This window comes from Vitis riparia, chromosome 2 (genome assembly GCF_004353265.1).
Source record: "Vitis riparia cultivar Riparia Gloire de Montpellier isolate 1030 chromosome 2, EGFV_Vit.rip_1.0, whole genome shotgun sequence".
Classification (NCBI taxonomy): domain Eukaryota; kingdom Viridiplantae; phylum Streptophyta; class Magnoliopsida; order Vitales; family Vitaceae; genus Vitis; species Vitis riparia.
In genome coordinates, this window is record NC_048432.1 from 9,282,868 (window position 1) to 9,427,046 (window position 144,179).

At 35.7% G+C, this 144,179-nt stretch overlaps 4 protein-coding genes across 5 annotated transcripts; 1 reads left to right on the plus strand and 3 right to left on the minus strand.

The window, feature by feature from the left end:
* Nucleotides 1-7,277: 7,277 nt before the first annotated feature.
* On the minus strand, nt 7,278-63,054 carry LOC117929257 (glycerol-3-phosphate acyltransferase ATS12, chloroplastic). Of its 2 annotated transcripts, XM_034849529.1 has the most exons (13): nt 62,689-63,053; nt 48,184-48,281; nt 31,077-31,163; nt 30,843-30,940; nt 28,910-28,967; nt 27,331-27,432; nt 27,162-27,223; nt 26,950-27,060; nt 13,939-14,017; nt 10,467-10,586; nt 10,277-10,390; nt 9,440-9,632; nt 7,278-7,696 (listed from the first exon to the last, which is right to left on the minus strand). In XM_034849529.1, the coding sequence occupies exons 1-12, from the start codon at nt 62,999-63,001 to the stop codon at nt 9,498-9,500; spliced, it is 1,377 nt and encodes a 458-aa protein (XP_034705420.1). In that variant the 5' UTR covers nt 63,002-63,053; the 3' UTR covers nt 7,278-7,696; nt 9,440-9,497. The 2 variants fall into 2 exon arrangements, with proteins under 2 accessions (XP_034705420.1, XP_034705428.1); XM_034849537.1 differs by lacking the exon at nt 9,440-9,632 and having other exon boundaries at nt 62,689-63,054.
* A 4,138-nt stretch (nt 63,055-67,192) lies between these two features.
* On the plus strand, nt 67,193-67,855 carry LOC117930233 (ankyrin repeat-containing protein At5g02620-like). Its single transcript, XM_034850781.1, has one exon. It carries the CDS (start codon nt 67,193-67,195, stop codon nt 67,853-67,855), a length of 663 nt encoding a protein of 220 aa, XP_034706672.1.
* Nucleotides 67,856-90,693: 22,838 nt separating this feature from the next.
* LOC117908066 (dolichyl-diphosphooligosaccharide--protein glycosyltransferase subunit DAD1) lies at nt 90,694-97,517 on the minus strand. The gene is made up of 5 exons (XM_034821726.1): nt 97,382-97,517; nt 97,220-97,267; nt 91,415-91,502; nt 91,292-91,335; nt 90,694-90,987 (listed from the first exon to the last, which is right to left on the minus strand). The coding sequence occupies exons 1-5, from the start codon at nt 97,463-97,465 to the stop codon at nt 90,904-90,906; spliced, it is 348 nt and encodes a 115-aa protein (XP_034677617.1). The 5' UTR covers nt 97,466-97,517; the 3' UTR covers nt 90,694-90,903.
* Nucleotides 97,518-133,512: 35,995 nt separating this feature from the next.
* Nucleotides 133,513-136,872, minus strand: LOC117926997. The gene is made up of 2 exons (XM_034846356.1): nt 136,657-136,872; nt 133,513-134,394 (listed from the first exon to the last, which is right to left on the minus strand). Exons 1-2 carry the CDS (start codon nt 136,785-136,787, stop codon nt 133,911-133,913), a joined length of 615 nt encoding a protein of 204 aa, XP_034702247.1. The 5' UTR covers nt 136,788-136,872; the 3' UTR covers nt 133,513-133,910.
* Between the last annotated feature and the right edge of the window lie 7,307 nt (nt 136,873-144,179).

A 144,179-nucleotide genomic window follows, 5' to 3' on the forward strand; every position in this document is an offset into this window, starting at 1 on the left:
CTTTATTATTCATCCATCATTGTTTTTATCATATGTGTAAATGCATTCTTTTAGTACCCTATATTAATTCTATATTCCATATTAAGGAACCAAAATAGTACATGACTATGTAAGGAATCATTAAATAGAACAAAATGAGGGGCCACCTCACTAAATTTTTCTTTGTCATCAATGCTTTGGTGACATCAGAAAACCCCATTTCAAACAAAGGAGAAATTAAACAATAAACCAATAATATGAACAAATTTCAAATGATTTTACATCACAATACCAACATATACACTATTTGCAAATACACCAAAACAAAAAGGGGAACAATGAGTATGATTTTTCTTTCTTTCTTTCCTTCTTTTTGTTTGAATTTGAAGTTAAAGGTCAACTTTCACTTAATTATTCTCCAACATGGTGTGGAAGCTATTGAGAATTATAATAATTGAAAGGCTAAGTGTGGCCCATATGCAGCCCTATCCATAATTGTATTTATGGAATAGAATTTATTTGTTGTTTGGATTCCACTCCTTGGGTGTGATAGTGAGATGAGAATATCCTCACTCCTTATATAGCAACCCAACCAAAATGTGTTCCATCATCCTCCAATTGATTAATTATTGGGTGGGTATTTGAATTTTAATATCAAATTGTAATTAGGTTAGAAATGGATTACCATCATTTTGCTTCCACTTCATTAGATGTATTATTTGTTCTTGATTATGGAAGTTACTAGATGAGGGGTAAAGAGGTAGTGGGAAGGGAATATATTTCAATTTTTAATTATAACTTGATTTTACTATTCAAGTAATTCAATCAATGATAATAGAAAATTAATCACCACACCACAACATTGGATATACATAAAAAAAGAAAAAGAAAAAAAATCATATATAAAGCCATCTGGTAGACTTTGTAATATAAAATTGTGGGTCAAACGATTTTAGAAATAATCCACTTACTATGAAGAGAGGATATATAGTTTACTTAATTTTACATTTATTTTTAAGGGTTTTATGTTAAATGGTACTTATACTCTTCTTCATATTTACGATGCAATGCCTCATGTTCCTTAGCAGATTGCCTTAATCTCATTTATGTTAGTGAATCAATACATTATGTCTTTCTATTGAAAGGACTTTGAAGAAGATTCTTGAAAAATCTTGAGAGTTTAAAAATATTAATAGAGTAATGGCTATTACAACAATTAGTTAGAACAAATTTAGAAAGTGAGCGTTTTTCAAAAAAGTAATTTTCAAATTAAAAAAAAATCAATTTTTATAAAAAGAATCTTGAGCGTTTGAATTGTCTATATCGAGGCATTAGTTAGAATTGTCTCATATTCTATCTTTTTGGAAAATTGTGGTGGCCATTATTTCTAGTGCAAGAAAATTGCCTTCAAAAGTACAAATTGTCTTTTTCAAAAATGAGAAATTTTTCAATGTTGTAAGTTGTGACTTCTATTCTTGACCAAAAATAGGAATTTAAAATTTGACCAAGGTAGCTTTCCACTTGGAATTTACATCATGTATTTTTTTTATAACTTGATTGAACAAAATCAAACATACACTCATATGTCTAAACCCTAAAATGATTTTCATGTTATATCTTAGTCCAACATCAATAAGGAAGAACATGCTTAAGAAGATTCTTCAAGATCAATAATATTTACAACATATAATATGATATGAAATATTGAAGGCAATATTTACTAAACATTTTTCCCTATCAACAAATTGAAAAACATGAATAAGTGAACAAGTAGATAATATTAGTGGCTTTTAGATGGCATTAAGGAAACCAATCCTTTTAGAAAACTAATAATGAGAGGAATGATAACAATTTTAGAAATATTGTGCTCAAGTATACATGTAGAACCTAGGATCTTAAAAATAATACCCTCCCCTTGAATGTGAGGTGTTATACCTAAGAGCATACCATGGACAAATACCATTCTCTATAAATTTAAGACCTAGACTTAATGAAGGTAATTGTAGCATACTAGCAATGAAGTCATAAATGAAAAACAAAGACCTCTAAGGACTCTTAAAACCTCGTGGTCGGATAAAAATTGAAACACTAATAACAAATCCTGGAATATGAAGCAAAATGTGCTATTCAAAAGTAAAAGATCTCAAAGATTTCTTAAGAAATGAAATCTTAAGAAAATTTAATGAATTGAAATTAAAATTCGTTAGACTTTTTACATTGTAGGGTGATTAGATCATTTTTTGAAATTCAAATTTGCCTAGTCTTTAAATATTTTTGAAAATAAATTTGAAGACTTGAAAGAAGAAGTATTAAATGAGAATGTGAAAATTCATCCTAAGCTTATCTTGAGTTGAAGCTTTGGAAACCCATTGAGTATTTATTTTATCTTTTAATGCTCTAAATTAAATTATAAACTTACTAATTTGCTTATGAAATTCCTCAAACTTTCTGACACTTATCATTAATGTGACCATTCCTATGACATAATAAAAATTTATTTTTGGGTCTAGGGGGTGTTTGGATAATAGAAATTATTTTTTTTAACCTTAAAATGAAGTTGTTTTCATGATTGAAAATAGTATACTTATCAACATATCCTAGACCTCCCTTCTCACTAAAATACTTAATTTAGTATATTATTCAACAATTTAATATCAAGTCTATCTCTTCATTTCTTAAAGCTAAGTCCCTTTTCAATTTATCTTATGCAGCAAACAAAGATTTATTCATTTCAAATACGATAAATTTAATCTTATTTGATGTTCAAAATTTAATTCCTTAATCTTATCAAGTTAACATTTTTAGATTCAATCCAAAACTTTAATCTTACCATGCATACCATAGTTGTTAGCATTCAGAGAATCAATATGAGAAGTCTTTTTAGATATATATTTTTTTAAAATTTAACATTTCCACGTGATTTTAAAGTTTTCATCATATAAAGTATTATAGACATCTTATAAGTCATCAGCCTCTTCTTTACTTATTATTAGAATTTTCAATTTTCATGAAGTTAGACTAGGTTAGACCTTGTTACCTCTGTTGTAAAGACAATTTTTAAAGTAACAATTTTATCAAGAAGAGAAAATTTATCTTCATTTAAATTATCACATCTTTTAAAGTTTTGACTTAAGAGTCAAAGATTCATACAAAGTTTTTTATTCAACATTTTGTTTTCTTTCCTTAAGCTTTCCCAATCAAGATAATTTTCTACAAAGGTTAAATGTAAATTAATTTTTTCTCCCAAACTCGATGTTATCAAGAACAAAAGTATGGATTGGAAACACTTTTGATGTTAATTCTTACTTATTGACACCACTTGTTAGCTTGTTTTTAAAATTACAAAACTACCTAGACGATGAGGGGTTGAGTTTATTCTAATTTTTAATTATCTCTAGATTTAATTTATTTCAATACTTTAATTCCTGATTTTGGAAATCATTCACATCACAATGATATCATATGTATGATAAAAACTATTTATATAGTTTACCAAAACCTTTGTAGATGCAAAAAACCACCCATAAAATGATCGCAAAAATAATTTACTAATTATGAAAGGAAGATACCAAGTTCTTGATTCATATACATTTATCGTTAAGGATCTTATATTGATAAAACATATACACGTTTCTTTCACATCCGTGACATAGAGCTCATACTCCTTTGCAAATTGTCTCAATCACATGCTAAGATTTGCAAATCGATTGCCACGTTTTTCACTTTCATCACATGTCTCTTTGTTTTATTTGATTGATCGTATACAAATAAATCAATCACAAAGATAATCACTAATGATAAAAAAAAATTAAGTTTTTAAGCTTAAATAACGAGAATACTTATTAATTTCTCGAAATATTTTCACACATAAAGAATATCAAACTTTTAAATTGTATAATTGCTAATAATAAAATTTAATTTCATGCAAATTTAATTTCCAACTACATAACTTTATTATATATCAAATCGCTTTAAACTAAAAAAACATGTAAAACTTAAAATCTCTTTCCAATAAAGTTAAAGTGAGGTTATTTTGACTTGATGGCCGAATCAATTCGGCAAATGTCAACATCATGGATTTAATTGTCTCACTTATTGAACTATCTTAACTTTAAGTAATTATCAAAAGGATTTAGCAAATGTTTAATTTTTGGTTAAAGCACTTTATAGCAGAAAATTTTGAAGTTTAGAAGCCCTTTTTTCAATAAAGTTTAAAGCAAAAAACTTTATAAAGGAGCCCACGTGAGATTTTTTAAGATCCAAGGTTTTCCTTAGCATTATTGAAACTCACCCATTGTCTATAACGCTTCAGTTTGTCATTAATGTAACTCACCCGTTTACCTTCAACCTTTTTCAAGAGGAGTAACACCCATGATCCCTTCTTTGCACAAATTTTTTTATTATTTTTATTTTATTTTATTATTATTATTGTAATTTTTTCGTAATACTTGAATCAAGTTTATCGAAACAAACAACACCGATAACTCATCCTTAATGTAAATCCATATCACCACATACATAAATTCATATTTTAGAGAAGTTCTTAATGCTTATGAAAATCACAATTTTTTTTATTATAAAAATTAGGTATTTAATGAAGTTCTCAAGACACCCATTAAAGTTATTTTTGAACTAATACTTCATTTATATTTCTTTTCAGAAATTATTCATTTGTTAAAAAAAAATACCTTTTTACTTTAAAATTAATTGGATAAAAGAGATGAAATAATTCATATATTTATGAATTTGTCATCTTTTATATTTTTGTTTGAAAAATAATCAATTCTTAACATAAATGCCTTTAATTATTTCTAATATTTATAACATGTTAAAAAAAATATTTTTACACAAAAAATGAGGATATTTTTATTAAAATAAAACAAAGAAAAAGATTAAAAAAAGTTAGATTTTCAAAATTAGGTTTTTAATGATCCTTCTAACCAAATAACCTTTTAGTTTATATTTAAATGCTAATTGATTTTCCATGAAAGTATTTGTAGTAAAAGTGTTATTTATAAATATCAATGTACACATTATAGACTAAAAAGTGTCTTTATAAAAGTGAATCCAAACATACCCTAATTTAAGTTTAAAGTCTACCAAAGAGGAATAGTATGGATGACTCACCTTTTCAACAATGTAGGACACTGGCATTGGTCGGCAGGCAAAGTCTAAATAAATAAATAAATAAATAAAGGGAAAACTACATTAAAATGTGAGATGATTCGAAAAGCTGGTGGAAGTGGATAAAAAAATGGGAAGGGGTTGAGTGTTGACAAGGAACCTTATCAGCCCTCTGCATGGGGGCAAGAGTTGATTTTTTAGTGTCTAAGCTACTCAACAATACGTTTGTTTTAAGCTTCCTATAGATTCTTGTGACCCATAAAATAAAGACACTAGAAGAACACAAAAAGAGGAGAGAGTGTTTTCAATTGATTAAAGCATTAACAATGAGGAGGGTGCAGTGGGGAAAGTTTGGCATGATCTTCCCTTGGCGAAACAAACAAACACCGAAAAGAAGAGACAGAGGCCAAAGCAGTGTACATTGATTCAAGAGTTGGTTTCACACTTTGTGTGTATTCTCACCACACCTGCTTGTCTTTCTAGTTTCTCCTCCACATGTGAGATGCAGCAACCCACTAATACTTTTCATTAAAATAAATCTGTCTTTTGACAGCCTCCTTAATGGGATAGAAAGAATTTTTTTTTTCATTTGATTTATTTTAAAATTACGGAGAAAAATAAAATATACTAAAATTACTTAAAAGAGAAAAAATAATGTTTTTTTATTTAGTTTAGTTTGTCATGTAAAGTAGGAAAGGAATGGAACATAGTGGAAATAAGAAAGAAATAATATTAAAAGAACATGGTTAAAAAATCATTGACTTATCTTACATAGAAGCAATTTTTGTGCACAACAAGATGTCTTTGATACTATATTAGTTTTGATTTTTTTCTTTTCTTTTTTTATTTTTATTTTTGTTTTAAAGAGAAGTTCGGGATGACCGTTTCAAGCTTGGGTAATAGATGTTTTACTTTACCTTTTAGTCGTTTTTTTTTTTAACATTTTATTATTATTTTTTTACTTAATAAATTATTTATCGACTTTTTGGTATGTTTAGGGAATAAAGTGTTACATTTTTTAATAAATTTAGGAAGTGTTAAGTTTTGAATATGAGCGGGTAAAATGTAAAATACACCGAATAGTTAAGGGGATAAAATATATTTAACCTAAAATTTATTAGTAAAAAAAAAAAAAATTCTTATATATGAATCAATTAATAAGATCGGTATAACTCAATTATGTAATCAATATTCAAGCTAATCACTTGATTAAAACACAAACCTTATTAGGACCCACAAATCGATGGAAGCCACAAAATCAACCTGGAGTAAATCAAAAGTAACCAAATCGAGGAGGTCAAATGTTTGAGAAAATGAGAAAAATAGAATGTAGTCTCCACTTGAAAATTGGGTTGCTTGGGCATGGCCCTATGGAGCATCTCCGTGTGTTTTCTTTCTTAATCGTTGCTCTTTTTGATGGGGTCCTTACATCTCTTTCTACTATGGAGGCCCTTGGAATCATTATGGTCTTAGTCTTTGAAAGCAAGATTAGGAACACATCAACTCAATTATGAATTTTTGTGGGCATCATCATAGCTTTGATTTTGTTTCTTTCAGCCTCTCTCTATTTGTTGCCATGACTAACATTCATTTCTTCCAAATTAGAGGCCAACATCATTATAGGGCTTGTCTGGATGCTAACTTTATTTTATGCAGCCATGCACCCCCACAAAACGTATTCAAACCAACACATACTGAAATTATTTCACATTCCTGCATAATAATGCATTTTTTTAAATATAATATTTAAACAAATGTTAAAAAAGTCCTGATTTTCTAATTTGTATGAAAATTTTTTGGAGTCTATTATTCCATTAACCGAACTCCGTTCAAAACAAAGAGTTTTTCTTTAAAATTTCATCTCAGGAAATAACCGCACACAACAGTTGATTATATGAGCAGATTAAATTGCAAATTGTGTTTATTTTTTTGATTTTTTACTGAAAGCAATTTGTTTTTAAAATTTAGATTGTTTGTTTTTCTACTTTTTCATGACTTATTAATAGTTATTATAAACTTTTTACTATAAAAAAAACCAAAATATGTTTCTAAATAGAAAAAATAACATATTGATTTTTCTTTACTTTTTAATACTTAATATAAATAAAATACTACAAAAACAAACAACCTAATATTTAACACTATCAAACATTAAAGTTTTATTTAGAATTAAGTAAAAAAACAAACACCACCGTAGTCTCTGCTAGCATAAAGAAAATCTCAAGTAAAAGATCTATAAAACTATATAACAAAAGCTATCATCTCCAGAAAATCTGATATATGAATATACATGTAAACTGCTTATCAATGGCTGGAACAATTCTTACAACAACTAAGACAGATATGTACACCACACACCTGATATCCAACTTCTGAGACACCTCCGATTCCTGATCAATTTTTAACCCCCCATCAAAACCTCCCAGATAAAGGAACAGAAAGAACCCAAAAATTGATGACAGATGACAAACTCCAGCGGGAGTCGTGGCCATTAGAAACAGCCCTCTCTTGTGGTTGCACAATATCATTTAACAGCAAGCAAGCACCCTGGGGTTGAGGGGTCACAGAATTGTGTTTAAAGAATTGTCTTAGCCTGCAATAAATCATGAGAAATTCATTACATAGATGACAGAGATAGTCTATTAATGCATACGTATATTTGGTGTAGAAGAAGAAAAATTACAAGTTTATTATGGCTTCCTTTCTTCCTCCCCTGGACCAGTATATACTGTGGAGAAGTCTTATTTTTCAAATTTGTAATAAAAGCACTATTCTGATAAAGACACTAAAATCTGTCAAGTAAAGCTTGTGGGGGAGTGGGGTTGTTGTTGGGGAGGCAAACTTTTGTGGCTTTCAGTTAAGACACAACAATTTATCTGTTCTTTCTACCTCTTCCATGGACTGGTCGATCCCTAGCATGTGCTCAAAATTTGTATTTGTTACAACACCCAGACACGCGCATAAGAAGCCTGATAGTTTTACATACGTATAAATGTAAATTGAAAAAAATTACTTCAATATTCATTCTATCAGAATATTGTTTCTCATCTGAATGCGGGTTACACTTTTTCATTCCCAAGCCTGATACCATTTTTTCAAAGGAGCTTGATATAAAGCATTCTAGTTAATATCTACAGTACTAGATTAAAGAAACCCATCTTCCTACAAATAAAGGTATTGTCCACACCTATTCCATAGACGGCGCTACCCTCTTAAGGATTAAAAGCAGAAAAGAACTAAAATAATAGTGTGCAGGAAATACAACTCTTTGGAATTGCATTATCAGCTCACTGTCAAAGAATTCTTTCATTTTTGTTTTCTTTTTTGGCTTTATGAAGAGAAGGACAAGCAACAGTTTGATTGATCTCTTCCTCCAGAGAAAAGATTAAAATGTTAGAAAAAAACATAGCCAGGACAAACATCAACATTTTACCCTTCTCATCCTCTTTATTTTATGTTTTTCATTAGATCTAACATTTTACCATACCATACCAACTCACTATATTTGGAATGCTTTCACTATATTCTACCAATATAAATTATTATACTCTACTTGCATTGTTGCACACAGTACATATTATACCCCCAATAAGAAGAAATACTACTATATATACACGCCTCTTACAATATCAAATATCAGATTAACTGGCCAGTGTTTATGATAAAGTCAATTCACCATGGTTTCAACTATGGAACTTCAATCAAAAGATATCTAAGTGGAGTATTTGAAGGGCCTGATGTCTTCCATGGGTTTATTGCTAATGTAACTAGCACATATGACTTTCTAAATTTATCGTATATTCAGTCAGAAGCTCTTTGTCCAGTATTGCAGGTTATCAATAATTCATAACAGGATGAATTCATCAATTATACCAGAGATGAAGCAACTCTCATACTTTTCAGGATAATTACTATAAATATTTTCTACTTTCTCCCATAATGCCCAAATAACTCCACAAATTTGAAGGTACAAACACAGAACTCTTCCATGTATCAGTAATCCCAATGTCCTAAAAATTGGATAACCGCTTCATCCATACTGTTTGCATTCCTCAAGTATACAAGAAAACCAAAAAAGAAAGTGAATTCATTAGATAAAATTACCAGAGAGAAGAAATACCCACAAGCAATGCAATTAAGCGTGATATCAGATCTAGGTATTTGAAGCTTAAGCAGAACATGTGGAATATTTTTTTCCATATTGTCCAATGGCATTTTGTACATAAAGAACCCCATCAAAGTTTATATAATTCTCACAGCAACAAAGAATTTTATAATTTTAACACCGAAGGAAAACAATAAGTTCATAATCTTTAAATTCTTAGATATGACTTACCGAGTGAAAGATACCTAGTAATAAAGCAAGAGGATATGAGAGAGGTAGAAATGTTTGACTAATTCCATGGTTGTGACAATGAAACAGTTGGTGTTGATGCCCCTAGACCTTGTTTTCCATGTATAGCAGAATTGAGTACATTGTATTGCTCAACAACAGAATTATAGAAAGCTTGTGTATAAGCCTCCTTAGCCTGTAAAGAAGAACAGCCATCCTGTTAATGGTCAAAGTGGACCATATACATGGGCATGAGATTTGCTCCTTGTAAGCAATATCATCAATGATAGTTGAATGTAGAACAGGAACCTGCTTAGTTAAAAATATAATACAAATATAGCAAACAAATGGACACAATTCCTCTTAAAATTTCACTTTATCAAGAAAACAATTCCTCTTAACATTTTGGGCCCATCAATCCACATGTATCATGGTAAAAAAATAAATCTAAGTTTACCAGATATAACATAAAAATATCAGAGATTATGCATTATTATAACTGGGGCCTTCTAAACCTATTTGGAGTTGATAACACAAATCAAGCTTCATCGTTCCAAATCCAGTATCACAAAAAAAAATTCTTTTTGTTCTTTGTTCTTTTTTTTTTAATCAGATTTTTCTTCTTTGTTCTTTTTGATACAATATGGAATATTATCGAGACTAAACTAAAAATCAGGATGGACAGGAGGAGATCTCAGCCTTTACACTGATTACTTTCCAACAATTATCTCCTGCATAATTTTTATGTCCAAGCCAATGATAGGAGTACCAGATGAAGCTTCATGGAGAATATATGTAACCCAAAAATGTGGAAGGCCATAGCAAGTTAAGTGAACTAACCTCATCAGGGTTTTCATAGGAACCAGCAATTTCATGGAATTTAATTTCTGGTGCCACTGATAATCCGGTCCCATGAAAAGAGATCAATCTTTTCTCCCCAATTTCTTTTTCTACCTGAGAAAAAAATATTGTGCAGTGACAAAGAAAATATGATATCATAAGAGGCAACAGATCAGGGGGTGGAACATACCTGGAGAGGAGGAGGCATGATGTCATGACACATCAATGTCAAGGGATAAATATGCCCTGGAACCCCAGAATGTTCTGCAAGCCTTCTCATATTATCCACTGAAGATGCATCAAAGGGTGCCTGACCCCTCTTATATCAGTACATGAATGTAATGGCATCACCAAAATAGAAAGGAATCAAACAATCATATTGCTGGGAGATTGGATTCTCCACATGTTTCTTTCTTTTGATTTTTTTGTTGGTAGTATGAGGATTCATTAGCTAGGAAATAGTTGTTTTATTCCTTTTTTTTTTTTTTTTCCGGTTTTGTGCACTGTTTGTAAATATCATGCATAAATGGGTTGCACTGCCTTTTGTTAGGAGCTTATATCATCCATTCACCTCTATTTGCTTATCAGGAAAAAAAAAATATATAGTTTCTTTTACAGACCATTGCATCCATTCATCTTTTTTTGTATACATCTATAGCTCCCTTCTGATTTCTACCCCCAGACACAAGTTCTCCATGGACAAGAACAACTACTTTCTTTCCTAATGGAGTCTTATCTCCAGCAGGATTCCTTGAATAAATCAATAAAACTTCTTCCTAAACTACTTTCATGGGCAGCACCATAACTCATTACTGTAGTTGCCACCCCTCCAAGTATGCTGCATCAGAACAGATGGAGGGTATGGACATGGCATGACAAGCAAGAATGCATCAACATGGCAAATCCTAAACAAGACATAGATACCGTAAGGCACAAGAAGATAGAAATCTATACTTTAGTTAGTAATTACATTAAATATGGCAAACACAAAAGATTAGTCTTTTCAATTTTTTATCTAATGTTTACATAACTTCAGAAGAAAAAGCTCAAATCATAACATGTATCCTACTGGTATTACATCTCTCTTCCTATGGTTTCCTAATTGAGACTATGTTCTGCCCTTATATTAATAAGACAGAATGGTTAGGCCTTAATGTTCCCAAAGTCTGTTTGACATGTAAAGGACATATTCAAAGAGATCTCCTGAGGTTGGAATCAGGAAGAGGGTCAGAGAAATCACCTGTCCTATTGTTGTTGGGAGTTGGGAGGGGGGGCGCGTTGGGGTTGTGTGGGGGTGTTCGGTTATGCTAGGGATCTCTATGAGAAATAGAATTTTCATTGATGCACTTTGAAAGCTATTATCCAAATTTATTCTAACTTATTCACGCCATTGTGTTGATGATGATCCTTTATTCTTTTTCTTGGAGGACCTATGGTGATGAGATAAACTCTTATGCCATCTTTTTCACCATCTTTGCTATATTTTGAGCCCAAGGGTCTTCCTACTGCCAGGTTCTATTCCTTATATGCATGGCTCTCCCTCTTGGACTCTTGAATTCTAGAGGAATTTCTTACATTGAGAAATTGAAGATTTGTCAGCTTTTCTTGTTTCTTAGCAAAGTGTCCTCTCTCTTGGAAACTCCAATAAAAGGTGTTGAACCTTTTTTTTTTTTTTTTTTAGGTAAAGAGAATGTATATTAATAAGAGAAATGCCAAAAAAAAAACCCCAAAGTACATAGAGAGTATATAATGGGCGCCTAAGATGCCACCAAAAACTCAAAGAGGGATAACAAAAAACATCCCCCCTCAACAAGACCTTATCTAATCCACAAAATCTATAATAGAAGAAGAGCCAAGACCTATAAACAAATTGAACCATACCCAAAGATTACACAAAAAATTAAGTTTAATAATTCAATCAGAATGCTCCTTGTTTTTGAATGCCCTACTATTTCTTTCCTTCCAAATTGTCCAAAAAAAGGCACAAAAGGGCAGAGCCTGCCACACCCTTTTCCTTTTCCTTACCCAAAAAAGACTGGTGCCCACTTGTGAGCATCTCTCTCATTGAAGAGGGAAGAACCCAAGACACACCAAAAAAGAGAAAATAGGAGATGCCAACACCAAAAAGAGAAAAGGTGTCGAACCTTGAGGCATACTGCTCCTCTCCCTCCTAAACCCTTTATGGGGTTGAGTCCCCCCCTTCTTTCACCTAAGACGACTTATTTGGAACTCCAAAACTTTTCTAAATTATAAGGCTAGGTTTGGTTGGCTACTAATAGAAAGGTAATAAAAATGATATGCTCCAGCTAAGAAACCACCATAAGGTCATTAGCCAGATTGTTGTGTTATAGCTTTAGGAGTAGATAATTAGCAGGGCATCCGGCATCTTTTTCCTCCACTGCTCCCTTGCCTTGGAGTCATGGCAAAGATTGCTTTCAACAAGAGAGATAGTCTGAGCATCTCCAAGGGCTGTCTCAAGGGTGGCAATTATTTCTTTTTATTGGTTTGAATGAAGCCTCAAGGGCAGGACGTTGTGTTGGGGAGCTATCTTGGTGAACTTGGAGGGTTATTTGGCTAGAAGGGAATGCTAGGATCTTTGAGGATAAGAAGAGATTGATAGCTGCAAATCTATGAGAGAATGTCCTTCTCACATCTATTTGGATGTCAGTACCAAGGTACTCTCAGGAGTCCACTTAGCATGATTTTAGGATATTGCAGTTTGGCTTGCTTACTGGTGGTGGATATACAGGTTGGGTGGATTCCTTCACTAGTTGGTGTTCTGAAGCTCAATTTCAGTGTACATTCATCCAACAATCCAGCAATCCAACAATTTGGGTCAAATGGGCACTAGTGGATTCATTAGGGATCACCGTGATGAGATTCTTCAAGCTTTCTTGGTGGGATCTGGTCTCTGACTAATTATTGTAGCAAAAATATTTGCTTCCTTGCAGGTTTGTGCATCAACAATTTCTTTGTGAATGGGAATTCAGCAACAATTTTTTTTTCTTTGGCTACTATAGGTCATAGAGGATTTTGGAGACTACCAGATGGGAAGGATTGCGGACCTTGGTAAAGGATTGGATTGCTCTTTCTTAGGTAACCCTAAATCAACCAATTAAGGGGTCAATAGGGTGGGCAAGAGGGGAGCCTCTTATCTCCTGCCCCCCTAGTTTTGATGTTGTTTCCTTGACCATGCAAGGCAAAAGGGTTTCGATCACAGGAACTTCTGGTTTTTTATCCTTGCTATACTCTTCATTTTCTTTTCTTGAAGGATCATTCGACCTTCTTTCTTTTGTACAGATTCTTACTTTTCTCTAATGCAATACATATATAAATCCAAAAGATAACAATAATATTAATGTGAATAATATTATTTTATTATTTTAAAGTAGAAATCTATAAAAAAAAAAAAAAAATCATAAAATCTATGTACAAATTCCAAAATTTATGCTGCACAATAATATAAAGAAAAAGCTCCAACGTAAGATGAAAACTTATTACTGCAAAACCAAAAAAAAAAAAAAAAGGGGAAGAGAAAAGCAAATCCTATCCTCATCAAAGCATTAAAAAAAAAAGATCAATATTTTCCAAAAAAACTGAAATTATAACAATGGTGTGGAATTTTTAGTTTTTTTTTAATAAATAAGTGTGCAAAAACTCACTGGATGCCATTCTTTGGTCAGAGGATCAGGACGGTCCCTACCCCCACTTGGTGCAATCCATATTATTTGTGATCCAGCCCTAGACTCAAATAAGTTCAGTTAGAAAGCCATATATTTATGATAGAACACAACACAGCAGATTTCAGCACATCAAGAAAATTAGGCAAATAACATCTAAAATGATGACACATGACCAGTCTCTGAAACTAAGTATAAAATATGGAACAATTTTAAGGCAGAATTCCATCCAGCCAAAGTAAATTGTCTCCAATTATAGTAATAGACTCGTATACAACCAACCTAAAAGATCAAGGGTCTGTTTGAGATAAGGAGCTGGGATATTCACCCATCAAATATCAACTCACAAGGGCCACTCATGGGAGTAGTATAGAAAGTGGGCTTCAATGCAAGAAACTTTATGGAGGCAAAAATCTAGAGAAATTTGGTTAAGAGAGGAAGATAACAATATCACGTTTTTCCACAAAATGACCAATGCGTGTAGTAGAAGAAACTTGCTGACCATAGTGAGAGTTAATGGTGATATTTTGTTTGAGGAGGGCGAGCTTAAGGATGGGGTGTGTAGAGCTTTTCATTCTCTTCTTTATAAGACAGAAGATTGGAGACTGAGCATAAGGGGGTTTGTGTTTTGAAGTGTAGGGAAGTGATAATTCCAAGAGATTAGAGAAGCCTTTTTCAGAGGAGAAAGTTTTCAGTACTCTTTCTAGTTTTAGTAGGGATAAGGCTCTAGGGCCAAATGGTTTTACTATGTCATTTTGGCATTTATTTTGAGACATCGTCAAGTGTGAGATTATTTTTTAAGGGAGCTTTTTCACGCGAGGCATTTTCTAGAGAAGCTTAATTACCATTTTCTTGGTGTGAATCCCAAAAAAATATGGAGCAGAAGATTTGAAAGAATTATGACCCATTAGTCTTGTAGGGGATTGTACATGTTGCAACCTAAAGTGTTAGCGAATAGATTTAAGAAAATGGTGGGAAGGGTAGTTTCAAATTATCAATATGCTTTAATAGAAGGCTGACAAATTCTGGATGCAATTTTCATTGCTAGTGAAGCCATTGACTCAAGATTATAGAGCAACATTTTGGGGCTTATTTTAAAGATGAACATTGAGAAAGCTTATGATCATGTTAATTGGGACTTCTTAATGGTGGTCATGACTAAAATGAGGTGTGGCCAAAGGAGGATTAGATGTATTTCCATGACAAGCTTTTCTACTTTTATTAATGGAACTCCGTGTTGTTCCTTTCAGACTTTGCTGGATAGGTGTTGTTTGTGCAATAGCAAGGAGGAAACAATAGATCACTTGCTTATGTATTATTCCAAAGCATATATGTTATGGCAACTAATTTTTTCTCTTTGGATGTTTTTTTTTTTTTTTTTTTTTTTTTTTGTTGATAGATAAACCCACATAATATATATTAGAAAAAGGGAGCTTAAAAGGCAACTCGAAGCATACAAGGAGTATACATTATTAGTCAACAAAAGACAAAAGACAAAAAGGCAAACACTCACCAACCCTCAACAAGAACCCAACCAATCAACAAAGTTAATTAAAGAAAGGGGTCCTAGTTCTAAACAAGACTTAGCCCAAGAGAAGAAATTACAAACAAAAGAATTTTTCATTCTTTGAATCGACAAAACCTCATATAAAAAACTATCATGTTTCTTTCCTTCCAAACCCTCCAAAATAAACAGAGAGGAGCTGCCTGCCAAGTCTTTCCACGCTTCTTGTCCACAAAGGAAGCGAACCAACCTAAGAGAGTGCCTTTAACCGTAAGCGGGAGTACCCAATTAACACCAAACAAAGAAAACACAAGATCCCACAAAACCCTTGCCTTAGGGCAATGAACAAGGATGTGATTTATCGTCTCCTCTTCAGCACAACACAAGAAACACCTGTTTGCTAAAATCCAGCCCCTGCTCTTGAGCTGATCTTAGGTTAGAACCTTCCCCCAATAAGCTTCTCAAGCAAAAAAAACCCACCTTTGTAGGAACACAAGGGCTCTAAATGATGCTCCACGGAAACGGGACTGCACAGCTAGGATCAAGAGAATTGTAAAGGGAATTTACATAAAAAATCCTATTCTTCGATACTTTCCACATCACTCTGTCCTCAAACCCAGCAGCTAGCCTCTTTCCTTGAAGGGTCGAAAGGAGCCTCTCCACCGCCTCCACCTCCCAATCATTAAAAGATCTAGAGAAACGGGGAATCCAACCCCCCACATCCCCGACCGAATCCTAACAATCCGCTACCCACGCATCTTAAGACCGCTAAGGCAAACAAAGATGGAAAAGCCTCACAAAGGGGATTATTCCCGCACCAAATGTCTTTCCAAAATCTCACCCTTCTACCATCCCCCATAGTAAAGGAAACATTTTTAAGCAACAAAGAACCTTCCTTTCTAATTTCCTTCCAAAACCCCACCCCATAGCCCTCCCTAACCTCACGGGAGTTCCACCCTCCACCTTCTTCCCCAAACTTCCTACTAATTATAAGCTTCCAAAAGGACTCCCTTTCAACTGCAAAGCACCAACTCCATTTGCACAAAAGGGCCCTATTGAGGATAGAAAGATTCTAATCCCCAGACCACCCTTTTTTTTTATGAGAACAAACAACAACCCATTTTACAAGATGGGGCCTCTTCTCCAACGCTCCCCCACCCCAAAAGAAATCCCTTTGGACTTTCTCCAGTCTCATTTTAACAATTCTTGGCATACGCATCAATGACATGAGATAGATGGGCATGCTAACTAGAGTGCTCCGAATAAGAGTGATTCTCCCTCCCTTGGAAATGAACTGCCTCTTCCACAAGGCAAGTCTCTTTCGCATCCTCTCTTCCACTCCATCCCACACCACCACCGACTTGTGTGTAACACCCAAAGGGAGCCCCAAATAAGTGGAAGGAAGAGTTCCCACTTTGCAACCTAGTTCAGAAGCCAAAAGCTCTACACTCTCTACTCTTCCCACCGACATAATTTCACTCTTATTCAAATTGATACTCAGCCCAGAGGTGGCTTCAAACCACAATAATAGCCAACTTAGAAAAACCATTTGCTCTTGGGAATCCTCACAAAAGACCAACCTGTCATCAACAAACAACAGGTGAGAAACTTGGATTCCATTGCCACCCCTTTCCCTTATCCTGCAACTTGTAAGGAAACCCCCCCTTACTGCTTTGTTAATGAGGCAACTTAAGGCCTCCATCCCTAAAACAAATAAGGAAGGGGAGAGGGGATCCCCTTGCCTTAACCCCCTAGTACTCTGGAAAAAACCCGTTGACGATCCGTAAATCAAAACTGAAAAAGAAGCAGTGGAAATGCACCATCTAATCCAGCCAGCCCATTTCTCCCCAAAACCCATTTTTTGCATCATTGTCAACAGAAAATCCCAGTTAATATGATCGTAAGCCTTTTCTAAGTCCAATTTACACAACACACCAGCTTCATCCCTTTTCAACAAAGAGTTTATGGCCTCATTAGCAATTAACGCAGCATCGAAGATCTGCCTTTCTTCAACAAAAATATTTTGGGTAGGAGACACCACCTTACTCACTACCTTCTTTAACCTATTAGCTAGGACCTTTGCAAGCAGCTTGTACAGACCTCCTACCAAACTGATGGGTCTAAAATCGCATAAATCATCAACCTCGCCTTTTTTAGGGACTAAAACCAGGAATGTGGTGTTTAGGCTTCTGACAAATTTTTCCCTCTCAAAAAAATCCTTGAAAAATCTCATTATCTCAATTTTGACAAAATCCCAACAGAATTGCCAGAAGGTAAGGGGAAACTTGTTCGGACTAGGACCCTTGTCCCCATTCAGCTCTGAAAGGGCCAAAAACACCTCTTCCACAGAAACATCTCCTCCAGCTTGGCTGCCTCCTCAACCCCAATTCTATCAAACTCCAGACTGTTCATACTGTCAAAGGATAGCTTTGCTGTCCACACTTCCTTCCTTATTTTAGCCCACACTTGCTGTCCACACTTCTTTCCTTAATTTAGCCCACCCTTCTTTCCTTATTTTAGCCCACAATTGTTTTCTTATTTCTCCATTAATTATTCTGTACAGTTAGTATATATTATTTGACAGATTATAGTTTACATGTATAGGGCTAGAATTATGCTGGAATTTATTTGCTTTTATTTGCTTTCCATGTAAAGCATCCTTGTAAAGTCTATATATAATATACAAAACTCAAGACCAAGGTATTCGGTCATTTACACAATATTTTGACATGGTATCAGAGCAAGGTTGCTAATTTTTCTTCCCTCAAATTCTTTTCTATCTTTTCGGTTTCGGAGGTGCCTCTCGTGTCTTTCAGTCAAGTCTGTGTTGATCCGTGCTGCACCCAACCACAACCATTTTTCTTAGTATTTCTATAGCTGTTGTGGGTCAGTTTTCTTCTGGGATTTTTTTTTTTGGTCCATCCTTTTGTCTCGGGTTCTATTTATTTTCTATGAATTCCGCACCTCTGTGTGTTAAGTTTACAGGTACAAATTATTCTACCTGGGCATTTCAGTTTGAACTTTTTCTCAAGGGAAAAGACCTTTGGGGTCATATTGATGGCACGGATGTTGAAAAACCATCCACTTTTGACAAATCTCAGGATGTTAGGTCTTCTCCTTCATGGGTTGTGCTTGATGCACGCATCATGTCTTGGCTTCTTGGTTCAGTGGAGCCTCATATTGTGACCCACTTGCGGCCCTATCGCTCCGCTCAATCTATGTGGGCTTATTTGAAGAAAGTTTATCATCTGGATAACGATGCTCGTCGTTTTCAATTAGAACATGCGATTGCCATGTTTCAACATGGTAGTCTTTCCATCCAGGACTACTACTCAGCGTTTCTGACTCTTTGGCATGAATATGCTGATTTGGTTACAGCGGATGTTCCTATTGCCGCTCTCTCAACTATTCAGACTATTCACGCGACTACCCGGCGTGATCAGTTTCTTATGAAACTACGTTCGGAATATGAATCTGTCTGCTCCTCTTTACTGAATATATCTCATGTTCCCTCTCTTGATATTTGTTTTGGTGAGTTACTTCGCGAAGAGCAACGCCTTAGTACTCAAGCTATTTTGGAGCAATCTCATGGCAGTTCCGAGACGACAACTGTAGTTTATGCTGCCCAAGGACGCGGACCACCTATGCATTCTAAAAGCTTGCAGTGTTTTTGCTGCAAGGAATATGGGCATATTGCTGCCACTTGCCCTAAGAAGTTTTGTTCTTATTGTAAGAAGAAGGGTCACATTATCAAAGAATGTCGTATTCGCCCCCAGAATCGTCAGGCCCAAGCATTTCAGACTTCGATTATTGTCCCTCCTGTAGCAACTTCTGCAACACACGACTCTCCTTTAGCTGCGTGCTCTGTTTCTGCACCTCCTGCACCAGATTACTGCACCTCAGAAATGGTGCAACGGATGTTAATTTCAGCATTATCAGCAATGGGGTTTCAAGGCAACAATTCTACTAAACTCTGGTACGTGGACTCGAGGGCCTCTAATCACATGACTAATAATCCCACCGCTTTGTGTCATGTTCGGCCCTACGCTGGTCAATCTTCCATTCAGACTGCCAATGGCAGCTCTTTGCCCATAGCTGCTATCGGCGATGCCTCTTCTAAGTTCACTGATGTGTTTCTTACTCCTCAGCTTTCCACGAATCTGTTGGCCAATTAGTTGATAACAATTGTGCTGTTAATTTTTCTGGTAATGGTTGTGTTGTGCAGGACCAGGTAACGGGGAAGCCGATCGCGAAGAGACCTAAAGTGGGGCGCTTGTTTCCACTATTTTTACCTGTTCCAGATTTTTCTCCACTTTCTTCTATTAAGTCTTTTGTTTGTAATAATGTTTCAGATCTTAGTATGGTGTGGCAACGTTGTTTAGGCCATCCCAATACTTAGATCTTATCTCATGTATTGAACTCTGATTTACCTGGTAATAAGGATCGTTATTCTTTATCTCTTGAGTGTGATTCTTGCAAACTTGGTAAAAGTAAAACTCTTCCCTTCTCTTTGCATGCAGGTAGAGCATTTCATTGCTTTGATCTTATCTACAGTGATGTTTGGGGACCTTCCCCGATTAGTTCACATGAGAAATTTAAATATTATGTGACTTTCATTGATGATCATAGCAGATTTACTTGGGTCTACTTTCTTCGCTCTAAATCTGAGGTCTTTCGTACTTTCACTGAGTTTTTAGCGTATGTTGACAATCAATTTTCTACTGCTATTAAGACATTACGCACGGATTCCGGTGGTGAGTATTTGTCTACTGAGTTTCAAGCATTCTTGGCTTCTAAGGGTATTATTCATCAACGTTCATGTCCCTCTACTCCTCAACAAAATAGAGTTGCCGAACGCAAAAATCGTCATCTTTTAGATGTGGTACGTACTCTCTTGTTAGAATCTTCTGTTCCATCCATGTTTTGGGTAGAGGCTCTAAAAACTGCTACTCACTTGATTAATCGTTTACCTTCTCAAGTCCTACATATGGAGTCTCCCTATTTCCGCTTATTTGCTAAGCAACCTAGTTATGATCACCTTCGTATTTTTGGTTGTGTATGCTTTGTTCATTTACCTCCTCATGAGCAACATAAATTATCTGCACAATCTGTTCGATGTGCTTTCTTGGGATATAATATGTGTCAAAAAGGATTTGTTTGCTATGATCCTACATTACATCGTACACATATTTCTAGGAATGTTATTTTTTTTTAAAATCAACATTTCTTTCCTGTATCCTCTTCTACTGTGGTTCTTCCCTCCTTTGAGCAACAGTTCTCAGATCTTCATCCAGTCAGTTCTCGCTTTCAACCAGGTATTGTGTATACGAGACGCTCTCGCCCATAGTCTCTTTCGGTGGCTCACCCGATATCTGATCCTACCACGCTCCAGATGCAGTCAGATGCAGCACCTTCAGTACGTCGCTCTTCTCGAGTGTCTGCACCTCCGAATAGGTATGGATTTCCCTCTTCCAGTTCTGGCAATTTTATTTCAGCCCTTACTGCTACATTGTCCAAATTTGATATTCCCACATGCTACTCACATGTTGCTAAGCATGATTGTTGGTGACAAGCTATGCAGGAAGAAATTGCCACTCTAAAGGCCAATCACACTTGGGACATTGAGCCCTGTCCTCCCACTATTGTTCCTCTAAGTTGCAAATGGGTTTACTCAGTCAAGGTCCGATCTGATGGAAGTTTGGATCGTTACAAAGCTCGACTTATTGCACTTGGGAATAATCAGGAATATGGTGTCAATTATGAAGAGACCTTTGCTCCTGTGGCTAAAATGACTACTGTTCGTACGATTCTATCTCTTGCTGCTTCCAGTTATTGGCCACTACATCAGATGGATGTAAAAAATGCTTTTCTTCATGGGGATCTTAAAGAGTGTACTTATATGAAGCCACCCCCGGGATTGTTTCCCTCTTCGACTTCACATGTGTGTAAGCTTCGTCGCTCTCTTTATGGTCTCAAACAGGCTCCGAGGGTCTGGTTTGATAAATTCCGCACCACTTTATTACAATTTTCATTCAGGCAGAGCAAGTATGACACTTCCTTGTTTCTTCAGAAATCAGACATGGGTATTGTTGTTCTTTTGGTTTATGTTGATGATATTGTGATCACTGGTTCCGATTCTGCTTTACTTGGTCAGCTCAAAACTCATCTCTCTGAGTCCTTTCATATGAAAGATCTTGGGTCTCTCACATATTTTCTTGGTCTTGAGGTGCATCATAGTCCCTCTGGTATTTCCCTTAATCAACATAAGTATGCGAGTGACTTGGTGGCTACAGCTGGTCTACAAGGGGCTACTTCTGTTGATACTCCCATGAAATTAAATGTCAAGCTTTGCAAAGAGGAGGGCAACTTACTTGTTGATCCCAGTTTATACAGGAAGTTGGTGGGTAGCCTTGTTTATCTCACCATTACTAGACCAGACATTTCTTTTGCTGTACAGCAAGTCAGCCAGTTCCTTCAGACTCCTCGTCATCTTCATTTGGCTGCTGTTCGTAGGATCATACGCTATGTTCAAGGCACTTCTACTCGTGGCTTGTTCTTCCCTGCAGGCAATTCTACTCGCCTTGCTGCTTATAGTGATGCTGATTGGGCTGGTTGTGCGGATACCCGTTGCTCCATCACTGGTTGGTGTGTGTTCTTAGGTGATGCATTGATATCTTGGAAAAGTAAGAAGCAAGGAAGAGTCTCTAAGTCATCTACGGAATCTAAGTACCGAGCGATGTCTCTTGCTTGTTCTGAAATCATTTGGCTTCGAGGTTTGCTTGCGGAGTTAGATTTTTCTGAGACCGATCCTACACCTCTACATGCTGATAATACATGCGCTATTCAGATCACGACCAATCCTGTCTATCATGAGCGGACAAAGCATATTGAAGTGGACTGTCACTCTATCCGTGAAGCCTTTGAAGCTCGTGTTATCACTCTTCCACATATTTCCACTGACTTACAAATTGCTGATATCTTCACCAAGGCTCTCCCTTGTCATCGACATTGCTTGCTAAGTAGCAAATTGATGCTTGTTGATCAACCTGCATCAATTTGAGGGGGGCTGTCAAAGGACAGCTTTCCTGTCCACACTTCCTTCCTTATTTTAGCCCACACTTCTTTCCTTAATTTAGCCCACCCTTCTTTCCTTATTTTAGCCCACAATTGTTTCCTTATTTCTCCATTAATTATTCTATACAGTTAGCATATATTATTTGACAGATTATAGTTTACATGTATAGGGCTAGAATCATGCTAGAATTTATTTGCTTTTATTTGCTTTCCATGTAAAGCATCCTTGTAAAGTCTATATATAATATACAAAACTCAAGGCCAAGGTATTCGGTCATTTACACAATATTTTGACACATATACTAAGGTGCCAACCACCAAGATCCGATAACAGATTCTAATAGACCCTCACCACACCCCTCTGAATTTCTTGATCTTCTAAAAGCTAGATGCCGTTAATTTTAATCTTTTTCAGACAATTCCTCCTTCTATTAGAATTTGTCATCTTATGAAAGAATCCCGTGTTCTTATCACCTTTCTTCAACCACGTTTGTCTTGATTTTTGTCTCCATGAAATTTCCTCCATAAGCGCCCACTTCTTGAAATCCTCCCTAGCCTCCTTTCTAGCCTCTAATTCCTGCTCGTTTAAAACTCTTTGCCGCTCCTGATCATCCCAAAAAGACACATTGTCTAGAGCCACCCTCTTGTTCACCCCCACTTTTCCAAAAACTTCCTTGTTCCAATTCTTGAACTTGATTTTTAAAGCCTTTAATTTTTTTGTCAGGATAAAACTATAAGACCCACTATAGTTGAGACCTTGCCACCAGCCCTTTAGCAACTCCTTAAACCCCTCCTCCTTCAACCACATATTCTTAAAACGAAATGGACTTGGACCTCTCCTCATACCACCCCCATCTAACAGAATTGGGAAGTGATCAAACACCGGCCTTGGGAGAGTACACTGAGTCACCCCGCTAAAATGATTCTCCTAATCCTCCAATATCAGAAAACGATCCAATCTTGACCTGGATTGACCATTCAGCCCTCCACTCCACATAAAAGGCCCCTCCTGAAGAGGCAAATCTCTTAAAGCCAACTCATCAATTACCTCTGAACACCTTCTCATGGATCTAGACAATCTTCCTACTCTACTTCGCTCGCTGGGAAATCTAATCACGTTAAAGTCCCCACCAATACACCAAGGATTAGACCACAACCCTCGAATGACACCTAAGTCTTCCTAAAACAGTTCTCTGTATCTTTTCAATGTAGGTCCGTAGACCCCCGTAAAGATCCACAAGTAGCCATCCTCACAGTTTTTAAAACGACACGAAATTGAGAAGAGACCCACTTCCATACCTACTAACTCCAAAACTCTATTATCCTAGAAAACTACCACCCCACCAGCTGCCCCCCCTTGCACTCACTGCTCCCCAACCTAAGAATCTTCCCACACCAAGATTGTGAACTACCCTCTGGGACATATCTTGAATTTTAGTCTCCTGCATACACACTAAATCCACTCTTTGCGACTTGATTAGGGCCTTAATTACCTTCCTTTTATTTCTGTCATTGCCCCCTTTAACATTCCATGATAAAATCTTTAGCTTCATCTAATGGTCGAGAATCTGACCCCACCTTCTCTAACCAAAGAATTCTCCTTTCTCGCACCATTATAATTAATGGACCATTCTAATTTTTTCAATTCACGGTCAAACTTAGCAGACCCTGACGTTCCCTTCTTATTATTTTGCTCTCTTCTTCTCTTAGTCCTTAGAAGCAAATTCAAAATTTCACCTTCAAAGCCTTCCATAGAAAAACCTAGAAATGTGCTAAACCTCGCCAAGCAGCTGTCGTCCCATCGACAACCTTTCCCTTCCATATCCTATAACAACTCCTCCAACTCAACCCCCCCCCCCCACCTTCACCTTCTCTAGCTGCCATCTTCTCCCCCTCAGAGGCCATCTCCCCATTTTTGCCATCAGCTAGGATGATGCTCAGCGAAAACTGCTCCTCTCCGTTAACCACGAAAGCCAAACCACCGAAAGACCCCTTGTTCAATACAGCTCGACCGAAATCAGAAGGAGGAGTAGAAGAAGAGAGCACCCGACCCCCCACAGGGAAATAAAGAGATTCGACGTACCTGGATGCCTCTTTGCGCAGCGCTTCGTCAGTCAACAACTCCCTTTCTGTCATCTCAAAGGCCATCATCGACAACACATCCCTCGACAACCCAACAAGAGGGTCGTCGTCTCCACTTGCGCCTCTTTCTTTGATGATCGAAGGCTCACTTTGTGCCCTAGATAGAGAGACTGGAGCCTCGTCCCCAAAAAAAGCCCTTTCTCCCTTTGCGTCAGCTTCAACAGGCCCACAGCCCACATCTGTCATCCCCTTGTTGTACCTTTTGAATCCATTTAAGTCATTGGGCTTGGAGACACGACCCAAATCCACCTGGATCTCATTAAAAGGACCCTGGGCCTCCCCGAGATCTAAACCAATAGGCCCACAACAAAGGCCTTCCGGTCCTAACCCAAAGACGTCCAGTCTGTTGAACAAGGACTCCTTGCCCCCTCTCACTATACCAGCAGAGCCACCTACCTAACCCCTCACGTCAGTCTCTACGCCAGAGACCTCAATAGGAGGGGTGGATGGGAAACCTCCAGCAAGCGACACATCCTGTATGCCCAACTACAACCTCAACTGCTCCACCTTCTCCCTTTGACTCCCACAGCAGGCAGCACGTGAAGTTCCACCAATTTCTTCTCCTACCCTTGGACTGCCCTCCCCGCAGAAACTTCTCGCCGACACCACCTGTGTGAACCAAGGTGGAGATTCCCACCACAACCGGAGAAAATAGCAACTCGACCCCAAAACAATGAGTAGAGTTAGGAAACTCTCTTTCCGCGCGCTTCACCAGAATCCAAGCCCATTACAACTCAGATAAAGATCTGGTATCTTCATCCACTGCAACGAAACCTCCACACCCATCTCTGATTCTTTTAAACACTTCAAGACTCCACAAATGGAGTAGGAGCCTGACCACCCTTACCCAACCTCATCAACATTAGAGTTCTTGCAAAGGCACCCCACCTCTAGGTTCCATCTATCCAAAATAATAAAATTTTCCTTAATGCTTTTTTTTGCCTGTGGCTAGGACACGCTCAGCCTCGAATGGCAACTCAAAATCAAACAACAAGAGACCTCTGCCTAACACAGCAACCCACAGTTTCCCCTTTAAAGCTCAATGCCGACGAGTCCCACTCCTTACATATTTCAACTCAGGTAATGGAGCTGAATTAATACCCTACCACCCTACCAGACACTGTCTCATCTGATCTAACCTTCCTTGCACTTCTCTTTCCCCTACCTCTAACCAAACTGACTCCCCTACCCTTCCCGGGGTCGACCTAACAACATCTGCAAATGACTTCACCTCCACCCCCTTTTCCCTCCATAGAACCTTCGAACCTCCCTTCAACTTCAACGAAATCTTTGGACCACTGGTAACATTAAAACTTCCTAACGGGGCCACACCAAGGCCTCTCAACCTCTCGGCCAGAGAATTCCATCCACTAGACTGTCCTTTCCCTTCAAGAAAAATTATGTTGTAATTTTTAGCTTCAAGATCACAAATAAAGCATAGAATGAACCTTCCTGCCTTATTCAAAAGACGCTCCATTCTATACTTCCTGTTCCCCTCCATCCAGTCACCTCTCTACAACAGGTTTCAACTCCTTCCAGTAAGCAACGTAAACTAGCCTCCTCGAATCTAATCTAAGAGGAGACACCTCTACTTCTCTCCCAAATACATCCTTTCATCTTCCCTCCCAAATCCTCAACCAAAATCTCGAAGGATTTGGACTCCACCACAAAACGACTTCTACCACCCTTGACAACTCTAACTTCTCCCATCTCTCCTCAATTATTTTTCCAGATAGGAGGTGGTTTTGGATGTTTTAGGTGATGCATTCTTCAGTTAGAAGGAACTTGTTAGGTTGACATGGTTCTTTCAGGGAGAAGAAATGGACAAAAAGGATGGAAAGTCGCTCCCTTGTGCTTGTTTTGTACTCTTTAGAAGGAAAAGAACAAGAGGGCTTTTAATGATGTTAAGCAGTTTGACCAAGCAATCAAATTTGATTTTATGTATAAGGTGTATACATAGGACCACACATTGACTATGATAAATTTGTAGATTAGTTAAGCTTAAAGTAAGGAGAGGGTTATTTTTTGTTTTTGTCCCTGTCTCCTACACTGAGCGTTTATTGTATACTTCATGTGTATTGTGCTACGCCTTCTCTTAGGCACTTTTAACATATTTTCTTATTTTCCTATTAAAAAAAAGGAGAAATTTTTGCATGATCAAACAGAATGTTTTTTCCCCTTTTCTGAATAAAAGTAAAAAAAAAAGGATAAGATTAAGCATTCACCCATTTCATAGTTCAACAAAATTCAATAACAAAGGGATGGAAAGATACCTTAGAAGCAAAGCCATTTCCTTTAAACTTCGTGTGTTTGCTCTTCTTTTCATCTCAGCAAGTTCAGGGACATCATTCATGTGCTTTTTTGAGTACACACACAAGAGATTCCTAGGATAACAAATTTGAACATGTGTAGCTTGTCAAGTCAGGTCATGGGCATGCTACAGAATTCAATCATTTTATAAAAAATAAAAAAGCTTTATGTGCACCTTCCCATGCTGAAGGGCTTGCAAAGAGGATCTGTTACAACCCTATCTCCAGCTACATAGATCTGCAGTACAAAATTTGGAATTGGGTCATGCCAGGAGTTCTAAATGCTTACTGTATTGCAGTTACAATCGGCTAAGAATAAAAAATATATACACAAAATAAGTTCACCATGTTCTCAGCAATAAGTGGATTTGTTGATTCAAGCAACAAGGCAATGACAGCTGGGTCTGCTTCTGTTTGGTGGTTGGAAATCAGGACAATATTGTGACCCTGCATTTTATGGGATAGAAAGCACTGTTACACCCAGGCAAGCAGCAGGAAGTGTGTCCAAGAAAATAATATAGTATCCTAAGTCAGAAAGGGCATAATATGATAAGCAATTGCTGCAAACAGAGTAAAACTGTATATTATCTCTATGGCAAAGCAGTATTCTAATCACAAAAAAGCAGTAGACCAAGCATAAATACACAAAATAAACTAATGTGCCAATAATTTTAAATAAAATCTTAATAGTATTTCTGTTATGACTTCTATCTGTGTGCTGATTGCATGACTAGAGAACTAGGCAACAATCGGAAATTGCTAGGATGAACCATCTACAAAATAATGGATCAGCAGATCACATACGAAGAGACACCCTGTAGGTTTTATATAATCTGAATCTCACACAATCATTTCCAATTGATGCTGAATTGACACTAAGACAGCAAAAACCCAAAGTTAAAACTCTGCATGTACTGGTCCATAGTACTACTCACTCACACCCTTTCTAACAGTGACATTTGATGATGTTAGTGGCCACATAATTCTTCAAATTTTCTGGTTCCTCAAAATGGTAGGGGGTTTCAGGCCCTTGGATAAAACCATTCTAATCTGCTACTTTAGATAGATGTCCTCAGCTAAACAGATGAAATTTTCTTCCATGGTTTCTCTATAAAAGTTAGTTCTTCATGAAGTTGACTGCTGAACATGATGAGCAATGACTAGTCATGAGAATCATCACTCTCTGAAGGAGCATGGAAAAGACCAATTTCCTGTTAAGGTTCATCACTTGCACTCTAGGGTGTCAAATCCTAGTTCATACATTAGAACAGAATATAGACAAGTGCCACTGCATCATGCATCTATAGGCAAGATTAAGCTTCAATTTCAGGTTAAAAGTCAATCACTCTGGAAATGCAATTGACTAGTAAAAGTTTATCTAAAGTCTAAAGAAGACAGTAGATAAAAGGCAAATAAAGGTTCAAAGTTTCAAGGGAGTTCAGAACCTTATTTTTAATTCCTTCCTCTTCCACATAACGTCCTTAATCAAACTAGTTTCTCAAAGTATTGCTGTAATTGGGTTTTTCACCAGAACTTGTCATGCATATGTACCATAATATTAACAGCACATTGAAGTTGATAAAATCAGCATGTTCCACTTCTAGACTAAATCTTTCAATAGTGAGTAATATGTCAATAAGGGATTGTGAATAGCTTGAAAGAGTCAAAATGAGTAAAGGTCTATCTTAAATCTAAACAATATGATGTTGCACTCAAAAAAGAGAGGGAAGCAAGGTTTTCATGGTTCCAACCAGCAATAGAGAACAAATGAATGAGTAAACTTCAGCTACTGTATAGCATTAAAACATGCCAATTCACAGAACTATTTAAAGTAATGAACAGGTTACATGCAAGCACCATCAACACCACCAACTGGAAGCATAAGACACTGAAAAAAGGAAGACTAAATACTGAGATCAGGCACCTGCTGAAGCTTCTCTTCCATATCACAGAAAAGGGAGATGTTGCCAACATATGAATTGCTGAGACATAGATGATTCAAAGTTAACACAAGTACCAGGTAAAATTGTAGGGGACCGGCATAGAATATCTTGAACCCACACATGAAGATCTTTCAATATCAATGAAAGTTTCAGACCAAAGAATGGTTTTTACTATCATTTAGCTATGTCACCTTGTTGAGGTGTACAAATTCAATGGGTTTTAATTAGTTACGGGCTTTTGTTGGCTTTTAGTATATGTTTTACAAGTCTTAGTCCTTGGATCTTGGGTTTAAGTTAAACCTTAGCAACACAAAAAAAAACAAAAAAAAAAAAAAAGGAAAGAAAGAAAAATAAGGCTTATAGGCTTCCATTTAATCCTTTAAAAGAAGAAAGAAACAAAATTGAAACAAGAAATAGAGAAGTTGTTGGAGGAGGTGAGCACTAGTGGCTTGGTCTTGGATTTTTGCCTCTAGAAGTAAGCTTCTGCTTGAACATCAAAATAGATGGGGAGGAGGATAGAAAGTCTAGATATGGTTGTATTCTCAGGAAAAAAAAACACAATAAAGTGGAACTAAAATAAACTATTGATCACAACCAATTTATTATGAATTTTTAAAGATTTTTTTGTTAATTTATTTTCATGTGATTTCATTAGTGTCTCTCTCTCTCTCTCTCTCTCTCTCTCTCTTAAATTCAAGTTGTGGCTTTGCCTTATTTGGGGCAAAAAGCCTCAAGGCAGCTGCAGACTTTTAAAAAATTGTCTATACTAAACAAAGTAGTCATGTCTCAACATATCCATTATGTGCTTGATCCATGTTACTTGCCATCCATGTCTATCTATATCTATACGTACACACACACTTATATAGTATGTATGTACATATGTATTGTATGTATCTCCTCGATACATCCTCTGCTTATCCAGAACACATGCCAGCATGTTAGAAGAGATTCCTATCAAACAAAAGTACAGTCCCTCCTCGAAAAGTTCCTATGCTAGTTAAGCATCAGTTTGGTCTACGATGTCCCTGTCAGGTTGCAGGTGTTTGAACTGAACATGGAACCAATATAGTTTTCAGACCAATTTCCAATTGCAAGAACTGAGGAAGTTGAACAAGAGTAACATATGAAGGACCTTATCATTGACTTGTCTTGAGAGGATTGTGGACCAGATTCAACTGCCATATTTTGAACTTCTTCAACCAATTACATGTCCTTATAGTGGCTTGTCAAGGTTGCAGAAGAAATATAAAAAAATAAAAAGTAAGAATTTGAACTTATGCTTTAGTCTAAAGGTAGGCATTTTGGGTCCAAAATCTCAAGAAGGGGAACACAGCCAGTCATGTTGGTACAATCTCAACCATTTGTTGGAGACTAATGTTTCTTGAAACTTTTTAAATGCATATCAATGGTACTAAGAATTTTAAGTGATCTGAACTGGAATGCTGCAGTACCCTTTCAAATGCCACTTTGATGAAGCAGGCAGCACACAGCAGCACAAAGGAATCTAGCTCAGATTTTGAATTCTCATCAAGTGAGAACTAGTGGAGTAAAACTCATTTCAAATTTCAAACTGAGTAGACTAGCAATATGGCATCTGATTATGGATGGAGTTCATTTAGAACATCCTCTGTGCAAGTTAATGCAGAACGTAGGCCCAAATCAATATGTGGTGAATCCGTAGCACTTTGTACCAATACCTTTAATCTTGTGAATCAAAGCACTAATAATACACTATAAAAAAAATAAAAAAATAAAAAGAATGAAGATACTATTTTTGGTGTCTGTATACACAAAATGGTCAAATGCAACTAATTTTCAATTGAGAAATCACATTTTTCAAGTCAAATGCAATAATTCATATTCAATCCAAATTAATCTCAGAGCTATATACGCAGTTCATAGTTGACGAACCTGAAATCAACCAAAGGCCGGATATAATTTTGGCCAAACATATAATAGTCAAAGGGCTCTCGCAGTGCTTTGTGATGAGGTTCGAACACAAAAGGATCCTGAAACATAACTTTCATATTTCATAGAGATGTATGTACAAGCTAATTATTTTATCCCTCATCTGCACTCTTAAAGTGCCATATAAATCAAAGGCTCTGGAAACTGCTTAAAATAGTAGATGCAGGCCAACTTTACCTCTACATCCAGGAAAATTCGATCCAAGGCAACAGTCATGTTTGACAATATAATTTCATCTGCCCTGGGATTTCCACTTTGAAAAACCTGAAAGATGATGGCATGCCAATAGAAATTATCAGAGATGTACACATGATGGAAAGACAACATATTTATTTTGTATCAGGAAAATAATAAAATGAAAGAACATAAACATGATGAAAGATACAAATGCTTTATAACGGATGGGGACCTATCTGTATACACTTCTTAGTCGGATTTTGGCTGGCCTAAGTATTCACAGAAATCATAAGAAAAAGAAAAGAGAGAAGAATAATATCCAGAAGGCCACTAAGCACTGCAATAAGGGAGCTTTGTTTTGAAGTTATTAGTTAAATCTTAACAATCCTCCTACGTAGATATATTATTCTTTCCTTCTTTCCACATTGTTTACTTTCAAGGTGCCAACTGAGTCCTAATATTAGAAACTGTGAGAATGATTAGCATATTAACATCCCTCAATGCCTCTATTGGGTTAAACATCCAAATTTTAACAGCCCAGAGACAGAAAATGTAATGGGCCTTGATGACAGAAATGAGCCAATCACAAAACTGTTCTACCAGTGATAACATGTAAAGATTAAAAATATTCTCATAAGAGATTCAATGATTTAAGAATTATGATGCTCTATCACCGAGAAAAACATACGAAAAGTTTGTTTTGGCTATATCTATCAGTCAATGATCCGAGTTCCCAGTGTGGGTTTCATTTTCTAACTTAGTAGTTTACATTTTCTTATGTGCAAGATCTATGATTATTTAAAGTTTAAAAAGTATTAATTATATAATTGTTTATTTGGTTATCTTAAGCTTTACACTTCTTGTCAAAGTAGATCCTAAGTCATATTTTCCTACCTTTTACACTTGTTTTTATGTTTTTCTTTCTGCAGGAGATACCAGGCCAGAATCCTGGAGAGTCCAAACTAGACCCCCTCTTTGTCTCTCAATAAACACACACTCATAGCCTCAGCTAGCTTCCCAAATCCCTGATATTGACTATTCAACTACTTTGTGATACTTAGACTCCGACTTCACTTGGCATACCTATATCCACACAACATGACAATACATGGGCATGGGTATAGGATCCTTGTTGGATATGCTTATTTTGCTTTTATATGGCTTTTGAATTTTTTTTTTTATTTCATTTTTTACTTTCAACCAATGTTTTAAAAGGCTATTGAGGCTTACGCCTTGAGACTTGCCTCAAGGCAAGTCCATGCAAATTAGCTTGGAGGCTATAGCCTCAGTTAGGGTAATTGGGGCTTACTCTCACCCTGTTGAGGCTTACAGCTTTGAGGCTATAACTTCAAGGCTTATTGAGACCTAAGCCTCATATATCCAAAGGGTTTTCGAACTTTATGGGCTTTTGGTGTATATTTTATAAGTGACTTAAACCATAATATTCAATGAGTTTAATAAGTTCTATAACAATCTATGCTTTTGTGGCTTTTGATATAAATTTCATGAGTTTTGTATTGAGTTCCAATTTAGTTGAACCTTTTACGAAATAAGGGCTTAGTTGACTTCTAATTAATCTTTTAAATGGAAGGAAAAAAAAGTGATTCAAAAGGTAGAATAGGGGAATTATTAGCTGTCTTAGTGGTTGATTACATATATAATCATTATCTTATTATTGATAAATAAGAAAAAGTACCGCTGCAATTCATGGATCAAGAAGAAGAATGGGTGGATATTAACACTAATAGGGAGGATAATGTAGACATTCAATATGATTATATTCCTTGGAGGATCCTACTAGTGATAGTGACAATAATGTTGAAAATTATTTAATAAAACCATGAGTGAGAAATAAACTTTAAAAGAGAGAAGAGAACTAATTAGAATCTATTAGCAATGACAAATAATTGATTCTATCATTACGAAGTTTATGCCTTATTCATTATTCAATTTTCTTATGACTTTATGAGTATTTTTATAATTTTTTTTTGTTGATAATTTTCTATTATTTATTTGTTTAAGTTGTGGTTTACGCCTCTTTTTGCCTCAAGGCTTACGCCTCGCCTCATTTGGGCATAACACCTCAAGATTGCCTTTAGCCTTTTAAAACATTGCTTTCAACTTCCCCTACTTCAAAGATAGATGAGAGTTTGCTGAAGATTTTGACAGTTGATTAGTTAATGACGAGGGGCTAGCTTTTGGTAAATAGATGTTGTTTCTGCAAAGCCAGTTAGGAGTCAGCAGATCAAATCTCTATTTATTGTGTAAAGCCCATGTGCTATGGGACCTTTTCCTTGCTTTTTTTTTTGGCTTTCAATGGGTGTTCGAAAGGACTACTAGAAAAGTGCTATTAGACTGACATCAAAAGGGTGCATGAGAAGGCATAGAAGAGTGTGGAGGATGGCCCTCTTTGTATACCTGGAGAGAGCAAAGCGGCAGAAATTTTAGAGAAGGGGGGCATTCATATCAGCTGCTGAAAGATATTTTCTTAAAGATTTTTTTTTTTTCTTTTTTTTCCTTTTTTATTGGGTTAGGATTCCCCCGGGGATTCAACCTTACTCTTTTGGATTTCATCAAGTGTATGGGTCAATGCTAAGGCGTTTAGTCATCAGTCCTATATTTTCCCTTTGGAATTTTATTTTATTTTAATTTTTGGCTTCACATACTTTCCACATACATCTGTACTTGGATTGTGCCCCCTTTTTAAAGGTGCTTCCAGTACCAGTTTCATTTTCTTTTCCTATCAAAAAAAGGCAAAAAAAACTTAGGGATGAGGGGAGGGGAGGGGAGTTTTTATCAACGATATCTTTGCTTCCAATTGATTTTTCTTTTTTAATTTTATTATGTTGTTTTCCAAGTAATGTACCCATTATTGAGATTCTTCTCAGCCAAAGTTTCCATATTCTAGAATTTGGAGGTGTGAAGGATCAGATACTAGACACATGCACTTGAACCCATGTAATATAGTAGTTGCTATTCTTTATCTACTGCAAATTCTTGAGCTTTACCTGATTATATAGGCTAGTATGGACAGCAAATCAAGAGTAGGGATCCGAGAGGTAAGTCAACTGACAGAGAATAACATCCTGGGAAGTGCATGGAACTGTTTTCACAAATTCCTCATTGTATTCAATCCGATGATCCACAAATACAAAGGGAGCTGAGTTTTAAAGTGATAGAAATACATCAAGCATTGATTATCAAACTTAACTCAGTCTTGCATAAGCCATCAATGGCTTTTCTTTCTTTTCTAATTTTAAGTAATTTATGGGTTAATTTACTTTTTTTTTTTTTTTATTATTATAAGCACAAAGTATATTTCTACTGAATATATAAAAAAGATGCTACAAAAAGAGATACCACAGGGGCATACCAGAGTTTGCAGAGGGTATACAGAGGGCACCCAAGCAAAAAGAACAGGATAAGAAAGCATATAACCAACCCCTGCCTACTTCAAACCTAGCCAATCAACAAAATTGAACATAGACATATATGTCTCTCTTATACAATGCATAACACAATCCAAAAAACTGCACATAAAAATGGATTTGAGCCATTGTTCTGAATTTTCTACACTTCAAAATGCTCTCTGATTTCTCTCATGCCAAATTGTCCAAAAAAGGCACAAGGGGGCAGCTAACCATGATTTCTTCCGCCTCTTCCCCACAAAGTGCCCATTCCAGCTTACCAACTTGGTTTTATTGAAGAGTGGAGCACCCAATCAGTCCCAAATAGAGAAAAAAAATCAATTGCCACAGGATGTTAGCTGATGCACAATGTAAAAGAATGTGATCAATGGATACTTCTTCCCTTTTATGCATATAACATCTATTCCCTAAAGACACTCCTCTCCTCTTCAGCTGATCCGAATTCAAAATTCTTCCCCATGTTGCTTCCAAAGCAACACATTCCATGCTCATTGAAATCCATGAGTTCCAAACCACACTAGCTACGAAAGGCTTTGAAGCACTAGTACCAAAAAAGAGTAGAATAATTTAACTAAGAACTTTCCACCCTTTGAATCAAACCAAACAACCCTATCATGTGTACCTTGAATCACCACTTACTTTTGAAGTTTTTGCAGAAAGCCCTCCACCGTCCCTAACTCCCAATCGTGGAACTGTCTAAGAAAACATGGGCTCTAATGACCCCCCTCTCCCCCTCCTACTCCCATGTATCTACTATTCATGCATCTTTTTGAGCTTAATATGACGAATAAAGCAAGGAAAGAATCTCTCAAAGATGACATACCACACCACCTATCCAACTAGAACTTTATTGTCCTCCCATTCCCCGCAATAAAGCGAATTCTGTTTTCAAAAACCCCTTAATTTCTCCTAATGGCCTTCCTCATACCCACACCAAAACCTTCCTTTAACACCCCAAAACACTAACCTCCTTTCCTGAAATTCTTAATATTAACTTGATACCATAGACCTTTCTTTCTATGGAAAATCTCCAACTCCACTTGCTCAAAAGAACATCATTGAGAACAAAAAGATTCCTAATGCCAAGACCACTTTCTTTATAGGAAAGTCTCTTTGGATCTTCTCAAGCCTTAAACTTAAGCTCCTTGGAATTACCAACAAGGCCATGCAATAGTTTAGTAGATTGGAAAGAGTAGACTACTTCTAATTAGAGTAAGTCTTCACCCTTTCGACAAATACCACCTCTTTCACATGGCCAATCTTTTTGAAAACTCTCCTCCACTACATTCCACACGGATGTCAATTTAAATGGGTTGCATATAACTGAACAAACAAGAAAAAGATCACGATGAGAGAGAGAGAGAGAGAGAGTCTGAGAGCGAGAGAGCGAGAGAGGCCGCCAGCGATGAGAATGTGCGTCGCGCGGAGAATAGGAGGAAAAGGAAGACGAGCAGCTTCGAGGTGGAATCCAAGACTTTTGAGTTGGAAATGGTGGAGAGGGGAGGAAAAACCCTAATCATAACGGAAAGTAAGAAAGGGGTGTCGTCTTGGGTGCGTATGGGGTTGTACAGCGTAAGGTTCTTCGTGGAAGGACTACAGCAGTGCATCGAGGATGTGAAGGTAGGAAGTTGGGAAAAGGGATGGAAGGAGAAGGGGAGAAGATCTCCCTGGTGCGTGTAACTAACAGGGCGGGTTGTTTTTTGCGATTAGGGGTCGTCGATTTGGAGTTGAAGAGATACAGTATTTGTATCCCGAAGGGCAAAGGGGACAAGGGAGGTTGGACGGCGATGGTGGAGGCTCTGCGCCAGATGGATTTCAACTTGGGCAAAAAGGTACAACAAGAAGAAGTGAGGGCTTTGGGAAGGCCGCGTCCGGATATGGTGAAGGGAAGGTCGTTTGCGGACACGGTGAAGGGGTGGGGGAATAAGGGGTCCAATATCATTCGAGTGGAGGTGGAACGGGAGGAGCTAAGCAGAAACATCAGTAGGTTGGAGCATTGCTTGATTGGAAGTTGGAGCCCTAGCAATGCAAAAGGGGAAGATTTGGAAAATTTGGGTTGGAAAATGGCAAAGGCATGGGGATTGAAAGGCAAAATGGGGATTGCAAGTATGGGAAAAGGACGAGTACTACTGGAGTTTGAGCTCGAGGAAGAAGCAAGAAGGGTTCATCTTTCTGGTAATAAAGTGGTGGGAGGAGTTCAAGTGGATTTAGAGTGGTGGAATCCAAGATCGGGGTGTATGGAAGGAGAGGTAAGAAAGGAAGTGTGGGTGAGGATATTGGGGCTACCAATCTCGCTATGGGTTCCGTCGATGTTGAGAAGGGTGGGAGATGCTTGCGACGGGTTTCTAGATGTTGACCCAAAGACGGAGAGCATGGAGGATTTGCAGTGGGCTAGGATCTTGATCAGATCGGACGGTGAAAATATCCCTGGTTCGCTGGAGATAGGGGTTGAAGGGATGTCCTACTCCCTATCCCTTTGGTGGGAGGTGGTGCCGTCGTTAAGGCAGGAGGAGGGGTGGAAGCACGGCCTGTGGAGTTGTCACAGAGGGGAGGTTAGTGGTGATGAAGTTCCACGCGCCGGGTCGAGAGTGGAGGAGATGGCGGGTGCGGGGATCGAGGCGCAGCGTCAGTCAGAGGACGGGACTGGTCGTCTGACGCAGGATGTGGGCTCCGCAGCTATGGGCTCACAGTCGCAAGTGGGTTTGATGCGGGGGCCCGGTTCGTATGATGGGTCCGCGGGGCCAGGCCGGGAGTTGAATTGGGCTTCTGGGCCCTCAATAATTTCAGGAAGTGAAACCCCAAAGGGGGTTCAATTTGGGCCGCGTCAACCTAGAAGCTCGGGGCGAGCTGCAGACGATGGGCTGGGCTATCTCCAGAAGGGGAAAGCCATCCTAGCCCAGGCCCATTTATTGGACAATGGGCTTCTTTTAAAATCCTTATCCTCTGGCCCCAACGGTAATGATAAAGTTGACAATAGGGAAAGGGAGTTTGTCAGATGCAAAGAAGAGGAAATGGGGAGAAAGCAGCAGACGGATTTAAATCATCAGAGGGCAGAAAGGATGATAGAGGAAGAAGCTGCGAGGTATGGTTTAGATGTAAATCTGGGGGGTTTCAGGGCACAAGGGTCTTCTTCCTCTAATTTCTTTTGTGTTGGTCGGTCTCCGGAGAGGGAGGGTTACGACCATTCTGGGATGCGAAGGGAGGGGGTATTGATTGGAAGTGGGTCACAAAGACCAAATGCAGAAGAACATATAGGGAGAAGGGAGGGCTGTTGGGATCTGGTTGAGGTCAACAGTGTCAACCCTCTAGGAAGAAACTCGGGGTGGATTGTAGACCAGACGGAGCTCTAAGAGGGTAGAAAGGAAGACCAACTGAACTGGGAGGAGAGTAGCCTGATTAAATTCAGTCACTTCTTAGGCTTTTCTACAGAAGGCCTGGAGAAGGAAATACTGTGTTCTTGGGCAAAATCAGAAAAAGAAGGGAAAAGATTGTAGGTAAAGGCCTGTTGGAGGCATCAAGGTTTGAAAGAGAGCTTAAGAGACTGGAGTGCTCTGTTAACTATGAGGGGGAATCTAAGAAAAAAGGCCCTATCCAGGGTAGAGGGAACCAGAATGCAAGTGTCCAATGAAGTTAAGAATTTTGAGTTGGAATGTGAGGGGTGTGAATGATAGGTCCAAGAGGAAAGTTATTAAGTCAGTTATCAGAAACCAAAAGGTGGACCTGTTCTGTATTCAAGAGACGAAGATGCAAGTGATATCTGAAGAGGTGGTGAGGAGTTTAGGGCCAGGGAGATTTCTTGATTGGAAGGTTTTGAATGCTTTGGGGATGGCAGGAGGTGTTTTGATTTGTTGGGACAAAAGATCGTTGGTGATGTTGGGGGTGGAAGAGGGTCAATTTTCCATCTCCTGTAGATTCAGGAATGAGGAAGATGGTGCAATCTGGGTCTTCACGGGGGTTTATGGGCCTCTCTCCAGAGAAGATAGGGAGTGCTTATGGGAGGAGCTTAGGGCAATCAAAGGATTGTGGGAGGAGCCGTGGTGCTTAGGAGGAGATTTCAACACAACGTTGTACCAAGCTGAAAGAAGTAGAATTGGAAGGATTACTTCAGCTATGAGGAGGTTTGCCCAGATCATAGACGATTTAGGGCTAGTTGGTATCCCATTGCAAGGGGGATCGTTCACTTGGAGTGGGGGGCTCAATAATCAATCGCGGGCCAGGTTGGACAGATTCCTAGCGACTCCTAGTTGGCTAGACCAATACAGTAGGGTCCATCAAAGGAGATTGCCCCGTCCAACATCGGATCATTTCCCGATTCTGTTAGAGGGTGGAGGGCTAAGAAGAGTGTTGAAATTTGACATTCAAAGTTAGGGTTTTTAATTTAGGAAAGTATTTTAGGAATAAAAAAGGAGAGATCATTTAGGATGATTCAGTTTCCTAATTTTAGGAGAGAATCAAGCTAGATTGATTTTTTCTTATTCAGTCATTTGTGTATATATATGTGTATGGTGTGTACCTAAAGGATCAATAAAGGAATTCAGAAATTCTTCATGGTATCAGAGCCAGTTTTCTAAAACCCAAATCCCTTCTGGCCACCTCTTATTCAGGCCATCATTCATTTCGGCCAAATCTCTCTGGCCATCTCTCAATCCGACTATCTCTCATTCCGGTCATCAGTCCCTGTTCTCAGAGCCAAGGGAGAAAACGCTTTCCGGTCGGTCGAATCGTCGTCAGAAAAACATTCACCGCTGGCAACTTTTCCGGCGAACTTTTCCGGCGACGGTTTTTTCACACTGCAAGGAGCGTCTGGAGGATGTACAACTTTTCCCAAAACACCGGAGCCAGAAAACCATCCACGCGCCGCCCACGCGCGTTTTTCCGGCCGGCGACTGCATCTCACGCGCCGGCGCGTGAGGGCACGTGAGCCACTTTCCGGCGACGCGCTTCCTACTCCAAGCTCGCCTAACGCCGACCAGCCACCCTACGTACCTGTTTCTGCCATCCAAGCCCTGCACGTGCCTCTTTTGGGGTCTTTTTGCCTCCGCGAGCCCTCCGATCAGCTTTTCCGACATCCTCCGGCTATTTTTCCTCAACTCCAATCCCTGCACGTGCCTTGGGAAGTGTTCTTCTACCTTTCCGGTCCATGACGAAATACGGAATGGCATCATCACAAGTATCCAGCATCACGTCACCAGAATTAGGAGGCAGATCTGAAATTCCAAACCTTGGTGGCAGTGATTCCTCTCCTATTCTCATCACAGGACACAAATTAAATGGCCATAACCACTTACAGTGGTCACAATCTGTGTTGCTGTTCATTTGCGGTAAAGGAAAGGATGAGTACCTCACTGGAGAAGCAGTCATGCCAGAAACTACAGAACCAGGTTTCAGGAAGTGGAAGATTGAAAACAGCATGATCATGTCATGGCTTATCAATTCCATGAACAATGACATAGGTGAAAATTTCTTACTGTTTAGGACTGCAAAGGACATATGGGATGCAGCCAAAGAAACTTACTCAAGTTCTGAAAATATTTCAGAACTTTTTCAGGTTGAATCAGCCCTACATGACTTCCGCCAAGGAGAGCAGACAGTTACTCAGTATTACAACACACTCACAAGGTATTGGCAGCACCTTGACTTATTCGAGACTCACTCATGGAAATGTCCTGATGATGCAGCAACATACAGGAAAATTGTGGAACAAAAGAGACTGTTCAAGTTTTTCCTAGGACTAAACAGGGAATTGGATGATGTTAGAGGCCGAATCATGGGCATTAAACCCCTGCCAAGTCTCAGGGAGGCTTTTTCAGAGGTTAGACGTGAAGAAAGTAGAAAGAAAGTGATGATGGGATCCAAAGAGCAACCTGCCCCAACATTGGATGCCTCTGCCCTTGCGGCTCGGTCATTTAATAGTAGTGGTGGAGATCGTCAGAAACGGGATAGGCCTTGGTGTGATTATTGTAAGAAACCAAGCCATTATAAGGAGACTTGCTGGAAGCTTCATGGCAAACTGACTGATTGGAAACCAAAGCCACAGTCTGACAGAGATGGCAAAGCACACGTGGCTGCCAACTCTGAGAGCACATCTGTTCCCGAGCCGAGTCCATTCAACAAAGAGCAGATGGAGATGCTACAGAAACTATTAAGCCAAGTTGGCAGTGGCAGTACTACCGGTGTAGCCTTCACTGCTAATCGAGGAGGAATGAAGTTGTGGATAGTGGACACAGGTGCTTCTGATCACATGACAGGAGATGCTACCATTCTTCAAAATTACAAGCCAAGTAATGGTCATTCATCTGTCCATATTGCTGATGGTTCAAAGTCAAAAATTGCCGGGACAAGTTCTATAAAACTTACTAAAGACTTATATCTTGACTCTGTTCTCCATGTTCCAAACTTGGATTGTAATCTTTTGTCCATTAGCAAATTGGCCTGTGATCTCCAATGTGTTACTAAATTTTATCCAAACTTGTGTGTTTTTCAGGACTTGAAATCGGGGAAGATGATTGGCAGTGCTGAACTGTGTTCCGGGCTCTACCTCCTCTCATGTGGCCAATTCTCAAACCAAGTCTCTCAAGCAAGTTGCGTACAGTCTCAGAGTATGTTAGAGTCTTTCAATTCTGTGTCAAATTCTAAGGTCAATAAAGATAGTGAGATTATAATGTTACACTATCGCCTTGGTCATCCTAGCATTGTTTACCTTGCAAAATTGTTTCCCAAATTATTTATCAATAAAAATCCAGCATCTTATCACTGTGAAATTTGTCAGTTTGCAAAGCATACTCGAACAGTCTATCCTCAAATCCCATACAAACCTTCGACTGTTTTCTCTCTAGTACATAGTGATGTGTGGGGTCCCTCCCGGATAAAAAATATTTCTGGCACTCGATGGTTTGTGACATTTGTTGATGATCATACACGGGTAACATGGGTTTTCCTTATGAAAGAAAAGTCAGAGGTCGGGCACATTTTTCAAACCTTCCATCTTATGGTTCAAAATCAATTCAATTCCAAAATTCAAGTCCTCAAGTCAGATAATGCAAAGGAATACTTTACTAGTAGTCTCAGTACTTATCTTCAAATCACGGCATTATCCACATAAGTTCTTGCGTTGACACCCCACAACAAAATGGGGTGGCTGAACGCAAGAATAGACATCTCTTGGAGGTTGCCCGATGCCTTATGTTTTCCTCTAATATTCCAAACTATTTCTGGGGGGAAGCTATTCTCACAGCTACTTATTTGATTAACCGTATGCCATCCAGAGTGCTTACCTTTCAATCCCCACGTCAACTTTTCTTAAAACAATTTCCTCACACCCGTGCAGCCTCTTCTGATTTACCACTCAAAGTATTTGGTTGCACGGCATTCGTTCATGTGTATCCTCAAAATCGTAGCAAATTTGCTCCTCGAGCGAATAAGTGCATTTTCCTAGGGTATTCTCCAACCCAAAAAGGGTACAAATGCTATTCTCCAATCAACAAAAGATTTTACACCACCATGAACGTCTCTTTCTTTGAACATGTCTTCTTCTATCCCAAATCTCATGTTCAGGGGGAGAGCATGAATGAACATCAAGTTTGGGAGTCTCTTCTTGAGGGTGTACCTTCTTTTCACTCAGAGTCACCAAATCCTTTCCAATTCGCGCCCACTGAGTTGTCCACACCCATACCGTCATCAGTCCAGCCATCTCCTGTGACCATCCAGTCTCCCATGCCTATTCAACCTATAGCCCCACAACTTGCTAATGAGAACTTACAAGTTTACATCAGGAGGAGGAAAAGACAGGAATTAGAGCACGGATCACAGTCAACATGTGGCCAATATATTGACTCCAATTCAAGTCTTCCTGAAGAGAACATAGGTGAGGATAGGGCTGGAGAGGTGTTAATTCCCAGCATTGATGATTCTACTCTGCCGATTGCATTGAGGAAGGGTGTTAGGAGATGTACAGATCATCCAATTGGGAATTATGTTACATATGAAGGGCTATCACCATCTTACAGAGCATTTACTACTTCTCTTGATGATACTCGGGTTCCCAACACAATACAAGAGGCATTAAAAATTTCAGAATGGAAGAAGGCAGTACAAGATGAGATTGATGCACTTGAGAAGAATGGGACGTGGACTATCACAGATTTGCCGGTTGGGAAGAGGCCCGTGGGGTGCAAGTGGATTTTCACCATAAAATACAAAGCAGATGGATCAGTCGAGAGATTCAAGGCTCGTTTGGTAGCTAGAGGGTTTACACAATCCTATGGGATAGACAATCAGGAGACTTTTGCTCCTGTTACAAAACTGAACACTATCAGGATTCTTCTCTCATTGGCTGTCAATCAAGATTGGTGCTTGCAACAACTGGACATAAAAAATGCGTTTCTAAATGGTGACCTAGAAGAGGAAGTCTACATGGAAATACCACCTGGTTTCGAAGGAAGTATGGCAAAGAATCAGGTTTGCAAACTCCAAAAATCCTTGTACGGCCTTAAACAATCTCCCCGAGCCTGGTTTGATAGATTCACAAAAGCAGTCCTGAAGCTGGGCTACAAACAAGGTCAGGCTGATCATACTCTATTTGTCAAGAAGTCTCATGCCGGGAAAATGGCCATATTGATAGTCTATGTTGATGATATTATTCTATCTGGGAATGATATGGAGGAATTACAGAATTTGAAGAAGTATTTGTCAGAGGAGTTTGAAGTTAAAGACCTTGGAAATTTGAAATATTTCCTTGGTATGGAAGTGGCTAGATCAAGGAAGGGAATTGTAGTTTCTCAAAGAAAATACATACTCGATCTTCTTAAGGAGACCGGTATGCTTGGATGCAAACCAATTGATACTCCTATGGATAGTCAGAAGAAACTTGGTATCGAGAAAGAAAGTACACCGGTAGACAGGGGGAGATATCAGCGGCTCGTCGGGCACTTGATTTATCTCTCACACACTCGGCCAGATATTGGCTTTGCAGTGAGTGCTGTAAGTCAATTCATGCACAGCCCCACTGAGGAACACATGGAAGCAGTCTACAGGATTCTTAGATATTTAAAAATGACACCAGGGAAAGGTCTATTCTTCAGAAAGACAGAGAACCATGACACTAAAGTATACTCAGATGCGGATTGGGCAGGAAACATCATTGACAGGCGGTCCACTTCTGGATATTGTTCTTTTGTCTGGGGAAATCTTGTTACCTGGAGGAGTAAGAAGCAATCAGTTGTAGCCAGAAGTAGTGCAGAAGCTGAGTACAGAGCTCTTGCACAGGGAATCTGTGAAGGGATTTGGATAAAAAGGGTTCTTAGTGAACTGGGGCAAACGAGTTCATCTCCAATTCTGATGATGTGTGATAATCAAGCAGCTATAAGCATAGCAAAGAACCCCGTGCATCATGACAGGACCAAGCATGTTGAGATTGACAGACACTTCATCACAGAGAAGGTGACTAGTGAGACGGTTAGATTGAACTATGTTCCTACCAAGCACCAAACCGCAGACATCCTCACCAAAGCTTTACCTAGGCCTAACTTTGAAGACTTAACTTGCAAGCTGGGATTATATGATATATATTCTCCAGCTTGAGGGGGAGTGTTGAAATTTGGCATTCAAAGTTAGGGTTTTTAATTTAGGAAAGTATTTTAGGAATAAAAAAGGAGAGATCATTTAGGATGATTCAGTTTCCTAATTTTAGGAGAGAATCAAGCTAGATTGATTTTTTCTTATTCAGTCATTTGTGTATATATATGTGTATGGTGTGTACCTAAAGGATCAATAAAGGAATTCAGAAATTCTTCAAAGAGGGTCGTCTCCCTTCAAATTCGAAAATATGTGGCTCAAAACTGAAGGGTTCAAAGAGCTGATAAAGGGGTGGTGGCAAGGGATAGTGGTTAGAGGCAAGCCGAGCTACAGATTAGCGACTAAGCTGAAGGGGTTGAAACAAAATTTAAAAATCTGGAATAAGGAGGTCTTTGGAAGAGTGGAGAAAAACAAAGCTGAAGCTCTTCAGCAAGTGGAGCGTTGGGATTTAGTGGAAGAAGAGAGAAATTTAACGGAGGAGGAGCTAGGTCACAAAAAGGAAGCTAAGGAGAATTATATAAAGTGGGTGTCGATGGAAGAAGTGCATTGGAGACAACTATCAAGGGAATTATGGTTAAGGGAAGGGGATAGGAACACGGTGTTCTTCCACCGCATGGCCAATGCCCGTAGGAGAGTCAATGCCCTGGTTAAAATTAAGATAAATGGGGTGAGGATCACAGAGGAACAAGATATGAGGGAAGGAATAGCAAATGCATATCAGCATCTCCTCTCGGAAAATCCGAGATGGAAGGCGGATATAGGGGGACTATTGCTAAAACAGATCAGCCCCTCATAAGCGGATGGCCTTGAGCTCCCATTTTCTGATGCTGAAATCTATGCAGCATTAATGGGGATGAATGGGGACAAAGCCCCGGGTCCAGACGGATTCACAGTGACTTTTTGGCAAAGTTGTTGGGAGATTGTCAAGGAGGACATCTTGGGTTTATTCAAGGAGTTCCATGAACAGAACTCATTCATTAAGAGCCTGAATCATACCTTCTTGGTATTGTTACCGAAGAAAGGGGGGTGGAGGACTTAGGTGACTACAGGCCAATCAGTTTGCTCGGGGGTTTGTATAAATTATTGGCTAAGGTGCTGGCCAATATGCTTAAAAAAGTTATAGGAAAGGTGATCTCTCCTGATCAGAATGCTTTCATCAAAGGGAGACAGATTCTTGATGGCTCTCTAATAGCAAATGAGGTTATAGACTCTTGGCAAAAAAGGCGAGAGAAAGGTATAATTTGTAAATTGGACATTGAGAAGGCGTATGATAGCATCAATTGGCAATTTTTGCTAAAGGTCATGCAAAAGATGGGTTTTGGATCAAAATGGATAGGATGGATATGGAGTTGTATATCCACTGTCAAGTATTCAGTGCTGGTAAACGGGGTTGCAGCTGGGTTTTTCTCAAGTACAAAAGGGTTAAGGCAAGGGGACCCCCTTTCCCCCTACTTATTTGTCATGGGGATGGAAGTTCTAAGTGTGCTCATCACAAGGGCCGTTGAAGGGGGGTTCATCCATGGCTGCAGGATTTGGAGAGGAAGAGAGCAGGCTGTCAATATTACGCATCTCCTGTTTGCGGATGATACAATTGTTTTTTGCGAGGCAAAGAAAGAGTCTTTGCTGCATTTGAGTTGGATCCTCTTTTGGTTTGAAGCAGCCTCAGGTTTAAAGATTAATTTGGACAAAAGCATGGTTATTCCGGTAGGGGAGGTGGAAGGGGTGCTTGAAATGGCGGCTGAAATTGGGTGTAGGGTGGGGCAGCTGCCTACTGTTTATTTGGGGTTGCCCCTTGGGGCGTCATATAGGGCTTCTTCTGCATGGGATGGGGTGGAGGAGAAAATAAGGAGGAGGCTTGCCCTTTGGAAACGTCAATATCTATCCAAAGGTGGGAGAATTACTCTTATAAGGAGCACGCTGGCCAGCATCCCCTTGTATCAAATGTCGGTTTTCCATATGCCTAAGTCAGTGGCAAGGAGGATTGAAAAGCTTCAAAGAGACTTTTTGTGGGGTGGAGCCAATGGGGGGAATAAGGCTCACCTAGTCAATTGGGAGGCGGTGTGCGCGGATAAAGAAAAGGGAGGGTTAGGTCTAAGGAAGCTTGCTTGCTTGAACAAAGCTCTCCTAGGCAAATGGATATGGAGATTTGCGCGTGCTAAGGAGGAGCTTTGGAAAAAAGTGCTTGAGGCTAAGTATGGGCAAGGGGAGTTTGGGTGGAGGACAAGGAAGGCAAATGGGGTGCTTGGAGTTGGAGTTTGGAAGGAGATATTGAAGGAGTCCACTTGGTGTTGGGAAAATATGGTGTTCAAGGTGGGAAAAGGCAATAGAATAAGGTTTTGGACTGACTGTTGGTGCGGAAACAATGTGCTGTCCCAAGGCTTCCCAAACCTCTTTTCCATGACTGCCCATAGGAATGCTACAGTGGAGGAATGTTGGGATCAGAATGTGGGTCAAGGAGGGTGGAATATAAGGTTGTTAAGGGACTTTAATGATTGGGAGGTGGGCTTGGTGGACAATCTCCTAGTTGAGTTGAGGGATTATAGAGTAAATTTGGAAGATGACTCGGTTTTTTGGAAGAAAGGTGAGGACGGGCTGTTTAAAATCAAGGAAGCGTATAGCGTGTTGGCAAATACTCAAGGAGCGGGCTTTCTTCATAGCAATGTTTGGGTGGACAAAGTTCCAACCAAAATTGCTTTTTTTGCGTGGGAAGCTACTTGGGGGAAGGTTCTTACTTTGGATAGGCTACAGAGAAAAGGATGGCAATTACCTAACCGGTGTTTTTTGTGTGGGTGCGAAGAGGAAACGATCAATCATATATTAATACATTGTACAGTGGCAAAAGGGTTGTGGGACATCATTCTTGTGTTGTGTGGTGTACAGTGGGTTTTTCCAAATTCTGTAAAGGAGGTTCTTAGTAGTTGGAAAGGCTCTTTTGTGGGGAGAAAAAGGAAAAAAATGTGGAAATCCATTCCGTTATTCATTTTCTGGACTATATGGAAGGAGAGAAATAGGCTAGCGTTTAAGAGGGGAGTGTTGGCTTTTCAGAAGTTAAAAACTTCGTTTGTATACAACATTTGGGGTTGGGCTAAAGTGTACATTGATATGGAGTCGAATTCTCTTAAAGGTTTCTTGGAGTGGTTAGCCTCCAAATAGGGGTTGGGTTGTTTTGTTTTTTGTTTTGAGGGGGTGGTAGTCTCGTATACTTCCTGTATGCTTTGAGGCTTCTTTGCCTTTTTTTATATATTCGCTTGCTTATCAAAAATTTAAATGGGTTGCCCAATGAGAGTCCTAAATACGTAGAAGGAAGTCTCCCAATCTGATAACCCAATTCATACACTAGAACTTCCATATTCTCTATCCTTCCAACTGGAATAAGCTCACTCTTTCTCAAATAGTTTTTAGCCTAGAGATAGCCTCGAATCACAAGAGAATCCAATTCAAATGCAACAACTGCCCTTCACTTGCCCCTCAAAAAAGAATGGCATCATCAACATATAAAATTGCAATTGTAGCTAACCCAAATAAGAAAATATGCAAACTGCAAGTTCAGTTGACCATCCACTGAGGCTTCAAAGAAAGGAAAAATTAAAAAATTACATACTGATAGTGTCAACTACCAAGTGGTATTCTTATCTAGGCTGGTCCTATTTCTGAAGTTAGACCACCAATTATTAGGTGATGTAATCTACCATAAAAAGGGAAGTTGCCAGATTCAAATGTAATTTTTTTTTTTTTGATAAGTAAATGGCAATACTATAAATATAAAAGCGCCAAAAGGGGCACACCAAAGTACACACAGTGTATACAACGGTTGCCAAAGAGCACCAAAAAGGATAGGGAAAACAAAAATACTCCCTCCTTCAATCCAACCCCAACCAATCAATAAAATCAACTAAGGACGTAGTTGTATTTTCTATAAACAAATTAGACCAAATGTAAAATGAACAAAATTACTCCTTATAGACCCTTTCAAACTTTTTAAAGAAAGATAGTTAGGCATATCATCTACTCATTTGCTATACAAGCAGTATCCAGATGTTTCTATAACACCCTGCAAGCGGCAACATAAGCTAGAACACGAGTTTAGTTTAAGAATACTTATTTACTGCATTTCGATAATTCTGATAGAGTTCCTCCATCCCTGAAGCAACATTTGGAGGAAGCCTGCCAGCTTCTGTTTCCTCCCTGATTCCAGCAAGTAATGCTGCAATGAAAACAAAACAAGAAAGTGAGTCCTCCAGATTAAATTTCAAAATAAAGGCATGCTGCAAACAGAAATGATTATATGTATAAAAACTTTATAAAATTATTTGAAATGTTAAAGGCAAATCTTCATTCTTAAATATAGGATTGTAATAATTAGTTAATTATTTGCTGAGCTATTATATCATGAAAGAATAACTACACACAACACAACTGAGCAGGAGAAGATAGAAATATAATGGGTGCTGGATAGCTAGGTTATAATTTATTAGCATAACAGTTGCTTGGTCAAGAGGAAATGAAAAGAAGAGAATAAAAAAGAAAGAGAAGAAAATAAGGCATGGCTGCTATAACATTCAGGCTAACCCTAAAGTTTGTTCAAATACATTGTTATTGCAACTATATCCTCAACTTATAGACTTATTACACCCTCAACACTGCCCCTTAAGTTGATTTGTGTATATCATGCATGTCAAACTTGTTGAGCACTCAAACACATGAACTGTCCCTCCCTTTGCAAAGAACACCACAAGTTGATCTTGGCTTTCACAAATAGAGAACAAATCTTCCCAGAGTTTATTTTTTCCCCTTTTTATAACTTATTAATCCACCTCAATATGTCCAGTCTTATCACCGGTGAATTGGATTATGTGCTTGATAATTGCAGGCTTATTATTACAATATGAACTCATGGTAGCTTAACCTCTAAAATCAGTCTTTTAAAAAGAATCTCCAATCAAATAACCGCATAGATACCATGGATTACAGTAAACTCAACTACCAAGGACTGTTTGTTTACTTCTCCAACTTAAAAGGTTCTCACCAACAACAGCATGATAATTGAAGGTTACTTTTCTATTTATAATGGATCTAGGACAATCAGCATCCATATTGACCTTAACTCTCATGTGATTTGCCTGTACTATCTCTTGCCAAGAGTCCAAGCCATGTCTTGAAGCACTACTTTTCATCTTCCATTTTTTTTTTTTTTTTTCATATCAGAAACAAACAATTCCTTTCACTGAATTGTAAAAGAATGCAGCAGAGAGGGACAAGCTATTCTTTACAAGATGCAAACATCCTTTAGTGCTTCAACACCCCACCTGGAACTACCAAATAGTGAGAATTGGGTTAATACATAAATTGACTAATGAGAAATGAATAGATCAATCTTCCCACAAGTCTGTAATACATAGCCACAGATGTTGGGGAAATTATGCCTTCATCACCCAGCCTGTAATTCACCTTAATTGGGGTATATATTTGTCCATGTTCAAGTATCCCACTTATTTTCTGTAAATCTACAACATAGTTCCTCTATCAAGAAAAAAATACATTTTCTAATGAGTAAATCAAGTAAATATAAAGCATTGACATGAAGGAAGAGAACTGAGTACATGGAAAGTATCCGGAGCAAATATATATATATATGAGGGGGAGAGAGAGAGAGAGAGAGGAGAAACTAAAGGCCTATAAGTGAAAAGGAAGGCCTTAAAGAAATACATAAACCAGATGACAACCTGTAACACCCCATCTTTAAGTTAGGGTAAAGTCATAATTTTATTAATTAAGAAAATAAAATTTTGGGCTAGTTAAAAATGATAGGGCTTTAATGTTGGGCTTTGGGCTTGGCAAAACTATTGGGAATTTGTAAAAGAGTTAGTCATGGAGATGTTTAAGGAGTTCCATGAACAAAACTCTTTTTTAAAGAGCCTCAATACCACGTTTCTGGTTCTAATACCAAAGAAAGGAGGGGCTGAGGACCTTGGGGATTTTAGACCTATAAGCCTATTGGGGGGCTGTACAAATTGATGGCTAAGGTGCTAGCTAATAGGCTCAAGAAAGTGATTGGAAAAGTGGTCTCCCCTTATCAAAATGCTTTTGTGATGGGTAGACAGATTTTGGATGCCTCCCTAATAGCAAACGAGGTGATTGATGCTTGGCAGAAAAGAAAAGAGAAAGGGCTTATATGTAAATTGGATATAGAAAAAGCATATGACAACATTAACTAGCAGTTTTTGATGAAGGTAATGCAAAAGATGGGGTTTGGGTCAAAGTGGTTGGGATGGATGTGGAGATGCATCTCTACAGCTAAATTTTCAGTTTTGGTTAATGGGGTGCCAACAGGCTTCTTTCCGAGTACGAGACCCCCTATCTCCTTACCTCTTTGTTATAGGAATGGAAGTGTTGAGTGCTCTCATTAGGAGGGCTGTTGAAGGGGGCTTCCTTTCAGAATGCAGAATCCGAGGAAGAAGAAGGTCGAATTTGAATATTTCTCACATTTTTTTTGCTAATGATACAATTGTTTTCTGTGAGGCAAAGAAAGAGCACCTAACTCACTTAAGCTGGACCTTATTTTGGTTTGAAGCCGCATTAGGTTTAAGGATCAATTTGGCCAAAAGTGAAATCTTCCCAGTTGGTGAGGTGGAAGAGGTTGATGTGATGGCAGTGGAGTTCGGGTGCAGGGTGGGTTCTTTGCCTTCTTCTTATTTGGGACTGCCTTTAGGGGCTCCTAACAAGGCTCTTTCTATGTGGGATGGGGTGGAAGAGAGAGTGAGGAGGAGACTTGCGCTTTGGAAACGTCAATATATTTCCAAAGGCAGGAGAATCACTCTCATAAAGAGTACAATGGCTAGTATGCCCATTTATCAAATGTCTCTCTTTCGAATGCCCAAGGTAGTAGCAAGAAGGTTAGAAAAATTACAAAGAGACTTTCTTTGGGGAGGGGAAAACTTGTAGAGGAAAACCCACTTAGTTAATTGGGAGGTGGTTTGTGCGGATAAGGAGAAGAGTGGGCTAGGCTTAAGGAAGCTAGCTTTCTTGAATAAGGCCTTGCTTGGAAAATGGATATGGAGATTTGCTTGTGACAAGGAAAATCTTTGGAAGCAGGTGATTTAAGTGAAATATGGGCAAGAGGGCCTTTCTGGAGGACAAATAAGGCTAATGGGGCGTTTGGAGTAGGGGTTTGGAAGGAGATTTTGAAGGAAACAGATTGGTGCTGGGAAAATATAGTGTTCACAGTTGGAAATGGCAATAAAATCAGATTTTGGACTGACCATTGGTGTGGCCGTACAACGTTGTCCCAAAGTTTCCCACAATTATTTGTCGTGGCTGCACATAAGAACGCCACAGTGGAGGAAGTTTGGGACCAGAATTTCGGTCAGGGAGATTGGAATCTAAGATTCTTTAGAGCTTTTAATGATTAGGAATTGGATTTGGTAGGAAATTTGCTCCATGTCCTGAGGGGCTACAGGCTAACTTTGGAGGATGACTCAGTCTCTTGGAAGGGTGGAAGAAACGATCAGTTTGGAGTTAAGGAAGCGTACAGTTTACTGGTTAACCCCAACGACACTGCCTTCCCGAAGAATTGCAAATAGGTGGATAGAGTTCCAACCAAAGTCGCTTTCTTTGCTTGGGAGGCTACGTGAGGGAAGGTGCTTACTTTAGATAAACTCTAAAAAAGAGGGTGGCAGCTCCCTAATCATTGCTTTTTGTGTGGTTTTTTTTTTTGATAAGTAAGCAAGATATTCATAAAAAAGACTAAACGCCACAAAGCATACAGGGAGTATACAAGACGGCTACAGCCCAAAAACAGAAAAAGGACCAAAAAGAACTACCTCCCATCAAGTGGAAGCTATCCACTCCAAGAAACCTATAAGGGAGAAAGACTCCTCACCTAAATACACTTTGGCCCAATTCCACAAGTTACAAACAAAAGAATTCTTTAATCTCTGAATTTTCAACTCACCCCCCCTAAAAGCTAATCTATTCCTCTCCTTCCAAACCGTCCAAAAAATACACAACGGAATGGATTTCCAAATTTTTTTCCTTTTCTTCCCTACAAATGAGCCCCTCCAGGAGATAAGAGTCTCCTTTACAGTTTCTAGGAGGACCCACTTGATATCTATCAACCCAAAAATAATATCCCAAAGGACTCTAGTCACTATACAGTGTAAAAGAATATGATTTACATTCTCTTCTTCACAGCCACACAAAAAACAACAATTTGGAAGTTGCATCCCTCTTATCTGGAGCCTATCCAGAGTGAGCACCTTCTCCCAAGTGGCCTCCCAAGCAAAAAAGCAGACTTTAGTTGGCACCATATCCACCCATATCTTTTTTGCGGGAAACACTGTATCATTAGGTTTATCCAACAGCCTATAAGCATCTTTAACCCTGAAAAAACCATTTCTTCCTTGCCTCCAATTAACAGAGTCATCCCCCAGTGAAGGCCTATGACCCCTCAAAGTATAGAGCAAATCACCAACCATATCCAACTCCCAGTCATTGAAGTCCCTCACAAAAACAAGATTCCACTCTCCTTGACCCGAATCTTGATCCCACATTTCCTCAATCGTGGCGTCTCTATGCGCAGCAAGGACAAAAAGATGGTTCAAACATTGGGACAACGGAGTATCAGTGCACCAACTATCTTTCCAAAATTTAATTTTGGAACGCTTCCCAACTATAAAAGCCAAATTCTCCCAGCACCATTCTGATTCTTTCATAATCTCCTTCCAAACCCCTACTCTAGCCGCCCCATTGACCTTCTTAGACCTCCAGCCATGTTCCTCCTACCCATATTTCGTAGAAATCACTTGTTTCCAAAGATTATCCTTTTCACAAGCAAACCTCCAAATCCACTTGCCCAGCAAGGCTCTATTCAGAGTGGCTATTCTCCTTAACCCTAGCCCACCATTGAGTTTTTCTGAACAGACCACATCCCATTTAACTAGATGAACTTTTCCCTCCAAGTGTCCACCCCCCCATAGGAAATCTCTTTGGGTTTTCTCCACTCTTTTAGCAACGGACTTGGGCATACAGAAGATAGACATTTGATAAATTGGCATACTAGCCAAGGTACTTTTTATGAGAGTGATCCTCCCCCCTTTGGAGATGTACTGTCTTTTCCAAAGCGCAAGTCTCCTCCTGACCCTCTCCTCCACTCCATCCCATATAGAAGAAGCCCTATTGGGGGCCCCCAAAGGGAGCCCCAAATAGTGAGAGGGCAAAGACCCCACCCTACACCCTAACTCAGCTGCCAACTCAAGAATCTCCTCCACTTCTCCAACTGGGATGATTTCGCTTTTGGCTAGATTAATACGAAGACCCGAGGCCGCTTCAAACCAAAAGAGAATCCAGCTTAAATGAGAAACTTGCTCTTTGTTCGCCTCACAAAACACAATTGTATCATCAGCAAAAAATAGGTGGGAGATATTCAATGAAGTTCTTCTACCACCCCGAATATTGCACCCTGTTAGATATCCCCCCTCCACCGCTCTCCTGATAAGAACGTCCAGAATCTCCATTCTCATAACAAAGAGGTAAGGGGATAGAGGATCCCCTTGACGAAGCCCTCTAGTGCTAGGGAAAAACCCAGCTGGCACTCCATTAACAAGAATAGAGAATTTAGCAGAAGACACACAGTTCCACATCCATCCCACCCACTTGGTCCCAAAGCCCATTTTTTGAAGGACCTTCATTAAGAAATTCCAATTGATGCTGTCAACGCTTTTTCTATATCCAATTTGCAGATAATGCCCTTTTCCTTTCTCTTCTGCCACGAATCTATCACCTCATTAGCAATTAAGGATGCATCCAGAATTTGTCTTCCCATAACAAAGGCATTCTGAGCACCAGATACCACCTTACCAATCACCTTTTTGAGCCTATTAGCTAAGACTTTAGCCAAAAGTTTATAGAGCCCCCCCAATAGGCTAATAGGTCTAAAGTCTCCCAAGTCCTCCGCCCCGCTTTTCTTAGGAATCAACACCAAGAAGGTGTTATTGAGGCTCCTAACAGAGGAATTATGCTCATGAAACTCTTTAAACATCTCCATGATCTCCTCTTTGGTAAAATCCCATGCGTTTTGCCAAAAGGCTACAGTAAAACCATCCGGGCCTGGGGCTTTATCCCCATTCATCTCCATCAGCGCCGAATGAATCTCACTCTCTGAAAATGGGACTTCCAGACTCTCTGCTTCTTGCTGGCTGATGCAACCCACCTGGATGCTACCAATATCCGCCTGCCAGACCATGTCTTCAGAAAGCACCTGCTGAAACGAGTTCACAACTCCTTCTCTCACCTCCTGCTCTTCTATCAGCCACTCCCCATTAACCTTAATTCTGCCCATAGAGTTGTTTCTTCGGTGTGCACTTGCCATTCTATGGAAAAACCCCGTATTTCTGTCCCCCTCCCTTAACCAAATCTCCCTTGAATGCTGTCTCCAATGGGCTTCCTCCAACAGAACCCATTTCTTAAATGCGTCCTTGGCTTCCTTTTTTAAATCAGCTTCCTCCACAGTCAAATTTCTCTCACTTTCCACCCGATCCCAAAGGTCTACTTGCTCTAAGGCTGCAGCTTTATTGGTCTCCAGCCTTCCAAAAACCTCTTTGTTCCAAACTCTCAGATTCTTTTTAATTTCCTTCATTTTAACATTCAATCTGAAGCTAGCGCTACCCCTGACTTCAATCCCCTGCCACCATGATCTCACCATGTCTTTAAACCCCTTAACCTTCAGCCACATATTTTCGAATCTAAACGGGGTGGGGCCTCTTCTAATTCCACCCCCCTCTAACACGATTGGGAAATGATCAGAAATTGGCCGAGACAACCTGATCTGAGTGACTCCATTAAACTGATCTAACCAGCTAGGGGAAACTAAAAATCTGTCTAGACGCGCCCACGCCTGATTATTAAGCCCCCCATTCCAGGTGAACTCTCCCCCCTGTAGAGGCAAGTCCACCAGCTCTAGTTCATCCACAGTCTCTGCAAATCTCCTCATGGCTGAACTGATTCTACTTTGGCTGCTCCTTTCTTGCTGAAACAGAATGACATTGAAGTCCCCACCAAGACACCAAGGATCGTCCCAAAGACCTCTTATCGCCCCAAGTTCCTCCCACATACCTTCCCTTTCCACTTTAGTAAAAGGACCATACACTCCCGTAAAAACCCAAGTAGCCCCATTTTCTATAGTCTTGAATCTACAAGACAATGTAAAAAGACCCTCCTCCCAATCCAATATATCCAAGACCCTCTTGTCCCACCAAATCAAAATGCCACCTGCAGCCCCCTCCGCATTAAGGGCTCTCCAATCTAAAAATCTCCCTGTACCCAGGCTTCTCACAATACCTTCCAACATCTCCTGAATCTTGGTTTCCTGAATACACATTAGGTCCACCCTCTAGCTCCTTATATAGTTCTTAATAATTTTCCTCTTAGAGCTGTCATTAGCTCCCCTCACATTCCAACTTATAATCTTCAGCTTCATTGGACAACTATCAGTTGATTCCCTTTGCCCTGTGAAGGACCTTTCTGCTTATTCCCCCCCTCATAATTGACAGAACATTCCAGCCTCTTTAGTTCCCTTTCGAATTTGGTTTTCTCCAAGAGCTCCTTGCTGTGAATCTTTTCCCTCCTCTTTCTGATTTTAGTCAGAAAATTCAATATCTCCCTCTCCAACCCCTCCGTAGAGAATCCCAGAAATTGACTAATTTTGCTAAGTTGCAGTCCTCCCATAGTTCCTCTTTCTCATTTTCGTTGTCTTGAGATCCTGATGCATCAGCATTCCCCTCCTTGCCCCTAACCTTGCCTCGGTTTTTATTGGCCTCTCCCAACTTCCAGGATCCATTCTCATTTTCGACATTCCCCTCATAGACTGTTAGCCAAGTTGACTTATCCCCCCATAACTCCTCCTCTATTCCCCCTGGATGATCGAAAGACCCCCCCTCTAGAGCCCGATCAAAATTAGAAGAGAGAGAAAAAGATGTCCCCATAGCCCGATTTCCTTTAGGATGGGAATTCAGGACATACCTCTTGGCTTCTTCTTCAAGCGCACGGTCAGTCAAGGAGAAGCCTTCATCCCTCTGTTCCCTTCTGATCTCTACTGCCTCCCAGCACATCAAAGGATCCTCTGGAGTGGATCCTATTTTGGAGATAAAACGGCCCAAAAAACCAGCCTTCTCTTGGGCAGCAATTGGGCCCTCCCTTTCCCATCCTTCCATTTCTGCACAAGAGTGGCAGCCCAGCTCAACAGCCCAATTAGATGGGCCTGCCTCTGACTCACCAGCCACCTTTGTTTTACCTTTTAATTTTCGGCCCAAAAGCCCATCTAGCTTAGTCAGCCCACCATCCTTCTCCTGCTCTTTAAGACTCATATTTGGGCCATATGAGAACGACCCAGCCATTTTGCCATCTAAATAGTCCCAGTTCCTAGGCATCGGGCCATGGACCTGGTTCCCGGGCTCTAAGCCCGGCCCATTCTCCTGCAGAGCCCTCCCATCATCTGGCAGGAGCAGTCCCTCGATTCCCGCTTCTCTCAGATCCTTCCCCACGCACTTCTCCGCGCGTGAGAACGTATCATCCTTGTCCTTGGTTCTCCTGCTGCTTTCCGCCGCAGAAAAGCTCCTTCTCACCACCGGTCTAACTTCCCACCACAGCGCCAAAGAGTAAACCTCCTCCTCTACCTGAATTTCTAGCATACTCGGTCTAAAATCACCTCTTAGTTTGACCAGAATCCTAGCCCATTGAATTTCCCCCATCGTCTTTGTCCGCTCATCAATTTCAACAAATCCCTCACATTCATCCCCTATTTTCTTCAGTATCGTCGGGCTCCATAGCGAGATTGGCAGACCAAAAATTTTAAGCCAGGCTTCCTGAATCATCTCCTCTACCCAACAGCCCGTCTTTGGATTCCAGAGGTCTAACCTTAAGTGGACTCCTCCTATTGCTCTGCTCCCCGATGAGACCACTCGGTGAGCCTCTCTTATATCTTCAAACTCCAACAAAACCCTACCTCATTCCAGCTTGGCCAACCCTAGCTTGCTTTTTAAGCCCCACGAGCTCGCCCAAAGCCTCCCCAGCCTCTCCATATTTTCTTCTTCCTTTTTGTTGGACTTCCAGCTCACGACAAGGCAGTGTTCCAGCTTCTGTAAATTTCCAGCCATCTCCTCCCTCAAGACATTCATCTTGATCGCATTTGTGTCGTACGCTTGACTGCTTCTGCGTATGACTTCACCAGAGAGGTTTTTCCGCCGGCCCGAACTTCCTGTAACTCCATTCTTCTTCCAGCCAGCTTTTCCATTTGACAGATCATCTCCGCCATATCCGTCCATCCTTTTCTGTCCCTCCTGCCTCTCGGTAAGAAGATGCAGAACCTTCTGCGTTCCAGATCGACAACCCCCAACCTTAAAAAACCACCCGCTCTGTTGAAACCCCGAGCCAAGGTGAACCGCTTGCCTCTTTCTCTCCACTCCTTTTCCCATCTCCCTTCTTCTTCGTCACTTATACAATGGATTAACCCCTCCTTAAAAAACCCTAAACTTTCCAGCCCTAAACGAACCCATGTCGAGACCCCCCGCTTCTTCTCCACGATGAGGATCTGACGCCGTCCTTTCCTTTCGTCCAGGGCAAGCTCGAAGGTGTTAGATTCCACCGAGAAGCACCGCTTTCGACTCGCCTCGCCGGACTCCTCATTGTCGCCGTCGCACGCGCCTTCACTCTCCCTCACGCCCCCTCTCTCTCTCACTGCCTCTCTCTCTCTCTCTCCCATCGTTTTTTAGCTAATATCATTATGCTTTTTGTGTGGTTGTGAAGAAGAAACTATAAATCATATTCTTATACACTGTATAGTGGTTAGAGTTCTTTGGGAAATTGTCCTAGTTTTGTTTGGTGTTCAGTGGGTCTATCCAGAAACTGTAAAGGAGGTCTTATTTAGCTGGAGGAGCCCTTTTGTGGGGAAAAAAAGGAAAAATATTTGGAAATCCATCCTGTTGTGCATTTTTTAGACAGTTTGGAAGGAGAGGAATAGGCTAGCCTTTAGGGAGGGTTCTTTAGCAATTCAGAAACTCAAAAATTCTTTTGTCTATAATTTATGGAGTTGGGCTAGATAGTATATTGGAGAGGAGTCGCTTTCTCTTATAGGCTTCTTGGAGTGGTTAGCATCCACTTAAGGGTTGGTGAGGTTTTTGGTTTTTTTTTCTTTTTGTTTTTGAGGTTTTAGCTACCTTGTATACCCCTGTATGCTTTGTGGTTGTTTGCCTTTTGTTATTATATTCCTTGCTTATTTATCAAAAAAAAAAAAAAAAATGTTGGGCTTTGGGCTTGAGTTGTACAAATATATATATATATATACATATTGGGCTATTCCTCAACATTCTATATAGAAGTTAGATTGTAGAGTTCCAAGGTGTTTCTTCATATCAATTTGTATACCTTGAGGTAACCACTTTTAACCTTGATCTAATAGTTTAGATTGATTTCATTTAGATTATTTGAAGTAAATATTTTTTTTAAATTGTTTAGTTTTTTTTCTAAATCTAGATGTATAATAATAAACCTATAATAATAATAATAATAAATAAAAAAGTATGTAGATAAATAAATCAGCATTTAGATGGATATAGAATTAATAAATCTTAAACCTAGAGTTATTTTGATGAGGATTTGAGAAGAAGAAATTAACCCTCGAATAAAAGTTTGAATTTTGTGAAAATATCTTGTGGATTTGTACTTTTTATTTTTAGAGAGTATAAAAAAAATTAAAAATAATAATAATAATAAATAAAAAAGTATGTAGATAAATAAATCAGCATTTAGACGGATATAGAATTAATAAATCTTAAACCTAGAGTTATTTTGATGAGGATTTGAGAAGAAGAAATTAACCCTCGAATAAAAGTTTGAATTTTGTAGAAATATCTTGTGGATTTGTACTTATTATTTTTAGAGAGTATAAAAAAAAAGTGTTAATGATAAGTGATAAGATCAAATCCCACACTCATTGATATTTTGTTACTGTGGGGGAAACTTTGAGAATAGTACAATGTGGTTATGAAAATTATTGTTAAGTGTATTTGGGGTTGAAAAACAATAAGACGTTGTTTGGAAATAATAGGTATTTTTTTCTTAAGCCTTGTAGGTTGCAGAAGTGTTTTTAGTGTGGTTTTGAGGTCTAGAAGAACTAATCTTAATAAAAGATTAAATAAATTATTTGGATGATTGGATGCTAGAAAAACATTAAGCTAAAATTCCCTAACAAAGAATGTTAGCAATTATTTAGAAAAACAAGTTAAGTCAACCTAAGTAATGGAAATTGGATATTTCCCTAAAGAAATATTAATTTACCTAATTTTGGTATAAGGTTAAATAATAAATAAATGTATACAAATGGTATCAAAGTTGATTCCCGACCCTAGTGTTATGGTTTATTTAGCCCTATAAGGGATGTTTGTCTATTTGGTCCCACAATTTCGTGGGACACAACGAGGACGTTGTACTTGCATGGGGGATACTTGTGATGCCTCACATTGGATAGGGGATAAAATTTCTAACGCTATAAATGTATGAGCTCCTCTTGACCTTGTAGACGCGTTTTAAAGTCATGAAGGCTCCTTTGACCTTAGAACTAACAACATCTACATGATTAGGTGTGAGTCGTTACAAAGGGTATCAAAGTTGATTCTCGAACCTGGTGTGGAGGTTTGTTTGGCCCTATGAGGTGTATTTGTCTATTTGATCTTACAATCCTATAGGACACAACGAGGACGTTGTGTCTGTATGGAGGGGTGTTTGTGATATCCTACATTGGATATGGTAGAAAGTTATCAATGCTATGTATGTAAGAGTTCCTCTCAACCTTGCAGACATCGTTTAAAGCTATGAGGGCCCAAGACGGATGATATCTACATAGTTGGGAGCGGGATGTTTCAAATGGTATCAAAGTCGATCCTTGACTTCGGTATGAGAGTTTGTTTAGCCCCATTGGGGGTGTTTATCTGTTTGGCCCCACAATCCCGTGCAACACAATAAGGACGTTGTGTTTGCATATTGGGGGGGGGGAGGGTTGTTTGTGATGTCACATATTAGATAGGAGAGAAGGTTTCTGGCGCTATATATGTATGAACTCTTCTTAACCTTATAGATTTGTTTTAAAGTTGTGAGGTGCAGGTCATTACATTAAAACTTATCCTAATGCCTTTATGTTTGACAAACGAAGTATTACCTATAAAAAAAAAAAAAAAAATGTTTGACAAACGAAGTATAATCTACCTAACTATTTTAAAAAAAAAAAAAAAAAATTGTTAGAAACAAAAAATGTGTTAAAAGTATAGATAAAGAAAAAAAAAAAAAAGGATGAGGAATTCTCTCTAAAATACAACAAGTTGATCAAAAAGTATGTTTGAAGCCTACAAAATACTAAGTAAACCTATACAATAGTAAATTACCACATGGGAATATACAAAAAATAATTCATTGCTCCAATATTTAGAATAACTTTCCTTCCAAGCAAGATCTACTCAATGCTCCTTTCCTTGCTAACCCACGCCTTTTAATCTAATTATGAGTAAGTACCTTAAAATAATTTCTCCTATTAACCTAATGGCTTAATTCAACCAACATTGAGCATATCTAATATAGCAAAGTACAAAATTAAGAAAGGTTGGTGTAGTAAATGCCAGTAATGATGGTTAAGTGAACCATGCCATTGAGGGAATAACCATAGGATAAATCACCTCACTTATAAAAATCAATTTTAAAATGTAACAGTAACACTAGCTCATAAGAGGTCCCACTTACCTAGAAGTTCATTTCCTCAACTCCTTCATATATACATATACATTTTTTGTATTCTATTTTTTGATACATAGGAAATAACAATTTAAAAAAAATGAATAAGTAACAAAGCATGAACATCATAAAAATCTAGAAATTTATAAAAGAATAAAAGAAAAAAACAACACAATCACTTTATAGTAAGGAAATTCATGGGTAAATGCAGGATCAATGAACACCTAATCGATATCAAAATATCTCCATTTTCTCTCAACATAAGCCTAACGTTAAGACAAAATAAAACAAGACAGAGAACATCAAGAACTTCATAAAACTCTAGAAACTCAAAAATAAAATTGTGTAAAAAAGTCTATATATAGATTCATGGGTGAATGCAGCAGCAATGAATACCAAATTGACATCAAAATGTATCCATTTTCAGTCAAAGACCGCAACATAAGCTTAGAAATTAGAATATTTATATAATAAATAAAGGTTCTAAATGTTAAAGTTTTCATGATTTTGAAACTTAAAAACTGATCTAACCCAACCATCTGACTTCACAGTGTCAATTCCCTCATCATTTCAACACAAAGGAAAACAAAAGATTTAAAAAAATTCAATCTCACTTTCCTTTCATTCCTCTGCAACCAAACCTAAAACAAAAATAAAATTCTGATATAAGATGAAAATTCATGGACCAAACTGTAAATGCTCTGGAAAGCACTTACTATAGATTTATTCCTTTTTCTACTTCTGCTTCCAAGTGCAGGATAACCCCAAGGGGATTCCGTAAATATTCCATTCCAAAAATAGAAACAATTGGGATTTTTTTGGAGATTGGATGCAGTATCTCAGCATATGAAGAAAAATAAGATTTGACAAGTTTCAATATCACTTGATTCACAATTTCTCAGCAGCCAAATTTCTATCCGACATAAAAATATATTCATTTTCAAAATATTTAGAAGCTGAGATCTGAAATCTTCAATGAAGATCTAAATTTTAAAATTTTCTTTATCTCACATCATAACTATTTGGCTTAGTTTATTCAAGTTCCTTAACCTTTCAACACACACAAATAAATAAATAAATAAATAAAACAAAATATATAATAAATCTAAATTCACTTTCTTTTTCATTTCTCAGCAACCAAACAGACACAGAATCACAAAGTAATGACTATATCAGTACGAGTACCAAGAATAACACTCAAATCCCTTACTCTTCAGCCCCGTTTTCATTCAATATATTCAACATCCAGACCTTAAATTATAACTCAAGATTCAGAATCGTGAATAGTAATAACCCTGAACCTGAAAATTTTGATCATAACACAACTATTTCACTTTTCAAAGTCAAGTTTCACATAATTTTAGTACCCAAAACAACGACAACAACAACTTCAAAAAAAAAAAATATTGAAGTTTTCAGAATTTTCATTTCCTTTTCATGGCACGACTCTTTGATTTAGCAAGAGTAAGAGTTCCATATTGTTTTGACGTGCGAAGATCACACCGTTCAGGAAAATTTTAATTCCATTTTTCTTTATTTCTCAGCAACCAAAGGGAGACAGATTGACATATTGCCTTGCCTTCTCAGCACAAGCATCAAGAGAAAAGCTCTAACACTTGAATCACTTATCCTCCTCCTACATTTCTATTCAATTTTTTAAACTAAATATCAAGATTCTAAAAAACTTTTCATACTCGTACAATCAGAAACAGAAACAACACAGAGATCTAGTCTAACCGAGGTAAGTTCCCCATCACTTTTAAGACACGAAAATAGTGAACACTATAATTTTATTTACATTTCTAAGAAACCAAATGGACATACATTCACATAACATCTACCTTCCTCAGTCCGCGCATCCAGAAACGTGTGGGAGCGATTGAGCCCCTTACTCTCCTCTGTCCCCTCGCCGGAACCGGAAGCCACTACCGCCACGCCGGCTTCCTTGTCCTCGACCAGCTCCGCCATGCTCCGGACTTTGGAGGCGAAGGTGAGCGCACAGGGGAACCTCCGGGCGGTGGACCGAGCGAAGATCGATGAGGTGAGCTTGGGAAGAAGAGGAAGCCTTGAAGAAGAAGACAATGAAGAGGAAGATGAAACCCTAGATACGGAGAAGAGTGTGTGATGTTGAGGCGACACAGAGAGGAGCAACATAGTCTGCTAAAAAGAGGAAGAGAGGCGAGAGGATTAATGCGGGAGGCGAGAACTCTTATCTGGGAGAAGGTTGCTTTCATTGGTTAAGGGAGACTCAGGTCTGGTGTTCGCACGTGCTTTCTTTCCTCTGCTGACGAGTCTTATCGGGACACGTGGAAGTGAGCGACGGTGTACATTTGGCTAGATTAAGCCAAAAAAGTCTTGCCACGTGGAAGATAAGAAGAGTGTCGCGGTTTGATTTTTGTTATTATTAATGGGCAAAATAGGCATTTAACAGGAAAAGAATTTCTATCCAACTTGTCTAGTTCGTACAAGAGAACAATGATTGATGTCTTAGCAACATAATTTCCCTTTTTTTTTTCCTAAGAAATATATACTTCATTTACCTTTTATGAGCGTGATCGTAAATTGAAATATAGGAAAAAAGAAATCAAACTTTGAGGGGTTGGTGAGATCCATGATGGGTTTTTTAACATTTTTTACCTCTTTTTAGGGTTTTGTTTTAGAAATGAAATATGTCTCGGGCACCTCGATTAACCCTATGGGACCTTGAAGTTAAGGACTGGGTAAACCTCCAATGGCCCTAAGGGGGACTCGAACTGGTAACTATTAGGAAGTAAACCCAAGATCGGACCAATTGAGCTATCCCTTATGGTTAAAATTTGAACAAATTATAAGCTTAATCTACAATATGTTTTCTTTTAAGGTCTCGTAGTGTTGAAATATTTGGATGACTTGCATCTTCTTGTATGTATAATACTTATCTTTGTTTTGATCAAAAGTAAATATCTAATATAGTACATAATATCTCATACATAAAACTACCTATTACAGAGGCATATGGTATTGTCTTCATGCGATCTTTCTCATTAGATGTCTTAGGACACTTTCATGAAGCTTGAAAATATTTTAAGAAAATTCAACCTATTTGTTATATTAAAGTGTTAATAGTGTATAAAATAGTGCAATACATGAAATGAAAAGGGGAAAAAATATCATTAATGTCATCCTTTATTTTGATTACAAGGAATAAAAAAATTGGATATTACGTTATTCAACATTAATTGCGTATAAAAACCACTTATCAAGGTGATAGTAATGCATAAGAATGTATATTTGAAAAGAAAAAATTATATTGTCAAACTCCTTTCTACTTGCTTGGGTATGTGCATTAAAAATAATATATGTAATAAGACATTACAAATTATTACTAACCTGTCACACTCTTTTAATTTAGTAACATCCTTACGATCGATGAATTTTTATCTAAATTATTTTTTTCTTAGCATTCAAAATCATTTTCTAATTATAGAAAATATTACAAATATTAGTATGTGATATTTTATCTCTCTTTTGATAACAAGAAGCAAATGAGCTTACCTAAAACATGGTTTGTAGGTAGCATCTTGTATGAAATTCAGCTAGCATGCTTCCAAGTTTATTATTTATAGTTTCAAAATATGTTTACTGATAGTAATGACATGAACTCAAGCACTAAATCTACACGAATAAAATATATACTTACAACATTCAAAAAATTGTCTTATCATAATGACTTGAAATCCTCTTGAACTTCATGTATATGCTCGTAATTGACAAGAAGCTCTATTAAACAAAAATTATTTTTAAATGATATGAGACATATATACATATCATCACATAAACTTATTAAAATATGTGTATGATTGTTAAGTAAATTATAAACCTTGTTAGCAATGATTTATTGAAAACATGATAACCAACAGGAGCCTCAAGTCTACTAAATGATTGTGATCCAACACGTTTTCGTGAACAAACATAAGGATTGACTATATGGAAAACAATACTCATAACTAGTAGTATTATTTCAATTATTAATAAATGATGTTTTGCCAATGATAAGATATTATTCGATAAGATGTATTATGACTCGCATGTTTTAAGCTTTTCCATTTTCACTAAATTCTGAAGCAATATGAAGCCTTGAATTTACTAAGTTTCCTATCCTTTGATGCATGTATCTTCATGATGTGAATTGGAATTTTGTGCTTGTATTGGTTTTTAAGAAGCAAAAAAACATTAATACACATGCATGTATTATGCAATGAAGAATTAGTAATAAAAAGTACACGTTATGATTAAATATTCTTTTTCATTATCATTGTTTTGTCTATTGATTAAAGTGGTACAATATCATCACTTTTTTAACAAAAGAAGTCCACTTCTTCTAAAGTAGGAGATACTTCATTCTCTTTCAATCAATTTCTATTTTGAACACTTGCCATTCTTTCAATCGATTTCTATTTTGAACACTTGCCATTGAAGATGTGTTATAATCTTTTTCTTTTTCTTTTTCTCCTTTTTTTTTTCTCTTCCAAAGATTTCTCACATGAATTTATGTTATTCTTTTTCTTTCCCTTTCTCTTTCAAAGATGTTTCGCTTGAAGTAAGAAAAAGTTATTTGAATGTTGTGCATTTGTCTTCAAAATCATTGAAAGTACTAAAGTAACTAGTACTAGTTGTACAACTACACAAATCAAATACATGTAACCTTATTTGTTGAAAAGCTTTATTCATTTTCGTGAAGTTTCCTTCATCAGCTTAGCGATATGTAAGATGATAATATAAATGTTTAGTACTAATATTTTTATATATTAAAAAAATTACAATACTTATTTCCTTCACCACATCTCCATCTATTGACATTTATGTTGTGCCATCATTTTTACCGTCTTCCTTTCTATCTTCTTCTATTCTCACCGCATTTTTCTCCATTTGACCATCTTTCCCATGTTTGATAACTCATATTTTCCCTTGCAATATGTTAATGAAACATTATTTAATATCACTAAAGGCAAAATAAAAAATTCAAGTAGATTAATCAATACACATGAAGTTTTCAATATTTTACATTGAAATAATGTCTTGAAAACATAATTTCAGTAAAATACACTAAAATCATGTCTTCAAGTCACTATAGTAGCAACGTACACTAAAATCGTATATTTAAGTTACAACTATAGCAAAATATAGTAAAATCTTTAAAGCGTTGTGTTGGTGCAAAGTGTTAGAGATTTGAAAATATTTTTGAAAGTGTTGTATTTTAAAAGATTTTTTTTTAAAAAAATTAAAAATTGTGTTATTTAAAAAATAATAATAAAAAACTCATTTTTTCAAGTATTTGTCACATCCTACTCGAATGAGTTTGAAATAAATATAAATGAATTTGAAAAGAATTTAAAATTTTCTTTTAAATGCATAATGGATTTAGGATGGCTTGGTGTCTTGCCTCAATTATATGTAAAATAAATAAAAAATTATTTCATTGAATTTTTTTATTTTAAACCTGAGTTACAAATATTTATAATATTTATCTATTTATAAATTTTATTTATTTTAACACAATTTAAAAATTTTAAACTAAAAAAATTGAAAAAAAAAGTTAAAAAAATTACAAATTATTTATTTAAAGAATAGGTGGGCCATGAGAATGTCCTACCCCCTCTCCTCCATCTTATTTAATTTAATATTAATTTATTAAAAGGGATATGAAATGATCCTAATTTTATAAATCCATCTCTTTTCATGTTTAAATTTGAAAAATAATCTATTTTTTATATTAATGCTTTTCAATCCCTAGATTATTTATAAGTTTCAATAAAGAAGATTATTTTTACAAGAAAAACATTAGGATATTTATACTAAAAATGGGTATTTTTTAGGTTTAAAAGATATGGAAAGTTAGATTTATAAATTTGGAATTATTTCATCATTTTTAATCAAATAATCTTTTAATTTATTTTTTGGGTGAGTAGGAAAATGGATATAAATAAAGGGAAAGAGGTTGGGAGGAATGACTTGTCCCATGGATTGCCATCCCTAGTCTCCTCTTTCCCCATTCAATCATCACTCTTTATCTTCACATGTTGCCCATGCAGTAAGATAAGGTATTAGAAAATGTCAATGGGTGGAAATCAAACCAAAAAGATATTCACATGTCAACAGAACCAACTACGCAAAATGTGAAATGGGTTGTAGTTGTCATTTACACAAAAGGACGAAGGGGCTTTGACCTACCATCCACCTTTTCTGCATTCAGTAGTTTGCAACTTGTCATTCAGGAAGCTACCTTGAAATTAAGCCGCTGGACTTATATTAACTAAGACAATATTTAGACCATTTCTCTTACCTTTCTCACTAAGTTTGTTTTAGATGGAGGAGTCCGGTTCCACTCTGATTGCAGCTGAAGGTGCTAATATCACTCACATGGATGCTAAGTTTTACAAGGCTGCAGCACATGGCCACATCAATATACTTGAGCAAATGTCAGAAGATGACATCCGATTCCAATTGACCCCAAAGAAGAACACAATCCTCCACATTGCAGCCCGGTTCGGCCAATCTGATTGCGTTGAATGGATCTTACATTTTCATCGGTGTTCTTCTCTACTGCGACAGCCCAACTTGAAAGGCGACCTCCCACTTCACATTACAGCAAGGGAAGGCCATTTTGGGATGGTGAATGCTCTCGTTTGTGCTGCAAAGGCTCTGAATGAGGAGATAGAGAGTGGGGTTGACGCAGATAAGGCGATGTTGAGGACGATGAATTTGGAGAAAGAAACAGCACTCCACCAGGCAGTGCGGCATCATCACCCTCAAGTGGTTAAGTTTTTGATTGAGGAAGACCCTGAATTTACTTATGGTGCTAATGTTAGAGGTCAGACCCCTCTTTACATGGCTGTTGAGAGGGGATTTGGTGACTTGGTAGATATGATCATATCAAGATGCACTTCAGCAGCTCATACTGGTATCTTGGGTAGAACAGTTTTGCATGCAGCTATAGCTTCCAATGACCAAGGTAGGATAAATATTTGATTCTCTTCTTGGATTTGGATTGCTTTGAAAAAAATGTAAATGGACAAGGTATGAATGTGATGATGTTTTCTGGAGTTATGAAATGGTAATTAATTTATTAGGGTGGGATCTAAAATTGAATTCATTTTCTATCTACAACATAAATTTCTCTCTTGTAAGACATGATGGACCTCTGAAAAACTCCTCCATGGTGGTGCTAAAGTGAATTGCTTCACATCTAAAACTTAGATCTTCTATTTCTTTTGATTGTTGAAAACAACAAAAGACTTGCTAAACAGTCGACTTTCTTTCTAATAGTTAAGATGCATGTATAAAGCAGATGGGTATACCTTGTCCATTCACTTAAAGTAAGAAAGGTTGAGGATTTTTTTGTGTAGATCCAGAAATTTTACAAAATATGAGAGGCAATATCATTGGAAAAAAAACATATGGGTAGGTCAATTAAACATTGGTCTTGAAAGGAGACGACATAAAGAATTTGTAAAATAGTTGCCTTTAACGGCGCCTGAAGCGTGCCTGAAGCGCGCCTGAATGGCGCCTGAAGCGCGCCTGGAATGGCGCCTGAAGCGCTCATGGCGCCTGAAGCACGCCTGGAATGGCGCCTGAAGCGCGCCTGGAATGGCTCCTGAAGCGCGACTGGAATGGCGGCTGAAGCGCGCCTGGAATGGCGCCTGAAGCGCGCCTGGAATGGCGCCTGAAGCGCGCCTGGAATGGCGCCTGAACAGCGCTTGGAACGGCGCCTTTTCCGATCACCAGACAACGCCAAAACAGCGCCCCTTCACCGGCGTCGCAAGCGTCACCCCGTCACTGGTAGCGCGTCTGACTCCAGATGATGTCGGGTTCAATACCCATTTTTTTTATTATTTTATTGGCCTGTGTTGTTTCCCTTCTCTTGCTATGGATCTTGTGATTGTGTTTTAAAAGAGTGTTTCTGTGAAAATGGAACCACAACAAGGCTTTGATTCCAATTGTTTGATTCTTTAAATTCTCCATGATCACCTAACACAGATACATGATATTTATATATATATCAGACATTCAACAATATGCCTTAATCACCATATAGGAACCAACCTGAATCCATTATGCGCTTGATGAAAAGGTATGGATCTTCTTAAGCCGTAGGGGTATCCGCCTTTCTTAGTCTCTCTGACGATGGGAGCGGGTTCTGTTCTATTCAAAAGATGTGATGATGAAGAACATACACTTAGGTGACGTTTGTTTTTTTGACTTAATTCTAAATAGAACTTATTTTTAACTTAATACTAAATAATGCTTAATAACATTAAGTATTAAGTTGTTTGTTTTTTTAAAATTTTATTTCTATTAAGTATTAAGCTGTTTGTTTTTTTATATGCTGAAAACCACTATCTTAATATTTTAATGTATTAAAAAAAATATAATTTAACTTATTTCTAAAAAGTTCAAAATAATAAAATTGTTATAATAAATAATTTATCATTATCATTCTTACAAAAAATAATTAATATACTTATTTTTTATATAATTAAAATAAAATATTTAAACTTAATAATATGAAAAATAATGGATTGATAAAACCTAAATCAAATTAAAGAAAAAACATAACAATTCAAGTACATATTTTCAAATATCTGAAGACATCACATTTTATGCTAATATCTAAACATTGCATTTCTTACAATGGTAAAAAGCTAAAAATGACAAGTTAACTAAACACTTGGAAGAGTTCATTTGCGATTTGGTTTCGGAACTGTTGCATGAATTCTTGATCAGATGCTGCAAAAAACTGTTTGTAGTTGAGTTTTGATTTTGATTTGCATTGTCACTTTCCAATTCCACTTCATTGTCATATTCAGAAAATAATCTATCCGCAATTGAGATTTGTCGAAGAAAATTGTGAATGGAGAAGCATGTCATGACAATTTTTGTTTGAGTAGTAAACGAATAAGGTGCCATTCTCTTCAATATTGGAAAACGCGCCTTAACAACACCAAAAGCACGTTCAATGACATTTCTTACTCTTGCATGACATTGGTTGAATATCTCCTCTTTTCCTACAACTTTACCACTACTATGAAAATCACTCAGCCAATAGCGCACATTACGATATAGTGCCATAAAACCTCGAGTGTGTGTGTATGTTGCATCTACTAAATAATATTTTTCTGAAAAAAAAAGGATTGAGTTGATTATTATAATGAATAAATACAAATTATATTAAATAAAATGAAAATAAAATATTTACCTGATGGGGGCATTGGAAAATTATGTTGCAGGTTACGGATAGTTTCTGTCAAGACTCTTGAATCATGAGCTGTTCCTTCCCATTCAACAACAACAAACCTAAATATCATGTCAAAATCACAAACTACCACAACATTTTGAAAACATTCTCCTCTCCCACGACCTCGATAAGGTACTTGTTGATTAGTGGGAATTCATGCATGAATAAGAGTTCCATCAATTGCACCAACAACATCCTACATGGTAATAATTCTTTAAAATATAAATAATTATTTTTATATGAGAACAATACAAATATGATATGAATAATTAGAAATAAAAAATAATATACCTTAAAAATTTGTCTTAGCCGACGATTGGAGATACCATTTGAACTATCATTGAATGATGGAGGAGTAATCATCTCTTTTGAGAAATTCACCATGGCCACTAAAACTTCATGGAAGTATTTGTGAATTGTTTGACTTGAGTGTTGGAATCTATTCTTAATCAATCGATTTCGAAGATTATGACTAATAGTCATAAGAAACATGGCCATTTTCTCTTCAACATTCAAATGTTTACTGTCAACAAGCCATCTTTTTTCTCGAAACATGTGACATAGAGAAATAAATCCATGTTTTTCCATCCGCATTAGTTCATAACATGTGCTAGATGAACCATTTAAAAGCTCTTGAATGAAAAGTGAACCTGTAAATGATGAAGTAGAGACTCGTTCCTTATTAATGGATGAGTCACTTAATAATTTGAGCAACAACACAACCAATCTTTTTTTTTTAAACTCTTGTCACTTCTAACTTTGTATCTTCATCTTCACTTGATGATGATGAACTTGAACTATTTGAGTGATGTGAAAGATTCTCCATAAGAATATCTATTATAAAAAAACAATAGTTATGAAATAAAAGCATAACAATATAATCAAATAGTTATAACAATGTATGAGTAATAAATATCCAAAACAAATATCCATAAAATGTAGAGAGAAAGTCTTATAATTGGAAAATTTTAAATGTATCAAATATCCAAAACAAACAAACCAAATGTACCAAATTAAAATCATCATATAAGTCATATACCCTATGCATTCCACAAATAAAAAACAAATATTTAAAAAGTTATTTTCGCAAGCTTTGAATCCATCCTATTCGCTCTTCGTCACTTTCCATCTCCATCCACACCTCTCTGTACTCTTTCTTCTTGCAAAATGCATTAATTGCTACATAGTGATTCATGCCTAATTGGTGTCTCAGCTGGTTCGTGTCCAGCTGGTGCTCCTTGATGGCGAGAGTAATCAACAATATTTATAACCTATAACACCATGAACTAGGGTAGCAAATACAAAGCTACTATAGCATAGTGACTCTAGGATCGTTCCACTGGGAAGGGTACTCAAGTTGAAAATGATACCAATTCAAAGTGAATTGGTGCTGTTTCATTTCAAAATTAGCTTAAGGAATAAAATACAAACTTTGGTTGAAAAAGGTTTGAACTTAGATTAACTACACAGCAAGTGATGAAAATTACTTAAGAAGAAAAACATTCCTTGGAGATTCAGGTTTACAGGGGAGGTTCCTCATGCAAAAGCATAGCTCCGGTCAGTTGGTTCAATTCATCTTATTAGAGAATTAACATAAAGTCAATTCTCTAACAGGTGCTGCACAAATGCATCCCTCAATTGGATTTCAGCTTTAATTCTCTCACTGATGCAACTTGCAATGGGTCGAGCCTCTCACTAGCCTTTACCATTCAAGGAGATCTTTAACCTTGGACTTCCCTTCACAAGCTCGCAAGAGATAACTAATGGATGTCTCCTTAGAGTCCAAAAGCTTACCAAGTGTTGACAATTCTAGAAAATCCTACCTTTAAGTCACCTACCAGAGGCTCGCAAGGGGTAAACTAGTGCATCTCCATGGTTAGAGATCACTTGCCTTACCAAGTGTTGGCCCAGGTGACTCCAAGGCGTTTTAAGTTAACTAAAAACGTAGAAACCATTCATGGGACACACTTACTCTTCATTCATAGCTGAAACCACAAAGCTTCTGATTCTTGCACTTGGAACCTTTCCCGACAACCTTAATTCCAAGGAACTAAAAAGTTTAGTTACTCATTCTCTGGGGAAAACTCCTCAGAGAGTGCATAACTTAGTAAAATAAGTAAAAACACAATCAAAGAGAGAAGGTAAAGCAGAGCTCAAGCTCTGTGTATTACTTTGAAACTTTTATAAAAGGTTCAACACCCTTAGAACAGGCTCCTCAGGCCATATTTATACCAAAATTACATTGATGGCTATTACATGGATATTTAGCCAAATTCCTAACTTAAAAGCTAAGGAATCCTATAATTGGTGGCTTACAAGAAGAATTTGGGGATTTAGGCAACAAAAATCTAATGAAAAATATCTCCAAGTGTCGGTTACAAATATCAGGAAGCACTAAGCACCATTTCGCAGGAGAAAAAGGAGGTCTGCGAAATTTCGCAGATGAACCACAAGGGCTGCGAAATTTCTTCATAGCAACCAATTGATTTCGCACTGCTGCAAAGTTGGCTTTCATCTTGTGGTGTTTGGCTTCCATCGCGTCGTGAAGCTTCAGGGGAAATCCATAGCACTGTGCAAAAAGGCTGCGAAATCATTCCGCAACAAAATGGTGATTTCGCAACACTTTTCTGAATCATTCCTTCAGCTTGCAGCAGTTGTCTTCCAAAGGCTGTAACTTCCTCATTTCAGCTCCAAATCGTACACGGTTTGAAGCGTTGGATTCTTGACTTCCTGAGCTTTGAAATGGTATATAGAATGTAGAAAATGGACTTCGGGAAGTGCTCCAAAAGTGCGAAAGAAGACTGCAGCTGCTGTCCTCTGTTTTCTTCACTTTGTTTTTCCTCTCTCCTTGCTTCTCTCCTTTGTTCTTTCCATGCATACTTTGAACGACTTTGGCAAAGGGCTATGGAGCTCCAAAGCTTGGTTCTTCATGAATTTGAGCTCTTCATTGCTTTGCCATGGATTCCAAATAACTCTCCTCAATCTCATATTGCTTTGGTGATAAAAAAGCTATCAAAAACACCAAAACTTACACAATTTGATTAGAATTGATTGCAAAGGTCCTTAACATGTTAATTGGGTTAAAAGACAATAACTACTACTCAAAAGTGGTTAAAAGAGTTAATTACAAGCTATGAAATAGCACTTTTTGAGTAGTAATCACATAGTATAATGGATCCTCATAAGTCAAGAGCCTCTTCAAAATCTTCATGCATTCTTTGACTGAGGGTCCTTCAAAATTCTCCAACACATTCATTATTCTATTCATTTCTTCTTGAGTTTGCTCTTTCTTTCCTTTCTTCTGTTTTTTCTTAGAACCTTCTACTTCATCATTAGTATTTCTTGGCAAATCCTCATCTTCTTCTAAACTAATTGAAGTTTCGCTAGGCATAGATGTAGAATGTGTTGATGATTCCTCAGCCCTAGAAGCTATCACTCCTCCAGAGCTTCAATTTTTAGACCCAGTAGCTAACACTCCTCCAAACAATGCCTCTAATTCTTCCACATTTGCGAATGGTTTAAAACGGAATTGTTTAGCTTTTGGATATTTCTATTTTACAAGATAAACAACAAATTAGTTATGTATACATATATAAGACAATTATTTTTAAAATTCACTCAAATCCATAAAAAAAAACTACCTGTAGATATTCTTCCCATTTTTTAGCTGGCCAATCAAAAGTTTTGGTTACAGAGTTGTAACCATGTCCTGTCATAGTCATCATTTTACTCCAAATGAGATATTGTCTTTTCATGTAATCCCACCCATTCTTAAGTTGTTTTGAAGTATAACATTTTCCAAGTAACTTCTCCAACTTTTCAGCAATTCGAGGCCAAGCACTAAACTTTAAACCTCCACCTGATCTAAAGCCTTTGTTTGCCTCTTGAAGACAAAGATCAATAAAGTGCTTTCTTTGGATAGGGTCAGTCCAATTTTCCCTACTAATATCAACGTTTTGACTCATTACTGTACAAAAAACCAACTAACATTAATGATTAATTTTCAATTTTCAATTAGAGACAATAAAATAAAATAAAATAAAAATCTTCATGAATGTAAAGTTTGAGTATGAACAAAAGTCGGTTAAGGAGTTGAAACTATGGTCATAAGTGAAGCAAAGTCATTGGTTCAGCATGCATAACAAATAATAGATATGACTAAACAGCTGAATAGTAGGAACAAGCTTTGAGTCCTTTGTGCCATCTGTTTGGAGTCATGGGTCCTCAACCATTCCATTCTGGTTGAAACTGTAAAGTTAAGACCTCAATTTTGGATTTATCTATTCAATTTTGAGCTATACCCATGCCTAACAACGATAGTAGTTTCAACGAAATGTATTTGATCTAAGACCTTACCCTGTTCAAGACTGTAAAAAAGACCTTAACCTGTTTACATAGTCAAGCTGTGACTAGTAATTTATATAAATTAATGACTCATAGGATAGCCTGGTTGAATATTTTGTACATAGTAGTTCTTCTTCCCCATAAGATAAAAATCCAACTCAATCTTCTATGTATACTTCTTAAACATATCTAGATTCCCTCATGATACTAAATATGGGTTCTTTTTATCACCATTGATTTATTGCTTTGTGACAATTTGGAATAGGATCTTGATTCGTGGTGTGAGGAACTAATTGGGGAGGACTGTAATTTTGATGTGGATGATGCTGTTCAAAAGTTAGAGAATTTAGGCATTCTGGACCTATCATTTCTGTAAGTTGATGGGAAAGGGCTATCATACCAAATCTTATTCAAAGAAAATGAAACCATCATATACAAAGAAAATGAAGCCATCTCCTGCAAATGCATATCATGTAAGTTCTCAAGAAACAAAGTGTCATGCAAGCAGGACAGAGCCAACAGGGGCCTTGGGGGGCAGCTGCCCTCCAGAAAATGATAAGAAATAAAACTCCACTTCTCTGGAGCAAGGACTCAAACCAGGACTAGCGTTTGCCACCCCCCACCCCCAAAACACTGACCAGAGACCATTGAGCTATGGCCCACAGTTATTTTCAATTGGAGAAATATGTATAAGTATTAAAGGTTGCTCCCCCAAGTAAAGTCCCAACTCTACCACTACATGCAATGAACCAAAGCCAACTTAGCAAGCTGATTAAATTAAATTTTTTGTCATAACCTTTAGAAATACCTTAAAAATTTTCATGCACTAGGATTAGGAATCAAGAATATACAACAATGTAAAATAGAGTTGTGAACCAACCACTGATGCCTATCTCTCCATCTTTCTGTAACTACAACTCTCTCTCTTTCTGTCTGTCTCTGTCTCTGTCTGTCTCTCTCTCTCTCACACACACACAATCCCCTTGGACAATTCTAAAAGCAAAAGGAGTTTCAAGCCCTACCTCGAAACAGGGAGAATATTGTTTAGATCTCAAAAGCGAACCTCTGCCCTTTTCAATCCAATTGATCTTACATATATATATATATATAAATAAATTGAGAACTGTGCCAAAGAGAGCATAACCTCTGTATACAACAGGTACACTTGGACTGCAACAAGTGCTCTAGTATAAGATATGAAAGAGAAAAGGGTAAAAAACAAAGGGAGAGCAAGTTCCCAGTTTTTTTTTTTTTTTTTTTTTTTTTGTGGAAATAGATCCTTTAAGGGTGCTCCAAGAAGGTGCATTCCCGTATTAATTACCATTTGATGACATGAAAGCCTCTGGTAATAACATGTCACTCATGGACACATGTCATCCTCTCCACCTTCTCTTTTCAACTACCAGATTTCATGCATGTCAGTTCCACCTTGGCAAGCCTGCTGCTCTAGCCAACATCCTAGACCAACAAATCAGTCCCAAGATGGTGATGGGAGGAATAGCCAAGGACTAAGATGTGTTAAGTCCATATTGGAACCAAAGCCCTTCTCTCAACACAAGCAGACATATTAACATCAGGTTGCTATGTCCACAATTACACACTCAAAAGGATGAAGAGATCATTAGCTGGCTCATCATGTTTTCAACAGCTTTCTCTTCCACTGCCAGCTACCAAAGGAAGAGATGAAACAAAGAACTTCCTTTTAACAAATAGATTGTTGATAAAATCTCATCCTCCAAAACAAAGTAAGGCAGCTCTCCATTTTATATGCATCTTATCCAACAGCATTAAGACCTTCCTTTCCAAAATTTCATTTCCCCATAAACAAAGGATAATAGACATTCCAGCTTTCTCACATGGGAAAATTCTGAAGTTTAATAATGGACAAGCTATGCTTAAATTAATTTCATGTATTTGAGTAGAAAGGTTGACAATGACACTTAACAATCTCAAAAGCAACTTGAATGAAAGATAGACTAATTGTGTGGCATATTAATTGCCAAACAGCCTTGATTTTTCTCTCTATGTACACATATACACTTAGATGATGACTACAAAAGCAACAAAACAAATCCAACAACAGTGCATCACTGTGAACTTTACAAAGATGGAATAGAAACCATACCCATAAACAGGGCAGCTTATAACCCTGTTCGTTAAACCCATCAAATAGAATCCAAGAAACATTCCATAGATTATATATGAAAATATAGGCACATGTTATAAGAGTCTACAGTCTCACTGCAGCCAGATCATCAGAGAGTTTAAAAGGATGGATATCCATGGACCAAAGCCAAAAATTCAGAAGTTGATTACAAGGACAGGATGCATAAACAGAACCCAAGTAAAATTCAGCAAACAAAGCATCCACATACCAATAAGAGAAATGGTGTAAGAGAGTCTGAACAACTAATTCAAAAGGGTTGCAAAAGATAGAAATTAAACTCCCAACCACCCATTGAATACTCCTGATTTGGTCTTGTTGAGACAAAAAAACCCAAATACCCGATACCCACATTTTTTGTAATCTCAAACAAAATCAATAGCCTATAAATCTTTTCTTAAAAATGAACTCAAACAAAAGAAACACCCACACAACTCCTCTAACGGAGCCTAGAAATCCTAAAATTATCTTAGGACCTACAACATGTGAACTCAAAAACCCTAAATAGAGCACTTGCATATGTGAACTAGAGTAGAGAATGAGAGTTTTAGAGAGAGAAGCACTAGGAAATGAGACTCGACTGCTCTATTAAAATCCAAAAATCCAAAATAAATTTGGGTTGAGGGTTACCTTCAATCAGATCAACAATGTCGATTGAAAGTGAAGCGTCTTTCCAACTGTGTAGTCTCGGATGAAGAGCGATGGAGGAGGAGAATGAAGAAATTACTGCTTTGGGGATGGGTTGAGGGTTGAGGATGCTAGTTGCAAAAAGCTTTGAGGGGATGGGTGGGCTAAGGTCGAGCGTCGGGCGTCGGGCTTTGAGGGGAGGTTTCAAAAACTGGCTTTTTCTATTTAGAAAAAACCAAATATTTTGGTTTTTTCCATTTAGCCAAAAATTTTAAAAATTTAGTAATAAGTCATTAAAAATTAAAAAAACAAACAACCTAAATTCTAAAAGCAAATCGCTTTCAGTAAAAAGCCAAAAAAACAAACACCACCTTAATACTTTGAATTTGTTAATAAGTCTATTAATTTTTAAAAATAATTAAAAACTTAAATAATAAACTTATTAATACCATAAATTTATGAATATAATAAAATATCTATGGACCTTGCATTTCGCACGATGCGTTCCCACTCGACGACGAAACTCGCTTTTTTATTTTATTTGGTGACTCTTGAAGAAAACAGGTCTGTAAAAAATCGAGTATGGGTCCGGGGGTTAGGTTACTTATTAGGAAGGTACGGTAAAGACCGTAGCAGCCTTTTAAGCCCGTATACATACGGTCTCTACTAAATGAATTAAGGGAATTGTGACAATTAATTAATTAATTATAAATACCAAGAAAAATAACATAAATCAATATACATAAAAGTGATAACAAAATAAAATTACAAGAATGTACAAAATAAATGACAATAAAATTATGCAAAATGATTTATTAAACTAAATAAAAAATATATATTAAAGAATAGTTTTCAAGAAATTTCAAAGGATTTTATTAAAAATGATTTTGAATGAGTGATTTCAATTTATTTATTTACAAAATATTTTCTTCAAGTGATTTGATTCAATTTCATTTGTATTTAATTTTCAAAAAAAGTTATTTACACTTATTATATCAAAATAATTTATTATAGAATTTCAATTTGGTAACGAAAATTATTTTTGCTTGCTTTTACAAAAAAAATGAATGAATTTTTACAATTTTATTTACAAAAATATTTCAATTTGTTTTCATTTTAAGAAAAAGTGATTTATACAAATTTAAAAAAAATAATAATAATAACTTTATTTGCAAAAGAATTTTTAATTAAAAATTAATTTTTGGGACAACTTTATTTATAAAACAATTTTTGGACAATTTTATTTAAAACAAATTTTCAAATTCTATTAAAAACAATTTTTTTTGGACTTTTCTAAATGCATTTTTTTTATTAATAAAAACTTTCTTTTATTAAAAAGAATATTTTAAAATTATTATTTTATTAAAACATATTTACTGAATTATTCCCCTTATTTAAACAAAATTTTTGATTTGTTCGATATCCAATTATGTACATCATCAATAAATGTATACAAACGAATATTTACAAGAACTAATAAAAATAAAACCAAATAAAAGTGGGAAAATATGTACCCAAATAAACTTACAATAAGTTCAATACTCTATTTACAACTTTTCGAGTTTCACTTCCTTCCATGAAATTTTGTAATTCATGTGTCATAAATTCGTACTCAGTCAATAGATTTGCAGAATGGGCCAATGCAAAATAAAAAAATAGCATAATTTCATATTAATTTACCAACAAAAAATTAATCTAAATTTCATATTAATTTAACCATCCAAATTTCACAAACAACAATTACTATTAAAATCAAATCAAGAAAAATAATAATAATAATAATAATAATAATAATAATAATAATAATCATAATCATAATAATAATAACAATAACAATAACAATAACAATAATAATAAAATAAATAAATAAATGTGAAATTTGGAATTTTGGAAATTGGAAATTAAATTTGAAAATTGGAATTTTGAAGAATTAATTAAAAATTAAATTTGAGAATAGGAATTTCAAAAAATTATTTGAAAATGGAAGATTGAAAATTAAATTTAAGAAAATAGAATTTTGAAGAATTATTTGAGAATAGAATTTAAAATAAAATAATAATAATAATAATAATAATAATTAAATGTGAAAATTGGAATTTTGAAGAATTATTTGAGAATGGAATTTAAAATAAATAAAACAACAACAACAACAACAACAACAACAACAACAACAATAATAATAATAATAATAATAATAATAATAATTAAATGTGAAAATTAGAATTTTGGAAATTGGAAATTAAATTTGGAAATTGGAATTTTGAAGAATTATTTAAAAATGGAAGTTTTAAAAATTAAATTTGAAAATAATTAAAGTTTGGAAAGTTAAAGTTTTGAAAATTAAACTTAAAAAAAGGAGTTTTGAAAAATTATCTTAAGATTAAAATTTTGAAAATTAAATTTTTGGCATGAAAAGTTGAAGAAAAATAAGAAAATAATGAAAAAAAAAAACATATGGCCTTAGCATCATTGGCCAAACATCTACAGGCATAATATGAGGAATAAACAAATGGAAAAGATTAAGCACTAGCAACACCACAAGCCCATTTTCTATTTAGTTCAAACACCTTTTCTTGTTTGATATTTCCTTTGTGGAGGTCACACTCCTTGGCCTTGGAGTCCTCCCAGCTGACTTCTGCAGGAGCGGTGGATTAGGTTGCAACTAAGCGACCTTGACAACAAATACATGCAGTCACGATACCCAACATAGCTCCGGCAAGAACCTTAGCCTACATTCTAGCACGCTTCCTCACTCCAGTCGCGCCACGCATCACAATAAGGCTAAATCCTAGACACACCGGAAAAAGCGAGTCTGCCACGCCATGACACAGCGCCATCGACGTCGTCAACGCCATGCATAGTGCCGTGTATGAAGACGACACCCCCCCAGAAGCAAATGTAAACCTCAAATCCCAATTCCTCATATTCATCTCCATGCAAGTAAGCAAGAATGAATGATATGAAAGTGGCGACCAGAAGGATTTTTACAAGCATATCATCAAACTGTTCCAATACAAGCTGCCATAGCAGCTTCCCTTTTTCTTTGGTGAGTTCGTTCCAACCGTACCTCTCACGCCGTTTCTCAACCTCATAGCTGCTCAGGCCCTTATCTATTCTCACATTGTATTCTTTCAGACACTGCTCCACAGACCAAGACCATGCAGGAAATGGTTTTCTTCCATGGATGCTTCAATTTGGAGTTCAAATATCTCTCCAACAATAAATTCTGAACAACTGGTCTTAAACTCATTTCAAATCCCATAGAGATAACGAATAGACAGTAGACTTGTTAAGAAATGAGAAAGATGGTTTGGGGACAACGCAAAGCAAAGCAAAGCCCACCAAAGCAAAATTCTTGTGCTCATTTTTCCAGGAAAAACAAATTCTCAGGCATGAGAAAATTCGGTTTCCACTTGTTGGAGATGATGAGAGATCCATCATAGTTGGAATGAACGGAGGTGACAGGCATGGAATGGGTATTCCTCCCATTAAGAGCACAAGAAGGTTGTTGATATCATTTTGGTATGATCGGCGCTTCTAGAAATGTCCAATAACTTTAATGGAGTAAACTAAATATATTGCTTTTCCAAAGAAGGAATGAATTCCCGTTGTTGTCACCACAACTTCAATCTCTTCTTCACTGTACATGAGTTGTCACTCATGTTTAACTCCATACCCAACACATTGCCAACTTTGGATGATAAACTTCTTGCGTGTAAGCCTCTCTGTTTACAGACATCAAAAGCATATCACATGCCCATAGTTGAAGCAGTTGAGCTCATGGAATCTACTCCCTCACCAGCTTATGCAAATGGCCCATATCCATCTCTAACATCACCAGCTAGTGATACACACAACGTTATGCACTCGGAACACCCACAGAAAATAGAGGAGGATAACAAGAAAGCAGAGCATGAAGAAAAGAAACAAAAATGAACCGGTGAAAGCTACATTTCATGTTTCATTCTAAGGGACCAAATTGGTGGGAGGAAGGCAAACAGATTGAAACAAAAAAAAAAAAAAGACAACCAAATCTCCATATAAGGCCAAGTGAAATAGAGCTTCATTGGGTTCAAATAATACTAAAAGGATCAATGACTGAAACGATAACAATGAACATATTAAACAAACCAGAAATCAGCAAAAACTCATGTGCAAACTATGTTAGCCATAATCAAATGTGCAAGCAAAAACCTCAAGTAGCAAGAAAAAGAAGACAAATGGTGTAGAAAATGAAGGTGAACTATAAAAAAAATCCAGCAAACTCACCTGAGAAATCCTCTAAGCAACAAAACTATCTGAACTTCACTATACACTTCTTTTAGTGCCCTTTCTTTTTCTTTTTCATTTCTCTTCTCGTTCCTTTGTTTTCTCCTCAAAACCTCACCTACTCCAAACTCTCTCACACGTTTCCCTCCCATCTTCAGACTTCTTCCTGCTTTTTCTTTTCATGCCAACCTCTACCGTCTCCCTGCCCTTGCTCATATCATCATTTTCTCTATCTTCTTCTAGTCGTTCCCCTCTCTAGCTACTCCTTTGCTCCACTACTTCAACCACCACCATGGCTTGGTCACATTCTTGCCACACGTCCCATGTAGGTTGGCTCCTCCAGAAACTGTCCCCCACTCCTCCAAATGAAATGCCTAGTTTATCCGATCTCAATAAAGAATGGTAAAAAAAAAAAAAAAAAAAAAAAAAAAAAAAAAAAAAAAAAAAAAAAAAAAAAAAAAAAACATTTGGTTTATAATGGGGTCTACAAATATGGTCATCTTTGGTAGAGTTCACAAGTGTAAAGAATATGAACACTAGAGTGAAAAGAAAGTATAAATAGTAAGTGAAATGAAGTGGACTCTACCAAAAAAAAAGAAAGATCCCTAAAGGTGCACAAGTAGAACACAAACTCGCTCAAACCAACAAAGGGACAAAAATGGCTCTAAAATCCTAAAAAAAGGGTAGCTCTCAGAGTGCCTCCAGAGCTACGCTATGGATCTAGACTCTCTCTAAAATCTCTCCAGAAGTGACTCGAAAATCAATGTCAAAGATGAGTAACGGTCGAACCACCTTGGAGTACAGGAAAGAATGCATCCAAAGGGGACTGCCGTATGTGAACCACATGAGAACGCTAAGTGTAGGGTACCTAACAACATGACTGAAATATGTGTCATGAACTCAAAAGACTATGTCATGTGCAGTGCAAGGGGAAACCTAAAAGAGCATGATGAACAAGCAATAAGCATAAGGTAACGAGGTGAGGAAATGTGGACGAATGTAAAATTGCAAAGGTAAGATATGCGACGATAGTGAATATGAATGTCATGAGCTATGACTCTGAATGATAAGGCTGAGTAAAAATGACTCTGAACGCCAAAAGGAGGAAAGATGGTGACTCAAAATATCGGAATGAGTATGCACAACGACTCTAAACGTCAAAACTAAAGAAAGATATTGACACTAAATGCCAAGCTGAAGGAACGTGATGACTCTGAATGCCAAACTGGAGGCAAACAATGGCTCTGAACGCCAAACCAAAGATGTGGCTCTGAACGCTAAACTAAAAAATGGCTCCGAATGTCAAACTAAAATCACGACTCTAAATGTCAAACTGAAAACACAACTCTAAATGTCAATCTGAAACAAACAATGGCTTTGAACGCCGAACTAAAAAAGATATGGTAGATCTGAATGCCTAACTGAAGAAAGGCATGATGACTTTGAATGTCGAATTGAAGACATGACTCTTAACGCCCAACTGAGAAGAGATAGTGGCTCTGAACGCCAAACTGTGAAGGACGACCTTGAACGTCGTAACCGAGAAGATATGACGACTTTGAACGCCAAGCTGTAAAGAGATGGCAGTTTTGAACGCCATAACTAAAAAGGGATGGTGGCTCTGAACGCTGAAACTAAGAAGGACGACTCTGAACGTCGTAACTGAGAAGATATGACAGCTCTGAACGCTGTAACTAAGAAATGATGGTGGCTTTGAATGCCAAACTGAAAAGAAATGGTGGCTCCGAACGCCCAAACTGAGAAGAGATGGTGGCTTTGAATGCCATACTATGAACTACGACTCTGAATTCCAAACAGAAACGAACAACTTTGAACGTCTTAACTAAGAATAGATGGCGGCTCTAAACGCCAAGCAGCAAGGAAATGAAGAGGGGGGAATATGCTCCAGTGTAACGTGTCGCCACTACTCTCAATCTATTGAAATGGTCTGAAAGAGACTCCATAAGTCTCAAAAGATGCTCCGCTAGCGAGTTAGAATAATCAAATCGACTATAAATACGACCTCACAATCCATTTGACTAAATCACGAGGCCTGATGATGTGTCACAATAAGTCAGACGCCTCTAACTCAAAATGCTATGTTGGAGGAGTCCATTGTCATCTCAAATGAATGATTCACTGAGGAGTCTCAAGAGAATAGTCTGCTAGGGTAACTACCGCGACCTCAACGCAAAAATCCACGGAAGAGTCATGGATAGTGGGACAACCAAAACCCGAAGGTTGTGCTCATCTCGTAAAAAATCATCGAAATAGTGACCAGTAATGCGAATAAACATCTCTCAACTGAGTAAAGAAGACTATAACAAGTCTGTGAGAAAACAATCATCTCCACAACTAAAAGAGGGAAATATTCCCCAATATAGCAACTAGTGCATCTGGTCTGTCTTGATAACTCGAGAATAACTCCATAGGGATGTATAAAATATCTGACATGTACTCCACTGAAATGATGATATAGGAGTCTATGCACATAAGATGACTCTGTCCAAGAATCATAACATAAAAAAGTATGAGCTTGACTGAATGACTTAAGAAAGTCTCTATTGGAGAATTAGGACAAAATGAAAGCAGATCATCAACTTGACATGTATCTCATAAATGGGAATGATCATACAAATTAATGGAGATCCACAAATCTCAACCAAAACGAAAATATGCCCTAGTATGGCATCAGATGTGTGGTAGGTCAGAAAATCAGATGGCACCAAATCATCCATCATCAAGTGTGTAATCCTAGCCATCCATGTCCCCAGCTGAATCGGATCAACATATCAAAGAAACGTCTCCCATAAAAAGAAACATGATGATATTTAAATGCCGAAAAGTGTGAGCCTAACTAGATGGCTCAAGAGAGACTCCACTGGGGGAACATGACAAGATAACAATAGCCTATCAACTCGACATGTATCTCATGAGTGATGAAGATCATGAGACTCCATGAAGATATACAAATCTCAATCGAAAAGGAAATATGCCCCAGTATGGCAACAAATGTATGGAAGATCGAAAAATCAGACAACATCGGATCATCCATCATCAAATGTGCAATCTTGGTCATCTATATCTACAACTGAATTGGGTCAAAACGTCAAAGAGGTGTCTCTCAAAAGAAGAAGCATGATGATATCTAAATATCAACCAAATCTCAAACACCTGTTCAAGTAGGGGTCGTCGAAGACGACATCTGATCATATGGCCTCAGGGTGGTCTTAAGACACGAGACGTAATGTAGGATAGGGTGATAAAATAATAGAAATGAAGGAAAACTAGGCCCAAATACTCAATGATAAAAAACCTATGGCCTCATGTATAAAATGCAACATGTATTGAAAAACTTGTGAGCCATGGACCTGAGGATGCCCAATGTGAATATAATATTAATAATGAGACAATGAGGCAAATCAAACTGATAATGAGATGTGCAAGAATGATGCAAGAGAAATATCAAACCTGGAATAGGTCAGTGTAAGAAAAGAACAATGGGGTGAAGCGAATGGGATGAATCACAAGCAATGACGAGGATGATAGTGAAACAATGAATATATGAAGAAAAATGATGATCAACTCAAATCAAACATGGAGTGAAGTCACATCAACAATGAATGTAATGATGGAAAAGACAATGACCCAGAACCCCTAAGAGAAGGTCACTCATCTCACTCTTAAAGAAATATGACAACGTGAATACAAAGAAAAGATGATCTTAGAAAGCTCACATACGAACTCTCAACAACAAACATTCTCGATAAAATGACCCTCATATACCAATATATATGCTCAATGATGGAGAATGCCATGCACATACACACATGTGCTTATTTTTATTTTATTTTCATTTATTTTCGAGTTTATTTATTTTATTTTTCATTTATTTATTTATTTTTATATATATAAAAATCCACACACCTTGAACAAATACAAATGAACCCCAAAGATGATATCAATAATGGATAGACACACTCTCAAGTGCTAAAGTAACAAACTCTCTCAAATGAGATGATCTTCTCAAACCAAGGATCTCTGAATCAGTGTCCGTGGGATAGATAATGGAAATGATATGATTATTCTCCATGTAATGAATTGAGGAGGATCATCATTCAGTGTGGAGAGAATATGAAGCAAAACAAGTAGTAGATAGAATAAAAAAAAAAAAATGAAGAACACAACCAATAAGATGTGATGAAATGCAGTAGTGTGATGATAGGAAAAATAATGAGAGAAAGATGCACCCATAGGGCCAAGGTTCATGAAGCTCCTGAATGGAGCATGCATATACTAAATGACCCCTATCCCGGTGTAGAAGTGTAAGCAAGGTAATAAGAAAGAAAGAGTCTGATGCACATGCGAGACTCCATGGGCTAGCAACGGTCTATATATCAAAAGGGGATAACAAAGTATATGGCTAACCAAAATGATGGCCACCCATCCCACGACCATGGCCTCAAACATAATAATTCTTCAATTGATCTACGTTAGTTGGCTCCGAGAATTGGTTTCTATCTAGATCCATCAACCATGCAGTGCTCTCTGGGGTCAGCTCCTTAATGAAATAAGGTCCGTTCCAACTAGGTTTGAATTTCCTTCTAGGATCTCTAATCAATCCCCTAATGACCCTTAAGATCATCCCAAGCTATTGAACTGTCAGATACCCTCAACTGCCTGATATGCTGCTTAATACGATCCATGCATGGTTCTCGTCTCTCTCGAATCCACTACAACCCAAACGAGGAGTTATTTTAGCGTAGATATATTGATGTAATTGAACGTTCATTTCATTTCGTCCATTTTCTCAACAACCAAACAGAGAGAAATGAACCAAAAAAAAAAAAAACAAAAAACCAACACCCTCACCCAAGAAAATGTAAATGGAACAAGAAGATTTACTAGAGTCTGCAGTTTTCTTCTTCACCATGGTTCTCGTCTCTCTCGAATCCACTGCAACCCAAACGAGGAGTTATTTATGTGTAGATATATTGGTGTAACTAAACGTTCAATTTGTTTTGTCCATTTTCTTAGCAACTAAACAGAGGGAAATGAACAAAAAACAAAAAACAAAAAACCAACACATTCACCTAAGAAAATGTAAACGGAACAAGAAGATTTACCAGAGTCTGCAGATTTCTTTTTCACCATGGTTCTCGTATCTCTCGAATCCACTACAACCCAAACGAGGAGTTATTTCAGCGTAGATATATTGGTGTAACTGAAATTTCATTTCGTTTCGTCTATTTTCTCAGCAACAAAACAGAGGGAAATGAACAAAAAAAATAAAAAAATAAAATAAAACAAAAAACAAAAAATCAACACCATCACCTAAGAAAATGTAAATGGAACAAGAAGTTTTACCAGAGTCTACAAATTTCTTCTTTACCATGGTTTTCGTCTCTCTCGAATCCACTGCAACCCAAATGATGAGTTTTTTCAGCGTAGATATAATGGTGTAACTGACCGTTTTGTGACAGACGACTTTTTTTTGCTTGGTTAGGCTTATATGGAAGGTGGCTTGTTGCAGGCTGATTATTGAGGCTACTTTTGACTCATCCAACGGCCAAAAACCAGTCTCACCATATGTGTTTAGTTTGCTCTAATTTTCAATTTTCAGTTCGATTAATATCAGCTATTAAACGAGTCAATTAGTGTTAAATTTTCAATTTTCAATTTTAGTTTGCCTCTATAGAGTCCTTAAATGCAAAGAGCATTCAGTCACTAAAGTTAATGGCAACCTTCCTCAATCTGAAGTTAATTTAATGGAGAATTACTTTTTTCTCATTTTCCTCTTCAATTTCTTAGTAAAATTTTTTGTTTCTCTAAGTATCTGAACATTCTCACAGTATTTTTAAGATTACGTTTAGTAGTGATTTTAGGAAACGTCTATAACTTAAAGGTATTTTAAAAAATAAATAAATTAAGAACTTATTTGATAGCTATTTTCGATAACAATTTTTTGTTCTCTATAACAATAAAACAAGAAAACAAATTTGACAACTAGAAATGGTTTTATGTTTTTTGCTCTTTAAAACAAAAAAAACATGGTGTTTTTGGAGAATATCTTTTAGTTATTTTTTATTATTTTCACTTATTTTCTAAGGATTGTTTTAAAAAATAATTATATAAACATGTATTATGATTAAAAATAAAGTACTAAATATAAAAAATATTTTTAAAACATATTTAAAAATATTAAAAACAAGTTAAAAGCATTTCAAGTTCTTAAACAAACTTTTATTCGATAAAGCATTAGAGAATTGTTTTTAAAAACTATTCTAAAAAACTGTTTTTTAGAACCATTTTAAAAAACAATTACCCAAAAACGCCTAAGTGTTTGATAAAATTTAAAATATATTTTTAAAATTTTGAAAAATCACTTATAATCAGGGAGGAAAAAATCGGAAAAAATCGGCGAAATATCGCCGATATATCGCGTGTCGGCGGGCGGCGACACGACACGGCGAGGAGATAAGTCGGCCGGGCGAAAAATCGCCCAGAATCGGCGATATATCGGCGACACACGATAAATCGCCGATTTATCGCGCGGTCAACGCGGGTCAGACGCGCTACAGTGCCGGTCAACGCCGCTACAGTAGCTACAGGACCTCTCCCATTTGTGCTGCCGAGGGGATTTGAACCCCAAACCAAAAGGTTTGGGGTTCACCCACTTACCACCTGGGCTAAGCCCTCTTTTGATATATATTATGCAACAACTATATATATACTTAAATTAATTATATAAAGAAAATATAAGAATAATTTAAAGAGCAAATTAATTATAATTATTTTATAATTAAATGCAAAGTCTTTTAATTAATTACCAAAAATATAAAAATTATATAATTTTCTTCATAATGTTTTTAATATCATTAATAATTAATTAAATATTAAAAAATTATATATATATCATTATTCATTTTATATTGTTTAATACAATTGAATTAAATGGATCATATTTTAATACTAATATATATTTTAAAATTAGACATATTATAATCAAATATCATAATATTAGGTGTAATTTAATAATAAATGTACACTTATAAAATTCATATTTTTATCGATGTATACGATATTATTATCAAATATGATAAATCATGTTATACATATATCAAAATTTTCAATAAAATAACTTTAAAATGTCTATTATACTTCTAATTATATTATTATGAGGTTTTTCTTGCATTTCCATGAGTTTTTAACAATTTTAAGCCTACCAATAATATCCACCGATATATCTCCGATATATCCAAAAATATCTCCGATATATCCGATATATCCGTAAAATCAAATTACCGATATATCCGTGATTACCGATATTTTCATCCTTGCTTATAATATTAAAAAATCATTTGTAATATTTTATGTAGAAATACTTAATAGATGATTCTATTAAAAACGTTTTCACCAAAAACATTTCGAATAAAAATGCTACCAAGTCCACTATAAGGGCCCGTTTGAAAGTGATTTTAAGAAACACGTCCAATATTTTTAACACTTAAAAATTTTTATCAGTCAAGTGTCAGAAAGATTCGAAACATTTTTTAGAATCATTGTCAAATGCACCCTAAATACTTTTTAGAATCATTGTCAAATGCACCCTAAATCCTTTTTAGAATCATTGTCAAACACACTCTAAATGTCTTTATTTTCTCATAAATTCAAACCACTTGTATGCTTGTTTAAGGCTATATTTTGATTTACTTAATAAACAAGCTACAAAACATTCATTTAATTCTAAAAGGTTTAATCCATGTTTGATTTCAAGAGAAGTATTAAATTTTATATTAGATTTTATTAGGAAAAATACAAAAGAAAAATGATATCATTAAAATTAATTAAAAATTTAGATATTTTTAAAAATTAAAATAAATGAAGTAAGTTTGAAACAAAATGTAGAAAATATTTATTAACTTTAATCTCTTTTTTTTCTATGAACCAAAAATTGCATTATAGAATGACAACTTTATTTTAGAGGATATATCTCCAAACTTAAGGTCATGTTTGGTACGCGGGAAGAAAGAGTGGAAATGGGTATCTCATTCCTCTTCTCAACAGCATTCTCATTAATTTTCAACAAACACCCCTTTAATTATCTAAGAAATTGAATAAAATTATTAGTACATATTTGCAACTAACCTTTTCAATTACACAAACAAAAAATAAATTTATTTCTGTTATCTATACTATTAACACAATATCAAGAGAACCACTTGGTTGAGAAAAAAAAATAATTATATTTGTATAAATGTTTTTATTAGAGAAATGAACTTCAAGGCAAATAACACTTTGTATTGAATTTATTAATGAGTTTAACAATTTTTAAAAATAATTTAAAACTCAAAAAATAGATTTAATCACTACAAAAAATAATATATCAAAATTGATACATTTTAAGTAATGACTTTACTATTTCTCCCACACACAAAATTATATTTTTATGAATTTCCTAAGTAAATAGTTTTGAGACATAATTAATGATTTAAATTCTTTAATAAATCTTTTAATTTTTAAAAATATTTTGAAATTCAAAAAATTAATCTAATTAATTACCTATTAAATCAAAATATTCTAAAATAATGTGTTTACATGTTTAAAAAATTAAACTTTATTTATTATTCATTTTTAACAAAAAATAAATAAATAAAGAAATCAATTATATTAATATCCACATTTTTCTAATATATACTTAAATAATACTTTTTTAATTAATTTTTTTTATGAATTTATTATATTATTATGATTGATGTTTACTAAAAACATTCATTTTTTAGTTTATTTATAATTAAAAAAAATTACTTTAATTTTTAATTAAACTTAAATTAAATTTAACTAATATTATTATATAAACTAAATTTACAATATTTTTACAAAATTAAAATAGAATAATTATTTTTAGGAACAACTTATTCATATAAATTTTTGATCTTTTATTTTTTAACTTAAAAATATTTTTAAAAACAAGCACAAAAATTCATGACAAAACTCTTCATTGGGTACCAATGAATTCAGTAAATATTATATTTTAAAAAAAAATTAAATTTATTCTCGTGAACTTGTTCATTCCATTGCAGACAAGTTTATGTTTCTTTAAATCTTCCATTTGATTTTTGATTTTTTAATATTTACCAAGGCATTTGAGAATTTTCAAAATGGCTATACGAAGAGCAATGATACACCAATTCATTGGTTTAATATAATAGATAAGTATGACTGCTAAATCCGAGCCAAAAAAAACCCCCCAAAATTCCAATTGTTCACCAGTTGTAAAATGGTGATCTCCATATTACACGCCCTAAGAAAAATAGCCACATAACTATTCATATAACACTCACTGTCAAGATTGGAGCAGGTATCCCTCCTAAAATTTTAACCCATGAAGTTAATGATCACCAAATGGAGCACCAAATTGCAGAGAACAAAGTCAGCAAAAGCCCGTTCTGGTGGTAGGTCCTGCAATTTTATGTCAGACAAATACACTCAGATTATAAACCTTGAGGAGAGAGAGGGAGAGGGATGGAGATGGTATTTCTGTAAATCCATCCTTGCAAATAATGCTGGGTTGAAGATAAAAGCATAAAAATATTTTTTTTTCTTTTTAAAAAAAAAACTCGCAACCAAAAATATGGGTTTTGGAATGGGTATTGATTGATCAAATTTCTTGTCTTTTCTCCATCATTTACACCACTAAATGGCCGGATATATTAGAGAATGCCAAGAAAGGCAGGAAAGAGAGTCATCACAGGAGAAAGCTTACTTTGAATTCCTTGTTTTCTTTGTTAACTTGAATGCGGAGACAAACTGCAGAGAAAGAAATCATGGTTAGCCTTTATCTCCCTATACGTAATAGATTTGAGAGTCAGGTTATGCTGTTCTTTACCAGCAAGGACTGCAGTCCCAACACAGGAAAGTACTCCTGAAAGGAAGGAGTTGAATGGGAATGATCCGACAATAGCCATGTAGCCCACCTGCTCGATAGCAAGATTTTAAACAATGTGTCAGACTGGATAAAATAACCACTGAACAAGTGCATAAAATCTCTTTTTCAGAATTTAAGTTTGAAAGTTTGGCCATGCACCAATTAAACAAAATGATCGCTTACTGATAGAATGTAATGAAGCATCTGAAATGTAATGTTTGACCTGCTTCTAAGGTGGCCCATGGAAACTAAACAAGTGCGTTATTTTTAACACAGGATCTGAAACACAGCCATTGTGTTCTATGTGGCACCCAAATGAGTATAGTAATTGAACATATGAAATACAATTTTGTTAGCTAATTATGCTGATGTACCCTAATTGTCTACTTTTAACAAACTAGGGAAACAGAGTGTATCGATTAAGTAGAGCTTGCCCATTGCATTGGTTTCTTCTCGTTATACCTAGCTGAAAACTAGGAAAGAAATTTAAACCACAAATATTATATTTCATACTAGAACAAAGATGAATGTTGAAAGAGAAGTTGATTTTTCCTCAAATAGTGGGGGACAGTGGCCTCTTATGCAATGGAGGTTTCTCGAATCAATCAGATACATACTACAAAGAGTTCCTTATTTCTTCCTTTTAGATTTGGATCCTTCCAAGGGAGAGATTAAATCTTTTCCTGAGATCGCCAGGAAACATCACAAACATTGCACCAAGATTCAATAAACAAAAAAGAATGAAAAGAGCGGTGGTATTGTTTCTAAAGCAGGAGTCCACAAACTTGCTTTGCCATCTGCTTGGTCAAACTGTTTTCAGTACATATGGTGAATGAGATTGGATGTCCCTTGAATTTGTCTTTGTTCTAATGGAAAACAATCCTCACGTTCTAAGTCCTGCTCATATCTGGGTTAGATCAGGAAGAAGCAGCTTCCTTCTGGAATGAGGCAGCTTCCTTCTGGGATTAGTCAGTTCTTGCCGAAGTGTCAGAGAAAGAAGACCTAAAGAGGAAGAAAAAGAAAACACAGAGAGAAGTTTGGGGGCCAAGGACCCCAGGAAGAAGCAGCTAAGACTGATAAGACCAAATGATCATGGCTTCCAAAACTTGGTAACTTATCTCAGATGAGGTGAAATTACCAAGGCAACATAAACTGTAATCACCACTCATAGTTTCAGTTCAAAAGTCTAGGAGGGCCCCCAAATATACATAAACTAAACAAAATTTGTTAGGCTCTACAATATTGAAAATTCTTTTGTTCTCCCATTGTTTCTACTATTGTTGTTGTTATGAGAAATAAAGTTATTGCAAGGACAAAGGAAGCGTGAACCTCCTCTCTTGAAGAGAAGAGGGCAGATAAAATGATGACACAAAAAAAGAAACCGTGAAAAACAAGAATGGACAAAGGCGTTATTGGTGCTTTAATCTATTACCTCTATTATCTATCAATGCGAAGAGAAACAAAAATAAACAAAGTCATCCTCTGAGAGAGAACATTGTTGCTAAGCTGGCCAGGAAGAAGGAGCATGAGAGAACAAGCACAACTTTTGGTATAGCGAAACTTCAAGACATGTTGTTAGAATATGGTTCAATGCATCCAAATTCCTCAGGTGGCAACTATATGGCATGATGTAGCACAAGAGGTTACTAATAGGTGTGTGTTTACCAACCAAAACCATGATCAGTTTCTACCTTAGATGATAGATGGGGATCAAGTAATCAATAGCATACAATTACAATCAATCTATAACATAAATTACAGAGGAAAATTTCTTGATAAAAATATTATTCAAAAGCAACGTCTTTGCCTTGCAACATGACTAACCAATCTCCTTTATCTAAAAGCAGTGAAGTAAGAAAACCTAAACCTAAATCTTAGAGATACTAAAACCCTAATAGCGCAACAATTTTAAAAATTCAAATCTAATTCTTACTACACTATTTCCTTTTTTGGATAGGCAAATTATTGCTACAGTAATCCTTACTACATTAATGAAACCAAAAACCAAGGCCCCTTTTAATACAAAAAAGTAAACATATAGAAATCTCCAGCTTATTCAAGGCCTCCTCACCTCTTTCTTTTAAATGCCCATGTTATTGATAGGACCAGAGAAGTTACTGGGGGCAGTGCAGGTGTACCCAAAAAATGTTGACCAAGCCATTTCTGGTGTACCAAATCTAGCACACTTTTGCAATTAACTTGTTTCACAAAACAAGTTTAGCGTTATATCGGGGTCACATGACTAGGATTTGAGTGATCTAGAATAATGTGTAGAGAGATACCAATAAAGAAAATCTTAATAAATGTTTTATAGAAAAAGCTACAATATTGAGAAAGCATAGTTGGAGTTCATTTGTTTCTTAGACTACCTTCATCTGTTACACCCCAAGAAGTTGAGTAACAAAACTTTTGGCGATAACTTTAAATTCTAAATAGGCTAAAGATATAGCCAAGGAAAAAGTGTACCGAGCTTAAGCTGAAACTGTGATATTCTTTACCAAGCATACGCAGATATGACAGGTGATTGGCTTAAGGAGATCTTTTGAGTGAGAAGTTATCAGTTTCCATGGCTAAAAGACAATTATCAAATTAAGAAATTCTTGCTCCTCTCCAGGGAAAAACTTGAGGTCCTTTCCTACACCCAGTGGTGCATGGAGTGATGATGTTGAGATAGTGAAACCATCCTAGAAAGAATGCCATGGATCTTTTACTTTTCACTTTTGAAAGAAAAATAAGTACTTTCCCGCCATCTAGTCATCCTTCGGATGGTTCACAAAGCTGTAGACTAAGTAAGCTTTTGGTAAAACTTAATATTCAGTACTTAATGATTTAAGATAATTTTAAGTTAAATTATATTTAAGTTGTTCTTAGGATGGGATTTCAGTCAGGGGAAAGGGGAGGGGCAGTGGGATTTCAGTTCCTTTCTTATGAGGCCACTTTTTTCGTTTACAGTTTGGTTGCAGGTTTTTGGTTTCAAAAGGTCTCAGGTGTGTTTTTCCGTCCTGTGCTAGGCTTTACGAGTCTCTTTTTGGTGGTGTTGGTGTTTATGCGCTGGTCCATCCTGCCAGGGATTGTCCGGTTGTTCTTAGGGTGCCATGGTTTGGCTGTTTTCAGGGTAGTTGGTATTTACTCTTCCTCTTCCCTCTTGCTAGCCTTTGGGTGTACGTCATATACTTTGTGTGTACATTGTGCCTTTTTGATAGCGCTTTTTAATATATTCTCTCATTTACCTATCAAAAAAAAAATATTTAAGTTATACTCTAAGCATTAATGTTGTTTGGTGACAACACTTTGAATTTTTTCTAAACCATTAAATTGACATATGTACCCTAGTTAATATTGAGTATTGAGAATATGAGAGAAACGTTGAAGAAAGAAACATAGTTAGCTAAAGCAAAGGATAGTTAGGATTTAGCAAAAGTTAGGGTCTATTTGGAAACCATTTCTTGAAAACAATTTTGTGTTCTTTAAAACAAAAAAGAGTTTTCTAACTTAAAAGCACTTGACTGGAAACAGTTTTTTGAGAATTTTTTTTGAAAACACATTGTTTTTGGAACAAATTTGAGGTTTTTTTTGTAGGATGTTCTAAGAAACAATTGAAAATATAAATAATATTTTGGAAATTTTTGCACTACATAAGTGAACAATACCTTCACAGAAAAAAAAAAAAAAAAAAGCTGAGAAAACTATTATTTAAATTTGAGTTCTCAAACAGAATGTTGTTCTCAAAAACAATTGACAAATGTTTTTAAAAATTATTCTCAAACATTGTTTTTTGAGAATTACTTTTGAAAATGTTGCTAAACAGATCCCTTATATATTTTAATTTATTACTTGAAGGCATTTTTTATTTTAAGTTGTAACATTATTTTTTTTTTTTTACCAAACAAACTTAATGTGTTTAATGACCAAAATTAAATCATTAAGTTAGTTTATCAAACACCTCAAAGTCAATCCTCAACTTCAAGTACACTCCTGTAATGAAACTATCTTTTCTCAAAATACTCACTCTAGCCTTGATCACTAATTTAAGCACTTCTTTCAGACTGCCTATCAGTTTTTTAACTGAATACATAGAATCAAAGCCAAAGATTCTGACAAATAAGCAACAGGAAGAGTCCCTCCGAAAAATAACTTCAGGAAAGCTGATGAGAGGAAGCTACAAAGATGGGAACATGGAGATGTTTTATTATTTCTATTTTAATTGTAAACAGATAGGAAGAACATGGAGATTATTCTCATCCTCAATGCAGAGTCTCCAATTTCATTTTTGCAGATCAACATTGAATTTCATAGGGAGCTTTTGCAAGGGTGGAGGGGATGAAGATGGCTGGTCAGGAAGAGTAGATGAGAGGGAATAAGACTAATGATATCATTGACCTAACTAGATGAACCTAGTGACCTTAGGGAGAAAAAGAAAAACTCAAGGAACTTCAATAACATGAAAATAGAATTTCAAAGAGAAGTAATTTCATGAAAATCAGGACTTTAAACACAATGTTTCAGAAAATGTTCCACCAGGAAAAGAGATACGGCAACAGTACTCAATCTTCTAGAATTGCAAGTCAATATCTTCTAGGGGGATCCTTTACCCCTGGTACATTGGAATGCATTGCTGAGTGCTGGCCCAGAGTGTTTCTCTGCATTTGGAACTAAGGACCCCCATGCACCATGAGAACCAGTAAGTTCAGCCAGCACATATAAAGGGGGTAACTTAGAACCACTTGATAAGCGCTACCTAGAATTCCTATGTGATTCCTTTAGTCTATTGCCACCTCCAACTCAGGAGCAGCAACCTACTGGTCTTGCTCTTCAGGGGCCAAACCTGCTTCACATCCTTGCACCAACCAGAAGAATTGCTAGAAACTAGTCATAAAATCATATTTCACTTCTATTGCCGCTTTATCATGCTCACATGTTTCTAGAATCCAATGTTCAAAAGAATTTATGAATTTAATCCACTAAGGGATCTGAGGCATGCAAGTCTTGGCAATTTTCATTTTTGTTGCCATCTTCTAAGGACCCACGGTGAGCCAGCAATATGCTGATTTCCTGGGAGCTGCCTCCAAAATCATATCATAATATCAAGTGGGTTTTCGAATTTGGCGAATAACCGACAATCAGTAGAGAGGATTTTAACTTCCCCAGCATTTTTCCAAAATTTCCCAATGGCCAATCCAATCTATCTAATTCTATCTAACCCACCAACTATTTCGTAAGATAAGTGCATAAATTTAAAACAAATAAAAGAATATTACATATATATTAAAAACTTCAAAACAACAAAAACTGTGACATAGATGTTAAAAATAGTAATCAGCCTGGATGCTCATAAATCAGACCAAGAACCAAATAAAACATCATGTTAGATTGGGAGATTGCATACTCAGGTTAGTTCGGAAATTCATGAATTGGGAGATATTATATAACTCGATGAAATATATATCACAAAAATATTCCAAAGGAAACGTATTAAAAGAGAGAGAGAGAGAGAGGACAAAATTTCCATGCCTACTGAATGTGTTAAAAACACAAAACTTAAACCTTGAAATTGATGTTAGTGCAGTTATTGTTTTAACAAGAAACTGAGCCAAGGAAATAATATTATGAAACAAACTGTTAAACTTCGTTAATTCTTTGAATAATTTCAAAATGGCCACACATACTGAGATTGAATCCTAACAAACACAGACAAGGAACACATCCCAAATGATCACATTTTGAGAACACTGCGAACATTACGAGGGACAGATCTGATACACATACCTGAATAATAGCTGTTAAGACTGCGAAAATCACATAGAGATCAATGATCTGAAAAAATTAAAAAATAAAAGAGTGAATCGAGATGGGGTTAGGGTTAGGGTTTTGGGCAATGAAATGAAAAAATGAAGGGAGAGAGAAAAAAAAGGCAGAGGAAGAAATGACCTTAAGATTCGTAGGAGTGGCAGAATAGGCGGAGCGGAGAGAGTGGAAAAGGGCTTGAGCGTCCTTGGTGGTCGACCTCGCCATTGCTCTTCCTGTGAAGATCGGTTGACTCTGGTCCTTCGCTTCGGAGAAGAAGAGGGGTGTTTCTTTCTTATAATGCAATCCATTCAACGGATCAGATCAGTTGCTGCAATATGGACGGCCGTGCTTCAGTGATTGAAAAATACCTATATTACCCCCTTTCTTTTTTGCTCTTGTTCTGCCATTCTATTTTTATTATTATTATGATTCTAATCAATTACTATAAATTATCAATTCTGCCAAAATATTACTATAACCATTATTATTATCAACTTATTAATTAGCGGGAAAAGTGTGTTTCTATACACTCATATGAAAAAAAATCAAAAAATAAAAATTCAAGTGCATAAAATACAAATTTTAAATAATTATTTAAAAATAATTAATATTTCATATATTTTTTGATCAAAAATATTATTTTTGACCATTCAAAACTACATTTGATCAATGGGTGTATGAAATTTAAATTATTTTTAAAAGGTAACTTATCACATTTTCACCAACTTAGCCATATATTTAATGCAAAAAGAAAAGACTTAGGAAGTCATTCACATGTTTTCACTAACGTTATAAGTAATATTTGTAAACTAAACTTTATATCGAAAATAATTATTAAAAGATAATTTGGATGCATAAAATATAATAGATTCAGGCAATAAAGAGATGACAAAACAATAATTTTATTTTTCCTTAATCCATAATGTTGATAACACTTCAAATGTGAGTCTAAATCACCTTACAAATTTTTAGTTGAAATCTTCAACTCACTCCTATCGTATCATAAATAAGTCATTTATATGATATATGTTGTTGCAAGCCATACAACAACAACAACAATAACAAAAAAAAAAAAAAAAAAAAAAAAATGAAAGTGGGATTTGATACTTTAACTTTATAAAAAAGATTTATAATAGTTAGTCTTTCCATTAAAGACTACATGAAGTTATAGTATTCATTTACAAACATTATGTATAAATTAATGGATAGTGACGGGTTATCAACTTGAATTCATTCCTATAATTGTATAGGTTATACTTTTCCTTCTTCTTCCATTACTCATAAATTTTATATACAAAATAATTTCAAAATGATGAGATTACAAAAGTTGTAACTCCATGTTCATGTAAATGAAAATTCCTAATTTCCCATTTATAATTTGTCTTCTATATATAGGACTTTTGGATGTCTTGTTAATTGGTTCATCTATCCATCAATTGATGTAATTTTAAATAAAATACATATGAATCTATATCCATTATATAAATATAATTATGAATGGTCAAACATCATAGGATAAAAAATGTTCACAATCTCCTACTTGACCTATATAATTATATTTGTATTGTAGACTACTATTAAAGTACGAGTTATTTGTCTATAATTTTGTTCCAAAAATATAAATAATTGTATAGATATTCTAACTCAATTTAATAGCCAAGCCCAAAAATTAATATATCCCAATTGCTCGAAACTATATCCAACCCAAATATTTGTTGAGATATTAGGAATGCTTTCCTTATATCATTATTTCCTTATATCATTTAGTGTTGAGATATTAGGAATGTTTAGATATTAGGAAAGTTGAGATATTATGAATATTGAGATATTAGGAATATTGAGATACTAGGAATATTAAGATATTAGGAATATTGAGATATTAGGAAAGTTGAGATATTAGGATATTAGTTGTTATTTCCTTATATCATTCTTTCCTTGTATCATTCTTTCCCATTCTTAGAATGTTGATTACCCTCTATATATACTCTGTACATGAACGAATGAAAGAATGAATGAAAAAACTACAATTTATCAATTTGAAGATGGTATCAGAGCCATGGAACTGAAATCCTGGATATTTTGTCGCTATGGTGGTCCGACAGCGATCAACCATCCTAAGACAAGCCCTAATATTGATAAGTCAACCTTCAAATGCACTCACTGCAATAAGACTGATCCCACCAGTCTGGATATCCCACAATTTCAAAGCAACGACTCTTGGTATGACCAGGAAAACAATAAGGAACCGAGGGTTTGAACCATGGACCTTTAGATCATGTTTAGGCTATCAACACTTTGTTATTACTTATAATAATCGTGATCAACGGAAGAAGGATTCCAAGAAAACCTCGACTGCAATTGTTGCCGAAATAAAAACAGAGGCTAATGTTGCTGAGAAAGCCTCTGCATTGGTAGCCGCTACTGATCATGGTGGTAAGTTTTTAAATACTTTTACACCTGTTATTAATAGTACATGGATAATTGATTCTGGTGCTACAGATCATATGACTTTTGATTCTAGACAGGTTTCACCCCTTAGACCTTCCTCACAAAAAATTGTTTCCACAGCCAATGGTAACACAACCCCAGTTATTGGGGAAGGATCCTTAACTCTTACTGATACTTTGAATTTGGATTCTGTTTTAGTCGTTCCATCTTTAGATTACAATCTTTTGTCAGTTTCTCAAATCACTACAGCCTTATCTTGTATTGTCATTTTTTGGCCTGAATTTTGTGTGATTAAGGACATCCAAACAAGACAGACGATTGGTTGTGGTATTAAACGAGGAAAACTCTATTACTTGGACTTGCAGTCAAAGGATTCAAATAAGTTGCAACAAGCCTTGATGGCAGATGGATCTGAGGGGGAGAAGAAAAAGTCTGAAATTTGGTTGTGGCATCGACGTCTGGGACATGCTTCCTTTGGTTATTTAAAAAAATTGTTTCCTAGTTTGTTTGCAAATAGTGATATTTCTGGTTTCCGTTGTGATATTTGTGAATTGGCTAAAAGTCATCGTGCTTCGTTTCCGTTAATTTTGAATAAAAGTCCGTTTCCTTTTATGGTTATACATTCTGATGTTTGGGGCCCATCCAAAGTCCCAACTTTGAGTGGCTCACGTTGGTTTGTTACTTTTATTGATGATTGTACCAGAATGACATGGTTATGCTTGATGAAGACCAAAGATGAAGTGAACTTGTTGTTTCAAAAATTTCATAAAATGATTGAAACTCAATACAATGCAAAGGTTCGGGTTTTGCGTAGTGATAATGGTGGAGAATATCAAAGTTCTGATCTTCAAAAGTATTTGGAAGGACATGGCATCATTCATCAAACTACTTGTTCCAATACACCCCAGCAAAATGGAGTCGCTGAACGAAAAAATCGACACTTGTTAGAGGTTGTTTGTGCTTCCTTGATAGTAGCAAAAACACCAATATCTTATTGGGGAGAAGAAATCACATCTACCGCATACTTGATCAATCGGGTACCTTCTAGCTCAATTAACTTTCAAACACCTCTCCAAGCTCTTACTAATGCCGTTGTTGCCCCAACCGTCCCAAATCTACCTCCTCGTGTTTTTGGTTGCGTGGCATTTATGCATCTACACAAGCACCAACGCACCAAGTTAACTTCCCATGCATTGCAATGTGTGTTTGTTGGATATGCATTGCACAAAAAGGGATATCGATGTTACCATCCTCCAACTCGACAAATGTATATTACAATGGATGTGGTGTTTCATGAAGATTCAATGTATTTTTCATCTGAGTCTGAACTTCAGGGGGAGTACCATAAGGAAATTCAGACTCTCGATTATGATTATCATATTTCTGAGGAAGATGAATCTGGACAATCTGAACTAGTGAACCAGGAAGTGGGTGAGTTGGATATGAGTGGTCAACAATTTGGGTCCGAAGATGTCTTCATTGAAATACCAAACCAATCGTCGTCTGTTGAGGGTGTTCTTAATTTGGAGCCTGATCCATTCATGAAACGGTTACCACATCGTCATAATAGAGGTATTCCTAAACCCACATATGAACCTGAATTGTCTACTAAAGTCAAATATCCCATGAGCAACTATGTGTCTACCCATCGTTTGTCTGAATCAAATAAGTCATTTGTAAATCAATTATCTACTGTAGCTATTCCTAACAGTGTGCAGGAAGCCTTAGCTGATCCAAGGTGGAAAGCAGCCATGAATGAAGAGATGAAATCATTGCAGAAGAATGAAACATGGGAACTCGTAGAATGTCCACCAGGAAAGAAGCCAGTTGGGTGTCGTTGGATCTATACTGTGAAGTACAAGGCAGATCGTAGTATTGAACGATTTAAAGCAAGACTGGTAGCAAAAGGGTACACTCAAACTTATGGAATTGACTACATTGAGACATTTGCACCTGTAGCTAAGATCAACACAATTCGAGTATTACTGTCTTTAGCTGCAAACCTAGATTGGCCATTACAACAATTTGATGTGAAAAATGCCTTTTTGCATGGCGAGTTATCTGAAGAAGTATATATGGATCTTCCACCAGGATGCATGGTGTCAGAAAAGCAATGTCAGAAGGTGTGCAGATTGAAGAAGTCATTGTATGGGTTGAAGCAATCCCCGAGAGCATGGTTTGGAAGGTTCACAAAGTCAATGAGAGCTTTTGGCTATCGTCAAAGTAATTCAGATCACACTTTGTTCCTAAAAAAGCAACATGGTAAGATTACGACACTCATCGTATATGTGGATGACATGGTAGTTACAGGAAATGATCCTGAAGAAAGAAAAGCTCTACAAAATTATCTATCTAGAGAATTCGAAATGAAAGATCTAGGTCCTCTGAAATACTTTCTTGGGATTGAAGTTTCTCGATCAAGTGAAGGAATTTTTCTGTCTCAAAGAAAGTATGCCTTAGATCTTTTACAGGAGACTGGAATGTCGGGATGTCAACCTATTAATACACCAATAGAAGAAGGTCTGAAATTGTGTGTTGAGCCTAATCAAGTATCAACCGATAAGGGAAGATACCAAAGACTTGTGGGGAGATTAATGTACTTAGCTCATACAAGACCAGATCTTGCTTATGCATTGAGTGTAGTGAGTCAATACATGCATAATCCTGGAGAACAACATATGAATGCAGTCATGCGTATTTTGAGGTATTTGAAGAATGCTCCTGGGAAGGGAATTTTATTCGCAAAAAATGTTGATCATCAGAGTATAGAAGTATATACTGATGCTGATTGGGCTGGTGCAGTGGATGATAGGCGATCTACATTTGGTTACTTTACCTTTGTAGGTGGTAATCTTGTGACATGGAAAAGTAAGAAACAGAATGTCGTCGCTCGTTCAAGTGCAGAAGCGGAATTTAGAGGTATGGCTCTTGGACTTTGTGAGGCATTATGGCTAAGACTCCTCTTACAAGATTTAGGTTACCTATCTAGGCAACCAATCCGATTGTTTTGTGACAATAAAGCCGCATGTGATATTGCTCATAATCCAGTACAACATGATAGTACAAAGCATGTCGAGGTGGATAGATTCTTCATTAAGGAAAAGTTGGATGATAAGATTGTTGAATTGCCTAAGATTCGATCAGAAGATCAATTGGCCGATATCCTTACCAAAGCTGTCTCAAGTCAAGTGTTCTCAAAATTTTTAGACAAGTTGGGCATGTGTGACATCTATGCACCAACTTGAGGGGGAGTGTTGAGATATTAGGAATGCTTTCCTTATATCATTATTTCCTTATATCATTTAGTGTTGAGATATTAGGAATGTTTAGATATTAGGAAAGTTGAGATATTATGAATATTGAGATATTAGGAATATTGAGATATTAGGAATATTAAGATATTAGGAATATTGAGATATTAGGAAAGTTGAGATATTAGGATATTAGTTGTTATTTCCTTATATCATTCTTTCCTTGTATCATTTTTTCCCATTCTTAGAATGGTGATTACCCTCTATATATACTCTGTACATGAACGAATGAAAGAATGAATGAAAAAACTACAATTTATCAATTTGAAGAATATTACCTAAAGCCTAATAAACCCATTTAAGGAACTCTCTCAACTTTACAAGGTAAAAGTGTTAGAATAAATGTGGACCCACATCATATTAACCATTGTTTAGGATTTAGCTATCCATATATATATATGATTGTTGATTGATCTAGAGTATGGGCCACCTTATGTGTAGAGCCCAATGCCATCATGGGCCTTAGATGATGGGTCTAAGACTCGTGAGGCCCAATAACCCAAAGAGTATGGTCCTTAAGGCAGGAGGGTATATAAAGGTTAAGTGTCTGTTCTTAAGATGATCACATCTTTTGAATAAAGAACAAAACTCGTTTTCTCCCGCTCCCATCACTAGAGAGAATACTGAGAAAGGTGGTGCCCTCCACAGCCTTAGAAGATCCATATATCTTCATCAAACGCATAAATGGATTCAGGTTGGTTCCCTTTCTATAGAAATTTATGGCCTAGTTTCTTCACATGATTAAACATATGATTCCTATATGATGTTATGGGATTTGCAATGGAATTACTTTCAAAAGGTGCCACCATGGAGAGTCGTAGCTCTCCATCCTCCATAGCCACCCACCAAAACATAGCAACAACTTGGGAAAACGAGTGTTTTCCACCTCTTGGCTTGTTTCTCGTTGGGAAGAGACAACTAGAACCCTAGCCTCCAAAAGCCACCAACTCGATTTATTACAATTTCAAGTACATTTCACTCAATCTTCTCAATTAATTCTTTAGAATCAAGTTACTATTCCTAATTAAATTATATATGTTTGCAATTATTTGGTCTATCATACATCGATTACAATTGTAGCTATATATATGAACTTTGTTTATTCTCGCTCTAACTTTCCACATTATTTACCTGTTCTTCTTCCCTAACTTTCCACATTTACTTCATTTTCAATCTACTGCTTTCTTGTTTTCTTTTTAAACTCCTTAGGAATTTGGATTATTACTTTAATTTTTCAGGTATTACATTACATTATGAATTTGTCAATTATACACTAAAAGAAATTTTACTTTTACCGATTGATATACATTGTCGAAATAAACATTTACCAACAAATATTCTCAATGCATGGTAATCAGGGAAAGGTCTGTTGGCAAAAGTCTATCGATGAGAATTTTTTGTGGCCAATAAAAAAAATTTAGCGACCAATTATCCAATTGATTTGGACTGTCTCTATTACCAACATATTATATATATATATATATATATATATATATATATATTAATTTCATTAATGGATAATAAATACAACATTTCATTAATTTCTTTCTAAAATGGATAATAAAAAGTAGTTACAAAAAATATTAAAATGTTAAAATTATTATAATTTAAAAAAATATATGTTTTTTATAAATATTTTATGAAATTAAAAAAAAAAATGATCATAAAATTGTTTTGACATTGACTAGATCATATTTATCATACAACTATGGTGAAAAGATTTCATATTTATAAGACTAATTATTTTTGGAACAAATTATGTGTGATATTATTATCCATTATAATAACATTGTTTTAATGAGTAGTATTTTTTTTGTAGAAAAAATTATTTATGAAAGTTTTTTTTACAAGTGAATTGTTTCTGTGACAAGGTATATTAGTTGAGCATTTGCAACTATTTAAATCCATCGCAATAATATTTTTGTCAACGGGTATTTGTTGTTACAATTACTATCGGTAAATAGTTACATATAAGTAGCAAACAATTCAATTTGCAATGGAATAGATGTGTTAGAAATTTGTGATAACTTAAATTCGTCACAAAAGAAAATATAAGTAGATCGACCATACTTAATTTTTTGATAGTGATACTTTCTTTTTTTAAGAAAAATTTCCCCCATCTTTGAATTTGGTATAAGAAATTGATTGATTTTTTTTTAATTATTTTTATATTAGTTCTTTATTTGAAAAGCAGAAAAATTGCTCAAAATCAAAGGTACATACCTCTATCAGGAAGTGATCAAGTTGCTCATTGTTATACTTGAGATTTTTTAAAAGGTAAAATTATTTAAGTTAATTTTGATAGTCGTGAGGGCCCCTTTGGGTCAAGAGTAGACAATATTTATACAATTGGGTATGAGTTATTACAAATGATATCAAAACCGATCCCTTATCTAGATGTAGGGGTTTGTTTGGCCCCATAAGGGATGTTTGTCTGTTTGGCCCCACAATCCATGGGACACAACGAGGACGTTGTGTCTGCATGAGGGGGTGTTTGTGACATCCCATATTAGATAAGGGAGAAAGTTTTTGACACTATATAAATATAAACTTCTCTTAACCTTGTAGACACATTTTACAAGAAAGCCTTAGTTGCTGAAAGTGTAAGAGAATCACTACACAGTTGGTGTAAGAGAGGCAAAAAGAGGTCTAGGTGTGACTCTATGAACTCCAGAGCTACTGATTACTACTCAAAAAGTGTTATTTTATAGCTTGTAATTAACTCTTTTAAACACTTTTGAGTAGTAGTTATTGCCTTTTAACCCAATTAACATATTAAGGACCTTTGCAATCATTTCTAATCACTTTGTGTAAGTTTTGGTGTTTTTGTTAGTAATTTGATCACCAAAGCAATCCAAGATTGAGGAGAGTTCTTTGGAATCCATGGCAAAGCAATGGAAAGCTCAGAAACATGAAGAACCGAAGCTTTGAAGTCCTTTGCCATAAGCAAATCCGGAATGCAAGGAGGGGAAGCAAAGAGAAATCTAACATGAAGCATTCTAGATGACAGTCATGTAAGCCACTTTTGGAGCACTTTCTGGAGTTCAATTTATGCATGCTATATGTCATTTCGAAGCTCAGGAAGTCAACAATCCAATGCTTCAAACGGTATGTGATTTGGAGTTGAAATGAAGGAGTTACATCCATTGGAAGCCGATCACTCCAAGTTGAAGGAAAATTTGGCACGACTACGAAATTAGCCTTGGGCTGCGAAATGTTGTCTTTTTTGCCGCGAAATTTCGCAGCCCTCTTGCACGCACAACTGCGGTGTTCTCCTGAAGCTTCCCGATATTTGCAACCGACATTTTGAGATATTTTGCTTTAGATATTTGATGTCTAAATCCCCAAACTCTCCTTGTAACCCACCTATCATAGAATTCCTTAGTCTTTAAGTAAGAACGAAGGGTGAATAACCTCTTATATATAGTTTGTAATTTTCTTTACATGATATCATAATCATGTAATCGGCGAAAGGAAGAAATATATTTTACAGAGCACTTGCTCTGTTTTTCCTTCATATTTTTGTTTTCTCGTTATTTTTCTTTCTAGCCAATCAAACTCTGAGGATTTTTCCTCAAAGGATGAGAGGCTAGGCTCTTCGTCTTTTGGAGTGAAGAAAGTCGGGTAAGTTTCCTCATGCATAAATTGGAAGTTTTGTTGTTTTAGTTTTTAATGAAGAGAAAGTGTGACCCGTTAATGGTTTTTATCTTTTTAGTTAACTTAAAACGCCTTCAATTCACCTGGGCCAACACTTGATAAGGCAAGTGGTCTCCGTCCATTGAGATACACTAGTTTATCTCTTGCGAGCCTTTGGGAGATGGTTTGAAAGTAGGATTTTCTATAATAGCCAACACTTGGTAAGCTTTTGGACTCTAAGGAGACATCCATTAGTTATCTCTTGCGAGCTTTTGACGGGTAATCCAAGGTTAAAGATCACCTTGAATGAAAAATGCTAGGTGAGAGGCACGAGCTATTGCAAGATGCATCAGTGAGAGGAATTTAGTGTTTGAACCCATTAAGGGGAAGCATCTATACCACACCGGTTAGAGAATTAACTATATGTTAATTCTCTAATGCGAGGAAAAGAAACAAGTGACCGGAACTCCCTTTTTGTACAAGGAACCTGAGCTTAGTAATCTAAACTCCAAGAAACACTTTTCTTTGTAATTAAAATCAGTTATTATTTTTGGTTAGCTTAAAACCAACCTTTTCCATCAAAGATTATGTTTTCTTTTAAAGCTAACCTTGAAATGAAAAAGCACCAATTCATCTTTGAAGTAATATCAATTGTGGAGTGAAAACCCATCTCAGTGAACGACCTTAGAGCCACTATGCTATGCTAGCTAAGGCTATCCTAGTACATGGTGTAATAGGTTATAAATTTTGTTGATTACTTCCTTTTGAGGACCACAATCAAGGAACACCAGCTGGACACGTATCAAATGACACCACTGTCAGGGACCATTGAGAGAACATGAATCAGCTGAGACACCAATTGGGAATGTATTAGCTACACGGTCAGTCTGCTCAACTTGAATCAACCATTGATGAGAGAGATGAGATCATCACAGTTGGATCAAACACTCTAGGACCTGATTCGCTGTCTCGCTGTTCACCCTTAGGCTCACCAAATGAGGAAATCATAGTACCAACCTAACAGCTAGAGGGTGATTTTGAGAAGCTTAGACACTCTTCTAGCCATCCCACTCATTGTTCATGCCTATCACACCCGTCTTCTACCTCGCCACCACATCCCGACCTTTTGATACCCATTTCTTGTAACATACATACCCATTGTTCATACCCCCCTTCCTCCCACTAATCTGTACCACTCATATCTCCAATTCATTTTGCCCATCACTATACTCATCACGCCCATATTTTACCATCACGTACCTTTCATAAGGGATACATAGAAGCTTTGGCTGTTGGTGTTGATGTGAGCATGATGAGACAGTATAGGAGCCTCAAGCAGATGGGGCCTTTGCAACCTCTGAGGATGCATGGAATGAATCACTTGGATGAGGAACCGAGATCAGATTGCGTCTCAGTGAGGAAACGAATGAGAAAAATATACCCTGTACTGATTGAAAAGTACGATGTGATGGCGGATCTGTTTTGGCTCTTGAATATATCTGATTTTCAGGATGAGGCGCACTCAAATTTGCAGCGTTATTACCAGAGTACGTTTTGTTCTCCTCATGCATGGGGATTGGCATTTGTAACAGCAAGCTACAAAGAACTTGGGAAACTAACCCAAATAGTGCTGATGTATCATGGGGCAATTTCTTCAGAAATCATTGTGGGCCAAGCCGCTACGTCACCAGACATATCTGGACAAATAATTCAAAAGAGCATGTGTTTGTCGTTACTTGTGGTGGGCTTGCTAGGTAAATGGCCATATGAAAGCCAAGTGGACCCTTGAAAACTGTATGGGCAGAAGAGGACGAACACCGGGTTACAAGAGCACAGTTCGCATGACTACACCTGGACGTGCTCTCCATTGTTGGCAGCATGGGAGTGGCTTCAGATGATAATGATGACTATGGAACTCCACCCTTCAATTCAGAACAGCTTGTGAGTCTTCATGGGAAGACTACGTTGATTTCTGCTATTATAAGGGTGCTGGCAGAGGAAGGAAAAGCAAAGGTAGTTGCCCTCGATGAAATTGACAAGGCTGCTCCAAAATTCCAAGAGGTAGTTGCATTGGCTTTCTTCAATTGGGGGAATGTTCACATGTGTGCAGCAAGGAAACGCATTCCTTTGGATGAATCTGCTGCAAAAGATGTAATGGCAACCCAAATTCAAGTGGCTTATGACTGGGTCAGAGAAAAATATTCTTTAGCCAGAGAGAAGTATGAGGAGGCCCTTTTGATCAAGCCTGACTTTTATGAGGGGTTGCTGGCCTTGGGGCAACAGCAATTTGAAATGGCAAAACTTCATTGGTCATTTGCTTTGGCTAAGAAATTAGACCTCTCAGGCTAGGATGCTACTGTTAAGATACTTGCCCGTTTTAAATGATCAGAGTGAGGTTGAATTCCCCTTGATACCTATTTCTGCACATGCATAGTTGTCCAAAGCTCCTTCTAAAGCCCTTGTTGACATCCCAGATCTATCCACCCACGTGCATGGAACCATGCAAACCCGGCCATCATCTATACCCATTTCTTTTACCTATCACCTTTCTCATTTTCCAAATTCACATATCTATCACGTCACCACTAACCCACTTCTCATCACCCTTCATATCTCTCATACACGTTACCATACCTACCATCCATCATTCATTCCCTACACTTGCCATACTTATTCATCTCTCTACCTTCAACCTTGCTCATGCCTGCCCAGCCAGACCACTGCTCATTTCCCATGCATACATAATCACCATGCAAGGGTCACCCTAAACCCTTCTGCAAGCCCTCCATTTAAGTCTCTCTTCTGTCATATCTAAGCCCCGAGTAGCATCGCCCCATGCCAAGTTCATCATCCCCGAACATTCATGCCCATCGAAGCTACCTTTATACCAGTCACTAACTTCTCAGTCCTAACACCATGCTCTGCACATTAAAGTCTCTGTGATCGGTGAGTTTTGGATCATACTATGGTGCCAGAGACTGTGTTTAGGTTCTCAGAAAAGCCTTTTGTCCATTTTAAGGCTGTTTCAGTTTCTTTAGCGACCATTGGCTCAATTAATTTCTGTGATCCTTGCTCCCAATGGTAAAGAATGATATGTTGCAATAGGAAGTGATTCACCTTTATGAAAAATCACCAATGAGCAATTATATGTAATTAAAGCAGCTTTGGAAGCAAATAACATGCATGTAAATGTCTATGTTGGCATGCGTTACTTGGTATCTATTCATTGAGGAAGCAAATGAGCAAATTAAGAAAGATTGGAATATAAGGTTTGTTGTGCTGCTACTTTATCCTCCATTCTCTGTTATGACGACTGGATCAAGCATCTGCTTTCTTGGGAACATCTTCAGGGAAGACGCGTATCTGTCAAGGCCACCTGTTTCTCAAGATTCTGTTTTGCTGATATTGAGGATATGATGGAGTGTTCCATACTGCCAGTCCCGTCCCCCCTACAACTGTAGCGAATACCGAGGTAGAACTAATGAAGCCTCTTGCAGCAACTCTGATGGGATACATCTGGTGGTGTTCTAGGAGCTTATAATGGGCAAATATGAGATTTGCTAGTTACAGGAACTTAACTTGGGGTTATCACAAGTGAACTTGAAATAAGGCAAGCGGGTGAAGGGACACGTCATGAGCTTGGATTGGTTGAAGCATATGTGAACCATATAAGCGGGGTCAGAGAGATTTTACAATCTGGCAGTAATGTAAGGGTTGTCATCTCACCTGATGTTAGTGAGCACGGCATCCCATACCCAAATACACCTTTACCCACATGCATGGATACCACGTATACAAGGTCATTCTCCATATCTCTATGCAGTCACCCTTCTCTAATACCTGATTCACCCAATTTTCTTACTACCCACAACTCCATTCATCACTCTTCATACCCGCATCCCCATGCATATTACCATACCCATTTCTCACTCGCCTACCTCTTCCATTCTTACCTTCCATTCTAGCTTCAATGGGATATCCTCAGGTAAATTTGACTGCATTGGTTCCTACAAATGGTCCCTTGATTGAGCCTGCCTGGAGGGGCCTCAAATATGCAATTTCCTCAAGGGGAGGCTGATCATGATCTCTGGCATGAGCAAGATGGAAGATCTACTGCAAGGTGGCAGTGGCGGAGATAAGATCTTTCAGCTAAGGGTTCATGCAGAGGCCACGCACGGGTAGTCCATGTAGATGTGGCAAGTGAAGTCAATGGAAGAGTTGAATCTAGTCCACTGATAAAGTTTGCATGGAATGAGTCACCAGATAAACTTTGAAAATACCAATATGGTTGAAGAACTCACCAGTCTGGACCGGTGCAAGGGCTTGACTTTTCCTGAGATACTAGATATGATCAATGAGCCCAAAGAGCCCTCAGACAAGCCACTGGGAAGCTGAGAGCAATGCTTTAGTCAGCAGTGGAACAAGTCAGGAGCTTGAAAAAAGCATAGCACAATCCTGAGTCAATTAGCAGCCAAGACAATTCCTAATGGAATCCATTGCTTGTCTATGTGCTTGACCATTGGTTGTTGTCAACTCAACCATCTTGAACGCCAAGGAACCAGAAAAAAAAAAATGTATTCTATCTGGTTACTGATGAGCTAAATTTTGAAGCCATGAATATGGGGTTTCTATTGAACCCCTAGGAAAAGTAACCATCCATGTGGAAAACGTTGATGAATTTAAGTGGCTTAATTCATCCTACTGCTTAGTTCTGAGGCAACTCGGGTCTGTTGCTATGAAAGCATTCTATTTCAATCAGGGGCATCCCAGTACTCTGTCATCAGGCTCTTCTAATATAAAGTACAGGAATCCCAAGTATCTATCAATGTTTAACCACCTGAGGTTTTATCTCCCTGAGGTTTATCCCAAGTCGGATAAGATACTGTTTCTTGATGATGACATTGTTGTACAGAAAGATTCGACTGGATTATGGTCGGTGAATCTCCATAAGAAGATGAATGGTGCAGTACAGTGTGGCTAAGGATGCTGATGAAGGTATGGGAACAATGCGAAGTAAAGATCAGGGTCATCCTAGTGTTGTAGCAAACACCTCTCGTAAGATTGTGACTATCTCTGTGAATGTGAATACATGGAAACCAGCTCATTATCAGGGACCAAGAGAGGTTGAGGAAGTGGATGGTCAGAAACCTGTGTAGGGGAATGAGATAGGCATTGGCAAATCTGGTGTGCGGTTAATGAAGGCAAATGGAAACCCTGTCTCGATTGGCAATGGAAATGCAAAACTTGCTGTAGATACTCAGGGAGAATCTCAGAAGATGTAGCTATCTGCTCCTGGTTCATATTCTACTGGCCGTCCTTTAGAGGATGCTGATTCTCGGACCATTTTGTTAACAATGTTCATTTTGCTGCAACCAAGGATAGTCTTTCTCGGCATTTTAATAAAGTTTGGGGAAGTGGTAAAAGTGATTATAGTAATTGATGCTGCTACAGGGCAGCCAAAGGGGTCTGCCTATGTAGAGTTCATGCGAAAAGAGGCTGCAGAACATGCTCCTTCTCTTGATGGCACCTCCTTTATGTCACGTATTCTCAAGGGTGTGAAGAAACTCTACCCATCAAGAAGCCGCTCTTGGTATGACATGGCCTCACACTGCCCGGGGTTCTCCCTTTGCTGCTGGATGGTTTTCATGGCCACCTTTGGGCCATGTGACATTCTTGGTTTTCTTCTTATTTGATTTTGAAAATGTTTTCTCAAATCTCATTTTGTAAATATCTTTCTCTAATTCGATTTTCAAATAATCTCAATTTTCTCATCTTTCATTCTTAGAATTTTTAGGATCACCCAAAAGTCTCATTTTCAATAAAATTTGGCCGCCACTTCCTTTTCGGCAAGCCACTTTCGAATTTTTCATGATTTTAAAATGTTTTAAAATAAACATGAATTTAAATTCTGTAATTCCGAGTGATGGAATTTACGGAATTAATTCATGTAAAAATAAACAGGTTTTGGTGGGGGCCCTACATCAAATAATTTTCTTTAAAATAAAAATCAATTTGAATGAATTGTGACATGTGATGACTTTTGTACTCGATTTAGTGACATGTGAGCTATGTTTATGCTCTTTATTGTACACTGACCTAATTTTTGTGATAGCACATTGATCGTTTGATGGTAAGGTACGCCTCGCACTCACTTTTATTATCAACTTATTACTTAGTGGAAAAAGTGTGTTTCTATACACTCATATGAAAAAAAAAATCAAAAAATAGAAACTCAAGTGTATAAAATACAAATTTTAAATAATTATTTAAAAATAATTAACATTTTATGCATTTTTTGATCAAAAGTATTATCTATGACCATTCAAAACTACATTTGATCGATGGGTGTATGAAATTTAAATTATTTTTAAAAGGTAACTTATCACATTTTCACCAACTTGGCCATATATTTAATGCAAAAAGAATAGACTTAGGAAGTCATTCACATGTTTTCACTAACGTTATAAGTAATATTTGTAAACTAAACTTTATATCGAAAATAATTATTAAAAGATAATTTGGATGTATAAAATATAATAGATTCACGCAATAAAGAGATGACAAAACAATAATTTTATTTTTCCTTAATCCATAATGTTGATAACACTTCAAATGTGAGTCTAAATCACCTTACAAATTTTTAGTTGAAATCTTCAACTCACTCCTATCGTATCATAAATAAGTCATTTATATGATATATGTTGTTGCAAGCAATACAACAACAACAACAACAAAAAATGAAAGTGGGATTTGATACTTTAACTTTATAAAAAAAGATTTATAATAGTTAGTCTTTCCATTAAAGACTACATGAAGTTATAGTATTCATTTACAAACATTATGTATACATTAATGGATAGTGGCAGGTTATCAACTTGAATTCATTCCTATAATTGTATAGGTTATACTTTTCCTTCTTCTTCCATTACTCGTAAATATTATATACAAAATAATTTCAAAATGATGAGATTACAAAAGTTGTAACTCCGTGTTCATGTAAATGAAAATTCCTAATTTCCCATTTATAATTTGTCTTCTATATATAGGACTTTGGATGTCTTGTTAACTGGTTCATCTATCCATCAATTGATGTAATTTTAAATAACATACATATGAATCTATATCCATTATATAAATATAATTATGAATGGTCAAACATCATAGGATAAAAAATGTTCACAATCTCCCACTTGACCTATATAATTATATTTGTATTGTAGACTACTATTAAAGTACGAGTTATTTGTCTACAATTTTGTTCCAAAAATATAAATAATTGTATAGATATTCTAACTCAATTTAATAGCCAAGCCCAAAAATTAATATATCCCAATTGCTGGAAACTATATCCAACCCAAATATTACCTAAAGCCTAACCCATTTAAGGAACTCTCTCAACTTTACAAGGTAAAAGTGTTAGAATAAATGTGGACCCACATCATATTAACCATTGTTCAGGATTTAGCTATCCATATATATATATATATATATGATTGTTGATTGATCTAGAGTATGGGCCACCTTATGTGTAGAGTCCAATGCCATCACGGGCCTTAGATGATGGGCCTAAGACTCGTGAGACCCAATAACCCAAAGGGTATGGTCCTTAAGGCGGGAGGGTATATAAAGGTTAAGTGTCTGTTCTTAAGATGATCACATCTTTTGAATAAAGAACAGAACTCGTTCTCTCCCGCTCCCATCACCAGAGAGAATACTGAGACATGTGGTGCCCTCCACAACCTTAGAAGATCCATACATCTTCATCAAACGCATAAATGGATTCAAGTTGGTTCCCTTTCTATAGAAATTAATTTATGACCTAGTTTCTTCACATGATTAAACATATGATTCCTATATGATGTTATGGGATTTGCAATGGAATTACTTTCAAAAGGTGCCACCATGGAGAGTCGTAGCTCTCCATCCTCCGTAGCCACCCACCAAAACATAGCAACAACTTGGGAAAACGAGTGTTTCCACCTCTTGGCTTGTTTCTCGTTGGTAAGAGACAACTAGAACCCTAGCCTCCAAAAGCCACCAACTAGATTTATTACAATTTCAAGTACATTTCACTCAATCTTCTCAATTAATTCTTTAGAATCAAGTTACTATTCCTGATTAAATTATATATGTTTGCAATTATTTGGTCTATCATACATCGATTACAATTGTAGCTATATATATGAACTTTGTTTATTCTCGCTCTAACTTTCCACATTATTTACCTGTTCTTCTTCCCTAACTTTCCACATTTACTTCATTTTCAATCTACTGCTTTCTTGTTTTCTTTTTAAACCCCTTAGGAATTTGGATTATTACTTTAATTTTTCAGGTATTACATTACATTATGAATTTGTCAATTATACACTAAAAGAAATTTTACTTTTACCGATTGATATACATTGTCAAAATAAACATTTACCAAAAAATATTCTCAATGCATGGTAATCAGGGAAAGGTCTGTTGGCAAAAGTCTATCGATGGGAATTTTTTGTGGCCAATAAAAAAAATTTAGCGACCAATTATCCAATTGATTTGGACCGTCTCTATTACCAACAGATTATATATATATATATATATATATATATAAATACAACATTTCATTAATTTCTTTCTAAAATGGATAATAAAAAGTAGTTACAAAAAATATTAAAATGTTAGAATTATTATAATTTTAAAAAAATATGTTTTTTTATAAATATTTTATGAAATTAAAAAAATAATCATAAAATTGTTTTGACATTGGCTAGATCATATTTATCATACAACTATGGTGAAAAGATTTCATATTTATAAGACTAATTATTTTTGGTACAAATTATGTGTGGTATTATTATCCATTATAATAACATTGTTTTAATGAGTAGTATTTTTTATAGAAAAAATTGTTTATGAAAGTTTTTTTTACAAGTGAATTGTTTTTGTGACACGGTATATTAGTTGAGCATTTGCAACTATTTAAATCCATCGCAATAATATTTTTGTCAACGGGTATTTGTTGTTACAATTACTATTGGTAAATAGTTACATATAAGTAGCAAACAATTCAATTTGCAATGGAATAGATGTGTTAGAAATTTGCGATAACTTAAATCCGTCACAAAAGTAAATATAAGTAGATTGACAGTACTTAATTTTTTGATAGTGATACTTTTTTTTTTTTAAGAAAAATTTCCCCCATCTTTGAATTTGGTATAAGAAATTAATTGATTTTTTTTTTAATTTTTTTATATTAGTTCTTTATTTGACAAGCAAAAAATTTGCTCAAAATCAAAGGTACATATCTCTATCAGGAAGTGATCAAAGTTGCTCATTGTTATACTTGAGATTTTTTAACAGGTAAAATTATTTAAGTTAATTTTGATAGTCGTGAGGGCCCCTTTGGGTCAAGAGCAGACAATATCTATACAATTGGGTGTGGGTTATTACAAATGATATCAAAACCGATCCCTGATCCAGATGTGGGGGTTTGTTTGGCCCAATAAGGGATGTTTCTCTGTTTGGCCCTGCAATCCCATGAGACACAACAAGGACGTTATGTTTGCATGAGGGGGTGTTTGTGACATCCCACATTAGATAAGGGAGAAAGTTTTTAACACTACATAAATATAGACTTCACTTAACCTTGTAGACACGTTTTAAAGCCATGAGGGCCCATTTGGACCCAAAGTAGACAATATCTATACAATTTGATGTGGGTCATTACAATAACATAAAATTTGTTTAAGGTTTCAAGAAATTGCCTTTTTTTTTTCCCCATAAATGAATTTTCTATTCACCTGAAAAATTAATTCCAGGATCCCATATTAGAGAAACAATAGATAAGTTTTTGTGGGCTCAATTATGAGAATATAAATTAATATTTAATAGACAAGATTTTTTGCAATACTTGTCCAGTTCAATGCCTTACCCTTAGCTACTTATAGCCTTGGTGTTGCTTGCATTGAAACTTTGCATGGATATGTATATTTGTTCCTATCTTAGGATGCCAATTATTCTCTTTGGAACCATGTCGATGTTCAATGTACAGGGAAAAAAAGTGTAGTGTGCAACATACCATTTCTTGTAGTGAAAATCAAAATGATAGCCATAGTTTTTAAAATATAATCTTATTATTATAAAAAATTTATTCGACATTAAATAAAATAAATTTTGTATGATAAGTAATAATTTTTAAAGTTTTTTAGGGCTATTTGATTAAAAGGGATGAAATCATCCTCACTTTGTAAAACTAACCCTTCACATTTTTTCAACTTAAAAAATATCCATTTTTGGACAAAAATGTCATCATTTTTTTCCTTACAAAAATAACAATTTCTTTTAAAACACATATGTAAATAATAGAAGTGTTAAAGGGCACTTATGTCAAAATTGGGTTACACTTCAAGTTACAAGATGAGAGAGGTTAGTTTTACAAATTTGAGATATTTTCATCCATTTTTAATCAATTAATCCTATTTTTTAAACTTTTATATAAGTTATTACAACAGTTCATGCACGCAATAATTAATTCATGCAAGCAATAATTAATTCTGTCTAATGATCTCCAAGCATAAAAACAGAAATATTTAATGTCTAATACTGTCTAATTTATTGCATAAATTTAAACATAATAACGCAGATATTTGAATTTGAAAATTTTGTTTATTGAAAATATACCTTAATACAGAGAGTTGATGATTACATGCTGTTGACAGCAGATGGATGACTCAAATTGAAAGAAGAAAATTACAAGAGAAAATTTTTTGAACTCTTAAAATTTTTGCACTCTCTAAATTTTCTCTGGGCTTAAAGCTCTCTTCCCAACTCTTTCCAAACTCTGCCTGATGAAGAACGTTGAGGCTCTATTTATAGGCGAGGCTTTGGACTTGAAATTCTATTGAATCTTCAATCTTGAAAATTTTTGAAATCCATCACGTGTAGAGACAGCTGGGGCAATGAAGTCTGCAGAGGGAGAATATTTTTTTCTTTTCTTTGTCAGAGACTTGAAAAGAGAAAATTTCTCTTTACTTTCCCATTCTCCACGTTGCTTGCAAAGTAGTAGAAAGTAGACAAATTCTACTATTCATGACTTTTGATGTGGTTTTTTTTTTTTTTTTTTTTTTTTTTACTTTACTTTACAAGTTTTTCACACTTTCATACTTTTTTTTTATACTGGATAATTACAAGGGAGCAAATTTACAAAGATACAGATGTACAAAATATTCTTGAAATCTTTTATCTGGATTGACCCATAGGTCCTCCGTAAAGGATAAACTCAGGGTCTATGTATGAATCATCCGATAAAATTGCATCTTTAGTTTCTTCATTTTCTTGATCTTCAAACTGTTTGAGGGTTTGAATGAGTCTTTGACAATATTGCTCTAAATCAGTAGCGGCTGCTAATGAAGCTTGACATTTGCTTTTCAAAGTTAGGAATTCTTCTTGAGTCGGTCCTTGAGAAGAACTAGTTGAATCTTTTGAATTTGATGATCCTGGCCTTGATGAAATTAATTGCAAAACCTTCTGTTGACATACAAAATCATGATTGAATTTGTCCCACCATTTGATGTTGAATTCTCTAGAAAGAGATAATGGTAATGGAGGAGGTTGCTCTTGCTTCTTGATAATATTCCATGAGAGATCCATGTCTTAATCTCGAACAGAAAGTCAGGAGTCTAGGCTGAGTGATAGACTGAGAACAAGTCTTGCTCTTGTAGAAGTTGAATTTTTATTGAATTTTAGGAGGAAATAAAGAGTCTGGTAGACCAAAGAAAGTCCACCATTTTTGAAACCAAGTAGGAAATTTGGTATTGCAATTTCTTGAAAATTGGATGAACTAAGAATGCTGGTAGCTTTGTAGATAAAACATATTATACCAAGCATCCATATAATCTATGTAATTGTAGCTCATGGGATGAAAAGATTGACTGAAAGCCTTGCAAGTGAAGGGTTTTTTTATTCCAATCTGCAATGGTCATGACTCTGAGAATTTGACATTTGAAAAAAGCAATCCTCTGAGGATTGTTTTTATCAGTGTTATGAGTAATTTCAACTGAATTGGTGTCCACCAAGATGAACTCATAAAATTGACGTGTTTTCAAAGGATCATTTGAATTAAAGTTGACTCCTTGAGGAAAGATGTAAGGAAGAATTTTAGGAATCTCTTCATAATTGAACTCTGGCTCAATGAAAGCAATTTCTAAGGTTTTGGGTTTTTTGACATATTGACTATAAGAAAAAGAAGGAGAAGGAGATTGAGAAGGAGAAGGAAATGTTGAAATAGTGTTGGGGCTGGATTGTCTCTTAACAACAATATTTTTAAGGGTTGATTTAGAAGCTTGAATAAAACTTTTTGAAGGTTGAAGAGGAAGAAAGTCTGGACTCAAAACTTGAAAGGAATTTGATGTTTGTAAATGAAAAGTAGGATGAACATTTGAAAAGTTTGAAATCATGGCATATGAAGCTTTGGTTTTCTTGGATGATGAGGGAAGTTGAGGCCTAACGGGAGTACCCATTAGGATGGAGAAGGATTCTTACCCTGCAAAAACTCCCGAGTAAGGAAGTCAGGAAGGGAATTCAACTCTTCTTTGATAAATTCAATTTCAAAATCAAAATTTGAAAGTAAAGCTTGCCATATTGCAAAAATTTGTTTTGAAACTAAATTTTTAACATCTTTTTGTAAAATATCTTTTGCAGCTTTACAATCATTTTTAAAAGAAATTTTTTATTTATCAAATCACTTTGAAATTTTGAAATACATAAAACTATGGATAAAACTTCTTTTTTGATAGTTGAATAATTTATTTGAGCGCCCAACCAGATCCCTGAATGATATCTAACTATATGCACTTGATTGTTATATTCTTGCTTTAATATGCCTCCATAACCTAAATTAGATGCATCTGATTCTACAATGAGCAATGCATTTGGATGAGGGATGCTAATGCATGATATACGTTTGACTCTTTGTTTAATTTCTTTTACCAAACTAGTATGATGCTCAGTTCATGCAGGTGCATTTTTTCTAAGTCTTTTGTATAAGGGTTCACAAATGATTCTCAAATCTTTGAAGTAATCGGAAACATAATTTAAACAACCTAGAAATCTTTGCAATTGTTTTTTATCTTTTATTTCATCGGGAAATTTGTCAGCAAATTCTATTGACCTTTGAATCGGTTTTGTTTTTCCTTGAAAAATTTCATGTCCTAAAAATCTAATTTTTGTTTGAAATAATTTCATTTTTGGAGCAGAACAAGCCATTCCATTTGCTTTAATGACATTGAAAAACTTTTTTAGATGAACAAAATGTTTTTCTAATGAATCAGAAAATACTAGAACATCATCAATGTATACAATTATAAATTGAAAATGAGGATTGAAAATATCATTCATAATATTTTGGAATTCAGAAGGGGCATTTTTGAGACCAAAAGGCATGACATTCCATTCATAATGACCAAAAGGGACAGTAAAAGCATTTTTGTACCTATCTTCTTTTTTAATTTGAACTTGCCAAAATCCAGATTTCATATCAAATTTTGAATAAATTACAGAACTATGTAGTCTTTTGAGTAGATCTTGCTTATTAGGAATAGGGTATCTTATCCATTGTAATACTTTATTTAAAGGTTTATAATTAATGACTAATCTTGGTGCTCCTCTTTCTACCTCAACAGCATTTTGTACATAAAAAGCGGCACAACTCCAAGGAGATTTTGAGGGTCTGATTAATTTCTTCTTTAATAATGAATCAATTTCTTGTTTACAATATTCTAAAAGTTTTTCATTAATTTGAATAGGTCTAGCCTTAGTAGGAATTTAGATTCATCAAAGCTTTGAACGTAAGGCACTTATCTCGTGTTTCTTTCTGGACCAAAAAACATTTGGAAGATCAAAACAAATTTCTTTTTGAAAAAGATCTTGGATTTCTTTTATTCTTTTTTGAACCTTTTCTTCTACAAGTTGTTCCTCTATCTTTTTATATTGAATTTCTTTTGATAGATAATTTATATGAGCTTGCTTTCTTTGAATTAAATTTATTCTTTTATTTATTGAATCACTTTGGACTTGATGTATTTCTTTTTTAGTTAATGGATATATAGAAGGGAAAAATATGGTATTTCCTAATATTGTAGTTTTGACACCTTCATCATTTACTTGAAAAGGGTAAAGTAATGTAATAAAGGGAGTTCCTAAGATTAAAGGTTCAGTCATATTTTGCACTAATATAAATTGAGTTCTAAAACAATAATTATCTTGACATATATGAACATTTTGAAGTTTAAATTCTATTTATAATTTTCCTTTGTTTGCAGCATAAAGTTCTTGTCCGATTTGTTCATAATATTTAACAGGAATTAATCATTCTTGAATACAATTCATATCAGCTCCTGAGTCTATTAATGCTACTATTTCCATTTCAAAATCTTCTACTATGAGTTTTATATTTGTATACCATCTTTGAAAATCTATTTTTGTTATTGTATTTATAATTGATTCTATAGGAGTTTGTTTATTGGGTATTATTATTCCTGGATCTTGATTATTAGAGGTTTCAGCAAAATCTTGTTTGTATTATATTACATTTCTAATTTGTTCATTTTTCTTGTTTTATTTGCTCATTTTCTTGTTTTATTATTTCATTTTCTATTTTTATTTGTTCATTTTCTAATTTTAATTGATTTATTTGAATTTTTATTTCTTTTATTTCTTCTTCCAAGTCTTTAATAGTTATTGGCCTTTGAGTCTTTTTGAATCTATTATAAATTTCATCCATTGAATATTATGTAGGTTTAATTTGGATTTTATTTGAATCTTCATTGAGAATTAAATTTTTAAAAATTTTAAAATAGTTTCTTTGTGTTTCTTCATCTTGAATTTTATCTATAACATCAAAAAATATTTGCTTATCTACTTTTGAAAATATTACATTTATTGTTTTTGTTTTTTCTTTATTTTCTATTTTTAGTATTTCATTAATTTCTTTTATTGTTTTTTCTTCTATCTTTGCTTCCTTCACCTCTCCCGGGGCAGAAGAAAACAAAATTTGATTAAATTTTGTTTCACTTGACTCTTCTTTTGATTCTTTACATGACTCTTCTTGATTTGAGTTTTGTTTCTCTAACAGTTTTTTATTATGTGGAGAATTTTCTATTGCTTTTCTTGAAGTTAATGTTGCAATTCTTTTAAGGGGTTTCCTATATTTGAAAAACCAAAGGAAAAAAGGAATCGTAATCCTAACGTGTTGCATATATTTTTCGTATTGTTTTCTTAAAACATTTCTAACTTGAGGAGGAAGTTGTTGAAAATAATTTCTTTTTGCAGTATTTTAAGGAGAAAAATAATTTGCTTTGATCAATTCTACTTCAGGAACAAAAGGATTTCTTTTAATATTTCTTTTTCTAATGATATTTATGTTTAAAGGAGGTTCATCACGAGAAAAAATAATTGACTCAGACTCTTCTTTAAAAAGAGGAATTTTTGGAACAAAGTTTGACATATTTTTTAATTGATTTTCTATTTGACTCATTTCTTCATCTAATTTTGAAAAATTAAATTTTATGTGATGACTATAGAATGATGCAGATGATGATGCAGCAGGTGATGATGTAGCTAATGATGCAGTTGATGATGCAGTAAAGCTGATTATCTTATATGAAGATCTTTCTAAATTATATGCAGAATTATTTAATGCAGATGCAGAACTATCATGGGACCTAAGAGATCTGGAAGAACTATTTCTACTTAATTCCCTAATAATATTACTCATTGTCACAGAAAATAATCACAATTTTATCCTTAATCAATTCAGATAATTTCCTGAATAGGGACCACCACAAGCGGATCAACACGGGACTTACGCTCCTTCTGCCCTTAAACACCGCTATCACAAGCTGACCAATCCGTTCACAGGAAATTCAACCCGAACTAAGTCAAGACTAAATATGCGATTAATTACTGTTCTAACTCGTAACTCCACTCGGTTCTCAAGCAGAAAATGGCTCTGATACCATTTGCACCTAGGACATACAACAGTTCATGCACGCAATAATTAATTCATGCAAGCAATAATTAATTCTGTCTAATGATCTCCAAGTATAAAAACAGAAATATTTAATGTCTAATACTGTCTAATTTATTGCATAAATTTAAACATAATAACACAGATATTTGAATCTGAAAATTTTGTTTATTGAAAATATACCTTAATACAGAGAGTTGATGATTACAGGCTGTTGACAGCAGATGGATGACTCAAACTGAAAGAAGAAAATTACAAGAGAAAATTTTTTGAACTCTCAAAATTTTTGCACTCTCTAAATTTTCTCTACGCTTGAAGCTCTCTTCCCAACTCTTTCCAAACTCTGCCTGATGAAGAACATTGAGGCTCTATTTATTGGCGAGGCTTTGGACTTGAAATTCTATGGAATCTTCAATCTTGAAAATTTTTGAAATCCATCACGTGTAGAGACAGCTGGGGCAATGAAGTCTGCAGAGGGAGAATATTTTTTCTTTTCTTTGTCAGAGACTTGAAAAGAGAAAAATTCTCTTTACTTTCCCATTCTCTATGTTGCTTGCAAAGTAGTAGAAAGTAGACAAATTCTACTATTCACTACTATTCATGACTTTTGATGTGGTTTTTTATTTTTTTTATTTTTTTATTTTTAAGAGAATTTTTTCTCTTTTCAAGTCTATGACAAAGAAAAGAAAAAATATTTGATTAAAAGGAATGAAATCATCCTCACTTTGTAAAACTAACCCTTCACCTTTTTTCAACTTAAAAAAATATCCATATTTGGACAAAAATGTCATCATTTTTTTTCTTACAAAAATAACAATTTTTTTTAAAACACATATGTAAATAATAGAAGTGTTAAAGGGCACTTATGTCAAAATTGGGTTACACTTCAAGTTACAAGATGAGAGAGGTTAGTTTTACAAATTTGATATATTTTCATCCATTTTTAATCAATTAATCCTATTTTTTAAACTTTTATATAAGTTATTTCTTGAGTTATTAATTATTTTAAATAATACAGTAATCTTAATTTAGTATAATTTAATTCATGCAAGTTAGTTCTAAAAAATAATTTTAATATTGTAAAAATAATATTTTATATGAACTAAAATAAACTTGATGTGGAACAATTTACATGTATAAATTACTTAGAAATGTTTTATCATACATAAAATAGTTGATTATTGAAACTAATGTTTTAATTCTAGACACATGGCTCCTTTAACATAAAATCTTTCAATTTATTTTGCATAAATTGATTTATTTTTATTTATTTTATTTTTTATGTTCTTTAAAAGCAAATAGCAATAAAAAAATGTGGTCATTTGGTGATGCGTGAGTTATCTCCAATGCTTTAATAAAAAAATAAATCCCATTAAACAAAATTCTTTGGCATGCCAACTTATTGATTATTATTATTATTATTATTATTATTATTATTATTATTATTATTATTATTATGTCAACTTATTGTTTATTATTATTATTCATTAGGTGCATATGTGACCATACATGATTGGAGGTTATTACATTGAAATCAACTATGCTTTAATCCAAGCGTTTCTTGACTTTATATATAAGGATTTCTAGAAACAACCAAAAATAGTATTGGGATTTTAAGAAAGAAAAGAAAAAAAAAATCAACTTTTGTACAAGTTAATTGTATTTTATTAATTAAATTATTAAAAAAATGGTTTTTTAATAGTTACTTTTAGTATTAATTATTCTAAATTAATATTATTTAAATTTATTGGATAACACTTGAGAAGAACAGGATATATGATATTCGATTTTTTTGGAGGTTTTAATTAATTAAGTCTAGTATTGATTATGTGTTGTATTGTATTTATGATTTGTTTATTCAGAGAATTTAATACCAACTTTATGACTCCTAATTACAAGTAGAATACATTCGAGGTGTGTAGTTAAAATTAGATTCTTATTGGGTGAAATTCGGATGTCTCTTGCATTTATTATAATAATGATAAATCATGACATTGATTTTTGAGATAATTCTTTTTACGAAAGTTTTTGTTTTAATTTTTCAATATTAGACTATATAATTTTATATTATTTCATTATTTTTATATTTACTATGAAATAATTGATCAAGTTTTTGAAGTTTTTGATATTTAACTTTAGTACTAGACTTTTCCTTCATTTGATTGCTTTCTCTCATATTTCCTCCTAATTCGTCAAAATTTAAAAATCCCTTAAATCCTCTTAATTTTTTTTTAACTTTATAATTTATAATAATAATAATCATTATGTATACATTTTTCATGATATAAACAACTTCTTGACAAGAAATTCTTATCCTTCAAACTAATTAACAAAAATGAAATCTAGAGAAGGTATAAAGATTTACCTATGACTTTGATATAGTTGTTAAAATCATATTATATTGAAAACTCACTAATGTATTGCACTTTATAAAATATTTAAGAAAAAAAAATCAAATACAATTTAAAAAATGTAGCTATCAAAGGAGTCGATGTGTTAGATTATCTACTCAACAAAAAGAAGAATATATATAACATGTTATGACTAATTGAAAAAAGAAAACGACAAGTATCATGTTGGCGGAACCTACTTCTTTTGAACATATAACCACAATGATTGTAATTGAAACAAAATTAGTTATCTCTAATGGGAATCTCGAAGAACCACAAGGTGTGCAAATGAAAACATTTCATGTAATTATTTTGTTTTCTTTCATATTAATTCTTAGAACAAACATATTTGATATAGGTGAAATAACAAGTTAACTTATGTGTTTCCTGTTACATGAGTTAAGTAAGAGACAATCTTGTTGTTTTTGTGGTGCACCACCAAGCTTTTGTTGCTACAATGGACAAGTACTTCTTTCTACCCCTCAAGTCCTAATAGATTTATACAATTTAGGCACTTTTCAAAGTGATGAAATTATAGAATTTTGACAACATGTTCGAGCTTACAATAGCATATTTTCTTTTACATCATTTAAAATAAAGTTAGATAGAGAACTTATAACTTTAAAAAAAAAAAAAAAGAGTTTATATGTTTCATGCACAAGGACAAATATATTATGACCTTCCATATCTACTACCATAAAATGATTTTCCATTCTTCTTCCAGTTATATTTCTATGATACTCATAATGAACTTCAAAATAGGTTATGAATACTAAAAAATGTTATACTCAATGAGGTTACTATTAAACGATTAATGAGGGTAATATTAGAAAACCCATATGCTCAATTTTTTGTAGATTAGAGGATACTCCACTAAAAGCTTATGAAATTCAGATACGAAAGGATATTAAGTTGGACCAAAGAGTTTACAGTTCTCCATCAGTTGATCAAGCGGTTGTTATATGGAATAAAGGAAATAACCCCGATGTAGCTCATGAATGAGATATTATTGTTCATGCACATTCGGGCCATAAACATATTGCTAAACACTATTATGATTGTTATGATCCACTACAATACCATCTATTGTTTCCCTACGAAGATGTTGGGTGACATCAAAATATTCTAAAAAGGAATTTTACTCAAGTTAGTAATGGTATGACACACTCATATGGTGATTCATGCGTACATGATTATGAATCCGAAGAAGATATTATGAATCAAGAACTACCAAAAGTTGATAGTGGTGGAAAACAAAAAGGTCTCGTCGCTAATATTATTGTTATAAATTACAAATTAGATATGATCAATTATTTTTATTGCGTTCTAGAAGGTTATTAAAACAATATGTAATTGATATGTATGTATTTCAAACTTGAGACAAACACAGTTAGACTATTATCAAAGGCAACAATCAAATATTAGAGCAAAGTTGTACCAAGGGCATCGTAGACAGTGTGTTAGTTAGAGAATGTAGGGTAAGCAAAGTTGTGAAAAAAAATGTTTTGCCTGCATCATTTGTTGTTTACCTTAGAGACATGTGACATCAACATTTAGATGCTATGTCTTTTAGTCCAATAATTTAAAAAAACTAATCTTTTTATAACAATGACATGTAATACTGAGTGGAACGAGATTTAAGATGAATTAAAGGAATATCAAATGACATAAGATAGACTTGATTTAACTTCATGGGGTTTTTTTTAGCAAAGTTGCAAGATTTAAGCACCAATTATTTTAAAAACATATATTCAGAAAAGTTACAACACATGTACATGTGATAGAGTTCCAAAAAAGAGGATTATCTCATGCACACATTTTGATAATCTTAAAAGTAGAATACAAAATTATGAAATCTAATCAATATGATAAACTTGTAAGTGTTGATATCTTAGATCCTACAAGATATCCAATTTTACATGAAAATGTTGTGAAACATTATGATGCATGAGCCTTGTGGAGCACTAAAGAAAAATAATTCATGTATGCTGGATGACAAATGCAAAAAAAGCATTCTCACCATTTTTGTACTAAAACAATGCAATGTAAGGACTCTAATCTAATTTACTGTAGAAGAAATGATAATCGTCAAGTATTTGTTCGTAACGCAACATTAGATAATTGTCAGGTTGTGCCTTACAATTCACATATTTCAATGTGATGTAATTATCACATTAATGTGGAAATATGTGCTACCATCAAGGTAGTTTAATATATTTACAAGTGCATATATAAGGGTCATGATAGAGTTGTAGTTTATGTAACTAATAATAGGGATGATGTTTTAATTGATGAAATTCAATAATTTCAAAATCCTCAGTGGGTATCATCACAAGAAGTTGTATGACGGATTTTTTTTAGTTTGAATTAAATGAAATATATCTAGTTGTTATCAATTTCCAATTATAATTGTCAAATAAGCAAGTTGTCTCGTATCGGGAAAACCAAAATTTAGGAAGCCTTATTTATTCTGATGTTGCATCTAAAACAATACTTTTCAATACACATTCTCAATATGATGAAGGAAGAACATATTTTTATAAAGAACTCCTAGAGTATTATGTTCAGAATAAGTAATATTAGTGTTGGAATAAAAGAAAAAGTAAATAAGTTATTGGTCAAGTAAAATAAGCAAATCTATCTAAAAGAAAGCAATATTATTTGGGACTCTTATTGAATTGTGCTAAAGGACCAACTTCTTATCAAGGTTTAATAACCTATAATGGTGTTCAATATTTATAATTTAAAAGAGGCTGCACAAAAACAGAGTTTTTAGACTCTAATGAATCTATATTAGAATATTTACATGAAGCTGCATGTTTCCAAAGCCCACTAGCACTGCGCCGTCTTTTTGCAACTATATTAGTTTATTGTGAGTCTGTTGATGTCAAGAAATTGTGAGATACTTATTCTAAATCAATATCAAAATATTTTCAAACCATCCACCAATTTACATAGTTTAAATACATTAAAAAGTGTTAACTTCTTCTTGTAAAATATGGGAAAAAAGTAGTATTGACCATGACTTACCACTCATGGATTTAGGTAATCTAGATACAAATGCCATTGAAAAGAGAGAAATTTCTAATGAGTTGGTTATAAACATTAGCATTGAGGATTTACATCCTCCAACTACTTTAAATTCCAAACAACTAATTATTTATTCAACTATCATTGATCGAATAAATTATGGTACAAGTGGGGTTTTCTTTGTGGATGGTCCAAGTGAGATTGGAAAAACATATTTGTATTGTGCATTACTTGCAACCACAAGATTTAGAGGAATGATTGTAATTGCAACAACAACATCAAAAGTAACTTCTTCCATTATGCTAAGCTTTCGAACATCACACTCAAGGTTTAAAATACCTATTAATGCTAATGAATCAAATTTTTGCAACATAAGTAAGAAAAGTGGTATTGTAGAATTACTTAAAAGAACAAAATCGGTAAAATATGGGATGAAGCTTCAATGGCAAAGCGATGAGCTATTAATAAAATCCTTGTACACTTGCATATTTATGTATACCTATAATGCAATGTGTGCATATGGGTGGGTTAACTATGTTTCCATTGTCATGGCCTAGGAAAAAAGCTAAAAAAATGAAATCGAACCTAACCATGTATTCCTAATCATCATTTATGAATACAAAGTGATGAATGTATATGAGATCAAATAAATGCATGGACTACACCTGATCAAGACATATGTGTGAGGAATGTCTATTATCTCATTCTTCGAAAAGGGAAATGAGTGATTTAGTGCCTCAAAATAAGTTGAAATCATTCAAGATAGGTACCTTTGTACAACCGCATACAGTTACCATATCATGGTTGTACACTTAGTGTAAAGGCCTTGTACAATTGGCAGAAATTCCATACACCTACAACACATGAATCCATATGGGTAGGGGACCCATGTTCCAATGTCATGACTGACCAAATTTTTAACAAATTTGATGTCAAATTATGTTTCTGTTCACCATTACTCTAGTAAGTAACATGATGAACATGTACGAACTCACAAAAAATTAATGGAATGAGTGTCTGATCAAGTAATATGTGTGATGAATGTTCCTCATCATTGGAAAATGGAAATGAGTAAGCGAGTTCTTCATATACCTATCAAATCGTTATGGATAGCTATCTTGTACACCCTTGTATAGTTAGCACACAAAACTTGTACACTTAATGTAAATGCCTTGTATAGTTGCACATTTACATACATCTATAATGCAATGTGTGCATATGGGTGGGTTAACTACGTTTCCATTGTCATGGCTCAAGAAAATAGGTAAAAACAATGAAATCAAACCTAACCATGTATCCCTAATCACCATTTATGAATACAAGGTGATGGAATGAAGATGTATAAGGTCAAATAAATGCATGGCTTGCATGTGATCAACCAATATGTGTGAGGCATGTATCTCATCCTTGGAAAAAGTAAATGACCAAGGGAGTTCCTCAAAATCATTTGAAATCCTTCAAGACAAGTACCCTTGTACACCTTTGTACAGTTAATACATTTGCCTTGTACACTTTGTGTAAATGCCTTGTACAGTGGCATCATTTCGACATAGCTACAATTGAACGTGAGCATATGGGTGGGTTAACCATGTTCCAATGTCATGCCTGGGGAAAAATGAGGAAAATTAAACCAAAATTATCTTAATATTCATCATTAGTGTGGTAACTTATCTAATGAACATCTACGAGGAAAAAAAATGAATGGGATGAGTGCGTGATCAAGGAATGTTTGTGAGGAATGTTCCTCATCCGTACAAAAGGGAAATGACCAAGCCAAATTTTAAAAAAGATTTGAAATCATTCAACATAGGTACCCTTGTACACCCTTGTACAATTACCATATTTTCCTTGTACACTTAGTGTAAATACCTTGTACAGTCTAAAAAATTCGATATAGATCAATGAATGAGGAAAACTAAAGTCTAAATTTGTTCCCTAACTACTAGTCCATGATTCTTACACAATAATCATACAAATAGATTAGTGAATGATGCAAATGAAAAACTCTTCTACTGACTTCCTACATGCACAACATTTGCTATTAAAAAACAATTTTCCCTATTTTTATTCTCTTACTCAAACATGAAGGAGTTTCAATCATACAATTAATGAGGTCCCAAACATAAAGGATTTTAACAAATATGGATGTCACAATTCATCCCTAAACCTAATAAAAACACCCTTAATCCTCCACAAACCTGAGTTCCAATTCCAAAAACTATACTAACCCAAAAACCACTTCAATAGATGGAACATATTTTCAAGTTCAAATGAGGTCGTTGGGCATATATGCTACTACCAGTGCTGCAACGACTTTAGATTTTGAAGGGAATGCTTGCTTTTGAGATTTGTTTGACCCAAAGGAATTGTGGAGAAATTGCATGATCTTCATAGAGTCTTCTTCCCTATAGTTTACCCTCTCTCTCTATGAACCATACCCAAATCCTCTCTCTGAATTTATTTTATTGGATAATAGACCCAAGTCATAGCCACATACACATTTTAAAGAGATCTAACATGGCAACTTCAATTGACCACATGTGAAACCCAAATTTCACAAACATCTTATATGGAAATTTGAAGGGTATATTTGTCTCTTGATATTTTATATCCTTCCTCTCAATTACGCAACTTATATGCCCTAAAGGTTAATTTTGCATTACAAATGACTGTGTGAGTTCTTCAAAAGCATTTGAAATCCTTCAAGATGGGTAGTCTTGTACACACTTGTACAGTTAGCACATTTGTCTTGTACACTTAGTGTAAATGCCTTGTACACTCACAAAATCCCACATAGGTACAACCGAATGAGTGCATATGGGTGGGTAAACAATGTTTCCATTCTCATGGATTAGGAAAAATGAGGAAAAAGTTTACCCTCATTTCAATTCATATTCATCATTAGTGGGGGAGCTAATAGAATGAATTAACATGGTAGACATCAAATAAAATGCATGCAATGAGTGTGTAGTCAAGCAATGTGTGTGAGGAATGTCCCCCAAGATTGGAAATGAGTAAGTTCTTCAAAATCACTTGAAATCCCTTAAGATTGACACCCTTGTACACCCTTATACATTTAGTACATTTACCTTGTACACTTTGTGTAAATGCCTTATACAGTTGCAGAAATTCGACATAGCTACAACTGAACAAGTGCATATGGGTGGGTTAACCACATTCCAATGTCATGGCTGAGTGAAAAGGGGGAAAATGAAACCCAATTTAGGTTCATATTCATCATTAGTGTGCTAGCTCATCCAATGAATGTTTATGAAGGGAAATGAGGAATGTTTCCCTTAGAAAAGGGAAATGAGTAAGCCAATTTTTCAAGAGGATTTGAAATCTTCAACTTAGGTACCCTTGTACACCCTTGTACAATAAGCACATTTGTCTTGTACACTTAATGTAAATGTCTTGTACAATGGCAAAAATTTTACATGACTACTACTAAAAGTGTGCATATGGGTAGGCTACCATGTTCCAATGTGATACCTAAGGGAAAAAGGGGAAATGAAACCCAATATAGGTTCCTATTCATCATTAGAGTGGTAGGTCATCCAATGAACATGTATGAAGTAATAAAATTGAATAGGATGAGTGTGTGATCAAGGAATGTGTGTGAGAGAATGTCCCTCATCCTTTCAAAATGGAAATGATTTTAAAAGGATTTCAAATCCTTCAACATAGGTACCTTTGTACACCCTTGTACAGTAAGCACATGTACCTTGTACACTTAGTGTAAATGTCTTGTACAAAGAAAGAAATTCCATACAACTACTACTAAATGTCTACTCATACATAGGTTAATCATGTTTACAATCTTTTAGTTCATAAAATAAGGAAAAACTGAAGTATCAATTTGTTCCCTAACTACTAGTCATCATATCATTAATCTCTTACTCAAACATAAAGGAGTTTCAATCATATAATTAATGGGGTTGTGCTTTGGATCATAGCAAAATAATTTTCACAAATATGAATGTCACAATTCATCCCTAAACCTAATAAAAACACACTCAATCCTCCATCAACCTAGGTTCGAATTCTAGAAAATATACTTACCCCACAATTCTACTCCAAAAGGGCATATACCCTATTTAGCATATTTTCATCTTCATAGGAGGTTGTTGGGCCATTGTCATCATCACGACCATAGTTGTAGCCATTCTTCATCAAAGTTCTTCATTTTCTCCATTTCGTGTGGTGGACCAACTTTTCTACTTTCAAGATATGTTTGATCCGAAGGATAGCTATTCTAGAGGACTTGCATCATCATCGGAGAATCTTCTTCCCCAAAGCTCACCTTCTGGACGATACCCATTTCTTCTCTTTGGACGATAAGCCCAACAAGCAGATTCTAAAGTGAAAATTTTTAAGACAAGTGAAATGGCATTTTTGAGGTGATCTTTTCCATAAGATTCATTGTAAGTTTCTTGAATTTACTTACATTGTGCTACATTCCTATGAGCCAAGATGGATATGATCAAAGCCTCATTTATCCCCCACCCTGCATCCAAAAAGGCTATATTATTAAGTTCAAAATTTTTTTAAACACCCCAACACAAGATCAAAATGGTTGCCTTTCCTAAAACCCTATACTAACCCAGTAAACAAAGATCCAACACATCATCAAATGAACCTACATGATCAAATCAAAATGTGAGAAAAGAATTCAGGCCCCTCGTCATTTGGATTTGGGAATGATGGTGATAAAATACCTGCAAAGGCTTTTCTGAGTTGCTCACAATCCTTGGTTGCTGAAGGAACTGATTGGGGGATAGTCACAGTCGGCATTGTCTGTGAGTATGCTGTTTACGAAGGGAAAGAAAGAGATAGGGGGGTAGTGACCCTTATGGCCTTTATTTCAAAATTTTCAGACAATTGACATGGCATTTTAAGTTTACCACCTATGAATTAATTTACCAAAGCTTAAAAAAACACAATTGTCCCAAAAATGTATAGATATGCTATGTCCTTAAAAAAACATTTTAGGAAATTTTAAAATTTAAAATGATAATTTTTTTTTAGACCTTAATTTTTTAAACAATTTTTAAAATAGTTATTTTTAATATAAACCTCTAAGAATTCTTTTTGTCTTATATAAAAATTACTACTTATTTCTAATTTTATTTTATTTTTTTTTTAAAAAAAGGAAAAAAATCAGCCTTTCCCATTTGATTTCATAATAAAAATATAAAAAAATTAAATATAATTAGAATTAATAAAACAAGTTATCTCTTTTTAGATTATCTTTATATAAAAAATTAAAATAAATTTAAAATAACTTGTAAAATTGATTTACTGAATTTAAATCTATTTCTATTGTTTAGTTACTTTTCCTTTCCTTTTTTTTTTTCCCCTTTCTGAACATAAAAAAGATAGGCTTGAAAAAAGAGGAGACCTGAATTTTGCTACACAAACTTCCTTTTTCACAAACAAACCACACACAACACAAGTTGTAATAATGCCATCTATTATTATTCCCCCATTACTTCAACAGACAAGAAAGCCAAAGACTTTATCCCAAAAAAATCCAACCATGTGAATAATAAAGTTATAAAAGCCAGGTCAAATCCACTATGCCCGTTTCACTCCCTTCAACAACTCAAAACAACCAGCAACACCAGCCGTCCACCAGTTCATTTTGGTTCACCCTACCCGTGTGGTTTTTATTACTAATCTTTTACAGACCCAGATATGGGACTCTACTGCCCAATTTAGGGTTGAGCCACCACCCTCAACCTCAAGCAACAGCAAGTTCCGGAAGAGGCTCAAAAGAATGTACAACAGCCAATGTAATCTATGGAGGAAGCAAAAAAAATTATTTAAAAAAAAAAAGGCAGTTTCGGCCATTAGTTCTGCAGCATCCACTGCATTATGTCTTTCCGAATCACCCCCTCGAACCCAGCTCTCCCGCAACTTGATCTCAGCACTTCAGGGCCCCAGAAGGACATGTGCCTATATTGGGTGGTCATCCCAGCAGATGTTGGGGGCCGCATCATCATTGTGATAGGGGAGAAGGGTTTGTGCCATATATATTTGGAAGAGGAAAACAAATGCCTTTTGGATTCATGATCCACACCCTTGAAGCTGGATTTTTGGATGGTGGCCCCCTGAGTTTTCTGGTGTTGGGCATTGCTTGCCTGCTTAGTCATGCTACTGCTTGTGCTGCCAGCCAGATGGGGTTTTTCTAGGGAACCACGGATCTGAGCAGATGGTTTCATGCGGTCAAGGCAACGGAGGATCCGGTTACCAAGGTTCCGCCCCACTTCAATGTCTCTTTCTTGAATACTCCGATGAACCTTTAGTGCAACATCAAAGACAGCTCGTGTTCGCCTGCCAAGTGGAACATGGTAATTCAAAAAGACCGGAAAGATGTTAAGGAACAGATGTACTAGAACAAATGCATCAGTGCCTGAAATTGGTTATTTTGGCAACAGAGCAGAAAGAGAAACAAAGTTTAGTGATAATGCTCCATTCATCTTAGATTAATGGAAATACTCAAATATGAATCAGTATCACAAAACACTCTAATAAATATCAGTCACATTTACAAAACACGTCTTACCCACTGTTATTTACATGCCCCTTTTCACATTTCAGTTTTTGATGAAATGAAAGGGCCTAAAGCTCATGCTGCAGAAAAAAAGAGTCAGGACATTGTGTAATCATGGGTGCCAGAAGATTCCAAGTTGCAACATCAGCATAGGCCCCAAAAGCCTAATTAATCAAAGCTTAATCAGAAAGACTAAATATACTATAAATTATAGGTGAAGATTCAATAAAATGGAATGTTATTTTCTATGGCTGTTACCCTATGGTTGGTTTTGGGATTCTGGAGTTACTAGGATGTAGGCATAACAGTAACTAAAATTTGGGACTTGCCTATATCAGGAATAATGAGGAGAAAATCCAGAATGAATTCATGAGAGAAAAAGCAATGCACGCTAAGAAATTAGTAAAAATGTCCTGTCTTTACATATAATGATTACTCCTACACTTCACTCAACCAGAAAACTAATGCCCGGTTTGGAAACTGTTCTTGAAAACAAATTTCTAACTTAGAAACCATGTTTGATAATCTTTTGACAAAAACAACTTTTTGAGAATTTGTTTTGAAAATAGATTGTTGTCGTGAAAATTTTTTAAGTGTTTTTAGTTATTTTTTAGTGTTCCGAGCAACAATTGAAAATATGGAGAACAGTTTGGAAACTTCGCATTGTACATTAGCATGTGATACCTGCATTGAGAATAAGTCAAGAAAATTGTTTTTTATATTTGAGTTCCCAAATAGAATTTTGCTCCTAAAAATAATTGAAAGTTGGTTTTAAGAACTATTTTTTGAAAACATTCCCAAACAGAACCTAATATTCTATGAAAGTTTGTTGTGCCAAGAGGAAAATAGGCTTTCTTGTAGGAGTTCCAATGCTAAAGTACCTCTTCATATGCACAATTTAAATAGCCCCTTAAACCATATTGTCAACAAACAATACACAATATGGGACCATGCAAACTCACTTAATCATGGTTCACAACATTCAGGGTAGCTATTGTTTGTGCTATTTCCCTCTCAATTTTATCAAAAGAAACCCTAGTACCTTGTTTGATTAGAAAGAAGGGAAACCATGGAAAATCTTAATGCTATGTTTGGTTTCAGGAAAATGTTTATAACTTGGTGCACCCCCTTTTAAGGCACTGTTAATATATTTTCTTTTAACCTATCAAGAAAAATGTTTGGTTTCAGAAAAATACTAAGAAAACAAAAATAATGTTAAGGAAAATGATTTTCTTATATTTGATTTTACTATGAAAAATATGAAAAAAAATCAAATATAGTTAAAATTAGTTAGAAACTTATGTATTTTCAAATTATTTAATCTTTACGGAGAAGAGTTAAAATAAGCGAAATGGGTTTCAACTAGCATATAAAAATAAATTATTGAATTTAAATTTATTTTTTATTTTTCTTCACTTTCTTTCCTAGGTTTTTTCCTCTCTGTTTTCTTTCCCTCTCATTTTTCCTCAAATTTTCCGAACCAAGCATAACCTTAAATTTCCCTTGGCTCTAGTTTTAAAATTTTTCAGGTGAGCAGAAAACAAAAGGGAAGATTTTAGAAGGCTTTCTTCCCAAGTTAGGAACAAAATTTTAGCACAAGATAAGAGTAATTTCACAAACCCCGAGTATCTTCCAATCTTGCTTTTTCCTCATGCTTCCTTGAATACAAAGACAAGCACAAAATAAAATAAAATAAAAGGAAAGAAATAAATTTAGGGTCTTTCCTTCTCGCCACTTCCAGACTCATCCCCTATACAATCTCTTGATTCCAAATTGAGGTTCTAACCTTCATCATTCTTCATTAGTTCCAATCAAATCAGTTCAAAGATTAGAAGCAAAGAGGGAAAGTACAAACAAAAAATCAAAATCCATCATCGCACATTTTTCAAACAAACCATGAATCAAAGGAAAAATCTATCAGTCAAATGAACCTAAAATGCGAATCAAACCAAATCAACTCATCCACAGTCAAAACAACAGGAAAATTAAAATCTCCCGGATTGAAGAAAGAAAAGAAGCAAAATCAAATGAAGAAGAGGTACCTATGAAGAAAATGACGGATTTTAGGGTGATTAGGGCCGACGAGGCGACGCTGAATCCTGAGAATGAGCTTGTAGGTTCGTTTGAGCCCTAAAAAATAGGCAGTTCCCAATGTGATCTCCCACAACACCATTCTCTCCCTTGCAGAATTTCAATCTTCGGCTCTCTCTTCTGCCTATTATCAGTCGTTTTCGTTTCGCCCAAGTAACACGGCTTTGAGTATGGGACACGTGGGCCTTCTTTTTCTTTCGTTTTTGGGTAAGGGCTACCGTCACCCTCTTTTGTGATTGTGATGTGTGGTCAATCGCCATGGGCGGCATCGGGGCCGTTGGAGTTTGTTTGTTTAGATCTGGACGGTTTATTTTTGTGGCCACTTTGTTGACACGATTGGTAGCCAATCTCGACGCTCGAGTGTAATGCTGACACCATTTGTTTGGAATGGTTGAAGTCCATATAAGACCCTTTGTAACTGTATAACTAATTTCATAAAAAAATACATATGTTTTAAAGAAAAAATTAAGATGCAAAAAAAAAACCTTGCTAAAAAAAAAAAATCATATTACTTATATATATATATATATATATTCAAACACAATTTCAATTATAATCCCAAGATATAGCAAGAGAATATTTCAACACTCCCCCTCAAACGAATGCAAAAATAGAATTTATGAAAAATGGTCTCTACTAGTCTTTTGATAAAAACGTCGTCTGGTTGTTTGATAGTCGAAATATAGGGCATGTATATCAATATATTGTTTAATTTTTCTTTAATAAAGTGTTTATCAATCTCCACATGTTTAGTTTTATCATGGTGATCAAGATTGTGATATGGTCGTTTTATTATCATAGTAAAGTCTCATAGGATCTTGAACTTTGACTTTCCAATTTGTAAGCATCATTTTTAACCATAGTAACTTGTAAACACCATGTGCCATGGCCTAGAATTTAGTGTCCACACTTGACCATGCCACTATTGATTGATTCTTGCTCTTCCAAGTGATTAAATTTCCCCTCAATAATGTACAATACCCTATTTTAGATTTTCTATCAACGAGGGAGTTTGCCCAATTTGCATATGTGTAAGCTTCTAGCCTTAGATCACCATTGTTGTAGTACATTACTCCTTTGCCTGGGAATGGTTTAAGATACTTAAGTAATCAATATACAGCTTCTAAGGGGGATTGTAGTGGGGAGTGCTTGAGCTAACTCACAACACTAATCGCATATGCAATGTTAGGTCTTATGCGTGATAGATAAATTAGTTTCCCTACCATTCTTTGATATGTCCCTTTGTCAATAGTTGCTTCTTCTTTCTTCTCCCTTAGTTTAGGGTTAAGTTCAATTGGTGCCTTAATAGACTTACAACCCAACAAACCTATCTCCTTAAGGAAATCAAGCACATATTTTTGTTGAGAAATAAATATACCTTGTTTTAATCTGACAATTTCAATTCCAAGGAAATATCTAAGACTTCTAAGGTCTTTAATTTCAAATTCATTTGCAAGGTATGCTCTTAATTGACCAATCTCTTCTAAATCATCTCTAGTTACCATAATATCATCAACATAAACAATTAGAATTATTATGTTGCCTTGAGTGGAATATCTGATTAATAAAGTGTGGTCTCCTTGGATTTGTTGATATCTCTCTTGGTCATTTACTTGGTAAATCTACTAAACTATGCTTGTGGAGATTATTTTAGCATGTATAGGAATTTTTTGAGTTGACACACCTTATTTGACCATGTCTTGTGCGAAAATCCAAGTAGAACATCCATATACACTTTCTCTTCTAAGTCTCCATGCAAGAAGACGTTTTTTTTTTTTACATCAATTGTTGTAAGGACCAATTTAAGTTGGTTGCTAGGGACAATAACACCCTCATTGTATTCATCAGGGCTATTCATGAAAATGTATCTAAGTAGTCAAGTTCATATGTTTGAGTGTATCCCTTTGCTACAAGCCTCGCCTTGTATCCCTCCAATATACCATCAATTATATATTTAATAGTGAAAATCCATTTGCATCCAATTGTTCTTTTCCCCTTTGGTAAACTCACCATCTCCCATGTATTGTTTTTTTCCAAAGCCCTCATTTCTTCTTTCATTGCTTTCTTCCACAGTTCCATGCTCATGGCCTCTTAAACATTTTTTGGAATTTCATGGTTGGTTAATTTAGTAGTGAAGGCACAAAATTGGGGGAAGAGTTTTGTAAAGACACAAACTAAGAAATAGGGTAAACAATGCAAGATTGAGTCCATTTTCTAAGTGCAATAGGCAAATCTAAGTCATTAGAATGATTGACAAACTGATTACCTCCTTTAATACTTGTTTCAAAGTCAATGATTATATCATTTGAAGCAACAATGAGTTGTTTTTTTTTTCTCCTAGAATACATGCTAGGTGGCCTAGAACTCTTGACTTTTACAGGAATTTCAGTGCTAAAAGAATTTCGGACAATTTTTCACCATCATGATTCAAATTAGCACTAGGAGAAATGGGAATGACTGTCTTTGGAAGAGTGTTAAATTTTGAATGGTTAGAATTAATTTTTTGCTGACCTAATGAGTTATTCTAACCAAAATAGTCAGAATAATCTAAAGAACCCTGCCACTTATCTTCCATATTCTCCCCCTGAAGATGGGTGTTCCCATAATATGGTTGATATTCCACAAAGATTACATCCCTTGTAACTTATTGTTTTTGAGTTGGTGGAGAATAACAGTCGTATCCTTTTTTGTAAAGGAATACCCCACAAAATGTAGCGAAGGGCTTTAGGATCAAGTTTTCCTCTCAAATGGTTATTGATATGTACATAAGATACTGTGGATCCCATATTTCACTCGATGCGTTCCCACTAGATGGCGAACTCGTTTTTTATTTGTGAAAAAATTTATTTTTGGAAAAGATTTGGAGTTACCACTTATTTTTGTTTTATTTTTTAAAGGAAAAAAACAAAATAAGAAATAAAACCCTAAGTGTGACTCCTTATTTGGAAAAGACGATCTATGAAAAACCAAACCTGGGTCCGGATGTCAGGTTACCTATTGGAAAGGTACAGTAAAGACCGTAACACCCCTCTAAACCCCTAAAAACGGGTCTTTACTAAATAAGGTGAAGCAAACATGACAATTAATTAGGAAATCAATGGATACCAAAATGATCATAGATGAAAAGCAAGTTATGATGACAGATGAATAAACAAAGTGAGGGTGAGAGCATACCTTGGCAACAAATAATAACATGCTATCATGAAATAGGGTTAATGCACAATAATGAATACAAAATATATCTCATGTGTCACAAAATGGAGTGGAACCCATCAATATCAATTAAACACTACACTCAAATCATTTTTTAAAGAAAACATCACAGATGTTGGACCCCCACCAAAACCCAATTGATTTTGCATGAATTAATTCTACAAACTCCATGATTTGGAATTATAGAATTTAATTCATGCTTATTTTAAAACAATTTAAAAATCAATGAAAAATTGTGAAAAATGTTTGCCGAAGAGAAAATGGCAACAAATTTTATTGAAAATGGGATTTTTGTAGACCTAAAAATCTAAAGAAGAATGAAAAGTGGTGAAACTAAAATTATTTGAGAATTGAATTTTTGAAAATGATTTGAAAACTGGAATCTAAAAATCAAATTTTGAAAGCAAAAAACAAAGAATTAAAAAGATGACGTTTGGCCATTGGGTGGTGCACTGGAGAGTGACCATGCATGGCCATGCAGAAATGATGCCCAGATTGCAACTAGGATTGCTCTACCAGTGGTGGGTTAACATTCTCAAGTCCATTTCCAAATTCTGCAATTGACTGTTTCTGATCCCGCCTAGTCTGCCCATACACCTTAATATTGAAATCATCAACGTAATCATCTGCTTCATGGAGCATTATCCTTAACTCATTCACCCAAATCTAACAAAATGTCTTAATTCTCTCCATATCTCCTGCAACGCTAGTAACCTCATTCAGTGGCCTAATGAGTGACACCACTTGATCATTTATTTTCTTTTTCAGCTTTGGTTCAAATAATTTCATAAAAGACTCAGCCATTTCATGAGCATGCAGCATCCGAAAAGCAACATGTCCCACAAATTTTTCAACCTCGTCAAGTTTACTAACAAATGACAGGATTTGATCCCTCACAGCCAAAAGAATTTCATTCTCTTGTAGTAGAACAAAGTTTAACCTCCATTGGAATAATGTCATAAAAAACCTAACCATTTCATGAGCATGTGGCTGCCAACCAAAAAAAAGGCTAGTTGAGTTTTCCCTCTTCTACTAATTCGAAAACTGCTTCTCCTTAGTCTCAAGCCAAAATTCACCCTTGCATGTACGAGGTTTCTATTGCTTTGTTGATTCAATTCCTAATCGACCGGAGAGGATTGAAAATAAACCATTAAGCACCAACATGCCTAGTGTGGATGATTTTGAGCATGGCACTTGGTTTTTTTGCCAGTGGTAGTCACCTCACCAGCAGTCATCAATGAGATTACCAGTTCCCTACGAAAAATAACTTAATTTGCTTCTCTCTATGTTGTTCTGAATGCTCATGTCCACCATTGAAGCCATTGCATCTAGGCCATCGAATACAGGAGGTCGAAGTGGCTACACACCAAAGGATTGAGGATTATGGGTCATTCTAGCGCATAGGAAAGCTTCTTCAAAGTCTTCCATTTCAATGGCATCCTCTAGTTGAAACTTGAGAGTTGAAGCAAAGCTTCCAGCTTGCTCAATTTATGAGAGATGTCGACTCTAATGATAGCTGATGATATACCACTGCATGAATAGGATTTAAATATGGCTTATTCCCTGTCAAAACCAATAATGACATCTGCCACATCTATGATCCGTGAAAAGGGGCAATGCACTGCATTCAAACTGCAGTACAACTGCTCTAAACCATGCCATAACAGTTCTCTGCACATTCTTGACATACAAGTCTTTCTTGCCATTGACGAAAACTTCCATGCAACTATAAGCTTGGAAAATGAGGTATCCAAAGGGGCCATGCATGCGTCGAGTTTGAATCTGAAAATATAAGCTTGGAAGTGGTCATGCATATAGGTTGCATGCACATGGGAAAGAATGAGAAAGAAGTTTATTGGGAGAGAATGGTGGAATGAGTGGAGGAGGTAGTGAGAAAAGTAGGTTTGGTGGGTATGAAAGATAGGGAAGTGGTGAGCATGTCATGAGGTTTTAGACAGGAGTAATTCGACTTGTGGTCCATATTTGATAGAAGAACAACTTTGGTATAGGCTATACAAAGGCGATGAGGAAAGGGGTAGCCATGTGTGCATGGGTTGCATGTACATGGGTCCAAAGTGGGGAGTGAATTGGCCATTGAATCTCTTTGCTGGACACACAATTTGTTGTAGAGATCTGCATCCATGGATATTTTCTATACTAAAACTTGGAATGTTGTCCTTGTTGTTCATAGGAGATGTACTGAGTGACATGTTTCAGGGTGGTGGAACTCATATGCTGCAGGTGAACGGGATGGTCCCAATCCAACTTGATCGTTTTAAGGCCTTTTTAAGTATGATCTTGAATGACTTGTGGTTCACCAATTTCTGTGTTCAAAGCGAAAGAAAAATTATTGAATCAAAGTTGTTTCTGCTTGTAATTTGTTTCAACTCCAGCAGTGATAGTAAAACAGGTGAAAATCATGCCACCAAAACTCAAACAATGCTTAGGATGCCAACAATCCCCGCATGGATCATCTCCGATAATTTGACTCTTATAGTCGATGACTGTCGGCACCAACTTGATAACTACAATCCTTGAAGCATTGCTACAGTGTTGTTACAATATGAAGAACTATATGTTAAGAAGAACTTTATTATTGTTTAAAAAAGAATCAAGGTTGTTACATGAAATGGAAAGCTCTAAATATGGATGAGTCCATATGCTTAAGTCAGCCTTGTTATAGGATTTGTCGGTTGAATCGAAGGAAAATTATAATCTCAGGAAGATGCCAAGCAATTTACAATTGACATTTGAGAGCCCAACATCTATGGTTTCATTAAGCATATTCTCCCTAATAATTAATACTATTTCACTACACAATGAAGGAAAGGACTTCAGCAATGGCCAAGCTAAGCCCTCTGCTTCAGTTCTACATCTTCACATTCTTCTTCATTTTCTTCAACTTGCCTTGTCTCCTCTATTTTGATAACAAAAACCAAGCACTTCTCCATTTAAAATCCTTCTTCCTTGCTATTGGTTATACACTTCGTCACAATATACCTAATATGCTACCACTGTTACACATAGTTTTGCTCTAACAATGACCAATCACATTGCAGAAGCTTCAAAAAGTTGATATACAATATGACCTAAAACTTTCATAAATCAGAAATACAAATGCAATACAATGACATAACATGGGTTTAATAATAAATAATAAAACATTTTATAATATAGTCCAAACACCTAGCGTAGCCTATTATGGAATCTAAAATAAACCAATTAAAATCTATGTATAATTCCAATTACATTAGTTTCTATAACAATGAACATACATTTACAATCAGAAACGAAAGTTTTAATTGTCTTTGTACAAATTGAATGCAATTACAATCAGTTTAACTCAAAATCTTTCCTATTACATAGAAACGAAGGTTTTAATTTCTTTCCATTCCCTTGTATTTGCCATAACACTTGATGACGTGTTCTCCTATAGTGTCATTGTTCAATTATGCAATAAACTTAATTATTGTTGTCATTGTCTCCAAAAATAATCCAACTTCCTACTTATCCCATACTGCCATTGTTCATTTACGCAAGTGGCACCATACGAACATTTACATAACTACATTTGTCCAACATAAATTACAACCAAATCAAATTTATACAGTGTCATAAAAAACTACAGTCCCCATTAATCCCTCATGACACACTGTTGGTGTGCATTCTGTGGTGAAAACAACAAACTCCCCATAATCTTCAATCTATAATGTTTCAACTTTCCCTGCATTCATTCAAGTTTATAGCAAAAGATCAACAAATGAATTAATTTAGCATTTTCTAACTATTTTAACATTAATAAGATGATAATACATAGTTTCTTCTACATATCACATCGATTGATTTGGAGAACCTCTCCCTCCCCTCCTCCCTTATTGACCACGACTCCATGAATTTCATAATAAACACTTCGCAATCGTGCTTACCACAATATTATGACCAAGATGTTATTAAGTGTAGAATTATAAATAACAGAGGAACTTAAAATAAGTTGCAATCCATTTGAACATAAACCTGGACTGTAAGATAAACACTCACTCATTAGGTTGGGGTGGTACATCTAGTGTCAGGAAATTGAATGTCCTTAATTCATAAGGTATGACATTTTTCTTATGTACAGAGAGCCATAGGACAACCTTAGCTTGAAATATTTATTAATGCAACAATTGAAACTTCTTTGGGAAGACAAACCTAACAAATTATTAGTTGTTACTTGTTACTTTACCAGATTTTGTTGTATTCCACTCAAAGTGGTCTTCTT

Coding starts and splice junctions, on each gene's coding strand:
- LOC117929257 (XM_034849529.1), bottom strand. CDS start 63,001: ATGTTGCTCCTCTCTGTGTCGCCTCAACATCACACACTCTTCTCCGTA. Junction 28,968..30,842: donor CGGCCTTTGGTTGATTTCAG/GTTCGTCAACTA, acceptor TCTATGTCTCAG/CAATTCATATGTTGGCAACA. Junction 27,433..28,909: donor TGGAAGAGAAGCTTCAGCAG/GTGCCTGATCTC, acceptor CATAAAATGCAG/GGTCACAATATTGTCCTGAT.
- LOC117930233 (XM_034850781.1), top strand. CDS start 67,193: ATGGAGGAGTCCGGTTCCACTCTGATTGCAGCTGAAGGTGCTAATATC.
- LOC117908066 (XM_034821726.1), bottom strand. CDS start 97,465: ATGGCGAGGTCGACCACCAAGGACGCTCAAGCCCTTTTCCACTCTCTC. Junction 91,503..97,219: donor TCTTAACAGCTATTATTCAG/GTATGTGTATCA, acceptor GCTATCGAGCAG/GTGGGCTACATGGCTATTGT. Junction 91,336..91,414: donor TGGGACTGCAGTCCTTGCTG/GTAAAGAACAGC, acceptor CTTTCTCTGCAG/TTTGTCTCCGCATTCAAGTT.
- LOC117926997 (XM_034846356.1), bottom strand. CDS start 136,787: ATGGTGTTGTGGGAGATCACATTGGGAACTGCCTATTTTTTAGGGCTC. Junction 134,395..136,656: donor ATCCGTCATTTTCTTCATAG/GTACCTCTTCTT, acceptor TCCACTTGGCAG/GCGAACACGAGCTGTCTTTG.